Source organism: Symphalangus syndactylus, chromosome 13, assembly GCF_028878055.3.
Source record: "Symphalangus syndactylus isolate Jambi chromosome 13, NHGRI_mSymSyn1-v2.1_pri, whole genome shotgun sequence".
Taxonomy (NCBI): domain Eukaryota; kingdom Metazoa; phylum Chordata; class Mammalia; order Primates; family Hylobatidae; genus Symphalangus; species Symphalangus syndactylus.
In genome coordinates, this window is record NC_072435.2 from 111,208,425 (window position 1) to 111,352,603 (window position 144,179).

The following is a 144,179-nucleotide window of genomic DNA, read 5'->3' on the forward strand; positions in this document are numbered from 1 at the left end:
TAAAGAAATAGATGGAAACTAAGGGTAGGTGACAGGCTATTTATCCAAACTCTATTGAAACAACCAGACGTGTTGATCATGGGGTGTTTTCAGGTGGTAATAAACATTATTTGTTAACAGCCAGTAAATAAATGTAATATTTTCATCTTTGCAGGCCATATGATCTCTGCTGTGACTCTTCAACTCTGCCCTTGTAACATGAGAGCCCCTATAGACAGTAGATAAATGAAAGGGCCTGGCTGTGTTTCAGTAAAATTTTATTTACAAAAATAGACAGCAAGGCCAGACTTGGTCCATGGGCTATCATTGGCAGACTCCTGCTCCAGGCCACAAAAGCAGGATCCAAACCTGGAACATGGCCATCTAGCTCTCAGATGCCAGCAGAAGGCATGGATGCTTTGGCTTCTGTCTTACGATCCTCTGAGAAGTAGACCCCAAAGCAGGGTTAGATGTGCAAGCAGTTAATTGAGGGAAGCGTCCATGAAGGATTAAGAAGGAAAAGCAGGAGTAGGCAGGGAGACCCTTCAGACCACAGTGCAGGCCTGACACCTCTGAAAGGAGAAGGGGAAGGAAAGACTGGAGGGAAGAGCCTTAGACCACCATGCACTCCCAAGTCTTGACCAGGCTAATGGGGAGACCTCAAGCTAACACCCTCTGTTAGAGGAGCCTGTAGCCTGCAGGCATGGCCTGGGATCATATCCTGTCCCCAGGCTTGGTCACTGGCTGCACACAGCTCAGGGGAAACATGATCTCAGCAGGAATGCAGTAGAGGGTCCAGACAGGCAACTACTCTGAGCTTTTCTGTCAACTCTGCTCCCCAAAGCAGGAAATCTGTGGGGCTCATTTTACTCACAACTTCTCCAAAGGTCGCTACTGGAGACATCATCAGAAAACACATCCACAGGCAAGAGGACACATGGAAAACACCAGCTGGTGTCTTCCCATTCAGCTGAGGACCAGGGGCTAAAATGCAGAAAGCCCTAGACATAGTTGGTGGCACTTGCAAAGTTCTCCAGAAGGTTCCATTTGCTACTGTTGTTTTAGGAACCTTAATGTAGTCTTGGGATATCCTAATGCTGTAGAAAGTCCATCCCCATTCTGCAAGACCCTGGAGGAGTGAGAGTCTATTGCTTTCCTGGGAGAGGCTTGATCCTCTAACTACCTAGAAGGAGCAGGATTTCTCAGAGTGTGTCTGTGGAACCCCTGTCCACAGAAAGGGGTGGCTGTGTATAATATGCTAAACAAAATTACTCCACATTCAACTAAGTATGAGAATCATTTCTTTAAATAAAATTAAACAAATTCTTTGTCTGCAAATCTCCTCAGTATCTTTGGTCCAAAATTCTGAGAGTTTTCCAAACTTATATTACCATGAAGATTTTTTCTTTTCTTTTTTTTTTTTTTTTAATTCAGCAGCTCATAGACCTAACACCGTGGAAAATCCAGTGTAAAAATCACAGGTCCAGAGTGAGTCTGTGGAACTTATCCTGGTTGTCTCTTTGATGAGTTTACCATAGTCTTAAGGAATATCCAGATAATAAGAATTACCACTGGCCTAGCGCAGTAGTTCACGCCTGTAATCCCAGCACTTTGGGAGGCCAAGGTGGGAGGATCGCCTAAGTTCAGGGGTTCAGGACCAGCTGGCCAACACGGCAAAACCCTGTCTCTACAAAAACAAAACCAAAAATTAGCTGGATATGGTGGTGTGTGCCTGTAGTACCAGCTACTCAGAAGGCTGAGACAGGAGAATTGCCTGAGCCCAGGAGACAGAGGTTGCAGTGAACTGAGATCACATCACTGCATTCCAGCCTGGGCAATAGGATAGACCCTGTTTTTTTTTTTTTTTTTTAAAAAAAGAATTACTACTGATCTTTGATGGTCTTCTATAGAAGTAATGTTGCATCATGGCTTAGAGCATGGACTGAGAGACCAAGCCTATTTGTCTCAGTTTGCTCATCTGTAAAATGGGGATAGCTATCATCCCTACCTCACAAGGTTAGTGTAAGGTCAAAATGAACTATCATGTGTAAAAATATTCGAAACAGGCACTTAGAAAGTAGTATGTGTCACTCACTGCTACATGCTAGGAATTTTATATATGTCATTTTTATTCCCCTAAGAGCTCTTAGAAATTGGCTCAAAATGCTAAACCAAACCAAGTTAACATTTGTGACTTTGAAAGGGTTTTAGTGAAATTCAGGACCTGAGTTGAGGCGAGACAATTTCCTGGACAGACAATTAGAGGTCGCGAAACCACCAGAGTATGTGTTTGCAGCATGAATCCAGGTGGTGGCTTGACAATTTTCTCCTGGGCCCAGATGCATCGGAAACTCTACAGGGAAACATGGAGAGGCCAGAGCCGAATCCACACTTGGTGACATTCCCCAGAATCTTTCCAAAGTGTCAAAGGATATTGGAACCATGCTAGGGAATGCAGTATCGTTTTAAACATCGTGAAAATTGGTCACTTTGGAAACAATTTTGTTCTACTCTGTGTATTAAATCATTTCCCCATTTTATGAGTTATATAGAAAAATAATAATGAATTATTTCCCCCCAAGGTACTAGGAGAAATTGTGCTGCAATATTAGGTTATGATCTCTTGTACTATTTAATAGGTATTCAAGGCTGTTTTATTTTAATACACAAATAGAGAGATTTAGTGAAAAGGTGTGATGGGAAATACATGTTCCTGGATCATCGAGGTTTTTACACTGGGGTCCCTTCCACCTAACTCCTTATGAGAAATTACATCTCTGTTATAGGAGTATTTAGGGAACCAGGGTACCGGGTAAGTAAATTACCCTTTGGGCATGAGTTAAGTGTTTGGGAGAAGTTCACTGACTGCTGTGGGGTATTTCAGTGAATTACAGTCCCAGGGACCTGGTGATGGGTGGGGGGGATGGTAAATCCTTCTTGCAATCAACTCTTGCTTTACTCTGTCAATTGAAAGAGCAGCAGCAGCAAGGATCCCATAGAATCTGAGATGACTCTAAAGTTGACTCTGGTTGACTCAGGAAAGTACATTTCATACAGAGATATTTGGCTCTACACTGAATTTACTATATAAAATGGAATGAAAGAATGAGAAAAGACAGAACAATGGAAACAATGGAAGGGAAGCAATATTGTGGAGTACCTACTATGTGTCAAGTACTGACAATTACAAACATGGTCATACACAAAACCTAATATCTGCCCACATGGAGTGTGGCAGGCAAGACATGCGAGTAATGTTCAAAATGTTTCACAACTGCGGTTGACAGACTCCTAAGATTATCCCACTTGTCCCAACCTCCTGGTATTCACAATACTGTATAATCCTCTTCCCTCGAGTAAAATGTTTCCAATAGAATACAACTTTGTTGAAGGGATGTCAGTTCCATGATTAGGTTACAATAAGTTGGGACTATAGTCATGCTGGCCAACTCTCAATGTGCACAACTTCTCAGTTTGTATTTTTTGATACAACAAGATGACAATTTAAGAGGTCCATGTGGCCAGGAGCTGAAGATAGCCTCCAGCCAACAGCTGGTGAGGAACTGAGACCCTCAGCCTTATAGCTCACAAGGAACTGGGTCTTCCCACCATCACGTGGGCTTGAAAGCAGACCTTTCCCCAGTTGAGCCTTCAGATAAGACCCTGGCCTTGGATGACACCTTGATTGGAGCCTTGTGAGAAACCTTAAGATAGATCACTCAGCTAAGCCCTGCCCAAATTCCTGACCCACAGGAACTGAGATAATAAGTACATGTTGTTTTGAGTCACTAAATTAGGGGGGATTTGTTATGCAACGAGAGATAATGCAACAGTCAACATAGCACTTTCTTTGGGGAGTCAAATCAGGCAGAGACACTCAAGAGCAACTGAAGTGTCAGGGATGAACCCAACAAATTGATGTGTCACTGTAAGGTCTGGAAGTCATAAGGGAGGTGCTGAGGTAGCCACTGGGTAGAGGAGGACACTTAGGGAGATCAAGGAAATAGTTTTCTACTAGATGATATGATAATATTTCAAAATTGTAACAACTAGAATGGTCTCACCAGTACAAACTTATAATTCATAGATGTATAAAATTTCTGCACTGAATCTGACTTTTGTCTGGGTATGGGGAGGTGGAAAAAGGAGGAAACAGGAGTTAAAGAAAAAAAAAAAAAGCATGCTGCTAGTACCCATTATATGATGGATATTCTGAGTCACAAATGTCCAGGGGTGCACTGGGGCCAGCTTGAAAGTCTCACAAGAGTCAATTATTCCATATTCAGGAAATATAAAAGCCAGTTGTTTATCATCACCATTGGTAAAATTTAAATTATATATACTTACATTGCAATAAAGTATATTAAAGACAAATGTAATAATTATTAGTCAAAAATCAGCACTTTCTGATCATTTTATACACTTTTCTATTAGTTATTTTCCTCTATTATATCTGCATAGTAGAAATACAGAGTAACACTGTATTCCTGCACATCTCTCCCCAAATTTGTGTTCAGTGCTATTACATTGGTAGCTTGAAAGTGGTCACAGTGGTAGCAGTATTTACACCACAGAAATGGGCAGACGCTATAAATCATGGTCTTCTTTTTTCACCTCTCTCAAGAGAAAACTAGTTGGTAAACATTTATCAATATGCCACTGGCAATGGTAAACCAAAGTCACTTCTATACTCAAGGAAAAATCAGGGTAATGGAGAAGTAAGCAGTTAAGTACAGTACAGTGGCTGGTATTGTGAGATAACAAAACACATGGGAACATGGAGGCAGGGCCCTAACCCAGGCAGGAAGAGTGAGGTCAGGGAAGGCTTCCTGGAGAGGAAGGATGAAAGTAAGAAGTGGTTGAGTGTGGGCCAAAAGATCTCACTGGAGCCAGGTGTGGTGGAGTGCACCTGTAATCCCAGATACTCAGAAGGCTGAGGCAGGAGGATCACTTGAGCCCAAGAGGTTGAGGCCACCCTAGGCAACATAGTAAGAACCCTGACTCCAAATAAGGAAAAAAAAAAAAAAAAAAAAACAGCCAAAGTGGCTCACACCTGTAATCCCAGCACTTCAAGAGACTGAGGCGGGCAAATCACTTGAGCCCCAGGTGTTCAAGACCAGCCTGGGCAACATGGCAAAACCTTACCTCTACAGAAAAATACAAAATTAGCCAGGTGTGCTGGTATGCACCTGTATTCCCAGCTTCCCAGCTACTCAGGAGGCTGGGGTGGGAGGAGTCCTCGGGCCCAGGAGGTTGAGGCTGCAGTGAGCTGTAAGCCCTGAACTATGATCATGCCACTGCACTCTGGCCTGGATAACAGAGTGACATTCTGTCAAAAAAAAAAAAAAAAAAAAAAAAAAGGTTTCATTGGAAAAAAATACTAACATGGAAGTCTGGAGTTGTGGATTCAGTTTTCATGTCTGCTGTGTAACACAGATAAGTCTGATAAGGAGATGAGTTGGGAGCAGGATACCATTTACAATTTTGTCCAGGTCTAAAGGCTGATGACTTGTATACTAAAATGAGTGTCAACTCCCGAATATTTATAAGCCTTTGGTGTGTGTAGAGAAGGATGGTTGTTTTGAGATATACAGTAAACAAACTTGTAAACAATCACAAAGGAAACAGGTCTCAAGAAATCATATTTTCTGAGAAATTCTCACTTCTCCACTCACATACACATATTACCTCCACTCCCAAGATCCAGTAAACTCATAACAGAAAACTTATGATTTTGTCTGTCTTTGTAGCCCCATCAAGCTTAGTTGACCTTGAGTATATCATGCCTTAATGAGTACAGACTCAGCCATGCTTTGGCCATTTAAAAGCCTTTTCCTGTCCTCAAAGCTTGCACCTCCACCAGGCAGAAGGCATGAAGAAGTCTGTCTGACCATTGGCTGCCTCCAATAACCTAGCAACACGTGAGTTGCTTCTAGTCATCAAGACCAATAGCCCAGCAACCAAGAAGTCCCATGGTCACAAGGCATCCAAGCACAAGGACTTCGAATATTGTCATCCAGTGGGAAATGAAGGGAAACATTAGGAGGCAAAAGATGAAGGATCTGGAGAAGCAGAACCAGAATTCAAGCACAGAAAGAAATACCAGATAGATGGAAATAAATTTTCCTCTTTGACCTCAAAACATCATTCCTGTTTTGGCTTTCAGGGTAGGTAACTGGTGGAATAGTTAATGCCCTATTCTGGAGACTTTCAGAAGCAGGAAAGACTTTGAGACATCATAGTTAAGCAGTTTTTAGCATGATTTCAGAGCTGGAAGGCAGAAAGGAGCCATCATGCCTGGCTTAGACCAGCCATGATTCAGGGACCCACCTTCTTGTGAAATGGGAGCTGAGGAGGGACTCGTCTTCTTGTGAGATGCATGACTGAGCAAGTAATTCATGGAAAACATCAGAGCTCTATTTCTAAGGCAGAAAAGATGGAATGGCTATTCAGTAGACAACCAAGATCCATTTATATCTCCACCCTCTTAGTCTCCTCCTTTCTCAGATTTTGTTCCCTAACATTGAAAGCTTCAGTGCCAGGCATCATGCTAAGCACTTCGATACATTACCTTGTTTAATCTTCACATAACATTATAGGTAAGTACCATTTTCATCCTTATTTACTGATAAGGAAACTATGGCTCATAATGGTGACACAGCTTTCCTAATACCTTAGAAAAACCACAGTTACAAAGTGGTAGAGTCAGGACTCTTGAAATCGACAAACTCTAGGGTTGTGCTGTCTAATATGGGAGTCACACATGTGACTCTTTAATTTTGAAGTACAGTACAGATGGTCGTTGTCTTACAATGGTTTGACTTAAGATTTGTTGACTTTATGATAATATGAAAGTGATATACATTCAGTAGAAACCATACTTTGAATACCATACGATCATTTTGTTTTTCACTTTTAGTGTAATATTCAACAAATTCCATGAAATATTCAATGCTTTATTATAAAATGGGGTTTGTGTTAGAATATTGCCCAACTGTAGGCTAATGTAAGTATTCTGAGCATGTTTAAAGTAGGTTAGACTAAGCTATGCTGTTTGGTAGGTCAGGTGCATCAAATGCATTTTTGACTTATAGAATACTTTCAACTTATAATTGTCTTATTGGGATGTAACTTCATTGTAAGCTAAGGAGCATCTATACTTAAAATTTAAAATCCAATTCCCTAATCCCACTGGCCACATTTCAAGTGCTCAAAGAGCAGTATTAGTCTGGTAGCAACCACATTGAAGGGTGCAGATACAGAACATTCAAATTATCATAGAAAGTTCTGGGACCCAGGTCCTTAATCATCCACTAAAATGACTTCACATGGTTTATATCTCATGGACTGGCAGTTTTCGTGAAGGTTTCCAAAGCAACACCTTCAAAGGCAAGAAGATTCCACATCTTCCCATCCCACTTCCAAGAAAAAGGCTCTACCTCAGCTTGAGGCTTCTAACTCTTTTCTGCAAAACTTATCAACAACCCACCTAACAGGTGAAGGGAAAAATTGAAATCCTGGGAGTGACTTGGAGTAGGAAGAATAGAAAAGCAACAGTAGAGTAGTAGTGTTTGAACTTAGAGACACTCACAACTGCACTGTGGTTTCCCTGTTTCCCAACACCCTCTCCAGCAAAATCCCTGCCAAGCCCACAATCCCAAGCTCCTCCTAGTTCTCACCCAAACTGCCAATCCACAACAAATGTTTCCCAATTCATGACAAGAAGACATTGTGTCAATAGCAGGTGACACTGTGGTGTTAGGTACAACACCCGATGAAAACCCAAAATACTCTCATTGTTCCACCCTCGCAAAAATTCCTCACGGGCCAGAGCACATGACTCAGTTTGTGGTCTGGTTAATTCCATTTCCAGACACTGGTGAGTTAGGGGACTGAGAATGGTTCTTCTTTAAAGGTGTTGTAAAAACCACAGTAATATTTAAGATAACACACGACTCTTTTCCTTTATTCACCTCCCTTCCTGCTCTGCAGGGTGCCAAGTTAAGGCTGCCAGGACTAAGCTGGCCTCAAGGAGATGGGTTGTGTCCAGGAAAGAATATATACTCAGAAGACCCAAATCTCAGCTGGAGTCCTTCCCCTGCCATTTATCAACCCTCCAAGAAAGGAAAGTCACTGTTCTTTCAGATTCCATCTCTATAAAAAGGAGCTAAAATGCCAACCTTACACGGTTATTGTGAGGATCAGAGGAGACGATGGTTATAAAGTAGTAGCACATAGTAGGTCTTCAAATAAATGTTGCTTCCCTCTTCCCCCTAAGTATTGGATATTTACATTAGAAATTTTTGTAGAAATGAAGGTAAATTTAGCAAATATTCTGGACAAGGAACCGGAAATACCAAATCCTGGTGGTTGCTCCTTCCCAAAAGAGTGTCATCACAATGCCAGACGTATGGGAAGCAAAATAGCATTGTGTTATTAGTTGAGGCTTTCGTGATAAATCCCACGGCAGGGCTTAAGAGTCACTGGGGCTGGGTCACACCACTGTGAACAGTTTCTTTTCTAAAGCTTGCAGTCTAAACAGCCTCAGGCCAAAGTCAACCTTGAATCCAGCTCTCCTTCACCTTGTATTGCCTCAACTATAAACTGACACTAGACATGCAGGGGCAGGGAACAGTTTCAAAGAGGTGAGGCTGTAGCTCTGTGTTACCTAGCCAGAAAGACATAAAAGAGAAGAAAGACAAACAGACAGAGGATAATGCCCTCCCCTAAAAGCTCCAGCCCTAGAAAATGAAACCCAGCCAGAGTCCTCAAAGATTATGAATCAGATCCAAGTTATTCCTGGTAATAGAGGCAGTGTTTCTTGCCCTTGTATCTGATGAAGAGCATGGCAGTGGGGTGGGGAGGAGCCTCAGACTACACTTAGAAGGCTCCAATTGGCCTAATTACCTAAAGACTCATCCTATGATAATTCCAGGCTGGCTTTACAAAGCCCCTGAGGATGTAGGTAGCTTTGTACAGTTATCTACCTCCAGTACAGCTTCTTGAGTCCAACCCAGGGGACTATGATCAGAAAGTCCAGACTGGGCCCTGGGAACCTGCATTTAACAGGTTGAATGCATAGTCAGGTGCAGGAGAGACTCTTGTGGTTGGTGATTTGTTTATCCAGTTGTTTAGTTGATCTTCTGATGACTCATCCATTTCTCAGTCTGTTCCCATTTATGTTTTCCTCCTGGGTCTTGCCATTGGCCCTTTCCTTAATAACGTCTGCTTCTTCTTGGGTCCAGTGCCATGGCCTCCTCTTAAGAAATCTTTCCCTTCCTATCCACTTGACATTCAAAGCCACTATCTTGGTGAAAGTGGATTTTAGTAGGGAATACCATTTCTGGTTATGTATCTTTGAGATGGTTTTGTGACTTGGGAAATGTGTGTCCATCTGACAACTGAGTATGTTGGAAAAGTCTGGTAAGAACTTATCATGGAAATATGTGCATAATAAGAGCTCAAACATAAGTTTAAGGATCAAAGAACAACAGACCAAATGTGTAAATTCATGCATGCACACACATGCACACACACAGAGAAAATACAACCAAAATATGGAACATTCTGTGCATGCACATGAAACCCATACGGACCACGGAAAAGTCAATACACACATTGACCTACATTTCTCTAGGCAGGCTGCAACCCCCACAGAGGCATCTAGTTTCCTTCCTCGGGGTAAGACAATAGAATAGCAGCATGCAAAGCCCACCAGCATAATTCACTGTAACTCCCATTCTTTGCTCACATTCAACCTTAATCCATCAGCCTATCCCTGACCTTTTACTCTAAACTCCTTCTTTAACTACTCTATCCTTGACCACCTCTCCAGCCATCCTTAATCCTCCTCCATGGTACAGGAGGATTACTAAGTGAATCTCAGGGATGACATGACCACATCTTTCAAGTAAAGTCACCTTCCAAGGCTATCTATAGAAAACATTATGATGAGAGAGAGAGAGAGACAGAGATCAACTGATGATCTGTCTATCTATAGCACAGAAACTACAAGCCATCTCAGGAATATCAATACAAGTAAAATATCCTAGGCTTTTCTATTTAATGTCTACCTCCAAAATGCTTAGTCATGTCAGAGATAAGGAGAGATGTCATCTGCAGTCTATGACAGAAGCATGGAAGTACACAAGTACATGCGTTAAATTGGAAAGTAATGTAGAGATGGGAAGGAGTAAAGCAGTACATACACGTGTGCCCCATGTGTGCCAGCCTCCTATGCTGTCAGCAGAGCTCCAGCTCCAGGTGCCGAGAGGAGACTGTGCTGTCTCAGCTACTGTGTGCTCATCTGCATGTGTTCTATTGCAAAGAGACACGTTGGAGATGCTCCTTCAACAACTTGCACTGAGATGTGTTTCTGCCCAGGGGTCAGGCATAGCAGTGCCCCCATAGATTTCCAGACCCATGAAATGTTAAAATGGAAAAGCACTAGAGTGTCCCAAAGTATAGTCTAGGGAATATCAGCTGCATTGCATGTAAAATCATATAAAGGAGGGAAACAGAGAGATGGGAAACTGCCTCAAATAAAGTGAAACTTGTTTCTTTCTTATAGGACTTTTCAGAAGCTTTAGTGTCTAAAGTTCATTGTGAATTCTAAAGGGAGATAGAGCAGTCAATGCTTCCCAGGTTGACTTGAGCACAGAATCTATTTCTAAGATTCTGCTTTCAGGACAACTGTCTTGTGAAACATTTTGAGACAAAATGCAAATTCAATCTAACTCTTTTCACCCACTCGACAGGTGGAAAAACTAAGGTCCAAGAACAAACAGATCAGTCGTAAATGGCACACTGGTAGTCGTAAACGGCACACTGGTAGTCGTAAACGGCACACTGGTTGTCGTAAACGGCACACTGGTTAATGGAAGCCCATGTCTACTGACTTCTGGTCTAGGATCACATCTTCACATGTCTCTCATGACATATGAGATTCTGGGTGAGGAATTTAAGTCATTCATTTACTCAGTGAGTGTTTCTTAGGCACGCAGTTCTGTGCCACCTTCTGGGCTGGATTCTGGAAGCACAAAACAAACAAACAAACAAAAAGGCATGATTCCTGCATTCAAGGAGATTATAATTTACTGGAACACATAAGAAAGCAGTCAATTATGGCACAGGAAGTCCCTGCTTAGTTTCAATATGCACAGTTCCATATGCATAGTTCCAATATGCATAGATTCTACTTATTGCAAATTTTAAATAACGTCAGTTCCCCAATGACATGGTTTAAATTTAAGTTACTGCAGTATATTAATTGTGTGATTGTATAAAATACAACCTTTGCTGCCTTTCAGTCACAGCAGAAATAATAGATGTGTATATTGAGCAGTGACTGATCATGCCACTCTGTTCCAAGTCTGCAGGCAGCTGGTCACGGTGGGTCTGTTATTCAGGTCAGACATGGACAGCAAAACATGTCACTGTGTTGCCTCCTTGTCCCTTAGGGATCAACCTGCATGTCATTTTATACAACTGTATCATCAACAGAAGGAATTGACCAACAAAGATGAAAGTGAAGCAAGAAGGCTGGTAATGCTGGAAGTTAAATTTACATAAAATGTAAACAGAGTTACAGAAAACAGCCGACTGTGGAAATATGGACACTGCCGCCACGTGAGGGACTCTGGATAGACAGCTAGTGGAACTTGGTGAAGGTGAATTTATTGACATAAATGAGGAAAGTGATGAAAAAGCTGAAGGTGTCCTAGAAAAGGTAATATCAGTAAGAAATGTCACATTAAAGGAACTCTTGGAGATATTCCACAGCATTGAAAGGGCAAAGAATAAAATGCTGGAAGTGAATTCAAACCTTGAAAGGAGACTGACTTGTCAAGGTGTTGAAGAGACGTTCACTTTCCTTACAGATCAAGCGAAGGCAAGCGTTGTTCAAACCACTAGATAAGATTTTAACAAAGAAATAAAACATAGTTCTCAATATTTTTTGTGTTTTAAAGTACAGGGTACAAAATAAGAGTTTTAATTGTTTGCATTTTTCTATACACTTACATTCAATACTAAAAGGATTTTTTACTGTTTGGAGAAAAAAATCAAAGGTCACGGCACAATTGTAATTTTTCCTATTGCTTAAGATTGCTTTGCATGGTTTCAGCCCTCATGTTTCCGCACTTTTGTGCAAAGAGAGGGCACCTGTACATAAGCACACTCTGGGCCTCAATTTTTCTGCTTTAAGAGAAAATCCATTAGCATACCAATAGAAAAGCAGAGACACACCCAGATGAAGATGATTCCAGACAGGTTTAGTTTTGAAGGTTCTATACTTAAAAGCAGAAAGATGTAGGTGAAAGGCAAGCACAAAGTGTAGTACAGAAACCTGGAGCTAGTGGCTGCTGACCTGTTACCATCCCTGGGCCCCCAGGGACAGTGGAAGGAAGCTAACCAGAACCCAGAAAAGAAAGTGATGTTGAGCAGTGTGCCTCTGTTTGAGGAGGAGGGCCAGCCTGAGAGACTCTCCAGGAAGGGGGGCAGGGGACTGAATACCCCACCCTCACTCTCCTCCTCCTTCCCTATTCCCATTGGCTGACTCACCGTATTAGCCTGTTCTCATACTGCTGATAAAGACATCCCAAGACTGGGTAATTTATAAAGAAAAAAGAGATTTAATGGACTCACAGTTCCACGTGGCTGAGGAGGCCTCACAGTCATGGTGGAAGGCAAAAGGCACATCTTACATGACGGCAGACAAGAGAGAATGAGAACCAAGCAAAAGAGGTTTCCCCTTATACAATCATCAGAGCTCATGAGACTTATTCACTGTTATGAGAATAATATGGGGGAAACTGTCCCCATGATTCAATTATCTCCCACGAAGTCCCTCCTACAACATGTGGGAATGATGGGAGCTACAATTCAAGATGAGATTTGAGTAGGGACATGCCAAACCATATCACTTACTTGGAAGCCAGAAGGCTTTGTTGACTGTGTATAGTCAGCAAGTGGCAGCCCCTGGGACACAGAACAGGGTACAGAAGGGTAATACAAGATTAGAAGGGCCAAAAGGAAGAGATCTTAAATAGGGCCCTCTTTAGAGAAAATTATTTTATGTAACAGGTAGCCAAAACCTACCAAATTAGCTTAAACTCCAAAAGGGAATTAGGAGAAGGAAAGACAGCTGTCTGGCAGAAGTCAGTGCAGGAAGGAGAGTTTGGCTCTAGCGGGAACTAGAAAGGCATCATGAGCCCAGACAACCTCTCTCCAAGCTTCTGTCTCTGTGATCACCTGGTCTTTGCTTCCTTTTGCCTCTCCATGGCCAAGAGGCTTTCTCTATCCCCCCACATCATAACAGAAATTAGCATCCCATACCATGCAGCCACCAACAGAGACTAGCTAATGTCTCTTTGTCCTTTGAGAAAGAACCTGATTGGCCCAACTTGGTTCTAAAGCTGATGCCTGATCCCATGAGCAACCAGGGAGGATCACACGATACTAGCATGGCTGCTAAGGATCATTCTGGTGGATGAGAGTCACTTTCTCAGAAATGAAGAGTTATGGGCTGGGCAGCAACCCGAAAGGTGCTCATAACTGCACTTGTTCTATTTTTATTCAATAAACTCTTAAATATACAATATTTTTTTAATGTGCCAGGCACCATTCTAAGTCTTTCCTTCATTTACAACAACCCTATAAGACACAGCCTATTATTGGCTCTTTCTATAGGTGAGGAAATTGAGGCATAAAGGTAGTAAGTAATTTTTCCAAGGTCACATAGCTGGCAAGTAGCAAAGTTGAGATTTGAACCCACACAGCGTGACCCCAGGATTCATGCTTTTAACTAGTATGTTCTCTTATCTCTGAAGTTTAAGTAGAGGGAAACAATGGTCTCTATCCATTTGCTTCTCGAAACTTTTCAAGACTTAAGGTAAAGGGGTACTCCACAACCCTAAAAAGTTGTGTGTTGAACTAACAGAGTAAACTATGAGCCTACAGTGGTGAAGGAATTGATCCTCCCAATCCACCCCATCTCTTCCCAAAACCCCGACTTCTATTTGCAGGTTCAGAGAACAGAAATGAAAGTGAGACTGAGAGAAATAGAATTCTCACTCTACTCACCATCTGAAAATAATTAAGTATCATATAATTCAGAAAACAAAGCATCATAGCAAACTATAAAGAGAAGACAATGCCCAAGAGCCATAGAGTTTAATCTTCCTCTTCCAATAGGTGTCATGACAGCAGACCTACTCTGGATCTTGGCACATTTCCCACATGTTTCTGTTCAAGGGCCCTGCGTCTACTCTGGGTAATTTGGGCCTGTCCTCTTCGAGGCAAACCAGCCTTCTCTGGGGAAACCTCATTAAGTCCCATTGCTGCAATTAGGTGGCAGATGCTGGTGACTCTCAAAACTCCCTGCTGTTCTGAAAACTAAGGAGCCAGCTGCCCACTGGCCATCTCCACTTGGAGGTACCACACAGGCCCTTCAAATGCAACATGTCCCAAACCAACCCCATCATCTTCTTTCCCAGACTCACCTTTCTCTATCGGTCCCCACCTCAAGGAATATCCATCATGTATCCAACCACCAAGTCTGAATTGTAGGAATCATTCTTGACCTCTTCTTCTCCCTAACTTACCTTTCTCACATCTATTTAGTAAGTCCTGCTTATTTGACTTCCTGAATATCCCTGAAATTCTTCCACTTCTTTTTGTCCTCTCTACCACTTTCCCACTTGAGGCCACCATCTTGGTTGCTTGGATGACAGCAGTAGTCTTCTAGCAACAACCATTGCCTCTCTTCAATCCATTTCACAAGCTGCAACCAGAGTGACCATTCTGAAGTGAAAATCTGATTATAGCTCAGCTTTTCTTAACTGTCTTCAAAGTTTCTCTATTATTCTTGGATCAAATCCTAAAGTTTCTCTATTATTCTTGGATCAAATCCTAAATCCTTAAAATGGTTTATTTGCCTGCACAATCTGGTGCCCAGTCACCTCTCCAGTTTTCTCTCATACTACCCTTCCTTTCACACAGTGTACTCCATGTAGACTAAACTCTCAGTCATTGCACATGCCTCTGGTAGGCAGCCCCCAAAACAGTACCAATGATCCTTCCTCCTGAATTCACACTTGTGACTGCGGACTCAATTCCCCCTGAGTGTGGACTGGCCTCAGTGACTCACTTCTTTTTTAATCTTTAATTTTTAAAAGCATAATTTCAACTTTTATTTTACATTCAATGGATACATGTGTAGGTTTGTTACATGAGTATATTGTGTGATGATGAGGTTTGAGTTATGACTGATCCCATCACCCAGGTACTGAACATAGTACTCAACAGTTAGTTTTTCAACCCCTTCCCTCTCTCCCACCTCTAGTAGTCCCCAGTGTCTATTGTTGCCATCTTTATGTCTGTGAGTACCAGTGTTTGGCTACCATTTATAAGTAGTGACTAACTTCTAATGAACAGAATATGGCAAAAGTGATGGGATGTCATCCCAAGATGAGGTTACAGAAAGACTCTGAAATTTATTATATACTCATATTCTCACTGTCTCTCTCTCCCGCAATGAAAGCAAGCTGCCATGATGCTAGCAGTTCTTTTGAAGATGCCCAAGTAGCAAGAAATTGATACCTCCAGCCAACAGTCAGTGAAGGCCTTATGCAAAGATATATCAGATTCCAAACCCACAATACTGATATAATAAATGTTTGTTATTTTGCTCTATTACATTTTGAAGTGTGGCATTTTTACACAGCTTTGTGTGACTAATAAAACTCCACAGATTCTCTTGCTTCTGAGCTACTGCCCATGCTCTTCCCACCTCCTAGATTGCTCTTTCCACTCCTCCAATTGCAGCCCATTTCCCCAACTCCAATTAATTCTCAGATCTCAGGTTAGATGACACCTTGTCCAGGAAGTCTTCCCTGACTTTCCTCATCATAGTGTGCCAGTAAGCTCTATAAGGGCAGGAACGATGGCTGTCATGATTCACCTTGGATCCCCTGTATTCACAAAAACACATAGATGTGTGATGAACACTTCCCAAATGAATGAAGGCCATAGAAAGGCTTTTCCTCTCCATGCTGAGCTGAATTTTTTCCTTGTGCCAAGCAAATGACTCAATATCATGTGGACACTGACTATGTCCTGAGTTTCTAGAAGTCGTGTTTTTAATGTATGCGGTTGTAATACTGACCTCAAATCTAATATTTATACTGACTTTAAACAGCTCCTCTTCTCCTTCATTCTCTTTTTCACTTTCACAGTAACCATGGGAGGCACGATTATCCTCATTTTATGCATAGGAAAAGTTAAAAAAGGACTTAAGTAAGTTTCATTGACAACCAACTGCAAACCCCAGGTCTCAGAACTGGTCTCCAAACTCAGCATAGAACTGCCTTCAGGAGAAGGATACCAGATGAGCATACACCCTAATTATCAAATAATTTTTTCTAAAAATAAATGCAGATTGCTTCCACATATATGACTGATGGCCATACTTCATCACCCAGGCATGTCGGTAAGCAAATAAACTACAATATGAAATTTCTAATCTCTAAGGGGGGTCAGACAGCAGAATCAAGGAAATAAAGTAAAACATAATTAAATCAGATCCGGAAAAAGGGAAGTTATGAAAAAAATCAGTAAAAAGTAAAGCATTTGAAAAGAAATTAATTTTGATGTTTTCAGATACATAGTGGTAAGCTTATAAATTGTTGGGAAAGAAACTACAGTTTAATAAGCAAGATAGATTTTTTTTTTCTTTTGAGACAGGATTTCACTCCTGTCATCCAGGCTGGAGTACAGTGGAGTGATCTCGACTCACTGCAACCTCCACCTCCCAAGGCCCAAGCAATTCTCCTGCCTCAGCCTCCCAAGTAGCTGGGATTACAGGCATGTGCCACCATGTCCAGCTAATTTTTGTATTTTTAGTAGAGACAGGGTTTCACCATGTAAGATTAATTAAAAAAAAAAAAAAAAAAGACCATTCACACTAGGCTGCTTTGCAGACCAATGTATCAAGGATGAGGTTCCAGGCTGGACTTCAGGTCTCTGAGTAGTTTGCAAAACACTTGGTTAGATTTTTTTTTTTTTTTCTGAGACGGAGTCTTGCTCTGTCACCCAGGCTGGAGTGCAGTGGGGCGATCTCCGCTCACTGCAAGCTCCACCTCCCAGGTTCACGCCTTTCTCCTGCCTCAGCCTCCCAAGTAGCTGGGACTACAGGTGTCCGCCACCATGCCCAGCTAATTTTTTGTATTTTTAGTAGAGACGGGGTTTCACCGTGTTAGCTAGGATGGTCTTGATCTCCTAACCTCGTGATCCACCTGCCTTGGCCTCCCAAAGTGCTGGGATTACAGGCGTGAGCCACCCCACCCAGCCTGATTTTTTTTTATTCTATAGAAACTCTACTCACTTCCTACCAGTAACATTTTTAAATCACGGTTTTGAATTCAGTACAATTCAATTGAAAAATCACAATAACACCAGTTTCAGAGTCTGTACAGTGGGGAAAATACTTTGTAAACAATGACTGTTGCTTCTTAAATGCCTGTGAGTAGCTCAGATACATTTGTCTTATGCTGACTGCCATTCAGTTGTTAAAAAGGTTCCAGAATCTATGCCAAAAACTGGGAAAGTAAGCCAAAGGGTGCAGCAGATACGCAAGTGAGCTTGTGTGGCCCTCATCATATTTTTAAAATTAGTTATCAGTACTTATTTAGTTTTTTATTATTATTATTATTTTTTAAACAGTTTTACTCTGTCACCCAGGCTGGAGTGCAGTGGTGTGATAGGCTCACTGCAACCTCTGCATCCCAGGTTCAAGCAATTCTCCAGCCTCAGCCTCCCAAGTATCTGGGATTACAGATGCCCACCACCACGCCCAGCTAATTTTTGTATTTTTTGTAGAGACGAGGTTTTGCCATGTTAGCCAGGCTGGTCTCGAACTCCTGACCTCCAGTGATCCGTCCGCTTTGGCCTCCCAAAATGCTGGGATTCCAAGCGTGAGACACTCCATCTGGTCAGTTATCTATATTTACATATTAGAGGAGGTTCATTAAAATCCAGCTTTACAGCATCTAAACCCACATCCTCTTATGACAAATGCTGGCCAGAGCTCAGTAAGGACTTCCCCTCCTTCCAGGGCATGTGGCTTCTGTTTCTCAAGGATTCATTGCTCCCTGTTTCTTCTGCACCCAGCCTGTACCAGGCATTTACAGTACTTGCCTGGCTCCTGTGGGCATGGGGTTGAGACTCCTACACTGAAAACGATGACCACCAATTTCTTAAAATCCTATTGGTTGAAACAGAGATTTATTTACTCAAGTGACCTATAGGAAAAGTGAGGTTTTTTGTTTGTTTGTTTTTTAATACAAAATGGAACCTAGGTTGGCCAGGTGTGGTGACTCATGCCTGTAATCCCAGCACTTTGGGAGGCCAAGGCAGGTGGATCACTTGAGGTCATGAGTTCAAGACCCACCTGGCCAACATGGTGAAGCCCCATCTCTACTAAAAATAAAAAAATTAGGTGGGTGTGGTGGCAGGTGCCTGTAATCCCAGCTACTTGGAGGCTGAGACAGTAGAATCGCTTGAACCCAGGAGGTAGAGGCTGCAGTGAGCGGAGACTATGCCTCTGCACTCCAGCCTGGGCAACAAGAGTAAGACTCCATCTCAAAAAACAAAAGTGGTACCTGGAACCCATCAGCTGCCTTTTCTTTTGCTCTCTCCCCTCTCCCCAGGCCCCCAACCTCTCCATCATGCATCTCCACTTCTCTCTGTGTCTCTTGGCTATTTTTTTCTCCTCTTATGAGGTCAATTTCTCCACAACATCAGTTGTCAGTGGCCCAAAATGGCCACTTTGATCTGGCATCTATTTCCTGGTCTTTCAAGTTAGCTTTCACAGCTCCCCTGGCACAGTGTCTCATTGTACCAAATCCGATTTGATGAAACAGGAATTGGATTGGCATCGTCATCTATTCCACTCAGGCCAATTTCTGGTCACAGTTGCTGGTCACTCAATGAATCAAGGTGTCTGGGGCCTTGCCCTAATAACAAGAGCATATTTTATGGCACAAAATATGGCCACTCAGGGCACCAGGGATTCTAGGCAAGACACACTTCCTTCAAGGGTAGGCAGGACTTGACCACCTCCCAAAGCCCTCACCCCTGCACCAATACAGCCACCAGCTTCCAAAACAAGGTCCCCAGTCTTAAGTGATTTGTCTCTCTGCTCCCACGAGGTGTGGCCTGACCAGGACCCGGCTTCCAGAGAGCAGAGTTGTGGACAAAGGAGTCATACACTTTACTTGGCCACCGAGTCCTCTGCCACATGCACGAATGGAAGCAATTAGTTTCTGTAATGAATTTGTAACGCTCCTTTGCTTGTTTCCTCTCAGTGCCTGATGGCCTTTCAAAACAGTGTGAATCCACTGAGAACCATAATTGTGCTTCTTGTTAGCCAATCTAGGGGTTCATGCCCACTGCATCCCCTGACCCAGACAAGCCGTTGTGCCTCCTCTGAAGTGGCCATAACAAATTTGCTTTATTGGCCTGAATTTGGGAACTCATGTTATTTGCCTTTGAGATAGAACAAAGAGACTCTCTATTTTCTCTGGCTCCTCCCACCTTTGAGATGGCCAAAAGCAGAGCATGTTTTCCAGGTTTCAGTTCACCCTGCAGAAACAAGGAGATTCTAGCAGTGTGAGAGGTAGACAGGTCTAATGGTTGAGTACACAGGACCCACCTTGTATCCCAGCTCTGTCACATTCATGCTCTGTGGCTTCGGGCAAGTTGTTTCACCTCTCTGAACTCCACTTCCTCCATTGGTTCAATAGGGAGAATAATACCTCCTTGGTTTGTTGAGGGGATGAAGTGAGAAATGCAAGCAGCCCACATGGCATGAGTTGATGTACAAATACTATTTATCTTTCTCTCCTCCTCAGCAAATATTTATGGACCACTTAGAATGTTCATGAGCTGGGTGCCATATGAAAAAATGTTGAAGCAGCTTAGCATTCGTGTTGGGCCCCACGGCTCAGCCAATTTCTGGTTGTGTGTCTGGGCCAAGTGACTTCACCTCTCTGAACCTCACCTTTGATGGATGACGGCAATGAAACCCACTTGCTAGGGTGGTCATGACCATGTCTGCTATTTGCACCATCGCGTTTCCCATCCCTGGCCAGAGCTAGGAATGTATCAGTTGACTCAATCTGAGTGAGGGCCTCAAAGGGTGAATGAAAACTTTCTAGGACAGAGAAAAGGGGATAGGTGTTTCTAGTGGAGAGGATAGGATGAGAAAAATCACAGAGGCAAATGTATCTGGCATCATAAAGAAATGCTGATAGGTCTGGCATCTTTAAGGCTGCAATTTGTTATCCTTTTTGGGGGAAGCCTAGAGATAGACTTTTGCAAAATCAGATAAAGCTGTCAGGACCTTCCCAGAGGTAGACACACAAGGTTTAGGTGTAGACTTCTAAGAAAAGTTGTCAAAGAAAAAATACAAGTGATTCAAACATCTGCATGTTCAGGGGCAGAGGAGAAAATGAAAAAACATAGTGTTTCAGAGAACCTATATATAATGCTTCTTCTGAAAATGTAATAATTTGGGGGATTCTTTAAATTTTTTCCTCCAAATTCTTTACATTTTACTAGGTGCAATGAAATGCAACCATGGGTGAGATTTTTCAGAAGAAAAACACACCATTGGTTCAAGTAGATAAGGAAAGCCATTTGGACTGGCCTACCCTTGTTGAAATATAGGACTCACAGTGGCCTGGTCACGCTGCCTCTTTGTCCTGTTTGTCCCCTCTCATTTCCTTTGCAGAATTCATAGTTGTCCTTAAGTACTCTGCCTGGATAGGAAAAAAGATCACCGTCCACTGTAGGTTTAAGTACAAAACTGCAGCCTTTGTTGTGATGACCAAGTAAGGACCACCAATCCTACTGACCACTTCCATGCTTCTCTGAGTTGAACAGAATACATTTGACCAATAAGGCTAGTTAAGAGTTCCACAATGAATGGTTGAAACTGGAAGCAACATTAAGCTGGAAAGTAAGAAGGTAGTTCATATGCTAATGGCAATTAATTTATGTATATATTTGTACTAATAATGTCAAATTAGACTGTGGTGGGCTAGCATGGAGTCACAACTGGCATTCAAATTGGTTACATTCATGTGAACTCACTGTATTTCAAGATTCGAGCAATGATCAGCAAATAAACTTTTTCTACAATTTCTTGTATGCGAGCAGGACGGTTTTCACTTTATTAAAAAAAAAAAGATTTTTCCCCCCAAGGGCTTTGCCTTCCCCAGGAGTGTCCCAGGTTGAGGTTTTGAAGCCAAGGGCTATAACATGAGGCAGAAAGGATGGGCTGAAACTGTTTGCTGAGGACTTAGGCTTCATGGTGAAGGTGCAAGACCATGGGAGGTTTATATGCGGACAGGAGCCAGTAGTTGGGCTAGAATCTCTCTCCTTCTCTCTCCCAGTCTGTCTCTCTCTCTTTCTCAACCCACTTCTGTGGGCCTGAATGAAACCCCAAGTCCCTGATTGAACTTTATGGCTGATTATTTAAAAATAAATTTTATGGTCTTAAAATATCCCAATAATTAGGAACACTAAAACCTGGAAACCTACAAGCATCATAGCCACACACTCTTGTAGCGAATGTTCATTATTTCAGTACGTGTATTAATTTCCTGTGGCTGCCATAACAAAGTACCACAACCTGGGTGGCTTAAAACAACAGATATTTATTCTCTCACAGTTTTGGTGACTAGAAGTCCAAAATCAAGGTAATGGCAAGAACAGTTCTTTCCAGAGGCTTGGAGAAAGAATCTGTTCCATGACTCTCTCCCAGTTTCCGTGGCTCCCAGCAATCCTTGACGTTCTGGGACTTGTAGATGCATCACTCCAAGCTCTGCCTCTGTCTTTACATTACCTTATTTTCTTAGTTCGTTCTTTCTTTCTCTTTCTTTCTTTCTTTTTTCTTTTTTGAGACAGAGTCTCATTCTGTCACCCAGGCTGGAGTACAGTGGCACAATCCCAGCTCATTGCTACCTCCACCTCCTGGGTTCAAGCGATTCTCCTGCCTCAGCCTCTGGAGTAGCTGGGATTACAGGCCTGCACCACCATGCCCAGCTAATTTTTGTATTTTTAGTAGAGAGGGGGTTTAACCATGTTGGCCAGGCTGGTCTTGAATTCCTGACCTCAGGTGATCCACCCACCTTGGCCTTCCAAAGTGCTGGGATTACAGGCGTGAGCTACCATGCCTGTAACTTTATTTTCTATGTATCTCACTGTGTCCAAATCTCCCTCCTTTTTCTCTTATAAAAACACCAGTCAATGGATTTAGGGCCTACTCTAAATGGATGATTTAATCTCAAGATCCATTTGCAAAAATCTCATTCCCAAATAAGGTCACATGCTGAGGTTCTAGGTGAATGTGAATTTTCGTGGGTGGGAGGACACAATTTAAGCCACTATGGATGTATCCTTTCAGAAATTACATTACATAGACCTGCCTTTGTAGAGTAGATTTTTAAAAAAGAAAGAAAGAAATTACATTATAGACAGAATTTAATATTTCTCATATTTAGTTCTTTACAAAAAAGATCATATTACACATCATGTCAAAGTCACACAGCTAGGAAGTGATAGAATCCAGACTCAAACTTGTGCTTAGGGACCTGCATTCTCAGCGGCTGTGCTCCCCTGTCATTGTGTGCCATGAGAGGTTCTCTTCCTCCCTTTTTGCTGGCCTCTTAGGTTGTGTCCAGTTTGGGCTCTAATATACAATGCTTTATGAATATCCCATACATATAACTTTGTCCTGGTGTGTATTTTTGTTACATAAATTCCTAATGGTGCAATTCCTGGGTCAAAGGGTTTCACTCCTTAATGCCAGGTTCTGCAGGCTAATTAAAACCCTATTGGTTGATCAGGGGGCCTCCCCCCAGCACCATGAGTCATCCCATCCTCAGCCTCCTTTTCCTCAGAAGGAGGCAAAGGGAACTAATTTCCCACTTCCTGCAGGTGACAGAAGGTAGTCAGTATTTATGCCACAGACTGGGCTCGGGCAGAGGTCTTGTTTCCAGGAGAGAACAGGCTTCAGATTTGGACAATCTCAGCTCAAATCTTTGCTATGCCTCTCACTAGCTGTGTAACCCTGGGTGAGTCACTCAACACCTCAGAGCTTTTATATCATTACATATGGCTGGGCACATTGGCTCATGCCTGTAATCCCATAATCCCAGAATTTTCGGAGGCTGAAGTGGGCAGATTACTTGAGGTCGGGAGTTCAAGACCAGCCTGGCCAACATGGTGAAACCCCAGCTTTACTAAAAATCCAAAAATTAACCAGGAGTGGCAGCGCAGACCTGTAATCCCAGCTACTCTGGAGGCTGAGGCCCAAGAATCACTTGAACCTGGCAGGTGGAGGTTGTAGTGAGCCGAGATCTGCACTCTAGCCTGGGTTACAGAGTAAAACTCAATCAAAAAACAAAACAAAACAACAAAAAACAAACAAAAAACGAAACAAAAAAACAGAAAAAAAAAAAAGAAAGAAAGGAGGTCAAAATGTGTACCTACAGAATTGTTGGGACACTTGGAAAGAATGGATATAAAGTCCACAGTGCAATGCCTAACACTCAGGCTATTGTTTTTTCTCTGCTCTTATATTTACTTGAGAGTAATACATTTTTTCCCCAGGCCTCCCTACCCCTTCCTCTAACATTTGATGGAGAATGCTGAACCAGACACACGGGAGGAGACACGCCAGGCTCTAGAACTGCCTTCCATGTGAATGCCTTTGGGTCCGTTCAAACCCCTTCAAACTGAGACTCTCCACTTGAGATTCAACAGCTGAGGAGGTCAACTCACTGACAATGAAGGGCAAGGAGGACATTTATCTGGCTTAGCCTCAGCATAGCTGTCAGGAAGCTAAAGGGTTCTCTCTCTCCCAGAGCTGGAATATTATGTTATCATTATCATTATCATCATAATTTTGACAGTGGAGATGGCATCAGGGAGCCATTCTCACACTCACGCAGATAAAGGCATCACGGACCCAGTCTTGTAACTCTAGAGGAGCACTGTCCCTTCTGAGATTCCACTATTGGACTGGAGCCTGCAGTAGAAACATATGTCTAGTCTAATATTTACTTCATGGCATAGAGGCTGCTTATTAAGCATCTGCTATGTGCCGGGCCTCATGCAAGATGCTAGACACTCAGCAAGCAACACGGACAAAGACCCTTCCCTGGCAGAGATTAGAGACTGGCCAGGAGAGATAGACACGAGATAAGGGTTTGGTTTGGTTTGGTTTTTCAGCACATGAAGACAAAATGTGATTTCTGCTATGAAGAGAACAGTGTGTTGTGTTTGAGAATAACAAGGGAACGAGAATAGTAAAGGATAAGATCTGGGGATGCCCAGTGGATTGAAGGAGGCCTTAGAAAGCCATGTGACGTTGGGCTAAGTCCTTACATCTCTTAGTCTGTTCCCTGCTATTTATTTACTTATTTATTATAGAGACCGGATCTCCCTCTGTCACCAAGCTGGAGTGCAGTGCAGTGGCATGATCACAGCTCATTGCAGCCTCAAACTCAAGCGATCCTTCCACCTCCGCCTCCTAAGTAACTGAGATTACAGTGTGTCTTTACAAAAAAACAGAAAAAATTAGCCACCACATCTGACTAATTTTTTAAGTTTTTTGTAAAGACAGGGTCTCCCTTTGTGGCCCAAACTGATCTCAAACTTCTGGCTTCGAGTGATTCTCCTACCTTGGGCCTCCCGAATTACTGGTGTGAGCTACTGGTCCCGGCACCCCGCAATTTAAACGAGAGGATACCTTAGTTGTCTCCTGAGTTGCTGGGGTGGGAAATGACATCTCTTAGGGAATGGTACCAGCACACAGAGCCTGCCCTATGGTTGCCTTTAAGTGGGACTAATTCCACTACATTGTCTGATCCTGGATTTAGGTTTCCAAACCCCCAAGCCCTTGGAACATTACAGTCTGTGCTGAACACTTGGGGAAAACAAAAGGAACCCCAATTTCCTATAACCTCAGGTTAAGTGTTTCGGAGTTTAGAAAGTTCCCAAGTGGGCTTTCCAGAGCAAACCTTAACTTTGGGAAGAGATTCTACCTGACTTTTCTTTTTTTCCTTAAATATTATATCCCAGCAACATGAGTGAAACAGTCCTTATTGCTTTTGCATTGTTGAATTTACTGTTGCTATAGCGACTGCTAATGATAACGATGATGGTAATGATGGTAATGATGATATTGAAGCCTGTCTGCCCAACCGATCTATTAAGCCTTCCCATATAGCATTTGTTACTATCATCCGCACTCTGCAGGCCTTAAAAAGGTTTTCATACTGCATATAGCATATGTAGAGGGTAATGCACTCCCAATTCTTTATTCTGTACAACATGTCAGTCTGAAATGACCTAAGTCAATGTTATTTGTAGAAACTTGTAAGTCACTTGATGGAATCACTTAAAAAGAGAGAGGGAGGCAAAAATATTAACATAGATTTAGTAGATAATCACAAGAATATGATCTACCAAGGGAAAGTGTTAGAATTGTTGTTAATAAGCCTTTGTAGAACAGACAGAATAAACATAAATCTACAGGACAAATAAAACAAATCTATTGTAATGTGTAGCGAATACAAGAGTGGGTTCTTGTGGGCTAGAATAACGTCTCTCATGATGGTGTCATGCTGAGATGAGAAAAAGGGCTGTGTCACCAACAACATAGATGGACGTGAAGGTGATCCATCAGGGCTACTAGGTGAGGCCTGAAAAAGCATCCTCAGTGATGAAAAAGACACCAGCGTGAAGATGCGTGGGACGAGTTCGAAGGAACAGTTTTTTGAAACGTGATGGGGGTGGAGAATGGCGAGGAAGTGATATTTGTAAATTAATGTATTATGTTACATAGTAAGAAATCTATTTATTTATTTATTTTTATTTTTTATTTTTATTTTTTGAAACTGATTCTCATCCTGTTACCCAGGCTGGAGTGCAGTGGCATAATCTCGGCTCACTGCAACATTTGCCTCCCAGGTTCAAGCGATTCTCCTGCCTCAGCCTCCTGAGTAGCTGGGATTACAGGCGTGTGCCACCGCGCCTGGCTAATTTTTGTGTTTTTAGTAGAGATTGGGTTTCAGCATGTTGGCCAGGCTGGTCTTAAACTCCTGGGCTCAAGCGATCCACCCTCTTCGGCCTTCCAAAATGCTAGGATTACAGGTGTCAGCCACCATGCCCGGCCACATAGTAAGAAATTTAAAATATAGTTTCGATAACTTAATTAATAGATTAAATATTGCAAGTCGTTTGATTATTTCATCTTCCCATCCTTATAAACTGGGACATTTAAGTTGTTTAAAAAATTGTAATTTCTTTAGGAAAACAGGTTGAGGCCTAACTGGCATCATCTACTTCATTTTTCAAGTCTAAGCAGGGCTGGGCATGCAGCAGGTAATAGTGAAGAGAATGAATGAATGAATCAGTGAATGAGTGAATTAATAGAAAATGTGACCGCTCCCTGTAAGACACATCACCTCAAAGAGACTCAACTCCTAGCCATAGAGGAGATTCACTTTCATTTGGAATTAACTTAATCTTTGCATGTAGGTCTTGCCTTTCCCGGAATTTAGCACCCTAAATAGTCAAGAGGAAGCCAACTGGCCCCTCAGCCACAGGGCACTTGGACCTCAACTCCTCCAGAGCAGAGTAATCCAACTAGACAAACTCTGCCCCCATCAAAGGAGCTTGGGGTTGCGCACAGACAAGAGTTTGGGGTGGGATTCTTGAAATCCTTTCTTTTTGGGAGAAACAAGTACAACTCAAGACTGGGACTGTCGTTTCAGATTCCCTTGATGACGTAGCATTGAGGCCTCAAAGGATGATGGAGCAAAGCAAGAGATAGAAAGGGAGGGAGAAAGTGAAAGCTTTCACAGGAAGGCAACTGGTAATAATCCAAGCTACCACTATGCACAGAGGCCTCACCTGCGCCAGGCACTGTGCCCAAGGCTTTACCTGCACCATCTGGCCAAGACCATTAGCCTCATCCAATGGCAGAGCCAAGCTGTTGGGCAATACAGATCAAGGCCACACAGCCAGCCCAGGGAGGAGCAGGGGGTGCATCAGATCTACCTGTTTGCAAAGTCTGAGCTTTTAACAACAGTATTCAAACTGCTTCCAAAATTTTGAACTGGCAACTGCAACAGCAATAACAAAATCAGTGAAACTAGCTAACCCATAGACTTACTGTAAGTCAGGTACTGTTCTAAAATGCTTTACACTCACTGGAAACGCTATCATTATCCTCACTGTACAGATCAGGAAACTGAGGCACAAAGAGGTTAAGTTGCCCAATTCAGCCAGGAGCTAGGAACTTTCTCAGGACTGTCCCACTTTTAGTACGGAAAGCTAAGACCCTTCAGTCTCATGCTAACTAGGACAGTTGGTAGCCCAAGCCAGGAATAGGCCCCAGTCAGTGTGGCACCGAAGGACATGCTCTTAACAAGCTCCTGACCCTGCTGCAGGAAGTGGCTTGGTGTAACTGTGAGGTGCATGAGGTTTGAAGTCAGGACAAGTGCCAGGCTAGAGTCCAGACTTTGCTTTGTATTAGTTAGCCTCTAAAGTGTAGCTTTCCTTATCTGTAAAAATGGGAATAGTAGAATCTGTTTCATTGTGTTATTTGAAAGGCTCTCAGCAAGGTCATCCCTGCTGGGCCTAGGGCTGGACACAGGGTGGATGCCCAGCCGTGATTAGATTGCATGGTCACCCCCATCATGGCAAGAAAGGTCATCACGTTATTCTGGATGAAACAGTGTCAGCACAGGCAGGCAGGTGTGTTGAGAAAGGACTAATCTAAGCAGCTGCTGAGGCAAAGGGAAGGGGAGCCGGTGTGACCCTTATGTCATACCAGATGCTGCCATCTCCCGTTCCAGATGCCAGATATCCTGGCGGGGCAGGCCCAGCTGCCTTGGAAAGGAGGCATCTGTTTCCCACTCTATCCTGTCTCCGAGGCTTCAGCATCAGCCTTAACCTCCAGAGCCCAAGGAAAGCTCCCCTGGCTTCCTCCCTCTTCCCTCTGCTATTTGTGGTCCTTGTGGTGTTCTAGGGACCAGTGATACTGTTCTTATCCATCACATATTCTCTTCCCAAACAATGGGAATAGGATGTTCAGCCCATCAAACCTCTGATTGTCTCACTCTCTCCCAGAATTGTAGGATGGAGAACCCTGCCCAGCCTCAACATTCCATTGCTAACTCAACCAGCACCTACAACAAATTCTGCATTTCTTCACCTCTCATGCTATTCTGATTCCAGCTCTGTTGAAAGCCATCACTCAGTCATTCAACAAACGCTTAGGGAGGCACAATGAGTAAGTGTGTGCTCCCAAGCCAGGCTGCTCAAGGCCATGATGGCAGCTTCACTGCTTACCAGCTGCCAGATCTGGGAGTCAAGTTCATTAGCCTCTCTGTACCTCAGTGGCCACATCTGAAAATGGGCTCAAAAATAATACTCATCAGATCATGTTGTATAAATCCTTGGAACAATGCCAGGTGAATAGTAAGTGCTTAATAAATGACACTAATCATTATTAGTTGTATTATAAACGTTAATGTTAATATGTCTTGCACTTTCTAGAAGCAACCCTTTTATTATATCCTTGTTTCTGGGCCATGATGAATGTAAACACCCCCTAGGGAGAAAATATTACAAGGAGATGAGTATTAAGATTGAGAATCCAGAAGTGGTGTAAACACAACTTCCTCTTGCTGTCACTGTCCACCCTGCCCAGGACTAGCTACAGGAGCATGTGACCAGTGCTTTGGCACAGGGCCCTGCATTAGGAATGCCCCATGCTTGAGGCTCATATCTTACGGTTCATGCTGAATTTAGTGGTCTGTGTAAATCAAGTCCAATGGACAAGGGAGCACACATGGTGCCTTGGATCCTGGGCTCATGAACTATCCCACCTCCCACCACCTCATCCTTTTCCTGGGGTGGCTCCTTGGCCATCCTCTCCTCTGATTTCACCTCCACCTTCTCCTCCCTGCCCTGCCCAGCAGTCACTTTACTTTCCACTCACAGTGGGGCCTGAATATGGAGACAGTCAGGGTAGGAGCATGCACCTTGCTGCATGTCCACCTGGATCATGGTGACTGCCATCTCACTCTGGGCTGGCAGTACCACCCTCTGCCCAGCTGGAGACTGGCCAGAGGCTGCAATTCAGTAGGGACAAGCCTCTCATTTATGCTGATTCAGGTATCTAGCACATCCTGGTGCAGAAGTTGCAGTACCCCTGAGGGTTACTCATCCATCATGAGTTGGGGCTAATGGAAAGCAAGGATGGCAGGAGGGAAGAGAGGATGGCAGGAGGACCTAGCAGCCATCAGACCTGAATGAGCTTGTGCACACCCTGCATGGCAGGGTAGGGTTCCTGGGTGCCTGTGAGAGCATGTACCAACCTAAGAATACCATGCCTAAGAAGCATGCCCTTGACTGGCTCTGTCCCTAGTGTGACCCTCTGTTCCTCCTTCCAACCTTCCCAAGTCTGGCTTATGTTGATCTCTTCTGGCCAGCTTCAGGCACCTTCCTGGAAGAAGCTACAGTGCACAAATTGGGCAATTTTGGCGATTCTGCATCAGAGTGAAATGCCAGGTGCTCTGGTATCTGCATTTAAAACTGGCTTTGCAGAATCAAAATATGAATTTTTTAAAAAAATTATTCTAATAATGTAACTTTTTTTTCTTTAGATAGAATGCATTTTCCTAGAATACCATGATGAGTCAAGAGAAAGACCACAGAAGAAAGGAAGCAGCTTTATATTTTTGTAACTTCAATGGCTCTTTTCCCTACTTTTTGAGCAGGGACTCTGCATTTCCATTTTGCACTGAATACCACAAATTATGTAGCCAGTCCTGCATCCACTGTACTGAGGAATTTTGAGGTGCAATTTTGCTAGCAGAATTTATACCTCCTCTCAGTGTTAACAAATATTCCCTTTCATGTAGAAGCAAAATGAGGAAAGAAAATGAAAAATGAAAGAAAGCAATGAGAAAGGAAGAAAACCCCATCCTGCCACCAACATCATCCCGCTGCATCCAGGGCTGGGAAACAGACTGCAACACTTGGACAAGTCAATTTACCTCTCGGAGGCTCAGTTTCCTGATCTGTAAAGTGGGCACAAGTATACAGTCTTTCTCTTAGATTCTTCAAAGGATTTAGTGAGATAGTGCTGAATTAGATGCTGTGCTTGATGTAAGTGCTAAATAAGTGGTATTTCTAGCCTTTACACTCTAATGGTAATAATAGCAACAAGAAGAAGCAAATCTAGTTGTAGTAACGGTATAAACAGGTGCTAGGAGCTGATGAAAATTATTTTCCCTCCAGGCTCAACTTGTGAACAGATTCTTCTGCTTGTGAGGGATACAGGACCTTCCTTATCTTTCTCTCATACCTTTTCTGTTGTTATTTCTTTTCTAGGTCACTTCCTTTCCTGTGCAGCATTTGTCGCCCCACAGATTCCTGGCCCCAGCTAGTCTGGGCCACTTCTGTCTCAGGCTGTACCACTCAAATCCTGGCTTATAATTACAGCAACATTCACCAAGCCCACATTTCATCACATACCCTGGAGAGGCCAATGGCTGTGTTTTATGTCATTTCTGTATGATTATTACGACAACAAAGAAAGATACCATGAGAATACACCTGAATTTATGAATTAAGGCAAGGGATATTCACCAGGGTCAGGCACTGAGCTCTTGTTTATGCAAGACATTAACTCAGCAAATCCTTTTTATGGCTTCAGTAAAGAGCAACACTGCAGTTCAGCTTTCAAGACTGCAAACTCTCAACTAGGAATGAATTTTCATCCTCCCTTCACATTTGTCCAGTCAGAAGACCAGGCTGCTTAAGGCTCCCTCCTCCAATTCCTCTTCTTCCCTCGACAACTCAGAACTAGCCACACTCACGTACTAAAAATACATATGTCAAAGTGCCCAGACGGGTGGACTCTCATTCGCTGCTGGTTAGAGTACAAATTGATTCAACTTTTAGGGAGAGTAATTTGGGAAAATAATTATCATATAGATTCGTTCAATTTCTGAGACAGCGATTTGCCAGAAGAGTTATCATAAGCCTCAACAAGATCCAGATTCCTATAGATCCAACAATTTTGTAGCTAAGAAAATAATCTGAAAGAGAGGCAAGGGTGAATACACAACAACGTTCATTGTAATATTATGCTTAAGAGTTAAGAAGTAGAACCAATTGAATTGCTGATATCATGGAAGTGCGAAGTCCATGTTCTGGTTATCTCTTGCTATACTAAAAAAAAAAAAAAATCCTCAAACTTACTGACTTGAAACAGTAAAAATTATAAATATTTTAAAATGAATCTTCCATGTGTGCAGGGTTGTATGGGAATGCCTCCTTCTGGTTCTCAGTAACTTGGTCCTCAGATGGGTTGACCAACAAAACTAAGGGCTGGAACCGCCTGAAGCCCTGGTCTCTTGACATAGTATTTCCGATATGGTGGCCTTAGGGGACTCTGACTTCTTCAGTGTGGCTCCAGAATTCATGAATTGTTTTAGAAAAAAATGAATTGTTTTATTTTCTTCTTTATATTTTCTAAGTTTTCTAAGGTTTTCACAGGCCTATTGGACTGTGTTTGGCTCTCATGTGACTTTAAGAAAGTCCATGTTCAAATCATCACTTCCAGCTTCTTTGAAGAGTTCTGGCCACCCACAGAGCAGGAGGCTGGTGCAGTACTGACAAATCGAGGGCTATAGACTCCCCAGTTTGTCTTGCCCCAGCTGGCTTGCCTTCCTGCATTTACAATCCCTGTCTGCCCTCTGGGGGCATTCGAGTTTGCAAGCCCGTAGACCATATTTAGAACTGAAAAGCAAGAATGACAGCATCATGGGACAAATCTAGGGGAAAGCACATTGAGACAATTTGTTTGTGGAGAGAAAAATGGTGTCTTGGAAAAAAAGGGAACAATAGACACTGGGGCTACTTGAGAGTGGAGAGGAGGGGGAGGGTGATGATTTAAAAACTACCAACAAGGTACTGTGCTTATTACACGAGTGACAAAATAATCTGTACACCCACCCACCCCAACACACAATTTATGTGTACAGCAAACCTACACATTTTCCCCTGAAACTAAAATAAAAGTTAAAAAAATAAAATTAGCAATATTATCCTCTGAATTACTTCTGCCAGAAGCTCAAAAATCCACAAATAGACCCGCTGTGACATACGGAAAATCTACTACCTACTCTCAATAGTGCCCAATTTTAGATTGTAATAAGACCAGCATTTTGCTGAATCTCAACTCTTTTTCTTAGTCAAACCAATTTATTCAGAGGCTTTCAGAAAACAAGATTTCAAAATAATTCTAAAAGCCTACATGTTATTATAGAAGTGTATGACTTTTCATGGGCCCTGATACTTGAAATTGATAAATGTTTTTATTCATTTTCAAATGAAAACTATGGATTATATTAACACATCTTGAAAATACATCCAGTGTTCTAGAACCATTGTATAAAATACAATCTATTGGGAATATAAATATTTTCATAAATTCTATTCTATTATGAATGTAGTTTTTTTTTTTTTTTTTTTTCTAATGGTGTCTTGGATGTAAAACATCCATGATTTCCCTACACCTTGTGTAAGCTGGTCCTAGTTCAAGTCAAGTCTCCGTTACTAGCCCCAGGGGATCGTTCCCACCTCACTCTTTCTCCCCAAGGCATATGGTAGGTGGCACATGGTAATGGGCCACTGGCATCACCAGCAATGCAAACAAGTCCAGAGAAAGGTTGAAGAGCCAGTGGAAGGGACAGAAATATGAGAAGAAGAAAGATGGAGATTCTGTCTCCAAGTAGGCACCTTGGGTTGGGAAGAGGGAGAAAAAGAACAAAATCATCAGTAAAAGAAAAGGGTGTGAAATGGCCATTTCATGCCTTCTAGCAAGCAAGGTAGAATGCAGTGAACCCTGGCCACCCTAACCACTCCCACCCTTGCTCATTTACCAGCAACAAGTGTTGTAGACACCCAGAGGAAGCCTGCAAGCCTCCTTCCAAATTACAGTTAACCCTTGAATAACATGGGAGGTTGGGGTGCTGACACTAAACACTGCGTATAACTTTTAACTCCCCCAAAACTTAATGACTAATAGCCTACTGTTGACCAGAAGCGCTACTGACAACAGAAACAGCTGGTTTTGTTAACACATATTTTGTATGTTGTATGTATTATATACTGTATTCTTACAATCAAGTAAGCTAGACAAAAGAAAATGTTATTTTAAAAAATCATAAAGGGGCCAGACGTGGTGGCTCATGCCTGTAATCCCAGCACTTTGACAGGCCAATGTGGGAGGGTCACTTAAGGCTAGGAGTTCGAGACCAGTGTGGACAACATAGCAAGACCCTGGTCTCTACAAAGAAAATGTAAAAAATTAGCCAAGTGTGGCCGGGCACGGTGGCTCACGCTTGTAATCCCAGCACTTTGGGAGGCCGAGGTGGGCGGATCACGAGGTCAGGGGATCGAGACCACAGTGAAACCCCGTCTCTACTAAAAATACAAAAAATTAGCCGGGCGCAGTGGCGGGCGCCTGTAGTCCCAGCTACTCGGAGAGGCTGAGGCAGGAGAATGGCATGAACCTGGGAGGCGGAGCTTGCAGTGAGCCGAGATTGCGCCACTGCACTCCAGCCTGGGTGACAGAACAAGACTCTGTCTCAAAAAAAAAAAAAAAAAAAAAAAAAAAAAAAAAAAAAAAATTAGCCGAGTGCAGCGGTGCATGCCTGTGGTCCCAGCTGCTTTGGAGGCTGAGATGGGAGTATAGCTTGAACACAGGAGGTCGAGGCTGCAGTGAGCCATGATCTCACCACTGTGCTCCAACCTGGGTGACAGAGCAAGACCGTGCCTCAAAAAAAGAAAAAGGAAAAGAAAATCATAAGGAAGAGAAAATACATTTAGAGCACTGTACTGTATTTATCATTACCACAAGTTTATGTCATCTGTTTATAAGATGAATTGTCTGTCTGAAATGGCGGGCAATTGCAGCTGCAGACCACAATCTAAGATACATACTAAGCAATTCAGCTTTTTCTTGTAATGTCATGACCTTCCTCTGCTTCTTGTGAGCACTTCCAGCATCACTAGTGGCACTTCATATGGGTCCCATGGTGTTTTTCAAGGTTTATGGTATTGCACTAAACATAAGGAAAAATACGTGAGAACCGGGAGAGATCACTTTTTATTGCAATCTGCAATTTACTGGAGAGAGGCACTGCTCACTTGGAGATGATGATTAGTGTTGCATAGCATTTTAGGTGGATACTTACACTTGAGCTCATTGCAATAGCAACAAGGGTGGCTACAAAATTATCCCAGTAGCAAAGTATGGGCTACAGTTAATTTTATGCAGTTATGACTTAATACTATATCTTTATCTTTGTTTATATTTCTCTTGACTATGAATGCCAACTTGTATGTTCTTTTTGTTTGCATAAGTTTTGACAAATTTTAACGTTTTGTAATAAATATTTATATTTTATGGTAGTAAATGATAAAATAGACTAGTATCTACATATATTTTATGTATTGTTAACATATCTAACTTTTTCTTAATTTCTTTGATACTTAGGCAATTTTTCTGTGAGTTTTTTCAAGTTGCAACAAGTCTCCAAAATGTTTTTCAATATACTTATTAAAAATAATCAATGTATAAGTGGACCCATGGTGTTCAAATCCATGTTTTTCAAAGGTCAACTATCTATTCTTTGGAGTAAAACTTCATGATATTTACTATATGTACAAATCACCTAGGCCATTTTGTATTCAATATTCATCTTTGTATTGATTTTAAGTTGAATTCTTTTAAAACTGAGTTTTGTTCTATGCACTCCCTCTGAGAAATCATGGCGTTTACGGCTAGTGTGCTACACACACACACACACACACACACACACACAATGAGGTGCCGGGTCTGGTCTGCACAGGCACATGAAAGCCACTGTTAAATTTTTGGTAGGTGTTTATTAACCGCAGCCATCATCAAAAATTAAATTACATGAACTTACAATTAAGTTATTCCAAAGAAAAATGATAAATACTTAAAACTCATTGCTTCCTGATTATTTTGTGTTATTCTATTGTCACTACACTTGAGGTTATTTTCATCTAGTGTGTTTGTATGGTGGAAATACTATATAATAATTTGCTAATCCACATTTCTTCCAAAGTCTGCCTTTTGTGACATCACAGTGGCAGCCTGACATCTACTATGGTGGCAATATTTACATCATGGAAATTAGCAATTGCTATAGTTCACGATGTTTTCCCCTGGAGAGCTAATTGTTAAGCATTTACCAGTACACCACACCTTTGTGTCATTATTAAAAACATAGTATGTGTTAGGATAATATAGTAATATATATATATTTCAGAGTAAGCAGAACAAGATTAGCTGCAGACCAAGCCTGGCTGCAAATTTAAATATATGCATACATTTGAATATATGCATATATTTAAACATAGTGATATATTTAACTATATATTCAAATATATGTGCATATTTCTCCAGTCCCTAAGAAGATCTTAGGTGCCACAGTCGGAGGACATGCAGTATTTTAACACTCACTAGCCCAACGGTCACCTGCTAGGGAAACTGAGACCCAGAAGAGATAGTGAGTTTCTTGATACCACGTGATGAGTTCAAGGCCATCCCCAGCTTCCCTGCATTTCCCTCTGCTCAATGCTGCCTCCCTCTGTGGCTGATGTCAAGTCTCATCACTGAAGCACAGTGTTCAGAAACAAGTAGAACAAGAGGGAACAGCTCGAATGAGGAGGCGGGGGTTGGGGGCTTGGGGGAGGAGCTAGGGGGCTAAAAGGGTCATTAGAAATTCACACAATTAATTAGACAATGCTGGGGACACAGCCGTCTGGATAACCCATTGATAAGGATGGCAGGGGGCCTATTCCCCAGGCCCCTTGCGGGTTACCACAAGCAAAGCTCCATGATCCACCTCCCCCTCAATATCCACCCCAAACCCGCTTAAATACTTGATGCAAAATTAAAGCCTGTTCCAACTTTTATGAACACTGTACCAGTGTCTGCTGGTGCTGGGCGCCCACCACCCCCACCATTTCCCAAGGAGCCCCCGCCTCTGCCCTGCGCAGCCTCGTCCTCCATCCAGCAGAGTGCATTAGGACAATTAGCACCAGCCCACTGGCGCCAATTAGCAACCAATAGTGTCTATATTCTGGAGAGGGGGCAGCAGGGGCGCCTGTGTCTCCAGCCGGCCTTCACACTCAATTACATTAAGTGGAGGCTCCGAGCTGCGGTCGGTGGGCAGTTGCTGGAGTAATTGTGTCTTCTCAGTTGCTGCAGGCGATCTTCTCCCGGCTCCCTGATCCCCGGACTGACTCCTCTTCCTTGTCCACTTACATCAGTATACACTCTTTCAAAAGGGAAGGGTGGGGGAGGGACGGAGGGAGGAGAGGGAGCTACAGCGCCCAGAGAGGCAGGAAGAAAGCCATGGAGCTAAATCATGATATGAATCATTCATTCAGTCAACAAATACTCACGGAGTGTCTACTGTGTGCCTGACCTGTTTCTGTAGTCACAACCGGCTTCGTCATTGGCAGGGCTCAATGCAAAATGAAACTGTGAGACTCACTACTTGAAAATTATTTGGTAGTTCAAAATGGTGGCAACAGAGCACTGAGCCAAGTACGGGTTCCTCCTGGGCAGGCGTCCTTCTGAGCACAGGGGTCCTGTGTGACCACACAGGTCATGCATTTGGAAGCTGGATCTATCTGGGGCTTTGGGGTACAGAAATGAACAAATCTGAACAAAAACATCTGCCAGTGGGGACTTCCCACCTTAATGGAAGGAGACAGTCAGTAAGTGATCAACAGAACAGACTAGGAGATTAGCTAGGTCTTTAAAAGGTGATGGATGCTATAGGAAAACGAAAAAAGTAGAACAGAGTAAGAGGGGTTAGAAGGTCCAAAGGGAGTGGGGCAAGGTACAGGATTAAGCTGGGTAATTGGAATAGGTCTCATTGAGATTGGAGTAGAGGTTTGAAGGAGGTGAGAGAATGTGCCCTCTTCTTCCGGGAAAAGAGCCTTGTCGGTCAGGAAACAGCCAGCGCAAAGGCCCTGTGGCAGAGATCTATTTGCCATGTTTAAAGAGTGGCAAAGAGGCCAGTGTGGCTGGAGCAATGTAAGCAAGGGGGAGACCAGAAGGTAAAGGAGACCCCAAGAAATAAGAGAACTGGGGAGTGGATTGTGTAGGGCCTCGATGACCATTGTGAAGATATTGGCCTTTATTCTGAGTCACTCAGGAGCCACTGGAGAGCTATGAGCAGAGGAATGAATGATCAGATATTTTTATTTTTATTTTTAGAGACAAGGTCTCACTGTGGTGCCCAGGTTAGAGTGCAGTAGCACGATCATGGCTCACTGCAACCTCGACCTCCCAGGCTCAAGCAGTCCTCCTGCTTCAGTCTTCTAAATAGCTGGAACTACAGGTGTGCTCCACCTTGCCTGGCTAATTTTTGAAATTTTTGTAGAGATGGGGTCTTGCTATGTTGCCCAGGCTTGTCTCAAATTTCTGGGCTCAAGCAATCCTCCCACCTCAGCCTCCCAAAGTGCTTGGATGACAGGTGCAAGCAACTATGCCTGGCCTCATACGTCCTCATCTAAATGATGACTCTGAAAGCTATGTAGGGGCCAGATGGTGGGGCAGTAAACATAGCCACAGGGAGGCCCACGAAGCATCTAAAACGGGGGTTGGCAAACATTTTCTGGAAAGGGCCACATAGTAAAATTTTAGGCTTTGTGAACGATACGATCTCTGTCGCAAATGCCCAGTACTGTTACTATAACACAAAATCAGCCATATTCAGTGTGCAAATGAATGGGCAGGGCTGCATCCCAGTGAAACTTTATGGATGCTGAAATTGGGGTTTCATATAGTTGTTCTGTGTCATGAAATATCATTTTTCTTTTGCTTTTTTCCCAACCATTGAAAAATGTAAAACCCATTGTTAATTCATGGCTGTGCAATGAAAGGGCAGCAAGCTAGATTTTTCCCAGGGGCTATATGTTAATGATCCCTGCTCTATGAAGTAATACAGGAGAGAACAGGGTGGAAACAGGGAACAACATTCAAGTGGGGAGAGGGTAGATTCTGGATCTATTTTATGGTATAGCCAATAGGTCGACAGTAGAGTGTAAGAGAGAGATGCCAAAGATGACTCCCAAAGTTTGGGGTCTGAGCAACCAGAAAGATAGATTCAACATCCATCCAACTAGAGAAGGCAGCGGGAGGTACCAATATGGGGGAGGTGTGGGAGAGAATGATAATAGCCATAATAGCTATTGATTGCTTATGTAATTGGGCATTTAAGATGTGCTCAGCTTTTTATGAACGCTGTTTCATTTAATCCTTACATAAACATATTTTATAAGTTTGACTCCATTGACATCTCAGCCCATTTCACAGATGTGAACACTGAGTCTTATAAGAGCAAAGTATTTCTCTAAGATCTTCAGCTGGTAAGTTGCAGAAACAGGGGTTTCCCACTCAGGAGCCTGGGCTCTGCCGTATTACACAACCCACAATGCTTTGGACATCTTACTTGAAGCAAGAAACTTTCCAACAGAAAGCAGAAGCCTTCCCAGGCCCAAGTTTTGGTTTTGGCTTTAACTTCAATATTGGTTCAGGAGTGTATGTTTCAACAAGCCCCTCCTCTTCCCTGTGCCGCAGTCTCCCTTGTCTTTGCAATGCTGCTCTGGGACCAGGACCTTCTCCGGGTTATTCTCTCATCTAAGACACGCTGACATCATGATTACTCAGTTCCAAGCCAGGCAACCTGGGCAGGGAAGGTCTAACGGCCTTAGGAAAGAGTTAATTCTCTGTGAAATTACCGGGGATTATTTACATCTTTACATGGTGTTTTGTATCTTTAAGTGCTTTCTGATTGCTTACAAGCTAATCCCAGGTGGAGGCCAGAGGCCTAGGAGAAAGCCCTTGTCAAGTTGAAGCTAGAATCTGGAGGAGCTGAAGGAGCTGGCAGGCCTGACGCAGGCATCTGCTGGAAACGCAGTCTTCCCCACCCACCTCCCGCAGGCTCCCTCTCCTGAACCCCCAAAAACTGTTACCCAGTTACCTTACCACTGGCCTCCAGCCTCAGTAGCAACTAGGCCGGTGCCACATATCCAGTGTGTAGCTGACCACATAAGGAGACAAGTGAACGGCAGCAGAATACCTCTTGCCCTTGGGAAGCATGCACTCTGGCTAGGGAATATGGGACTAACATATCCTAGAATCAGTTTCCAGGAGCTGCTATTGGTGGCCTAATGTAAAAAGTGGCCACTGAGCCATTCAGCATGTCATTCTTGCTCCGGAGATACCCAGTGGTGGACGGCCACGTTTCTGCCAGCGTGAGACTTTCTGCTAGTCTGTGCAACGGGTGGGCAAAAGACTCCAACCGTATCTTACTGGAAAGAGGACTTGAGCTCGGTTGTGAAGGGATTCCTTCATGGGCCAGCTCTTTCACTGAGCTCCTTTGCTGAGCCAGCCAGGGTGCCCAGGTCTCTGCTCTGCTGGGAAGCTGGAGGTCAACAGGAGTGTGCCTGTCCTTAGGAAGGATAGCGGGAAATACATTTATTAAGTGCAAAATTCACTCCGGTTTTTACCATTACTTTTTAAGGCCAAAATTGCAATTACTTTGCACCAACCTAATAATTCATGGCCCTCCCCAAGCGAAACTATAAAAGAAAACTGAAAATTGACTCAGCTAGAATTTGTAGATAGAACCTCAGCAACATTGGATTATCTTTTGTGGGTCGAGGGGAGTATAGCATGTAGGAAATAATAGGGAGGTTGAAAGGTCTTCAAGAACGGGATGCCCAGTCTCATATATTTCCACACCTAGGTATTATCATATTCTCTCCTGATGCCTGTGGGCATGTCTTTAATGCTCCAGACCCTCAGTCTCTCATCTGTAAAATGGAGATGAGAATCTCTCCTCCGAATGGGCCATTCAGATGACAGAATAAAATAACAAAAGTGAGTAATAGTAGTCATTGCACCAATAGGAAGAGCTCACATTTATTGAGCACCTAGTACATGCCAGGAACTCTGCAATACTTCCCATGAGCTGTGTCATCAACTCTTCTCAGCCACCTTTTGAAGCAAGATTTTGTACCAGCCCTGTTTTGCAGATGAAGAAACTGAGACGTAGCATAGTAAATGATTTGCCAAAGTTACTTGCCCAGTTAGTAAGGGCCACAGCCAGTATATGAACCCAAGCCTGATGTAAGAATACTGTAAATAAAGCACCTGAGTTTTTAACAATCTCTTGGATAAACTCCTCATGATCTGTACTGACAGGCTTCGTCCTGACAAATGTCACCTTTATCATCTGCTTTTGCTGCAGGAATAAGTGTAGCCTTTTGGGGAAATCAGTCAAGGCTTCTTTTTGCTTCTCAGTGAATTTGGGGCAGACAGAAAACAATCTCCATCCAGCACATTGTGGCTATTCGTCAGCTGTGTTAGCTTTGGTCCTCCAAGATGTAGTTGCCAAAAAGATATGAAACTTACAAGGACATTTTTAGTGGAAAGATATGTGAGGGAAAACTGGGGAGGAGCTGGAAAGGTTGGGAGAGCTGTCAGGCTACAAATAAGTATGTTCTTGAGTGAAAGGGAAAGAGAAGGGAAGCTGAATAGCAGAGTGCTAGGCTCCCATGTCATCTAAGGAAGCTTCCTCAAGATTGTCATGGAGTTCTCCAGCCCGAGTCGGCCATCAGAGCAGTCCCAGGTCTCCCACAAATGCACCTGTCTAAGACTTCCTGCAGCTGGGAGCCAGTGAGAAGCATGGTCTCCCTATGAATGCAGCCTTAGATTTCAGAGCAGCTGCCTGGCTCTCCCATGGTGCAAGATCTGCAAAGTGCACTACCCTGACCACTGCACCTGTCACTCCCTGAAGATGCCACATGTTTGAACACTCACAAGGAAACACAGAGCGAGAAGTCAGTGAAAGGAATGGCCAGTCATGTCCCCAAGCTACCACGGATTGGCTCAGTGAAGAGAGGCCGTGGTCACCTCTGCATGGTTTTCTGGTACAAACACAAATTTCCTTTCCTCTGGCTGCATTCCTAAAATTAATTAAATCTTGGCTCAAGAAGGCTTCTTCATGCCAGCAAGGTAGGCACCCAAGTAAGCCATGATTGGTCCCTTCTGACCATTTATCGAAAGGCAGCCTTCCAAAACTCAAGGCCAGATAAGTGATGCAGCAAGTGAGCCACACCCAACAACTTACCACCAGACCTCAATTTTTCCACATGAGAAATGGAATTTTGCAACCAAAAGCACACAGGAATTAGTGTCTAACAGAAAGCATTCAGTCCTAGCATCCCTGCCTACCCCTGTTCCCAACCCCAAAGACTGGATCGCTGTGCGCATTTCTTTTCTTTTTCTTTTTTTTTTTTTTCTTTGAGATGGAGTCTTACTCTGTCACCCAAGCTGGAGTGCAATGGCGCAATCTCAGCTCACTGCAACCTCTGCCTCCCGGGTTCAAGTGATTCTCCTGCCTCAGCCTCCTGAGTAGCTGGGATTACAGGTGCCCACCACCACGCTCGCCTTGCACATTTCTTTTGTAGAATATATGGCCACTGCTGAAAGGCAGTTTGCGCAATGATCTGCTAAGGATTAAGTGGTGAAGATTTAGGCCTCTAGTGCGCTCCTGCCTGAGTTGGTATCCCATCTGTGTCACTTAATCAGTCTGTGCCTCAGTGTCCTCTCCTGCCAAATGAGCATAATAGTAGCATCAGCCTCCTAGGGCTGTTGTGAAGATTAAGTGGATTCACATAGATGAAGCCCAGGGATCTGATGGATACATGGTAAGATACATTAGAAGGAAACAGTAGCTGTTAGCTTTTTAAAATGGTTACTGTCTCCCACTTGGAGATTGGGCTATTGAAAGTGAAGGAGACTGAATAAATAGAAGTCAAATAGGCAGCCCCTGATGAAATCTGGATAGGAATTCAGGTCTCTGTGGCTGGCATTTGACCTTCTCAAATTCTGGGTAGATCTTGGAGGTGTGCATGTTTCCGTGTTCATTTCTCACTGTACTCTTTTATGCTCAGGGCCTTTCCATTTTCAAACTATAGGATCTGATCTCAGGGCTCTGGATTGCCCAGAGGAAAGACAGGCTGAATGGGCACCTCCTTCTCCGTGGGAAGAAGCCATGGATGCCTCATCCTCTGGCCCAGCCTAGGCTGGGAACACTCCAGACCTGCCCCATTTAGAGCCCCCAGGGGCCCCAGGCTCCTCCCTGCTGACAGCTTCCTGCTAAGTCTTGGTCAAACTTATCTCCTCTGCCCTGTATTTTAATTTTTCAAAGTCCAGGCTTTTTCTCTGTCTTTCTCTCATTCTTTAAGGCTCAGTCTGACCTTTCCCCCTCCACTGTCTTCCTTTCACTCAGCTTCCTATCCAAATGCAAGCTTTCCATGCACCCACAGACTCTGTGTTCTCAAGTCTGTACTCCCACACTTGTTCAGCTCATAACCAGCATGAGTACACATCCCATATATAGATCTACTCTGCACCAGTAGGCATATTGCATGCACTGTGTGCACATCTCCATGATCACCCATGCTGGCAATGTGTGCTAAACCTGTGCATGCCTGCCAAGCACACCCACAGAGTGAACACACATGGGCACACACATGCACATACATAAGAATGCCACTATAGTAGCTAACATTAATTGAATGTTTACTACACGCTAGGGATGTTTCTATGAAATACCTTCTCTAGTCCTCACCACAACTCAGGAAAGAGGTAGGATAATCACCTGCATTTTACAGATGAGGAAACTGAGGCTCAGAAGGGTTAAGTAACTTGCCCAAGGTCACACAGCTAGAAAGTGACAGAGGTGAGATATGAGCTCAGACTCTCTAACACAGAGTCAGCAGATTATGGCCCAGGGTCCAAATATGACCAATCACCTGTTTTTGTAAATAAAACTTTATTAGAAAATAGCCCCAGTCCGTTCATGTATATATTGTCTAGCTCTGCTTGTGCTACAAGGGCAGGGTTGAAGAATAGTGACAGAGACTAGATGGTTCACAAAGCCAAACGTATTTGCTATCTTGCACTTAATAGAAAAAGTCTGCTGAAGCCTGGTCTAATTCCAGAGTCTTCCTCTTACCCACTGTACCTGATGGTAGTTTTCCTGGTAGAATACTGATACACAGTTTCCATTTGAACTAAACTTGCAGTTAAAAAGAGGGGTGAGGAGAGTTGTTCTAGCCCAGCTCTCTTTTGCTTTATAGATGAGAAGATTGAATGCAGAGAAGCTCAAGGCCAAAAGCAAGGTCAGCCTGAACTGAGTATGAACACACACACATCCCATGTTCTGTTTCTTGTGCTCAGTCTGCAAAGCTAGAACATGTTCCTAATTCCCACCCATTCTGGCTGAGTGCTCACATGTAATGCATGTGTGCACACGAGCTCACGTTTACAGCTGAGTGTGGGTGCCCTGGCACATACCACCCCCCTACACACACACACACAGTGGGCTCTGTAACATGCCCACACACTCAGCTTGCAGAGAGACACCCTATCACGCTGCTCTGTACTGTGAAAAGCTACCCTGTCCACAGGAAACCGCTGTAACATACAGACAAGATGCCTCCTTCCTTTTCACTCAACAAGCACACACAATCGATGGGATAGAATGCTGGCATGTGTCCTGCCCCAGCAAAGCTTAGGGTGGTGCAAAGAGGCAGGGGCTGGTGATCAGGGCATCCAACTGGTAGCCCCACATCTGCCTCAGGTTTCTCAGGGCCCCCAGTCTTCCCATGTGTAAAATAAAAGGGGTCAGCCACCGCTTCACATTTTTTAGGTAAATTCATTTAAAGATGAAATTCACAACATAGTTCTTACTGGAAAACCAGCATCACTTGTCAAAAAAGTAACTACAAAAAAAGCAGCAAGTCAAAAAAGTGACAAGACAATGTACAGAATGGGAGAAATTATTTGCAAATCATGCATCTGATGAGGGAATTGTATCAGAAGATACAGAGAACTCCTACAACTAACTCAATAATACAAAGGACAAAGACCCCAATTTAAAAAATGGGCAGGCCAGGTGCGGTGGCTCAAGCCTGTAATCCCAGCACTTTGGGAGGTCGAGGCAGGTGGATCACGAGGTCAGGAAATCGAGACCATCCTGGCTAATACGGTGAAACCCCATCTCTACTAAAAATACAAAAAAAATTAGCCAGGCATGGTGGCAGGCGCCTGTAGTCCCAGCTACTCAGGAGGCTGAGGCAAGAGAATGGCGTGAACCTGGGAGGCGGAGCTCGCAGTGAGCCGAGATCGCACCACTGCACTCCAGCCTGGGCAACAGAGCAAGACTCCGTCTCAAAACAAAACAAAACAAAAAAGGCAAAGGATCTGAATAGACATCTTTCCGAAGAAATTATACAAATGGCCAATAATCACATGAAAATATGCTCAGCATCACTAGTCATTAGGAAAATGCAAACTAAAACCACAATGGAAGAACATTTCATACCCATTAAGAGTGCTATGATCAAAAAGACAAATAAAAAGTGTTAGGGAGAATGTGGAAAAGTTGGAGATCTCCTATACCACTGGTGAGAATGGAAAATGGTACAGCCACTATGGAAAACTGTCAGTTTCTCAAATGGTGATGACCCAGCAATTCCCCTCCTAGCATATACCCCAAGATAAATAAAAACATACATTCACACACACAAATTAATTGTACACAAATGGTCATAGCAGCATTATTCATAATAGCAAAAAAAAAGTAGAAAGCCAAATGTCATTAGCTGAATAGACAAAATGTGGTTTATTCATGCAATGGGATATGATTTCACCATAAAATGGACTGAGGCATGGACACATACCCCAACATGGATTAACCTTGACAAAATGATGCTAAGTGAAAAAAGCCTTTTATTATTCCATTCATATGAAATGTCCAGAATGGGAAACCTACAGACACAGAAGGAAAGTAGATAGTAGATTAGTGCTTGCCCAGGGTTGGAGGAGATGGGGGCAGTGGGGGTGATGGCAGAGAGGCATGAGATTTCTTTTAAGGATGGTGAAAATATTCTAAAATTGATTGTGGTGATAGATGTACAGCTCTGTGAATATGTTAAAAACCACTGGATTGTACACCTTATGTGGGTGAGTTGTATGCTATGTGAATTTCAATAAAGCTGTTAAAAAATAAATGTAATGAAAACAAGTGCATTATTAAATTCTAGTTGGATACAGTTGCCCACCTAAGGTGTTTCACCTGTGGCTGTTCTCATTTTATTAAAAAAAGATTAGCAGCAGTAGGGAAAATGTTAAAGACATACTCCAAGATGGGGAAACTTTCTTTTTAGTCCAACCAGATAGATTGAAGGAAAGTTGAAAAGAGGATAATCCCTACGTGATATAGAGTATCTAATTCTGGTCCTCAGCTCATCAAATCCTATCTCAGGTAACCCGGTATACCTGCCCCATCTTTAGAATCATTGAAGATAGCTGTAGCCTCTTACCTTGGCTTTTCGCTCCTGCCCTTGTCCCCTTTCAGCCTGTTATTAGCAAGGCTGGCAGGGTGATTGTGTTAAATATTAAGAAGCAATAGTTAGATCACACCCCTCCTTTGCTCAAAACCCTCCCATGGCTCTCATCTCACTCAGAGTAAAAGCCAAATTCTTACGATGGCCACAGGGCCCCATGTGCTCTGGTCACCATGTCTCCCTAACTCCCTGACCTATATTTACCTTCTGTTCATCCTTCTGAGCCCATGGGCTTCCTCACTGCTCCTTAAACACACTCTCTACCTGACCACTCTGGGGCTTTGCAATGCCATTCCCTCTGCTCGGATGCTCTTCCCCCAGGCAACGTGCATGGCTCACTTTCTCACTTCGAGTCTCTGTTCCAATGTCAACTTGGCAGGGAGGCCATCTCTGACCACCCTATTCTCTACTCCATTTCCAGCCTCGCGCAGTTTTACCCCCTTCCTTGCTTTATTTTTCTGCCTAGTCTATATCACGAGCATATTATTTTGCATCTGTTGATGACTTCTTTCCATCAGGATGTCAGCTCCATGAGGTCGGGGACCTTGCCTGTTGCATTCACTTCTATTTCCTAGAACAGCGGCTGGCACAGAGTATGTGTTTTAAACATATACATTCAATGAATGAGTGAAAGGCTGAGTGATTGGAAAATCGTAGACTAGGTGACACTTCAGTATCCCTCTAATCCTAATGGTCTATAATCTAATTCTTGGTGATGGAATGTGATTCAACATTAGAGCTAGGAGTCTGGATACCCATCCTGTAGGGTCCTGTGATTTTTTCCAAATCGCTCATATGGTCTTCCCTATGAAGACCATAGTCCCTTCAATTCCCCAATAGGGGAGAACCCTTCCTGCCCAGACCTGCGGAAGATTGCTCAGATGACATTACATATCTTTTATTGAGCTCTGTGGGTGTCACATCCTCTGCACGCATCTCTCAAAGAAGACTAACAATATTAATAATAAGAAGCAACAGTAATATGCCGTGATTGAGCTCGGACCACATGCCAGGTTCCATTGTAAGCACTTGGCATAATTTATTTAATTCACACAACACCAAAGAATAGGTAGAAGTATTCTCCCCACTTCATGGATGAGGAGACTGAGGCACAGAGAGGGGGAAAGCAATGCCCAAAGACACACAGTTGGTAGGAGGAGGAACCAGGATTTGAACTCTGGTTATCTAATTCCAGCGATCACACGTCTAACTTCTCATAACACTGGAAGGTGCTATTATTGCCCTATGAGAAAATTGTAGCTAAAAAATAAATAACTGATCGGATATTTAAAGCCAGGTCTTTCCAACTCAAATGGTTGTAAGGAGAAGAAAGAGGAGGTGGAGAAGAGGAGAACTAGGCTGTTCCTAGTGCTTAATGTGTCCCAGACCCTATTGTAGAGACTTCAAGTGCATTGTTTCGTTTGAATTTCAGAGCAAGTCAATGCAGAGGAGAACACTGAGGCTCAAAGAAGTTCAGTAACTTGGCCAAGGTCACACTTCCCTATTTCCACTTTTGGACAAGTAGTCAAGCACTTCTCCCCCAGAGCCTCCAAGAAAAGGCTGTTGGACCAAGATGCCCCAGTTGGACAAGGTCTTGGCCAAACATCCATCTCCAAAGGCCTGAGAGAAGAAGCTGGTGGGCAGAGCTGCCCCAATTCAATCCAGTTGAACTTCCATCTGCCTTTGCAAGGACTCAGGGCTCAAGGGCAAAACACTGGTAAGCTCCTGAAGCTGGGGCAAGGACAAAAGAGAGCTAATTAAGACTGAAAGCAAGGCAAGGACCCCAAGCACTGCGTCCTTTTACTTTAGAGAGACCAGATAGTCTAACATTTCACTCATTTATTTGCAGACATCTATAATGGCATCTTCAAGAGACCTGAGTGCACCTTGTCTGAGTTGAAGTACACACCCTGAAGACGAGCCAGTTATGAAGGACCAAATGCACATATTAAAATTAAACATCACAAGATTCTCAAATTATTGGTTATTAATGCCCAGTGGTCTTACTTGCGCTGGGATCCACACTATTTCTGTGCACATTTGGAAGACACATTATCATGGCAAACTGCCAGGCTGAGATGAACTGTGGGTTCATCCAATCACCAAATGGTTCATTCATTTATCCCTGAGACAATTTCCTCAGAGAGGAAAAGGCACTTGCCTAAGGTCACACTGCTGGTAAGTGGCAAAGCTGAGGTGTAAACTCAGGCAACCTCTCTCTAAGCACCTCACATAGGTGGTGCTTCAGTGTTTGTGTGCACTCAGACACTTTCAATGAAATTTTGGCATGAAAAGGTACAGCAATAGCGATGTGAGCTAAAGGCGGTTATTTTCCCTCTGCTGAAACACGAAGATTCATTGCTGATTCTATGAGTTGGTCTTTACTGCTCTTGGTAAGAATGACCTCTCAACCTGTGTAGGGAAGGTGGGCATCACTGAGTCACTGAGATGCTGGAAGATTCACTTTTTTAAGAGCATGAATGAAAAGCAGTTATTCAGATGATCAAAAACCCTTCACAAAAGGATTCTGTGCAGGCGTCTCTCAATAGCAAACTTCCTTCCTCTTGTCTTAGAAATTCATTCACTCATTCATTTAGCAAATGCTTATCAAGCCTCTACTGCATGTCTGGAACTCTTATAGGCACTTGTTCATAACTGTGAACAAGACATAAAATCCCTGCCCCCAAGGGGCTTGTATCCTAACGGGGGAGACAGATAACATGGTAGGCTGAGAACTAGTGCCCCGAAAGATATCCACTTTTGAATCCCTGGAACTTGTGAATGTTAAATACTTTTTACCATGTTTTACCCCACATGGTAAAATAGAAATAAAAATAAAAACATCTTTGCAAATGGGATGAAGTTATGGGTCTTGAAGTAGGAATGATCCTAAACACATTAATTATAAGAGGGAGGCTGGCCAGGTGCAGGGGCTCATGCCTGTAATCCCAGTATTTTAGGAGGCCGAGGGGGGTGGATCACTTAAGCCTGGGAGTCCGAGGCCAGCCTGGGCAACATGGTGAAACTCTATCTCTATAGAAAATACAAAAACTAGCCAGGTGTGGTGGTACATACCTATAGTCCCAGCTACTTGGGAGGCTGAGGCAGGAGGATTACTTGAGCCCAGGAGGTTGAGGCTGCACAGTGAGCCATGATCACGCTGCTACACTCCAGCTTGGGAGACAGAGCAAGACCCTGTCTCAAAAAAAGAGGAAAAGAAAAAAATAGGGAGGCAGAGGGAGATTTGACACACATAGAGGAGGAAGTGCTGTGAAGATGGAGCAGAGAGAGATTATAAGCCACCACTGCTAAGATTGGAGCGATGCTAACACAAGCTGAGGATACCAGGTATGATTATCAATCCCATTTTACAGATGAAGAAACTGAGTCTCAGAGAGGAAAAGGAACTTGCCTAAGGTCACACTTTTGGCAAGTGGCAAAGCTGAGATGTAAACCCAAGCAGGCTGCCTCTAAGCACTACACACAGGTAGTATCTCAGTCTGTTCGTCCCTCACCAATTAGAACCTTCCTCCAGGACTTGAAAGAGACACGGAACTAATTCTCCCCTGGAGCCTCCCAAGGGAGTGTGGCCCTGCCGACACCTTGACTTCCGCCCAGTGCTACCGATCTCAAACTTCCTATGCCCTGAACTAGGAGAGAATACATTCCTGTTGTTTTAAGCCACCAAGTTTTTGGTAATTTGTTACAGCAGCCATTAAATGAACAAACATAGATTAAAAAAATCCGATGCATAAACAGTACCGGGCTGGGTGCTGTGCAAATGGGACTGAATGCTCAACGGGACTTTTCAGAGGCATCCCCTGCATCCAGTGGGGCTCTCCCGTCATGGAAAGTCCAATGACCAGGAAAGGCTTCACTTCCTGGCTCCACTTTCCTTCTGCTGAAACACAAAGATTCATCGCTGATTCTATGAGTTGGCCTTTGTTGCTCTTGGTGTGCTCCCTGTAAGCACAATCCCAAGAGCCGATGGAGCCTTCTCCCTGCATCCTGTTTAAGCCCAGCAACTTCCCTCGCAAATTAGAGGCTTCCCCTTCAGCCGGTCCGGCTTTCCCCACACCTGCCGAGGGAAGCACGTGTCGGCCATTAGCCTCTCTTCATGCCACCGCTTCGTGTCACTTCATTGTTCCCCAGTTGGCAACAGCTCTGCAGAAATGACCCCATTTGGAAATGTTTGTGGGGGAGTCTGAGCAAAAGATCTACACAGCCCTCTTCTGGGGAAACACGAGGGTTATCAGAACTACCATTTCTCAAGTACCCATTTCATGCCAGAGCTCCATCTCCTCGCTGCTCAAGATGTGGCCCGTACGCCCCCACGTCAGCATCCGCTGGGGGCTGAGGACCACACCTCTCATTCCCTGCCCAGACCTGCCAATTCTGAAGCTGCATTTTTAGTGTCTTTTGTTTGTTTGGTTTGAGACAGGGTCTCACTGTGTCGTCACTCAGGCTGGAGTGCAGTGGTGCAATCAGGGCTCACTGAGGCTTTGACCTCCCGGGCCCAAGCAATCTTCCCATGTCAGCCTCCTATGTAGCTAGGACCACAGGCATATGCCAACATGCCAGGCTATTTGAAGATGTATTTTAATAAGATTTCTGGGTGACTCATGTGCTAGTAAGAGTAGGAGCTTTCCCAAACTACCACTAGAGATAAGGCCAGAGACTGGGAGTCCTGGTTTCCATGATCAAAGTGGAAGACAGACAGTCCTGATTTGCCTGGCTGTACGGACTCAAAGCAATATTGCTAAGGCCCAGGATATCTCAATTTTGCTCCTTTTCAGTGTCCTGGGTCACTGGGAGTCTTTGCTGTCCCCAGGATCCACTTCCCAATTTTCCAGTAACTTTCCTTATTTACGGATCAAGTCAGGTCCACCCCTAATATGTGAGGTCTCAAGGTGTAGAGGCCATGAGGGTGCATCTTGCAGACCTCTAACTACAGGAGGTGAAGTTGACTGAGGACCCCAGCACTGAACTACGACATTCATCACTGTTTTGCTCAAGAGGGGCTGCATTTCCCAGGGCTGCCCCCAGCCAGTGACTGACTACAGCAGGGACACTAAGGCAGGTTTGCTCCTGATACACATTGGACTTTATGGATGATGGACTTTGGCTTGAGGATCCACCTTCCTCCCCTCATGGCTTTGCTGAACCTCCTTAGGCTGCACCATGGTCTAGAACACTTCCACCTTGCGTTCCTTCCCTCTCTCCTTTACTCTGGGTCAGACCTGCATGGTTCACCCAGCCTTCTGCAGCTGGCTCCAGCTTTATTTCCTCCCATAGGTATTTCTCTTAATAAAATGCTTGCATATTTAATCTTACCTTGGTATGGGATTCTTGGAGGACCCAATTACATGCAGGGCAGGAGGACAAACTAAGTCCCACAAGGTCCCAAGCTTTCTCTCCACCTCTCCAAGCCCAAGGTGGGCAAGCTCTGCTCATAAGATGCCCCTAGCAGGCATCTCACTAGACTCAGCCTTTATGTTCCTTGAAGGAAGCTGAGGCCAGGGGAACAGCTTTGAATTTAGATTTCTCAGGCTTCCAGAGTTTCCCGTGGGAACATGAAGTGTCAGGAAAGCAGCCCAGCTTCTTTCCACTGCAGTTTTCCATACCCCCAGGACTCAAGTGCACTCAAGGAGTATCCTGGTTTCTACATCCAAACTGCATCCATATCCCACCACCCCCTTAACAACTGTCCCTCAGGTCTAGGACCAGAAGCATCAGAATCTGCTGGGAGGACAGATGCAAGGAGGTCTATGCAAAGCGTGGACTAAGGCCTGGAAATATAAAAGTATGGAATTCAGGGATTCCACATACCCAGAGCAAAATCTTCCCTTAGGCCCCATGGACTTCCCAACCTGTGGGAAGGGACATAGCCCAAAGAGGCCAGAGTGGAGTCCCCCAAGGCTAGGTCTAACAATTCATTGTATTCAACTGTCCCCCACCCTTAGTCCCTGAAGCCAGCATGGACCCCACCCCAGCTCCCAGGGCAGACATATCACCTAGATATTAGCCACAGTGATTGGTTCTTGGATGGCCAGTTGACCTAATGAGCCTCACAAAACCTCCCAGTGAGAAAGCTAGGAAAGAAGCATGTGTTCCACGTGCTGACCCTGGGCTTGGGGAGATAGTGATTCCCAGAGCACTGCTGCCATCTTTCCCCCTTAGAAGATGACCTGTAGCTGCCGGAGGCAGCTGTAGGGAGTCCAGGAATGAAGTCAATACAGCAGAAGGCAGAGCCAAGGGAGGGGGAAAAAAACAGAAGGAATTGCAGCCAGTACCAATCTGAACCCTCAGCTTCCTTCAGTTATGCAGGTTCATCCACCACTCAAAACAGAATAAACCCAAACACATATATGTGGCCTCTACCTTGAACTCCAGTCTTATTAAGAACAAGAGTAAGCAGCTTTGTGCAAATTCTGTTCTCACTCCTAAAAAACCCAAAAGCTCACCAAAGAAGAGATATATTTGCCAACTAAGCACATGAAAAGATGCTCACCATTATTAATCATTAGGGAATTCGAATTAAAACCATAATGAAATAGCACTACTTATCCACCAGAAAGGATAAAATTTTAAACCAGAAAAAGAAAATGAAAGAAATTGGCAATATGGAATAGTAGAAATGATGTGAAACAACTAGAACTTTCGTACACTGAAAGTAAGAATGTAAAATGGTACAGCCTTTGAAAACACAGTTTGGCAGTTTCTTTTGTAGCAAACATACTCTTACTAGATTACCCAGTAATGCTATTCCAAGGTATTAACCCAAAAGAAATGGAATATACATCTACAAGAAGACTTGTATGTGGGCCGGGCGCGGTGGCTCACGCTTGTAATCCCAGCACTTTGGGAGGCCGAGGCGGGTGGATCACGAGGTCAGGAGATCGAGACCACGGTGAAACCCCGTCTCCATTAAAAATACAAAAAAATTAGCCGGGCGTGGTGGCGGGCGCCTGTAGTCCCAGCTACTCGGAGAGGCTGAGGCAGGAGAATGGCATGAACCCGGGAGGCGGAGCTTGCAGTGAGCCGAGATTGCGCCACTGCACTCCAGCCTGGGCACAGAGCGAGACTCCGTCTCAAAAAAAAAAAAGAAGACTTGTATGTGAATGTTCACAACAGCATCCTTCATAATCACCAAAAACCGAAAATGGCCCAAATGTCTCTCAATAGGTGAATAAATAGACCAAATATGGAACAACCACACTGATATGGTTTGGATTGGTGTCCCCACACAAATCTCATGTTCAGATGTAATCCCCAGTGTTGGAGGTGGAGCCTGATGGGAGATGATTGGATTGTGGGGGTGGATTTCCTCCTTGGTACTGTCATCAAGATAGTAAGTTCTTGAGAGATCTGGTTGTTTAAAGGCATATAGCACCTCCCCGCTTGCTCTCTTCCTCCTGTTCCGGCCATGTGAAGTGCTGGCTTCCTCTTTGCCTTCTGCCATGATTGTAAGTTTCCTGAGGCCTCCCCAGAAGCCAAGCAGATACCACCACACTTTCTGTACAGCCTGTGGATCTGTGAACCAATTAAACTTTTCTTTATAAATTATCCAGTCTCAAGTATTTCTTTATAGTAATGCAAGAACTGACCATCACAGTGAAATATTACTTGGCAATCAAAAGGAGAAAACTACTGTATACACAACAACATGGGTGAATCTCAAAAGCACTATGCACAGTGAAAAAGGTCAGACACAGGAAGCTACACACGGAATGAATCCCTTAAATGACATTCTGGACAAGTCAAAACTATAGGGACAGAAATCAGATCGGTGGCTGGCAGCAGTTGGGGTGAGGGAAGAAGAAAGAAGAAATCTTTCAGGGTGATAGAGGGGTTCTATAGCTTGGTTGTGGTGGTGGTTACATGCCCATAAATATTCATGAGGAATCATTGAACTGTACATTGAAAAAGGGCATATTGTATTTCACTGAATGTAAATTATATGTCAATAAACCTGACTTCATATATATACTGATATGTTTGGATATTTGTCCCCTCCAAATCTCATGTTGAAATACAATCCCCAGCCTTGGAAGTGGGGCCTAATGGGAGGTGTTTGGATCATGGGGGTGGATCCTTCATGAGTGGCCTAATGACATCTCCTTGATGATGAGTGAGTTCACACAAGATCTGGTTGTTTAAAAGTGTATGCACCTCCCTCTCTTTCTTGCTTCCATGCTCAATGTGTGATATGCTGGCTCCCTGTTACCTTCTACCATGATTGCAAGCTTCCTGAGACCTTCACCAGAAGCTGAGCAGATGTTGCCGTCATGCTTCTCATTCAGCCTACAGAACCGTGAGCCAATTAAACCTCCTCTCCTTGTATATCACCCAGCCTCAGGCATTTCTTTATAGAAATGGAAGAACAGTCTAACACACACACCAAGTGAATACCAGTGCTTATCATGTGTTCCAAATCCTTTACCTGAATTAGTTCTTCTAACCCTCCTAACAACCCTACAAGATGTGAGCTATTATTACCATTTTACTGATGAGAAAACAAACACAGAGAGGAGTTACCTGCCAAACGTCACCCGGCTAGCAAGTGGTAGGCTTGGGACTCAAATCCAAAAAGCGTGATTCAGAGCCCGTGCCCATCCCCACTGTACCACAGTTTGCAAATGGGGGCACAGAGGCCAAATCATTTACTACATTCACCAGCGAGGTCAGAGAAGGGAGAATGGGAGCAAATAGGATTTAGGAAAAAAAAAAAAAAAAAAAACCTTGTTCCAGCCCCAGACATGCTGATTTTCCCACAGTTGCTGCTGCAATTCTTCTGGCTAATTCTTCAGTGCCAGCCAACTCCCTCTGGGCCCCTAACTCGAAAGCCCAGCAAGATTCTGTGAGAGAAAATGACTGCTTCCTAAAAGCACCCAGTGGATTTCCCTGACACATCTTGTCGGCACTCAGAATGCCCATGACAGCTTCTCCTGAAATATTTTCCAGGTGAGCTCTCTGACTGCCCCAGACTCTCAGACTTGCTTCTGATTACTCCTGTTCCCTCACGGCTGGAATCGCCTGTTGACAAGACCTCTCACTCCTTCCAGGCCCATATCTGACCTTCCCCAATTTCTTAGATCAAATGCAGAAGCAGGTGCTTAAGGAGGGTCACTGGATGGTGTTAAAAGCCAATTTCTCCTCCTCTTAACAATGCGAGTTGGAAGGTGGTGACCAGAGGGGAAACATTTAGAGGCAATGTTCCTCCAGGTGCCATTTCCACACAGTGGGCCTGGAGCAAAGGCTGCTACAACAGCAGGAAAAAAACCCACTGGGGGCCGGGCGCGGTGGCTCACGCTTGTAATCCCAGCACTTTGGGAGGCCGAGGTGGGCGGATCACGAAGTCAGGAGATCGAGACCACGGTGAAACCCCGTCTCTACTAAAAAATACAAAAAATTAGCCGGGCGTGGTGGCGGGCGCCTGTAGTCCCAGCTCCTTGGAGAGGCTGAGGCAGGAGAATGGCGTGAACCTGGGAGGCGAAGCTTGCAGTGAGCCGAGATTGCACCACTGCACTCCAGCCTGGGCGACAGAGCGAGACTCTGTCTCAAAAAAAAAAAAAAAAAAAAAAAAAAAAAAAAAAAAAGGCCGGGCGCGGTGGCTCACGCTTGTAATCCCAGCACTTTGGGAGGCCGAGGCGAGCGGATCACGAGGTCAGGAGATCGAGACCACGGTGAAACCCCGTCTCTACTAAAAAATACAAAAAATTAGCCGGGCGCGGTGGCGGGCGCCTGTAGTCCCAGCTACTGGGAGGCTGAGGCAGGAGAATGGCGTGAACCCGGGAGGCGGAGCTTGCAGTGAGCCGAGATTGCGCCACTGCACTCCAGCCCGGGCGACAGAGCGAGACTCTGTCTCAAAAAAAAAAAAAAAAACCCACTAGGGCTGCCCGCTGGGGCTCTGGGCCTGACACAGGGGCACACTGGATAGATATTGCCGGGTCTGGAACTTTGTAAGGGGTTGCAAACATCTGTGCTGCAATGTTCTTCCCAGCTCAACTAGAAAGATGTACTAGACTTCACACAAAGGCTCCCCCAGGAAGTAGTTGAAATTCAGTTTCCACAGACCCTTAAAAGTGGCAGAGTAAGAACATCTGCCAAAACAGGAAAAATGTTTAACAACTTGACAAGGAATTTTTGAAAATCTGCCCCAGGGTTTGTCTACTGTAAATCTGTTAAAGCAGGGTTTTAGCCCAGGGATAGGAAGGAGTTGGAAATCTTGGTTCTAATTCCATTTTGAACTTGTCTGTTCTCAAACCTCTTTGTCATTCCTCTGTTCTACTTTCTTCTGACTATCAGAGCAACTGGTTGCCTGTTGAGGGCGGCCTGTGACTGATTGGTTGTGACTGTTGTATGTTAAGAGGGATTCTGAGTCATGTATGGATTCAGTGAGAAAGAGTGTTGTGATTGATTAGTGATGTCTGCCAGGACTGAGGCAATAGGGAATGATAACGGGCAAGCCACCTACTTCCCATCTCTATTATATACAAAAAGGAAATGGTAAAAGGAGGAAGACATCAGAAAAAACAGTATCAAAAATAAACACAATTTAGTTTACTAAAAACCACCAGATACCTTTTAGAACCTGTTTCTGACAAGCATAGCCCCAGCTACTGACTCCACTGCCACCCCAGAGAGTCCACTAAACACTCAACACCTGCAAAGCATAAAGCATGTGGTCTTCTTCTGAGAAGAACACAGTTCTTTCTGCATAATGATGTCATTATTGTACTCTGTGATCCCACTACCCTGGCCACAGTCGATTGGTTAAAACAGTTGGAAACTTTAGGCCACAGGCACCTGTTTGGGTAAATAAAGTTTCATTGGAACACAGCAACACTCATTGGTTTGTGTATTATCTATGGTTACTTTTGTGCTCCAACGATGGAACTGAGTCACTGTGACAGAGACTGCATGGCCTGCAAAGCCGAACATTTTTATTCTCTGGCCCTTTTCATTAAAGTTTGCTGACCCTTGGATTAAAGAGTTGCCATTCAATGTAAATGTAATTGAAAGAGGGGTTCATAATAAAAGTCAGCCATCTATAAGTTATCTTGAGGATAGTCACTGTCATGCCATATTGGCTGACGACAAATTGTTTCAGTCATCAGATTCTCTCTCTTTCCCTCTCTCTCTGAAGGAGATACAGGGTGAATTGAGGTTACTAGAACTACTGCTGGATCCAGAATGGAAGTGAAACACTGGTCTTGTTTTCCATGAGGCTTGCTCTATAGCCTAGTCTTGGAAACACTGTGTTATTCCCTATGCTTTCATACTTCCCTGCATTTTTATAAAATAAACTCTCATGACCTAAGGTTAGGAGAGTTAGGGGATTTCACTTCTCATGCCACCTCTAGTAGTGCCTGTCTAGTACAGTGTCTGCAAACATGAAGCCTGGACAGGAAAGAGTACCATGATGGATTAGTGATGTCTGCCATGGGTCATGGAAGGAGAGGAGAGAGAGTAGTGTGTGATGTGTGTTTAACAGCTAGGGCTTAAGTTAATCTTTGGTGCCTTCTCTTTGCAACCTAAGAGTCTATCTCCTATGGCCACCTTATTACTACCTTCTCTCATCTTCCTTGGAAGTTGGATTTAAAATACATCATTCTGTTTGTGAATATGCACCCTTGGCCGTTTTCTCCAGAGAGTTTCATGTATAATCTTTATTTCCTCAGTCAAACAACAAACATCTCCTCAAACATGCTTAATTTCTCTTATTTTAAAAGACTCCTGGCCAGGCATGGTGGCTCACACCTGTAATCCCAGCACTTTGGGAGGCCAAAGCGGGCAGATCACCTGAGATCAGGAGTTTGAGGCCAGCCTGGCCAACATGGCAAAAACCTGTCACTACTAATAATACAAAAACTTAGCTGGGCCTGGTGGCACAGGCCTGTAGTCCCAGCTACCTGGGAGGCTGAGGCAGGAGAAACACTTGAGCTCTGGAGGCAGAGGTTGCAGTGAGCTGAGATTGCGCCACTGCACTCCAGCCTTGGCAACCGAGCAAGATTCCATCTGAAGAAAAAAAAAGACTCCAGCAGCAGGTGCCAAACTGGGCACATAATACTCATTTAATGAATCCATGAAGCTTCTAATTTGATTGAAGCTGCCAGCTTTCCTCTTAGAGCTCTGATTCTCCATTTATTCACATCAACTTTGAGGAAGACATTCCCTCTAGTTCATCTAAATGTTTCCCTTAACAACTCAATCCCCTTTATTCTTGTGCAGTGCCATGGATATCCTATGCCCCACAAGTCCAGCTGGCTTGGCTGGGAGCCACCTGGCTGCAGAGTCACTGTGTGTCCGGGTGCAGTGACTATCCACGAGAAGTTGGACTTGCCCTTTGTTTCCAAGTTCTAATCCTGACCCCTGCCTGCTTCCTTCTTGGCTTCTCTCCACCTCTAAGCTTACCTCACTCTCCAAGGCCTCCTCCCACCCACTCTGTGACCTTTCTCTCTAAAATATGGCCTACACAGTCTCTATATAACAAAGGCTCATTTGGCTGGTGACAATCATTCCAAGCCTTCCCAGGACTTTCCAGCCCCCAGATCCGAAGGTTATGTTAACTTAAACACCCACAGGTCTCTAACTCATGTCCCCTACCTGTGGAATTGCAGAATCATTTCCTACTCACCTGCCCTTACTAGTTACTGCTTAGATTGGCCAGGGGTAGCTCTCATTTAGTAAGTTTATTCATGATCTTCTTGGTGCATGCTTTGTTTCTGTTGTTTTGTCTATTTTTGAGTCAGAGTCTTGCTCTGTCACCCAGGCTGGAGTGCAGGGCCATGATCTCAGCTCACTGCAACCTCCACCTCCCGGGTTCAAGCGATTCCTGTACCTCAGCCCTGCAAGTAGCTGACACTACAGGCACCTGCCATCACACCTGGCTAATTTTTGTATTTTTAGTAGAGATGGGGTTTCACCATGTTGGCCATGCTGGTCTCAAACTCCTGACCTCAAGTGATTTGCCCACCTCAGCCTCCCAAAGTGCTGGGATTACAGGTGTGAGCCACCGCACCCAGCCATGGTGCATGCCTTTTGTCACCCAGGGCCCTAAAACAGAACTGCCTGGACCCTAGTCTTATACAAATCTCCATGACAAAAACTGCTTCTCATTTCCCCTCAACTCTCCTTCTACACAGAAGAAATGCAGTCGGCTCTCAGGAAGGCAGTCTAGAGCACGGTTAAGAGGACGATGTTGCATGAGACAGGTGGATTTAAATTCAGATTTCCACTCTTTCTTGGCCACTCAGATGTTAACTAAACTCCCTATGCCTCAGTTTCCACATGTGTAAAGTGGAATATTAATACAGTAATCATTAACTTATAGAATTGTGTAGGTGTATTCATTTTCTAGGGTTATTGCAAGAAATGACCACACACTGGATAGCTTAAAACAATCGAAATCCATTCTCTCATTATTCTGGAGGCCAGAAGTGGGAAATCGAAGTGTCCACAGGGCTGGTTTCTTCTGAAGGCTGGGAGGGAGGATCTATTCCCTGCTCCTCTCTTACCTTCTGGTGGCTGACAGTAGTGACAGTAGTCCTTGGAACTCCTTGGTTTATAGACACATTACCCCAAACTCTGCCTCCATTTTCTTTTTTTTTTTTTTTCTGCTCCAGTCAATGAAAGGGACACTTTACTGATCCCCAGGGCCATGAGGCCCTGCGGGGAAGGAAGAACCTTATTTGACCTTCTTCTTGGGGCACAGGTTGTCGGCGTGGCCACACTTCTTCTTGTGGCAGTTGACAGCACGGGGGTGAGCACAGCACTGGCACAGATCATCTTGTCGCAGTTGTATTTCTGGGCAAGCCAATGGAGGGAAGGCTTAATAATGCCACCTCGCAGGCGCAGCACCAGGTGCAGGGTGGACTCTTTCTGGGTATCCTAGTCTGAGAGACTGCGGCCATCCTCCAGCTGTTTGCCCACAAATATCAGACACTGCTGGTCAGGCAGGATGCCCTCCTTGTCTTGGATTTTGGCTTTGACATTCTCAATGGTGTCACTGGGCTCCACCTCAAGGGTGATGGTCTTGCCCGTGAGGGTGTTCACAAAGATCTGCCTCTCTGAGTCTGCAGCTCGGCCTCCTCACGAAGAGAAAGAGCGCCTCCATTTTCACATCACCTTCCTCCATGTGTATCTCTCTTCTGTGTTCCTCTTACAAGGATTCTTGTCCCTTAGGGCCTACCCTGATAATCTAGTGTGTTCTCATCTTTGAGATTCTTAATTATATTTACAAGACCTTTCTTTCTTAAAAAATTGTATTTGTAATTTATTTTTAATTTCCATAGGTTATTGGGAAGAGGTGGTGTTTGGTTACATGAGTAGGTTCTTTAGTGGTGATTTGTGAGATTTTGGTGCATACATCACTCAAGCAGAAAAACTAAACCCAATTTGTAGCCTTTTATCCCTCACGCCCTTCCCACCCTTTCCCCTGAATCCCCAAAGTCCATTGTGTAGCCTTTTATCCCTCACGCCCTTCCCACCCTTTCCCCTGAATCCCCAAAGTCCATTGTGTCATTCTTATGCCTTTGCATCCTTGTAGCTTAGCTCCCACTTATCAGTGAGAATATGATTAGGTTACTCCAGGTTACTAAGAATGCCATTAAGTCATTCCTTTCTATGGTAGTATTCTATCATATATATATCACAGTTTATTTACCCACTCATTGACTGATGAGCATTTGAGCTAGTTCCACATTTTTACAATTGTGGATTGTGCTGCTATAAACGTGTGTGTGCAAGTATCTTTTTCATATAATGACTTCTTTTCCTCTGAGTAGATACCCAGTAGTGGGATTGCTGGATCAAAGGGTAGTTCTACTTTTAGTTCTTTAAGGAATCACCATACTGTTTTCCATAGGTCTTGTACTAGTTTACATTCCCGCCAGCAGTGTAGAAGTGTTCCCTTTCCACCGCATCCACAGCAACATCTATTAATTTTGATTTTTTGTGTATCTGCAAGACCCTTCTTACAAATAATGTCACATTCACAGACTGTAGATGTTAGGATGTAGACATATCATTTTGGGGAGCACAGTTCAACCCACGACAGTAGGATTATAAGAAATGGTGCATATACTATGTTTAGCACCATGCCTGGCACAGAGCAAACAGTTTCGTTCTTATCATTCTTTCAAGGGCCAGAGCTAGGCTCTAGATTTAAAAACAAATATCTCTGGTCTTCTCCATTTCCCATCTCTCTCTCTCTCTCTCTCTCTCTGTCTGCTTAGTTTGAAATCTGCCAGAAGTTGAGCCTGAAACAAGGACTTGGATACAGGTAGTTTTATTGGTGGTGGGGGTAACATGGAGGGGAAGGGTCAGAGTGGGGAGGTCAAGGTGACCTCGGGACTCAGGTGCAAGGGAATGGACAGAGTGAGCCAAGAAAGAAGGAAAAGCCAACGTGAGGCTACTTTTTTTGTTTGTTTTTTGTTTTTTGACAGTCTCACCCCGTCACCAAGCTGGAGTGCAGTGGCACAATCTCAGCTCACTGTCACTTCTGCCTCCCGGGTTCAAGTGATTCTCCTGTCTTAGCCTCCCAAGTAGCTGGGACTACAGGCACGCTCCAACACACCCAGCTAATTTTTGTGTTTTTGGTAGAGATGGGGTTTCACCATGTTGGCCAGGATGGTCTCGATCTCTTGACCTCATGATCCACCTGCCTCAGCCTCCCAAAGTGCTGGGATTACAGGTGTGAGCCACCACGCCCGCCTGAGGCTACTTCGTATATGAAGCAGCTGTGTAGGCAATGGGATATAAACCCGTTGGAAGCTGTGAGAAGTGTACAGAATACATCCCAGAAATGTCCTGTTGATGGATCAAGGTGAGGCATTTAGACCCCAACTCCACCTGCCACTGGTTGAGGGTCACCCCTAGTGACTCCTTCTCATGGCCTCGGCAGCTTCCTACAGCTTCACAGAGGCCGTGGTACGCACTTGAATAGCATACTGTCGATTTGAGTCTGAGTTTGCAGGAACCTCTGCCCGGCAGCTGCAGCTGCATTCAGAGGTGAGCAGGTATGACAAGGAACACCTTAAATCTGCTTAAGGGGGTATGATAAGGAATACCTTAAATCTCCTTAACTCCTCACTAGAAGCCAATGCATAGATATCTTCCATGATAGGCTTATTTTTTTCATGTTGTCACAGGTTGAATTGTGTCCCCTAAAAAGATACATTGAAGTCTTAACTCCCATACCAGTGCATGTGATTGTATATGGAAATAGGGTCTTTGCAGATGGAGTCAAGTTAAGATGAGGTCCTTAGGGTGGCCCCTGCTCCAATATGATGGGGGTGCCTTAATAAAAGGAAGAGAAATGGCAGAGGCTGCCATGCACAGGGGAAAAATGTGAAGACACACAGGACAAGGTCCACGTGATGATGGAGGCAGAGATTGGACTGACGCATCTACAAGCTAAGGAATGCCAAAGATTGCCAGCAACCAGGAGATGCTAAGAGAAAGACATGGAGCACATTCTCTCCTAGAGCCTTCGGAGAGAACACAGCCCTGCTAACACCTTGATTTGTAGCTTCTAGCCTTCAGAACTGCAAGAGTATCCATTTCTCTTGTTTTAAGTCACCCAGTCTGTCGTGCTTGGCTATGGTAGTCCTAGGAAATGAATAAACATGCTCATTAATTCATTCTAGCAATGCCTGGGTGCGTTTTATATGATAGAAAGGGCTCACAAGTTCATTACTTAAACCAATCTTTGAGCCTCATTTTGGCTGAAATAGAACCCCACTGGCCATGGGAGTGTTCAGGGGGAATCTGGGTTGGAAACATGTGTTCTCTTCCAAATTGCTGTGCAGCTCACCCACACCATCTGCCAGCATTCTTCACCCCCCCCCTCCCCTTACTGCAGACCTGTTCCCGAGACAGCCCTGCTCCCAACATCCCTGAGAGTAATATCTTGACCAACTCAGGGACCACCTTATAAAAGACTCAAGACTTCACTTGCCAGGTCCAAGCGCATCCATTTGCACTTCTTTAAACTGCATGCTATTCAGCTGCCCTTCCATCATCACAGTGGACTCCGCTTTGAATCCTCCCAGGCTAGAGTTGTAGAGAGCATGGGCCCTTGGGATTATCAATCCTCATCCTTCCCACTTTACTCTTGGAGAAATATTATAACTTTACCACCTATCACCTTAGGCCTGAGTCCTGCTCCAGGGTGGAATAGGAGTTCTGACTTTCTCCTCCCAATCCAACTGTTCATTCTGACCTTGGTCACATTCTCTTTTTTTCGGGGCAGTGGTGCTGGGAGCTAGGGTCTTCATGCCATCTTTTCTGCTTGTGCCTGGATTGTAGCCTTAAAGATTTTATCCAGAATGTAATGTAGGCAGGAAATTCCCACCAATACCAAGGGGCTAATGACAGCCATTGTGTTTCCTTATGAAAAGCAGGGGTCAGCACCTTTAGTTGGGGAATAAATTACGAATTTGTCTTCAGTGTGATTCTCACAGTTTCTCCTACCGTGCTGGGTGTACTAAAGACAGTTGACACCCTACCCCAAAGTCAGTGTAGAAATGCAGAGAAGCTTGAGAACATGAAATAGGAGATAAGAACAGAGAGAACGGGAGAACAGAGGGAAGAAGAAGAGAAAAGAAATCTTCAAGAACACATAGAAAACTATCTGCTGGTTAAATTCCAGGCTTTGAAATGCAAAGAATGGCATGTTCCAGTCGTTTTTTATAGACCCATGCTCTACAACATTAGAAACAAGCACAGCGGACACATAATTTCATGGTTACATCCCGATTTGGTTATTTTTGCCAATGCAGCTAAGGGATACCCTGATCAGTAAAATCCAGATAATTTCTAAAGCTGTTGCATCAAATCCTTTGGCTTAGTCCTTCCTGCAAAACACAGGATCACTCCCTGACACTGCCAGAAAACTTACTGCAGACTGGCATTTCACCTTCTTTAAATGATTCTGACCACTTTCCCCAAATACAGAGGTGTTTCCAAAGTAGGAAGAACAGATAAATGTGCCAGGCACAGCATGCCTGTAGTCCCAGCTACTCATGAGGCTGAGGCAGGAGGATTGCTTGAGATCAGGAGTTTGAGACTAGCCTGAGCAATGTAGCAAGACCTCATCTCAAAAAAAAGTTATAAAAAATTATAAATCAATAGACTACACTGCATCTTCACCCACCTCCAAGACACACAAAGGAATTCTTGTTTTCATGGTGCATGCCTGAATCATTTCTGCAAGCGATTCATTAAAACACCTGGTTTGGAGTCATAAATTGTACACCCATAAGTATATGTATGTTAGTTACTGCTGTGTAACAAACTAACCCAGAACTTGGTGGCTCAAAGCAACAACCATCTTACTTGAGTCTAGTTGTCTAGAGACGAGTTGTCTAGTTCTACTGATGTGGGCTAGGTACAGCTGTCTTACTCATGCATCTGTGGTCAGTGGGTAGATTGGCTGGGGGCTGTCTGGTTTAGGATGTCCTCAGCTGGGATGACTCATACCTTTCCAGCAGGGGGTGTTGTCATGGTGGTGACTAGCAGAAAAAAAAAAAAAAAAATCACTGTTTCCAGTGTCTGAAGTGAGTTTGTTACCACCCCATTGTCCAAAACAGGTCACATGCTCAAGCCACAAACTGTGTAGGAGGGCACTACCAAAGGTTATAGGCACAGGGAGACATGAAAATGAGATCCATGTGTCCAGTGAATTTACTAGAGGGTAGAAACTGCACAGGTAGCTATTCAACAATAGTATGCTAGCTACATACAGAAAACAAAATGAAAAGTTTGGAAAATTATCTGATCATCCCCTTGATCAGTCATCAGACAACATTTTAGTAAAGACCTAGGTAGTAAAATGGTAGGCTTGCAGAACGTGCAGTCACTGTCACAGCTACTCAAGTGTGCCACTGTAGCACGAAAGCAGCCATGGAGGATACATAAATGAATGGGTGTGGCTGTGTTCCAATAAAACTTTATTTGCAAAAACAGGGGGCTGGCCCATGATCTTGGTCATCATTCATGAAACTGACATTTGCTGGGGCCAGACTATGGGCCAGGCACTGTGGATGTGAAGATAAATAAGACATGTCCCAATGAGCTTTCAGCCTAATATGGAGACTGGCATACCGTAAGAGCTCAACAAATACGCACTGAGTTAACACTAATGGGAAGATAGGTAATAAAGAATCACAGTGGAAAGAAATGTTGCTGGGGCCACGGAAGTCTAGACAGGGTGCAAGGGAGAGGGAAAAAGAGGCTTCCAGGAAGAGCTTCCGTTTGAAGACTGTCTAGGCATTCTCACAAGCATATCTAGGGTACAGTTCGGAATTCCAGGCTGAGGGAACAGAGAGATTAGAGACCAGGTGATGAAAAAGAACTTGGCGAATATTTAAGGGGGGCTGGACCAAAGGGTGTTTCATTTAGCTTTCAATTTTTTCGGCTGGGTCTAGATTCTTTTAAGCCTAAATTATTCGAAGTTTCAAATTTCTGCAATCCTTGGGGAATACCCAGTACCTGAGGTATGATGACAGCATGTCTTTTCGCCCTACCAAATTTAAAGAAGCGATATGGTGCATAGAGAATGAACCAGATTAGGAATCAGAACTGGGCTCTAATTCCTCTCACTCCTCTCATTGCTCCCTGGATAACCTTGACCATTTCACATGCCTCTTTATGTCTCAATTCCCCTAACTACAAAACGGCGGAAATAAAGTCTCATAAGATCGCTGTAAGAATTCCAAGAAATATCTACGATGTGCTTAAACACACTGCCTGGTTGGGGATAAACGCTCAGAAATGCTAGCCATCCTCATCTTCATTCTTATCATTGCTGATCATCATTGCCAGCTTCATTAACTCTTCTCTCTACCCAATGCGTCCTTGAAACTCCCTGCCCCAGACACTGAAGCCTCCAGAGATGAACCCAGAACTGGCTCCAGAAACAAGTCCCCCACCCCCTGCTGTTTGTTGGGTGGGGTGAGTTGGGGGACGCTGTCTGAGTCTGAGTCTCTGTTGTGTGCACCGCCAGCGAGGGTGCCTGGAGCAGGGCTGGAGACAGGCAGTGGCGGAGGCTGCGAGTTGCTCGGAACAAACAAAAGTTGCCTTTCATCTGATTCAGTGCTCCCGAAGAGGAATCACTTCCTCCTGCCTGGGCGTTTATGAAAGCCGACAGCAGAGGCGAGAAAACAGCCAGCTCTTTCTGCGCGTGATAAAACCATTACAATCAATTTAGGCAGCTCGCAGGCGCGCAGACAGACTCTGTGTCGACTGGATTCTGTTACTGGGAGTGGGGTGGGGGGAGCTGGGGCGGGGTGGGGGGCTCGAAGGGGGCCTTCTGGGAGACTGGAGCATTCGGCCTTCCGCGGATGGGCCCCATTACGGCTGCAGGCTGGCGCCACTGCTGCGGGGGCTCGCTACCCAATGAAAGTGTCATCCAACTGGAAGATGGGGGGGCTACCAGTGTTAGCTTAACTCCTGCGGTCTCTCAGACTAATTGCTCACGGTGGAAACACGCCTCAAAGTGCTTTGGCCTCGTCAATAATAGGGTATCAGATGCTTTCCATTCCGCAGTGCATTGATCTGTTTCCTCCCCAGGCCTCCTCCTGGCTCCGCTCCCTGGCGTCCCCCAACCGGTGCTGCCCTGGCTTCTACCTCTGATGACTCTTCTTTTTTTTTTTTTTTTAAGTGTTTTCTAAGCGTGTGTTTAGCATGAGTGGTGCCTAAGTGCTAATTGTTACACCACAGATTGATTGGCGACGAGATGGCTTGCCAAGTTCCTCCAGTCTCCTGGGGGGAGGAGGGCGGGGCGGAGGGAGGAAGGGTGGGGAGGGCTTAGGGTGGGGGTGGCAGCGGTTGTCGGAGGGAGGAGGAGAGGGGAATCCTTGATACTTCTGAGTTCCCTCTGAATCTATGTCTTTCTGGGTTGGAAACTTGTGCCTGCCTTGGGGAGACTCAGTGAGAGGGCGACCTTTACTGATACTTTGTTATTCGAGAAAACGGCGTTGCTTTCTTTGCCAGTGCTGAATAAACCCTGGAACAGGCTGCAGCTGATGGAATCGAGCAGGGAGGATAAGTAGTGGGGTCAAACGTCCTTGCTGTCCCCGGCAGGGAGCACATTGTTTTATCCATGACACCCCCTCAACAACCCCCAGTCCAGGTCTAGGTTAGGGTCCCTGCCAAATGCCCTGAGAACTAGAAGTCTGTACTTAGCCCATCATCCCTTTTTGGAGTTACTTATTATCTGGTGCTTTCCGCTGACCTGTTTTCCACAGTGGTGGGAACCTAACGCAGAGCTTCTCAGGTTCATGTTGCACCAAAAACATTTATTCTCATTCATCCAGACCACTGGGTTTTGAGGTCTTTGGAAAATGGGGTTAGCTGAGCCTGTCAAGATTCCCGCAGGTGGGACTCCTTTGACACCTAAAATCCTTCCAAAGGCAATGCTGGATGCTTCCTTATAAGGCATAGAAACTCTGCCTTGGCAATGAATACGCTGAAACACTTGCACCTGACAGGTGAACCTCAAATTTTTGGGTGTGTGCCTACTTAAAATGAGACAGCACGGAGTCTATTAATTCAGTTGTGAAATCCAACCGGTTTTGGAGAGCAGCTTCTGACCCACTTGGAAACTCTATCCTCCAGGTGGTAAGTGGGGGGCCTAAGAGACATAGGCGGTGAGGTGCACTTGGAAGGCAGACAGCCTGAGCTCCACCTCTCATCCATCTGGTGACACTGGACAAGGCACTTGACTTCTTAGTGCCTCAGTTGGCTCACTTGTAAAACAGGGATAATGTCAATGCCCAACCCATCTCAGAAGGGCAAAATGAAAGGCCATCTGGTGATTAATAAATATTCCATCAGCCGTGGCTGGTACAATCACTGCTTTGTAATCTTTCTTCTTTGTTCTGAAATACTCAGCATTGTATAGTCTTGTTGCTCAAAGTATGCTTCATGAGCAGTGACTTCAGCTCATCTAGAAACTTTTTAGAAGTGCAGAATCTCAGATACTGCCCCAGACCTACTGAATGGGAATCTGCAGTTTTCACAAGATTCCCCAGGAGATTTGGGAGCACACTGAAGTTTGGGAATTACCAACTTATACATACTAGAACCCCTTCTTCCCCAACCCAGAGCATCGTAAATGCACAGCTTATATTTGGACTTCTTGGGGAGGACAAGCATGACATTTAACAGCTACCCCAGGATGAGACAACTTCACTTGCTTTACAGTGGACGTGACCACGAGCTCTCGTCAGAGTTTTACCCTTTGGCCAACCAAGAGGTACAGGTATCTAAGGCTTGGTTTTGCAACTTTCTTTTGGGACAAGCATCCTTGGCATTTTCCTAAGAGATTGGCTGGCTTCCTGGGAAGTGACAGCTCTGGACAATTCCTCCCTGAAAATACCCAGCAGAGGCATAGTTTACCTGCAGCCTTCCCCAGTTGATGGAGTATCCAGGCAGGCAGTAGAATAGGATGGTTCAGAATATTGGTTATGGGAACAGCCCTGAGTTCAAGTGCAGAGAACAGCTTGTGGGACATAAACCCATTAATCCACCTCTATCCATTCTGTGCCCGCCCTGGGACCTCTGCATGTGCAGCTTTTGCTGGTCCCTGCCTCTTTCTCGTTATTCAAATTTGAACTAAATGTTACCTCCACGGAGACACCTCCCTTTCTGACCTCCTAAAGCAATCATCCTCTATGTAATGACCCTATTTCTTCTTCGAAAGCAATTACCAGTGACAGAAGTTACCTCATTTGTTTCTGTGTCCCTAATCTGTGTCCTCCCATCCACCAATTAGAACATAACTCCTTGGGGATAGTAGTTCTGTCCTTGTTACCAGTGAACCCACAGTGCTTAGAACAGCAGATAGTACAAAGTAGATGCTCCAGAAATTATTGTGGACTGACTCCTTCAAGTGTCTCATCTGTAAAATGGAGATAAAAGAGTGACTTATTTGCTTAGAATGGAAGTGAGGTGACCATATAAAGCTCATAGATCAAGAACATATACCTGGCCAGTGCTCAATATATAGAAGTGCTTATTTATAGCAGCAATAGTGGCATAATTTAATATTGAAAACAAGCTCAAAGAGATATTTGCTTAGCTCTATCTTTGACATAAATACTATTACTATTTCTACTACCACAACAAATAATAATAATCTAACAAGACAGTCACAAATGTGAATGCCAAGCCCACTCTTATCTCAAACTGGTATTTTGGTTTCTGCATACGTTTGTTTGGGGACAGAAGTTAAAATACACAGAGATGTGAATTCCGCAGTACCAAATAAATAGTTGGGGAATTAACAAACGAATTGTACTTTCCAACTACCTGCCCTTGGGCAGGCTACTGCCCCTGTGCAAGCCTCAGCTTCCTCATCATGTCATTTGGGGTAATAATAGCTATTTCATGGCGTTGTGGTTGTAGTGAGGATAGAGAGAGAGAATGTGTTTGAAAGTAGTGGTTCGGGTATATGGAACTCCTTCAGCAAATATTGTCTTTTCTAATTTTATTCTCTCTCCAGCGCCTGTGGTGGAACCATACTTGGAAGTATTTGCCTCATTTTATAGACAAGGGAATGATATTCAGAAAGGTTTGAAAGCTTTTCCAAGTTTCTCTCCCTCTTTCTCCCCCTCTTACTCCCTCCCTCCTTCCCTCATCCCCCTCTCTTTCATACACACACTCTTCTTAATTAGGGAAATAATGAAAACTCAAAATTTTTTTTTAATCCCAGATCATTCCCAACAAGAAAAGGCAGTAAGACTCCAACCCAGTTCCAGCCATCAGCTTTGAAATTTTCTAAGTCTATAGCAATGATATTGGTTAACACCAGAGGGTTTTTTGTTTTGTTTTGTTTTGTTGAGATGGAGTTTCTCTCTTGTTGCCCAGGCTGGAGTGCAGTGGCGAAATCTCGGCTCACTGCAGCCTCTGCCTCACAGGTTCAAGTGATTCTCCTCCCTCAGCCTCCGAGTAGCTGGGATTACAGACGCCCACCACCACGCCTGGCTAATTTTTTTATTTTTAGTAGAGACGGGGTTTCACCATATTGGGCAGGTTGGTCTCAAACTCCTGACCTCAGGTGATCTGCTCACCTCGGCCTCCCAAAGTGCTGGGATTACAGGTGTGAGCCACCACACCAGGCCTGAAAGTCACTTTAAGACCTATAAACAAATCCTGGAAAAATAATTATTATCTGGGAAGGACTGCTGATCATGTTGTCTTAGGTCACTGGTTTTCGGACCATTTCTCTAGCTTTAGTGCTATTTGGTCATGCAGGTTCTTACTCATAGGGAGCCACAAATGATGATAATGATGACAACAATGATGAAGACGATAGCTAAATTTCTGAGCAGTCACCATATGTCAGGAACTCTATGTAACATTCTAGACGCATTTTCTCATTTAACTCTCAGAGTAAACCTATAACATAAGTATTATTTCTGTCTCCCTTTTACCAATGAGGAAGCCGAGTCTTCAAGAAAGAAAGTCGCTTCTACAAGGTCACGGAATTAGTAACTGGCCAGCCCTAGACATGAAGCCAGGTCTGTTTAACATCCATCATGACACAGTGACCTCTGATCATGTTCAGTAGAAACCACTGAAGAATCTTGGGGAACTTTTGGTCTCTGGGGAACCTAGTTTGAAAAGCACTAACCTCAGTCCTTTCTAAATCCAAGAATCTATAATTTTAGTTTGTTGGGTATTTGAGTCTCATCATCCCCTCTGGTGTTCATTGTAAAAGCTGAAAGAGGAGATGAAGAACTAACCAAGAAAGACATAAGAACAAAAGCCCTATTGCTATTTCTTCTCCAGTGCCCCTTTGGCCACAACTTAGAGGGTAATTAGCCTCCCATTGCAGGCAGGCTGCATTTTGGAGAAAATTCCTAGGTTCAAATCCTAACTCCACTGTTCTAATTGCTGTGTGACTTTGGGCAAGTACTTTGATGTCTATCAGCCTCAGTTTCCTCATCTGAAAAATGGAGATAATGATACCAACCCCACTGAGTCATTATTGGATTAAATGAGATGGTCCATTTAATTGTTAGCCCACTACCTGGCTTATGGTAAGTACTCCAAAAAAAAAAAAACTACATGAGTGAGAGATTACCTCTTTATTCTGTGGTTGGCAAGGTAAAAGACAGATTTTTCTGAACTTTTCTTTAGTATCTAAAATGTGTGACTATACTCGTGCTTTAAAAATTTTCCATAACAGCTAAGTAACTTTTTTTTTCCAAATTAAATCTTAAACAGAGACCATATAAAAGGAAGACAGGGTGGAGAGCCATTCTATTTGAAGTAGCAGCCCTTCTGTCAATAAGCCCTTTAACACAACCACAGAATCCTTGGATTCTTGTGACCCAGTTTAAAAACCACTAAGCTACCCAACTGCATGTGTCCTGTGCTTAAGAGCAAAGCCCCTTTCCTCCTCCCCACCTGCTCCATGAGGAGACTGAATAGAAGGACCTATGGCTCCAAAATCATGTTGCTGTTGTGGCTATTGTTATTTCTATCTTCTGTTTCTAGAAATTTCTAGAATTTTATGATAAGGTATAATTTAGGCCAATCTTATTTATTATGCAACCAGTCTGAATAAATGAATGGATGCATAGGTAAATAAGTGACAAATTGATGAGTAAATGGAAGTATGAATGAATGGATAGATGGGTGGGTGGGTGGGTGGATGGATGGATGGGTAGGTGGTGGATGGATGGATGGATGGGTGGATGGATGGATGGATGGGTAGGTGGTGGGTGGATGGACGAATGGATGGATAGATGGATAGGTGGTGGATGCATGGATAGGTGGATGGATGGGTGGATGGATGAATAGATGGAATAGGTAGATAAATGTGAGGTTGAATACAATGGGGAAGTATGGGATGAATGGATGGATGAATGGGATGACGAAGATGGATGGGCTGGGATGGGATAGGATGGGTGGTAGCCAGGTGGAGTAGTGAATGAATAAGTGCAAAATTGAGATAGAGGTATAAGTGGGTGGGTGACTGTGATGATGGGCAAATGGATGGACAGGTGGGTGATTGAGTAAGTAAAGGGATGAGTGTATGGATAGATGGATGGATGAATAGATGTATGGATGAAGGATGGATGGACAATGGATAAATGGACAGATAGATGACGGATGGATGGACAATGCATAGATGGATGGGTGTATAGATGGATGAACAAATTGCTCAGCAGAGGGATGAGTACTAACAGTTTAACCTGTCCACACGAGCACTGATCGCGCACTCTGTTACAGTAGAAATAAAGTCTGACTGAGAGGTCTGAGAGGGTGTGAGTGACAGGAGAGAGACTAAGTAGTGGCCACGGGGCTCAGTGATAGGTGCCACCTCACATGATGTCATTTAATCCTTACTACTGCACCAGAGGGGAAGAAATCCTATTCCATTCTGCAGAAGAGGAGAGTGGGGTTTAGAGAATTTCAATAAACTTGCCCAAGCCTGTGCAGCGATTAAGTGGCAAACCCAAGTCCCTGTCACGACACCATCATACTTTCTGCAAAGAGATTCTCCACCTGTAGATAATTTTCCAGAAATGTAAAAGAAAGTTATTAAAAGCAACATAGCTAAAGGAAAAAAAAGGAACAGCAGAGAGGAAAGGGAAAAGGCTTAAGGGTATGAAAAGACTAACATTTATTGGGCACCCATGTATACCAGACTCTGTGCTTTCCATATGCTTTCTGGCTAACTTTGACAGCCCATTAGGTTGAGATTCTTAACTTCATTTTGTAATCAGTAAATTGAGGCTTAGTGTGGTTAAAGAACGCTGCTAGAGCCCTATTCTAATTTGTCAGGGGCAAAGCTGGGATTTGAACCCTCACCAGGTTGGGATTGGAACCTTGACGAAGCTGCCTTGAAGATCCGTCCTTTTGCTATCAATTTCACGAGATGGAATTTCTAAAAGTAAAGGAAGAAGAGGAGAAGAGAGAGAGAGGAAAGGAAAGAATAGATACAAATATCCAAATATGGAAGATAAGGAAAAGAAACATGACCAAAAGGAGGAAAAGAGAGGAAACCAATTTTATACAAAGAGAAATAAAGAGAAGATGAAGAAGAAAAGAAAAGGCAGAAGAAGACAAAGGACCCTTTTCTTGATCCGCTCTTGTCCAGAGAAACCGCAGCACAAATTGCAATAGACGGTTCCCCCTCTCGCAAAGTGCCTTTTAGCTTGCGCGCCTGCCTCTGAGGGCCGGGACGAGAGAGACGGCTGGCGTCGGCTGCAACGAGGCTGAAGGCGCTGGCAAGAAAATCCCAAGGAAAGCTCAGTGTCCGGGGTCATCCGATTAAAGGAGGCAGTGAGGCTGCAAATGGAGGAGACAGGGGGAAGAGGAGAGAGGAGGGGGATGGCGAGGGGGGCCGCCGACCCCCATGACCTTCTGCCTGCGCTAACCTGATATAACAAATAGTCCTGGAAAACAAAATAGTATTAACCCTTGGAGCCAGGTCAACCCCTTCTGCATTTGCCTGGGCCTGTTGGACTCTGCTTCCTAGAAGGTTTAACTCTTTCGTGGTGTCCTTTCATCGCCACTTTATTGCCCCACTCTCAAATTCATCCAGATTCACCCGATTAGATGCCCGTGGGAGGTGCGGAGGTCTTAGTGTGGTCAATGCAGACACAGAGAAAGTGTCTCCCGCTCTTCAGAAACTGGGCAAGAGCTTCTGGAGAGAAAAATGATCTCTAAATTTTTCATCAAGTCTGAGATTGTATATTGACTCGATTCTATTAAAACAGCCATCTTTCTTCCTATTCTCCCTCCCTAGTCTGAAAGTTAAATTAATATAAAGCCTTGCTAAGTGTGGTTCATGGACAGGCAATATCAGCGTTACCTGGGAGCTTGCCAGAAATGTAGGCTCTCAGGACCCCACCCCAGACCCGCTGAACCAGAATCTATATTTTAATAACACCCCTAGATAAATGGTATGTGAATTTCAGTTTCAGAAGCACCCATAAACCCATTATCCACCTTAAGAAATAGCTTTCCTTGGCTGGGCGCCGTGGCTCACACCTACAAGCGTGTATTACATACAATACTTTGGGAGGCCAAGGCAGGCGGATCACTTGAGGTCAGGAGTTCAAGATCAACCTGGGCTACATGGAGAAACCCTGTCTCTACTAAAAATACAGAAATTAGCCAGGTGTGGTGGCACACGCTTGTAATCCCAGCTACTCGGGAGGCTAAGGCAGGAGAATCATTTGAACCTGGGAGCCAGGGGCTGCAGTGAGCCGAGATCGTACCACTGCACTCCAGCCTGGGTGAGAGAGTGAATGAGATTCTGTCTCAAAAAAAAAAAAAAGAAAAGAAAAGATAAAGAATAGAAGAATAGCTAGAAAGATGTTTCCTCTTTAGAACATCTGCCTGAATCAGAAATCGAACGCACACACACCTCAAACACAACAATGGCAGTCTCTTTGTTGTTTGTTTTTGAGATGGAGTCTTGTTCTGTCACCTAGGCTGGAGTGCAGTAGTGCAGTCTCAGCTCACTGCAATCTCTGCCTCCCAGGTTCAAGCGATTCTCCTGCCTCAGCCTCCCAAGTAGTTAGGACTATAGGCATGTGCCACCATACCTGGCTAATTTTTGTATTTTTAGTAGAGACAAGGTTTCACAATATTGGCTTGGCTGGTCTCGAACTCCTGACCTCAGGTGATCCACCAGCCTTGGCCTCCCAAAGTGCTGGGAATACAGACGTGAGCCACTGTGCTTGGCCAATGGCATTCTAACTTGACCAAATTATCAGGAGTTTTGATGTTTAGGAGAGGGTCAAAGAAGTAACCATGTTAATTGATCAAGTACTATAACTAGAGTGAGTATTAAACTTGGTTTCTGTAGAGTAGCCAGAGGTTGTTTTTGTCATACCAGCCTCACTTTCCCTGTTATTCTGGTAAAAGTGCCCCCCTTCTTTGAGGCTACTCCTGCTCACTCACTCCAAGTGGTTCTGATGGGACCATCACCCTGACCTCTGATTGGAATCCTTCCCTAGGATTTTGTATGCTGTGTGGCCAAGTAGGCTGGAATATGTGGAGCCTGGGATTCCTGTAGCCAGTCACTTCTCCTCCTGGCTGAATGGTCCACAAATGGATAGAAGGCCTATCTTCTGGTAGAGAGAAAAGGAAAAACGCAGAAGAAAGCCAAACCCAGGAATAAGGAGATAGGGAGAACATGGGCCATCCTTTAGGTCCCTACAGCTTCTGAGGTAAGCCCCACTCTGGACTCCTGAATATGTGTGTTCAATAAATCCCCTTTAGGGCCCAGCGTAACCTGAGGAGGCTTTTGCTTTTTTGCAGCTGAAATAGTCCAGACTCTGAGCCATCAGCTTACTCTGTGACCTTGAATTTCTTGGACTCAGCCACCTCATTCAAGCTGCTTGCAGCCCTGCCATGATTTTCTGTTCTTCTGAACTATTAACCGCTATGGTGAAGCTGCCTTGGCACAGAGACCATCCTCCAAATTCCAGGGCCTTGGAGGTCTCAGCTGCAACACCTCCTTCCTGGGGAGATTCTCCCTCACTCCCAACTTCCAGATTGCCTGACAGTCACTCCCATAACACTGCCATTTGCAATACTCATGATGATGAAAACCTCTCCCTGCAAAACTACAAGCTTCAACTACAAGCACTGGTTGTGTCTCTCTTGGTTGCCATTAAATGCCCAGGGTCCTGCCCAGAGGAGGCACTTCATAACTCCTTCTTGAGCCAATGAATTCTAAATATGTAGAGTTGTCTACATTAGCAATGGATGGAGAAGCCAGAGAGAAGTGGGTGGGGGGAGAGAATATGTCTCCTAAACTTTCCCTTCTGGGCAGTGAGTGATAAGCAAAATCTATAACAACCAGTATGGCATGGGAACTAATGAACTGAAATGGAATCTAGCCATATACAACCCACATGAACAAAATGTTTCTAGAGATTATGTCCCTCTGTCTGGATTCCAACATAAAGGGCTCAGAGTACTAGGAATGATATCAGACCCTGAGAGGTACTCAGACGTTGGGTTGAATCCCCCTTCTGCCAATATCCACTCAATTTTCCCTCTCCAAGCAAAACCTTCACTTTAGCACCTTATGTGCAGAAATGCCATGTGCAAAAATCAGTCTGCTATTGGATTCCAGAGCTGGAAAGGTTCCTTGTTGAGTCCAAACCCTTTATTTCACAATATGCTTAATAGGTTCAGAAGATGATATAACTTGCCAAAGCCAAGTAATAGCAAAATCAGAATCAGAACCCCCCCCTTCTCATTTTTTCTATTCTACTACCCTAGGAGGATGGACAAAGGATTGTAACTCCATTTGAAATGAGTCCAGAGAGCCAACAGGGCTTGTTTGATGACTCGCAGTGGTTAGGGCAGAGTGAGAGCAGGGATCCAGGTTTCCTGACTCCACAAGCCATATGTAAGCACTTCTCTTATACTTTGTTCTCTTATCAGTCTTTGTCTTTTTCCCTCAATCTGCTCTCCCTGATCATTTCCTGCTCTCTCTTTATTTTTCTTCTTCAGACACTGCTTAAACCCTCTGAGAGTCAAACACCAGTGACTCTGCCTGCCTCTGGCAACATGGACAACTAATACTGGTAATGATGAAGATAACAATGATGCCAGGGGTGGTTATTTACTGAGCTCTTGCTCAGCACCAGGCACTATGCTGAGGGCCTCCATAGATTATCTCATTTAACCTACAAAGCAACCTTATGGAATAATATTATGTGCTCATGCACAAACAGCTATTTATTAGATGTCCACCATGCTAAACATTGGGCTAGGAGCCGATAACAGGTTAGTGAGTTAGTTCTCTACTGTTGCATAACAGATATTCCCAAGACTTAGTGGCTTAAAATAACAATAGCCATTTATTTTCTCACATCATCTCTGTGGACTAGGAACTCAGGAGTCACTTAGCTGAGCAATTCTGGCTCAGGATCTTTCATGAGGTGGCAGTCAAAATATCAGCCAGGGTTGCGGTCCTCTGAAGGTTGGCGCTGGGGGATTGGCTTCCACCATGGGACACTCTCATGGTGGACAAGGTGATGCTAGCTGATGGTGGGAGGCCTCAGTTCTTCATAAGTGGACTTCTCACTAGGGTTGCTTGAGTGTCCTCAAAATATGGCATCTGGCTTACCTCAGAGAAAATCTCTTAGTCCATTTTGTGTTGCTATAAAGGAATAACTGAGGCTGGGTAATTTATAAACAAAAGAGGATTATTTGGCACACAGCTTTGAAGGCTGTACAAGAAGCATGGTGCCAGTATCCACTCAGCTGCTGGTAAGGGCTTTGATGTTGCATCAAAACATGGCAGAGAAGGTCAAAGGGAAAGTGGGAACGTGCAAAGAGAACCCAAACCCAAGGGGCATCCTGGCTTTATAAATACCCACTCTCTTCTAAATGAATCCATTCCCAAGAGAACTAATCCAGTCTCACCAGAGCATGAACTCACTCACCACTGCAAGAACAGTATCAAGCCATTCACGAAGAATCCCTCCTCGTAATCCAAATATCTCCCACTAAGCCCCACTTCCAACACCGCCACACTGGGGATCAAATTTCAACATGAGATGTGGTGGGGATGAACTAGAGCCAAACCATAGTAGCATGCGACCCAAGAGAGGGCAGGTTGAAGCCACAGTGTCTTTTGTGACTCAGGATAATCAGGTACCAAGATAATTTCCACAATATCCTATTGGTGACCCAGATCAGCCCTACTCTGTGAGGGAAGGGACTTCATGAGGACATGGATACCAGAAGATGGTATTATTGAGGGACATCTTTGGGGGTGGCCACCAGAGTCAGTGAATGGCTAGGTGCAGTGTCTCATACCTATAATCCCAGCACTTTGGGAGGCTGAGGCAGGAGGACTGCTTGAGGCTAAGAGTTTGAAATGATCCTGGGCAACAGAGTGAGACTGGATATCTACAAAAAAAATAGAAAAACTAGCAGGGCATGGTGGCTTGCACCTGTAGTCTCAGCTACTCCAGAAGGCTGAGGTGGGAAGATTGCTTAAGCTTGGGAGTTCAAGACCTGCCTGGGTAACATAGTGAGACCCTGTCTTTACAAAGAATAAAAATAAAAAAAGACACACAAATGATGTTCATGGTGCTCACTATCTATTGGACCATCGTGACATTTTAACATTAAGGAAATGAAAGGCCACAAATAATAAACAATTGACAATTGATTCAAGGTCCATATTTAGGAGTGTAAGAGTAGAGAAGTGAAGCTGCCCCCACCTGATACCCTAACAAGCATTCCCTATCTTTCCCACCACTGGGCAACCAGGCTTCTGGAGTGAAGCGAGCCACTGCGATTGCGGCTTGGCAGGATCCAGCACCCAAGGCTTGGCCAACCTCCAGCAAGCTCACCCCTCCTGCCCTCTCCTTGGATCATTTATTCCAGGAGCCCTGCTATAAATATCCACTTAGTGAAATGCCTTGCTCCTTGGGCACCCTCTTCCCTGCTCCCCGGCCACCTGCACCCTGCTCAAGCAATGCCAACTTGCAATCAGTCTGCAATCTGAGTCTGCTTTGCACACCCAGCACCAACTGGCTGCCCAGGCTAGTCTGCGGGAGCATGCTGGCATGCCCCCAAGGTTGCTATTGTAAGTTAATGGCACAGCAATTGGTTGTTAAAAACTCTAATTGACATTAAATAGGTGATGTTATCCGAGAACTTACAGGCTGCTCCAATTCTATATTTTCTTCTTTTCTTTCTCCATTCCTTCTAATGCCTTGCAGTACCCACAGAGGTCAGGAGTCACCTGGACATAGGCAAGAGCTTAGGGCCAGAGGACAAGTACACTCCAATTGTCGCTGCCTCCCATCCACAGCACAGATAAGCCCAAGATTGATGGCCTGGCAAGAAGAGCAGGGCTGGGGCTGGACTCAGCTTTCTCCTTCTGGGCTTCCTTAAGTGTCTCTAACCTAAAGATCCAGGAGGTCCTGGGAGTCAAAGATGGAAAGGTTGGGAGTTCTGTTCTTCTATGTGCAAGTTAGGATTCAAGCTGTGTTTACTCTCTATGTGCAATGCATCATTGAAAAGAAACCATGGTATTTCTTTAGCACTGGGTGCTACTTAAAGTCATTTTTTACTTTTCATGCTTTCTATGCTTGATGGCTAATAAGAAGTAATTGCTTATAATTACTGAACATAATTGATGGAAGTCAGATACTGAGCTAAGCCCTTGTATTCATTATTTATTCAAGGGGATCTTTCAACCTGTTGCAACCAGGAACCTCAGGCTCAGAGAGGGGATGTTACTTGCCCAAGGACACACAGCCAGGAAGCCCAGAGCAGAGGTTTGCATGCAGGCAGCCAGCTTCCCAGTCCAAGATCTTCTCCCCTGAACCACACTGAGAGGTGGTGGCAACCCAAGGACATCCCTGTGGTGGGAATGGTGGAAGACCACCGTGTTCATTTTCATTCATGTCCTTCTTCCAGGACTGAGTGAAGGAAAACCTCATACCCTCTATACTATGGAACTCAAGGCTTGCTCCTCAAGGAAGACAAGTATTTTTCTCTCCAGATCCATCTTTTTCTTTGATCCAGGTTCATGGGCTGGGGGGTTTGGCATTCACTGCGCCACAATGCAAAGCCAGGGTGGCTTCTGGAGAAGTCAGATGTTAAGGGACTTTAAGAGAAGCCCCAATGGAGTTTGAGAAGAAAGACCCAAATGTGTGGTTTTCTTGGTTCAGTCTACAGCTTCCACAATCCATCTGCTGGTTGAGAGAAAAACTCTCAAAAGTCAGAGTCAGGGTTAGCGTCAAGGGAAAGAGACCTTGTAAAGGTACCAACAGCACCTGGTCCCAGACATTATGCACTTACTCTATGCATAATGTCAGGCACTCTACATGGTTTACTTCCGGCTCTCTCAGCAACCCTGCAAGGGAGGCCTTATCATACCTATTTTATACATGAGAAAGCTGAGCCTCAGAAACGACTAGTTCCATGGCTTCACGATGGGCACCACCAAGGGTTTGGTGGGGGAATTGGCGGATGGGGGCAGTGCCAGGCCAACAGGTCCCCCATCCACTCTTCAGTCTGAGCAATGCCCATAAACTCGACTGACCTTTTTGGACAAAAGCTTGCATGGTAAAAATTTAAAGATTAGAAAGCTCACTCTGATTAAAACCACAAATCTGTAACTCCATCCCAGGGCAGGGAATGGCTACCTTGTTCGGGTTAGATTACCAGTGCCCACCAAATAACAAATAATCATTGAACATTAAGTCACCTAGAAATGCCAGATCTTTCATTTATATTATTTCATCTGCCGGTGACCCAAGAAGCCATCTCTTACAGCCCCCAGTTTGCAGAGGCTGAACCTCAGAGAGATGAAGTTCTTACTAAAGGTCATAGAGTTATTAGCAAGTAACAGAGTCAGAGAACGTCTGTTCAAGGCCATGAGTGATAGGCCAAATCATGACCCTCCAAAAATGTCTGCATCCTCATCTGGGCAACATGTGCATATGCTGGGTCATATGGCGAAAGAGATTTTGCAGATGTGATTAAGTTAAGGATCTTAAAATGGGGCGATTACCCTGGATTATCCCCATTAAATTGCAAGGGTCCATCAAAAAGTCAGAGAAGGAGGTGTGACCATAAAACCAGAGAGACAGGTGAGGATGCTACGCTGCTGGCCTTGAAGGAGGAGGAAGGGGCCACAAGCAGAGGCATGCAGGCTGCCTCTAGAAACTGGAAAAGGCAAGGAATGGATTCTCCTCTAGCGCTTCCAGAAGGAAAGCGGCCCTGCTGACACCTTGGTTTTAACCCAGTGACACCCATTTTAGACTTCTGTCCTCTAGAACCACAAGATAATCATTGCATGTTGCTTTGAGCCACTAAATTTGTAGTAAATTGTTATTAATAACAGCAGCCATAGGAAATTAATGCACCAGGTCACACTCTTCACAGCCCAAAGTGCAATGCCCCTGCTTGCATTTTATTGTCACTGAGTCATTTAAAACCCTGGAGCACCAAACAAATTCTTTTTTTCCCTGCTAGAGCAAGATACTAGAAGGCATTCTCAATATCCATCACCTCCTTTGAGAGGTGGGGTTAAGTGGCGTCAGTAGCTTTGGATGTAGGAACAGCTGGGGTAAGAAGAGTAATAATCCACATTTCAGCCTCATCAGCAGGACCGCTTCTATCCCCAGTCTCAGTGTCCAAGGAGCAGATGGAAGGGAGGATTCCACATTGTCACAGTTGTCTCCATGGGATTACTCCGAGGCTACCTGGGGTCTTTGCCCACCTCCTCAGAGTCCCCAGACGGAGAGGCGCCTTGCCACCCTGTCATCTGGGTCCCCTGGTGAAAGGGGCCTGGCGTCAGGCCTTAATGGGGTAGTGAGTTGGAGGCGTCGGAAACAATGAGTTCAGCTTGTTAAAAGGACTGGGCTGGCACCATGAGGACAGAGGGACCACAGCTAGAGACAGTGAAATGGGTCTTTGGGGGCCTGGTGGTGCCTCTGTGGGCCCCAAAGGGGCTGGGTGTCCGGGCTACCACTGGCCCCGTGCCTCTTAAAACCCATTACTTGCTGCCTTTGGCTTGGGAGCTGGGAGCTGGGAGCTGGGAGCTGAGCGTTTCATCAGTGCAGATTGGACCCAGCGGATCAATGGCTCAGTCTATGGGCTTTTCCTCCCCCTCCCCTCTGCCTGCCCCCCTTCCTTCACTAGATGTGGGCACCAGAACCACAACAGGTCCTCGGCAGTTGTCAGTCAAGGGCTATGAAATATTCATCTTGTTTAATCTTCTTCAGGGACCTGCCCAGAGCCCTGATGGGGGCAGAGTAGTCTTGATAAACTTGTAAAGACTGGAGAGGGGGAGGGGAGGGGAGGGAAGGGAAAAAGAGGGGAGGGAGCTGAGGGCAGAGATACGGCAGAAGTCCACTGAAAAGCTGCCAGGGCCCCTCTTCCTGATGCTTTCTCCAATGACATGCATTCAACCAGCATTTCTGGAGCACCCACTGAGCACCCAAAGTTGCTGAACACATTTGCATCCATGATCTCGGTGCTCCCAAACCTTGGCTGGCAATGCATCTACTTTCCATTTGCACAATATTCATGTATCACCTGAATATCAGTATTTTTTTATTTAGCCTCACATTAAGTAATAACATCAGTGAAATCACAGTGCTGGTTATATTTTTTGAAAAAATACACTTATATATTGTAAATAATATACAAATATGATAAACCTAGAAATGTATGTATAAAAGGCATTCGGGTTTTAAAAATTGCCTAGATACAGGTTCTGTCCTGGAGCACATATCTTAATTACTCTTCACAACATCTCCAAGAAGAAGGCATTATTGCTTCCAATTACAGAGAGGAAACTGTGGCTCAGAGAGTTGCAGTGACTTGCCAAGGTCACACAGCAAGTAAGGGACCTATCCTGAGTTCAAGCCCAGGTATTTAAACTATAAACACAAAAATAGCTTTTTGAAAAAAAATCACTAGTTTTCAGGAGATTTAGGTAAAACTTATTAACTGGAACTTCTACCTTCTGCTTTGCACTTTTTAGTAAAACGCGACCCTTTGTTTTCATGTGAAATTATACAGCTTTTTAAAATGTGTGTGTGTGTGTGTGTGTGTGTGTGTGTGTGTGAAACAGGGTCTGTCACCAGGCTGGAATGCAATAGCTCACTGCAACCTTGACCTCCCAGGTTCAAGGGATCCTCCCATCTCAGCCTCCTCAGTCCAGGTGATGCCCCCACGCCCAGCTAATTTTTAACGTATTTTTCATAGAGACAGGTTCTCACCACATTACCCAGGCTAGTCTCGAACTCCTGGGCTCAACTGATCCTCCTGCCTCAGCCTCCCAACATGCTGGGATTACGTATGAGCCACCATACTTGGCCTCATGCAGGTTTTGACTGGAGAAGCCCTTTCTATGTCAATATCCTGCAGAGTTTCAGGAAGTGAAAAGTCTCAATGACTGTTTCTTAGTGAGTACACAAGCAGCCAAGAAACCTGAGACACTCAAATTCTTCGTACCCCCCCCCCACCACACCCCATCATTGGCTCGATCATCCAGTTCTGCATAGTGTAATCCCCCTAGCTTTCCCTCTGCAGTTTGACCATCGCACCTCACTCTCCACGGTCTAAGCCAAAGCTATCTCTCTCACCTGGGCACCTGCAGCAGCCTCCTGACCCTGACCCAGCTTCCTTATCTAGACTTGGGCACCATGCCCATCGCAGGTGCAGCATTCTCTCTGTGCATTCTCCCCACAGTGGCCAGAGTGACTTCTAAATGTAAGCCGAGTCACAGCACCCTTCAACTTAAAGCATTCAAATAGGGCCCCATCCCATTTAGAATGAAATCTGAACTCCTGCCTGGGTCTGGGGCAGCAGCCCCATCCTCCCCACTAACATCACCTCTTGACTCCCGGCACCCTATCCCTCATTGACCTTGCGGGAGACCCACTCTACTTCCATCAAACACTGCAGGCCCACTCCTGCTCTGGGACCCTGCACTAACCCTTCCCTCTGTCTGGAAGGCATTTCCCTGAGACTGTCCCACCACCAGCTCGCTAGTTTTCCCTCTGAATACCCTAGTCCCAAAACTCCTCCCCAGCCTGGTGTCAGATAATGCACCACACCAGGCTTTATCTGAGAATCAGGAGAGGAAATTCCAATGACTGTTTCTTCCACTGAACTTGTGCAATTTTTTTTTTTTTTGAGACGGAGTCTTGCTCTGTCCTCCAGGCTGGAGTGCAGTGGCATGATCTCGGCTCACTGCAACCTCCGCCTCCTGGGTTCCAGCAATTCTCCCGCCTCAGCCTCCTGAGTAGCTGGAATTACAGACGCGTGCCACCGCACCTGGCTAATTTTTGTATTTTTAGTAGAGACGGGGTTTCACCATATTGGCCAGGCTGGTCTCAAACTCCTGACCTTGTGATCCGCCCACCTGGGCCTCCCAAAGTTCTGGGATTACAGGTGTGAGCCATCGCACCAGGCCTGACCTTGGGCATTCTTTTTGTCCTTGGTTCTCAGTTTCCTCCCTTTTAAAAGGAGGTGATTGAACCTCCATAAGTTCAATGAATTAGTCCGAATTCTCCAGGAAGCAGACTAAGACAGGATTAAACATTCAGGGGTTTTATTAGAGGAAGCACCAATGAGAAGGAAAATAAAGAGGAAGCCTGACCAGGCTGGAAGAGTTATCAGACCTTGAGTGAAGGGGAGAGGGGAAGAGAAGGTTTGGGGGGAGAGTCTTAACACAAGGACAATGATGATGGGGCATCCTCACACCCAGGTCAGCCACGCGGGGAGGCCTGGGTCTCCTAGAAATCGGCAGGCCCGCCTTAGAGCCCCTATACGTACACTCATTGGCTGGGAGCTTCCCTGGAGGCGTGGCCTTGGCTCAGCCCTGTAGCTGGGGCTAAGGTAGGTGCATTACTTATGGCCTCCAGAAGGGGGTCCACAAGGAGTGTACTGGTGGCCTCCACTGTCCCAGATGGTCCCATGGAAACAGTAACCTTAAGGCGCACTACAAATCATTGCTCTGCGTCACCTTCTTCCTCTGTAAAACAAGGATAACAATGCTAAATGGCCTGCCTCCCACACCCGTGAGGCTTGAACCCAAGTATTGCATTATAAAGACAAGGTGTTACGCTTGCCAGGATGTGAGCCCCCTTGGTGCAGGGAGAGTTTTTTAGTCTTTGCCTCTCCACAAGAGCAGGACAAATGGCAGGCTACTGAGAGATAGGACAGCACGGTGTCCTCCATAGCAGGACAAATGCAGGCTACTCAGAGAGGAAGGACAGCATGGTGGTTAAGAATCCAACCTGCCCTGTGCATTGCTGTTGGGAATGTAAAAAGGTGCAGCCGCTGAGGAAACCAGTGTGGAGGGTCCTCAAAAACTTAAACATGGAATTATCACTTGACCCAATAATTACTTTTAGCTAAACACCCCAAAGAAGAGAATGCAGGGATTCGAACAGATACTTGTACAGAAATGTTTGTAGTGGCATGATTCACAATAGCCAAAAGGTGGAAAAAGCCCAAATGTTCATCAACCGATGCATGGATGAACAAAATGTGGTCTATACACACAATGGAATATTATGCAGCCTTGAAAAGGAAGGAAATTCTGATATATGTTACAACACGGATAAACCTTGAGGATGTAATGCTAAGTGAAATAAGCCAGGCACACAATGATGAAGACTGTATGATTCCACTTATAAGAGGTCCCTTATAAATTCATAGAGACAGAAAGTAGAATGGTCGTTACCAGGGAATAGGGGCGAGGGGAATGGGAAATCCATGTTTAATGGATACAGAGTTTCAATTTGGGGTGATGAAAAAGTTCTGGAGATGGATAGTGGCACCTGGGGTGTACAGCAATGTGAATGCACTTAATGTCACTGAATTGTACGTTTAAGATATTTAAAATAGCAAATCTTATGTTACATCAGTTTTACCACAATTTAAAAAAAAGTACAGAATGAGGCCCTCAGAGTCAGCCCACCTAACTCAAATCTCAACCTTACCATTTCACCCAGGAGTCAACCAACGCAGGTGGCTGCTCCTCACCATGCCTCCATTTCCCCATCTGTAAAAGGCAGGGAGTGATATCCTGGGTCGTAAATGAGATGATGTCCATGGAATGCTTAGCGGACCATTCCAGGTGTCAGTGTGCGATCAATAAGTGTGTTCCATGATGCTAATCAGGAGTGGGGAGGACCACATGGATGGTCCCAGGTGTTCAGGTGGCCTTGGGCATTGTAGTGGACTGCAAATGCTCTCTAATCCTCCAACCAGAGTGATTGACATTCTTCCCCACAACTACACAGACAGCTCCTGGTGAGTGGAAATTTTCCAACAGTTGGAGCAGTCCCTTCCCCAGATCTCCAAGAAAATAAGATCTGGCCTGGCCACACGTGGCATGTCTGCCCCCGGGGCTGGGCTGAGAGGTCAGCCTGACCTCATGTGATTGCTCCCTGACACTTCCTCTCCGCCTGCCAGCCCACCACCCACTAACCCTTTACAGATCTCTGGAATAAGTGAGGCTCTGTTAGGCCGAGACCTTCAGGTGCCACCACCCCAACTGCTGAGTCTGCCAGCCCTCCAGGCAGGTGGGCCTGAGTGCTGGTAAGCGCCAGCACTTCCTCCAGCCTTGATGGGGTCAGGGATGGCAGCTAATTGGAGGATGCTGAGCTGATGCCTGTCTCCGGCTTCCTGCCACCTTGCCTGGGGAGGTCATTCACTGTGGGCAATATCCTTCCACCACCTACCCCCAGCAGCTGCAATGCAGACAGGAGTTTATTACTGAATGCAAGTGCTGCAAGTGCTCCTCCAGTGCATGGCGCCCTGTCCCATCCTTGCCATTGCACTCTAGCTCCTTAATGTTCTCCAAAACTCTCATGCTAAACCTGTAATAATAGACTCCAACTTTTCAGTACCTAGTCTGTGCCAATTACTTTAAATACTAGCTGCTATAACAAGCAATCCCCCAACTCAGTAGCTTATCTATGGGGCAGCAAGGATGTGCTCTACCTCCTCAGGGACCCAGGCTCCTTCTCACTCAAGTCTTTGCCATCCTCCAGGGCAGCAGTTCTCAAACTTGGGCATGCATCGAAAACCCCCGGAGGGCTTGTTAAAGCACAGATTGCAGGGCCCCACTCGCCCCCAGAGTTTCTGATTCAGTAGTTTTTGGGTTGGAACATAGAATTTGCATTTCTGACATGTATCTGGGAGATGCTGCTGATCCAGGGGGCCACACTTTGAGAATCAGGGCTCTAGGGCATTATATCCCAGGATATTTGCATCTAGCTGATAGGGGAGGGAAGAAAGGGCATGGAGAATTATGTAGGAGTTTGTTAAGAGGCAGGCCCACCTTCCATTGGCCAGAACTCCATCACACAACCCTCACTTAACTGCAAGGGAGGCTGGGAAATGTAGTCTATATGTGTACCTGGGAAAAGAGGAGAACCAAGGCTACTGTGAGCCCTACAGCACCAACTGCCACAAACACTCTCAAATAATCCTCGTGACACCTAATAAGAGAAGCAGCATTTTTACCCACATTTGACACAAGGGAAAACAAGTTCAGAGAGATTATGTTGCCTGCCCAAGACCACAGGGCTAGTGGAAGGCAGAGCTGGAGTTCGAACCCAGGTCTACCTGATTCTAAGACTTAAACAGGAAGCACACAAGTCTGGGCACAAGTCTTTACTATGTACCATGACGATGCTTGGTCCACACTTTTGCATCTCTTTTCAGTGCTCACATAAACCCCATGAGCTCAGCAGTGTGTCCACACATTACAGATGTGCAAACCGAGACTCCAAGGGAGGAAATGGCTGTGTGTGGTTACAAAGCTGGCCGGTATGAGGCAGAGCCAGATCACACTGTTATGCAGCACGGCAAGCAGCAGGTAGGGCCTGGCCTGCAGGGTGAGTGGGCTGCCAGGATGAAAGATTTGAGAGGCTCCAGGACTTGACATCCAGGAGGTGGCATGATGGAGAAACTAACCCCAGGGAATACGGAAAGTCACTCCCCGTCTGGGCGTGTTAGCTGGAGGCAGAGGGGCCTTAAGTAGGAACCAGAGTGAGGGTGTCTATGATCCCGAGGGGGCCAGGCTGGGGCTCATGGGGAAGCAGAAAAGGAAGTCTGGAGAGATGAGTCCTGACTGTGGTTATGTGGAATGTGGCTGGTTTTAGCAGATTTAGTAAAAGTAGAAATTTGGAAAGTATGTGTGATGATTGCCATGGTGCAGATGGGGAAACCAAGGCTTAGCAAAGCAAGTTTTTGGCCAAGGTTTCACAATCGTAAGCTGCAGCGTCTGCCTGCAGCCCCAGCTCTGAGTTCAGTGCAGCCAGCAGCTTCATCCCTGCTGACTGGGCAACTGTTTCCCACCATTACTTCACAGCAGGCTTGCCAGGTTGGCACCCTGATGTCAACAGCAGCATTCAGCCAGTCAGACAGAGAGACAGGCCTGAGTTCACATCTGGCTTTGCTACCTCCTCGCCCTACAGATGTTGACATGTGACTTAAATCTGAGTCTCAGTTTCCTCATCTGTAAAATGGGGTTTCATACTAGTGCCCACTTCAGAAGAAAACTAAGTAACTTAATGAGCTCATGCCTTCAGCAATTCTTTCAACTGTCATTTGTTGAGTCCCTACTATGCGCCAGCACTATTCTAGGTTTGGAACTAAGCTAAGTCCCCGCCCTCTTGGAGCTTACAGAAACAGACATCAAACAAAATAAGTAAGTCAATATCTAGGATGTTCATTGAGGCTTGGTGAGGCGCCAAAACAAAATAGGGTTAAGGGGGGTCCTGACTTTGATGGAGTTTGGGTGTTTCTTTGTTACAGGTGGTCAGGGCAGGATGAGGAAGGGATACAGGGGCTGAAGACAGACAAGAGACAGTGAGAAAGCAATGGCATTTCTGAGTGGCACCAACAGCTCTCTAGAGGGGATTGGGCAGGAATTCAAAGTAAGAGAATCAGCACAGTAGAGGGCTGTGGTGTCACTCAGGGTTCTCCAGAGAAACAGAATCAAGAGGAGATTTATTTTAAGGATTTGATTCACCAATCGTGGTGGCTGGCAAAGTCCAAAGTCCATAGGGCAGGCTGGAACTCAGAAGCTGATGCCCCCGTCTTGAAGCAGAATTTCTTCTTCTTCTCCAGAAACCTGTTTTCGCTCGTATAGTCTTCAATGGATTGGATGAGGTCCACCCGGATTATTGAGGAGTCTCCTTTACTTCAAGTCAGCTGATTGTCAAGGCTCACCACATATCATAGCAACAACTACATACGTGTGCTGTTGAATATCTGGGTGCTATAGCCTAGCAGGTCGGTGCAGCAAACTCACCATCAGGGTGGTCCCCCAGCAATTTGCAGCCCCAGAAAAGGACAGAGGAGTGAGGAAGCTCAGATGGGTCAGGTTTTCTCCAGGCACTCTAAGGGAGGAAGGAAGGGCAAGTACAGCAAAAGTATAAGCAAGGAGACTCCGACTTCTGGGTCTTGTAATGGTGGGTTGAGATGGAAAGTGAAGAAGTGAAGGATAGGAAGAAACTAAGACACTGGAATCCCCTGTGAGGTAAGGAATTGTGGGAGGTGGCATTTCAGAGAGGGTGTGCTGGAAAGATGGTGGTCATCAGACATCAGGATTAACGGGGTTGCAGTTTTGGTAGCAACAGGATTTGGGCATAAACGTGGAAGAGGCAGAGACCCTGGCCTCTGAGAAATCACAGTAAGCACTTTGTGCAGCTCGCCTTGCTGTGTGACCTCAGACAAGCTGCTTTTCCTCTCTGGGCCTCAGTTTCTCCATTCTGTGAATGGGAGGATGGCCAAGCCACTACCCAGTCTGGCATGACATCAGACAAAAAAAACACATCATCTAGAGCTGTGTTATCCACTAGTGGAATCACCAGCTTAGGTGGCTATAGAGTGCTTGAAATGAGTTAGATCTCATTAATACTTTTATATTGATTATATGATAGTCTGGGTGCACATATGATAATAAGTGGCCGGTAATCTCAGCACTTTGGGAGGCTAAGGCAGGAGGATTGCTTGAGCCCAGGAGTTTGAGACCAGCTAGGGCAACATAGTAAGACCCTATCTCTACAAAAAATAAAAAATTAGCCAAGCATAGTGGCAGGTGCCTGTAGTCTCAGCTACTTGGGAGGCTGAGGCAAGAGGATTGCTTGAGCCCGGGAGGTTGAGGCTGCAGTGAGCTGGAATCACACCACTGCACTCCAGCCTGGGCAACAGAGTGAGACCCTATCTCAAAAAATAAGTAAAAAATTAATACTTCATATATACTGGGTTAAATTGATTATATTATTAAAGTACATTTCATTTAGTTTTCTTTAAAAACTTTGCTTTTAAATATGGCTACTAGAAAATTAAAAATTATGCCAGAGGTTCACATTATATTTCTAAGCAACAGCACTGTTCTAGAACAGGAGTTTGCAAACTGCAGCCCCTGGGCCAAATTTGACACACTGCCTATTTTTATGTAACCTATGAGCTACAAATAGTTTGGATATTTTAAAGGCTTGAGAAACAAATCAAAAAAGAAAACTATTTTATGGCATGTGAAAATGATATGAAATTTAAAATTCAGTGTCCACAAATAAAGTTTTATTGGAACACAGCCTGGCCCATTCAATGCACGTTGTCTGTGGCTGCTTTCATATTGTATCAGCAGAGTTGAGAAGTTGGGACAGTGTGGCCAGCAAAGCTGAAAATATTGACTCTCTAGACCTTTAGAGGAGAAAGTTTGCTGACTTCTGTTCAAAGCGTGATTTATCCACCTTTATTGTGCTTCTGGCTCTGGTGTAGAATCTACACGATGCCGATTCCTTAGCCCCAGCCCCTAGGTGTGGGGTTGGTCCAATGAATCTGCATTTTGTTAAGTAGCTGAGAGCATTGTTCAGATCCCTACACTGCTCCAAGCCAGGTGCTAAGCCTTTATGAGCATCACTTCATGTAATCCTGGTGAGTCAGACACTGGAAAATCCCCATTGTACAGAGGAGGAAACTGAGGCTCAAAGAGGTGAGAGGCCTGACCTCACACCCAACGCAAGAGGTGCGTGGTGATCCCCTCTGCTGTTGTGCAGAGGAATGTGCCCACCCATCTCCTCTGACGCCTGGGCCTTTGTGCTGGGCCAGAATGTCTTCCTGCCTTTCTCTAGTTGTGTTTTCCCCGGATCCTGTGGGCTGAGCTTTATCCCAGGGGGCTGCCTCCAGAAGGGCTGTGTGTGGCGTCCCGTGGGGGGAGGAGAGGAGCAGAGCCGCGGGCTCCAGGCCAAGCTGTGATTTAATAAGCAGACACTTAGGGCCCTGATGCTGGGCCCAGCCCGTTTGGGACAGCCTTCTCCGCTAATTGTCCATTGGCTGCCGCCGTCCTGCCGGCGTCTCCGGGCTCATTAGGAAAGGGAAGGGGGGTAATCTGGGAAGAGCCTCCTTGAGCTCCAACGGCTGCAGAGATTTTTATCACACTAGACAGCACAGTTGCGTTCACTCCTCCCAAGGAGGATCAAAACAAGGCTGGTCCAGTCCTGGGAGTCACACTCCAGCTATGGCTTAGAAAGGACACAGGATTTGAGTTCAAATCCCACCCCTGTCACTGTTGAGCTGTGTGATTTGAGCAATTGACCAAACTTCTCTGTGTCTTAGTTTCCTCATCTCTAAAATGCAAATAATAATATGCAAATAAAAACCTCATCTCTAAAATGCAAATAATATAAAAGGCAAATAGCCCTAACAGGGTTGCTGTAGGGGTTAAGTTACTACAGTCAGTGCCATATGCATTTGCTTCTCCTATTGCTTCAAAGTGTCATCAGACTGAAAAAAAAGGCAGAACATGGAAAAGGGCTGACCTGTGTCAAGGAGCTCAATAAAGGGGGTTATTTTGAGTTATTGTCATTTCTTTGGGGGTTGTTAGAAGATGTAGGAGAGCCTAGCTGGCTGCTCCCCAAAAACCCACTTAGCTTCCTTCCCCTTGGCACCCAATAAGATCACATTTCCCAGCCTCCTTTGAAGTTAGGGGAGAACATGAGTGTGAATTCTGGGCAATGAACTTGGGCAGCCTTGAGGTGTGCCACTTCCAAGCCCAGCTGCCCTAACAAAAGTGTGTTTCTCCGGAGCTCCATGTTCTTTTCACAATCCCCATTTGCTCTCTGGATTGAGAAGATGCTAAAGAATAAAAGGAAGCAGAGCCCAGTATGGAAGGCACCTGGGACCCTGAATGACTGCATGGAGCAGGGTCTTCCCCACCCCTGCTCTGCCACCAAGCAAGAAACAAACTTGTTTTGAGTTAAGCCATGGACATTTTGAAGATTTTTATTGTGGTGTTGGTTTTAGCAACTAGTCTATCCTGAGTAATAGAGAGGACAAAATTGTCCCAGACTGAGAGGAAGAACAAATTGTTAGTTTCTGTAGACAGCCATTGTCATATTCTAGGAAACCAGAAACCATGTCAGAAGACACTCAAACAGCCCTATGGAGAGGCCTGTGTAGTGAGCAGCTGAGGTCTCCTACCAACAGCCATGGGAGTAAGCTTGGAAACAGATGCTTCAGCCTCAGTCAAGCCTTCAGATGAGATCACAGCCCTGGCCAACATCTTGACTGCAACTTCATGAGAGAACCTGCCAGATCCACCCAACTAATCCTTATCTGAAACCCTACCCCACTGTAAAATAGTAGGTATTTGTTGCTTTAAGTCACTAAGTTTTGGGATAACATGTTATGCAGAACTAGATAACTGATACACTGCATTGTGGAGCAGGTTCCCACAGTAGCCAACTGGAAACTGAATCCTATGGAGAACTCTGAAAGACTGTATAGAACATGCTTTAAAGTTGTGCTCCCTGAGTGGGGAAGAAGACAAGTATTTATTCTCTAACACCCATCCACTGTTGATAAAGGACTGCCCCTGGGGTGTGGACTCCCCCGTATTTCTACCCTGCCCTTCACTGAGTCCAAGAGAAAACCCTCAGGTGGAGAGTCTCAGGTGCTTGCATTGGCACCATAGGCATGTACTTGACAAGTGCAAAGAGAATATTGGTGAGGTATAGCAAGATCTGATACAGTATCATGTGTCCCAGATTTTCCAGATGTAATCAAATTCCCAAATTTCTTCTTTTTCCATAAAGGTGAAACACTAAGGGTGTATAAGTAAAGAGGCTTCTTTTATGTACCTTTTGAAGACGTTTCATAAAAATAAACCAGCAAATCAGAAGAATCCAGGGCTGCGAATAGTGGAAGGTTTTTTGTTTGCTAATTCTCTTAATAAACTTACCAATTAGTGCCATAAAAGCAGAATACAAAATAGCACCTTATACTGACATTGAATGTGCCACAGTACAATTAAGCAATGGGGCCTTGCAAAATGGCATTTTTATATTGCCTCATAAAATATCTAATATCGAACTTTGTAAATTACATCAATGCCTTTGAACAAACATTGAGTTCTTTTTAATAAATAAAATGTTCAAAATTATTTCCTGGAAGTGCATTTTAGACATTAATAACTGGCTTCAAATGAAATTCTGTTTCATAGCGATAAGCAAATGTAATTGCTGCAAACTAAAACAGTCTGTAAGGCTTACCTGCTCCAGAAAGGAAACAAAATATTGAGCTAATGTAGCCATCAAGATATATAACCTGCTACTCTTTGAATAAACCAAATTCCATCCCTAAACACAGAGAGCTCAGAAATTCAGACCCAAGGACATAAATATAAGGTATTTCCTGGAATTAGTTTCATATGTTTTATATATTGCAGTTATCAATTGATCTGACACAGTATCTGAGCCAGTTTAAAAATTACATATTGTGCATCAGAAAAATATACATTTTCATGACATCTGGTACCCTGTGTTATAAAAGTATATACTCATTTATTTTACTAAAAAAAGCACTATTTCCACATCATTAAAAATAATAGTAATTTCAATAGTATAAATCTCCATTCCATTCCTTACACCAGAGGTCAGTAAACTCCAGCCTGAGAGGCCAAGTCCAGTCCACCACTTACTTTCATATGCCCACAATCTAAGATCGGTTTTACATTTTTAAATGGTGGGAGGGGTTCAAAAGAAGAAGAATATTTTGTGATATGTAAAAATTATAGGCAATTCAAATTTGGGTGTCCATAGATAAAATTTGATTGGCACTCAGCCATGTCCATTTGCTTACATATCATCTATGGCTGCCTTCACACTACAATCACAAAGCTGAGTAGTTGTGACAAAGATCTTATGACCTGCAAAGCCCAAAATATTTACTATCTGGTCCTTCACAGAAAAAGTTTGTTGACCTTTACTCCACACCACCCCTATCTCCACTCTAAGGAGTTAAAAAGGGAAGCTGTTAGAAACTCAAAATACTTAAAAGGGTAAACAGCAGTATTGGTTTTAGCCACCATTTACTACCTCAGGGTCTCCTTGAAGCCTGCAGTGGCCTAAGGAAGGAGATAGGAATGGCCACGAGATAAACTATATCCATGGAAACCCCCAACATGAGTTATTTACAATCAGACAAGCATAATGTGTCTTTTCCTTCTCCCCAGAGTTGATGTGTCTGACTGAGCAAACTACATAAATTACTTTGACTATCAACTTCATTTAAGCCTCTGCAGACACAAATATCAACAAGCAGGAAGAATAAACATGGCATTAATAGGTAGGGTGGGAAGCTTGTACAATGCAAATCCTTTGGCCTTCACTGTTTATTACAATCAGCTTTCTAAGCTTGATAGAGCTAGTTTGGTCCTAATTCACCTGAGATCACTTTTTGAAATGATGCTATTCAACTTTCTTTCAAAAAACTTTATTTTTTAAGTTACAAAACCTATTAGAGTTTATTATTGAAAATGTACAAGACGGCTGGGCGTGGTGGCTCACGCCTATAATCCCAGCACTTTGGGAGTCCGAGGCAGGCAGATCACAAGGTCAGGAGATTGAGACCATCCTGGCTAACACAGTGAAACCCCATCTCTACTAAAAAAAAAAAAAAAAAAAAAAATACAAAAAATTAGCTGGGCATGGTGGTGGGCACCTGTAGTCCCAGCTACTTGGGAGGCTGAGACAGGAGAATGGCATGAACCCAGGAGGTGGAGCTTGCAGTGTGCCAAGATCACGGCACTGCACTCCAGCCTGGGTGACAGAGCAAGACTCCGTCTGAAAAAAAGAAAAAAGAAAGAAAATGTACAAGACAACACAGATAGATAAAAATTACACTTGTTCCCCAAGATAGAGTACTGCTAATATTTTGTTGTCTTGTCTTCTAGGTACCCGAGACTGGGTAACTTATAAACGAGATATTTATTTGAGTCAAAGTTCTGGAGGCTGGAAAATCCCAAATCAAGGGGCACATCCAGTGGGGACTTCTTGCTGCATCACAACATGGTGGAGGACATCACATGGCAAGGGATTGTGAGCTTGACAGAGAGAAAATGGGGACCAGATTATTATTTTGCCAGGAGCCCACTCACTTGATAACTAATGCACTCCAGTGATAACAGTATTAACTCATTCACAGGGGTGGAGTCCTTATGACCTAATCATCTCTTAAAGTCCCTACCTCCCAAACCATTACCTTGGCAATTACACTTCAGCATGAGTTTTGGAGAAAACATTCAAACCATAGCAATATATTTTCATGCATTCATGTGCTTTCTAACCTGACGTGGACACTGTATGTCAATTAGCACTACAGCATTTCACAAATGCCTACATATAGAACCCTTTAATTCATTTAATTATTCCCCTATTCAGACATTTTAGTTGTTTTCATTTTTTAATCATAAATAATGCATGAATGAACATCTTTAGAGCTAAATTGGCTCTTAGACACATCCATGAAGATTTTCTCAGAAAACATTTGGGAAACTAATATTGCTGTCTCTAAGTGGACACATACTGTAAAGACTTTTTATATATAAAACTTCTTTTGGGTAAGGTTCTTTCTTCCAATATTACATGATGGTGGGTGTTCCTCTCACACACACACACACACACACACACACTTATTCAACCCATTTTCTGAGGACCTACTTTGTGCCAAGCATTTTCTAGGTAATAGGAATGTAAGTAAAGGAATGTAGCAAAGAACCAAACAGACAAACACCTCTACCATCACAAAGTTTATATGATGGTGTAAGAGAGAGACAATAAATACAGTATGTAGTATGTTAAATGGTAATAAGTGCTAAAGAGAAAATACAGAGGAAAAAGAAGAGGCTTATGAGTTGTGAGGGTAGAAACGGGGTGGGGATATTAAATGGGACCATCAGAGGAGATTTCACTGAGAAGAGGATATTTGTGCAAAGCCCTGAGGGAGTAAGGACTCTACAAGAATATCTGATGAAAGAGCATTCCAGACCCAAAGAACAGCAGGTGCAAAGTCCCCAAGGCAGGACCATGCCTGGAGGATTCAAGGGGCAACAAGGGTGCCCATGTGGCTGGAACAGAGAGAGAGAGAAGTATGAGATGGGGTCAGAGATGATGGCAGGCCATAATAAAAACTAGCCTTTTACAATGAGTGAGATGGGGATCATTGGGGGGTTTGGAGCAAAAAGTGACATGATTTTATATTTTAACAAAATAAATCTGGCCTCTGTGTTGAAAATAGAACTTTAGGGCAACACAGGTAAGGGCAGAAAGGCTAGTTAAAAGGCTGCTGGAATAATCCAGGGGGGAAATGGCGTGAGTTTCCCAGGTAATAGCAGTGGAAGAAGTTAGTGGTATATTCTGAAGACACATCACCTATAGATGCATAGATATAGATGGATGGATGGATGGATGGACAGATGGATGGGTGATGGATGGATGGATGAATGGGTGCTGGATGGAGAATGGATGAATAGGATAGGATAGCATATTGTAATGTATAACACATAAGTGAACATATCAAAATTTGAGGGAGGGCCAATGAGATTCTGCAGTTAGCCTAGAAAAGGTAGAAATAGCACATTCCTTTCCTCAGGAAATTTACCATTCTAGAGTGACTCCCCCAGCAATCCTGGAGGTAGATATTATCACGCCCAATTTATAGAGGAGGAAACTGAGATTCAAAGAAGTTGCCACCCCCGCAATGTCAAACAGCTAGTAAGTGGCAACACCAATATTCCAAAATTCTATCTCATTCCAAATCTTCGGGGCAAATACTGTAACCTGAGAATTGGGAAACGTGTCTGTTCACCCCAAAGAAACATACAGGGCAAAAGAAAGAAACATTTACAGAGGAGAAGAACTAAAAAAGAATCAAAAGTAGGCAGTTTGTTTATAAGTACAGGAGCTGGAAGTGGGGGCAAGAAGTTCATAAAAAGAGTCAGCTGAGAGAGACGAATAAAGATCTTTCCGTCTAAGATGACCTGATATGAGTAGAGACTGCATCCGTAGGCGTCATGCTCTTTCTCCAAGGCTGCAGTTATTTATCTGCTTGAGCTCTTGTTTTTTCCCTTGCTTTAAAGTGAAATGCGCAAACACTCCCACTTCAAAGGGAAAAATCCTCATAAATGTCATTTTACTGCCGGCCTAGAAGAATAGCATCAACAGATCCTGAAAGCAGGGTGGGTGCAGGGACCCCAGGCATGTCTGTGACTAAGAAGGAAAATGGTCACTGGTTGCTGCTACAGCAGAGAAGCCAGCCTTGAATGAACTCAGCTGAGTACATGCCTATAGCAGCTAAGATCATGGCTAAGACCATGACACCGCCTTAGTTCAAATCCAAAATATGTCTCTTTTTAGTCAGACAAGTCCCTCAACAACTCTGGGCCTTGGTTTCTTCATCTGTAAAACGGAGTACTTTCAAAGTCATTTTTAGGGTTTTAAAAAGTTCAATGTGATATACCTAGCACAGTGCCTGGCAAGTAAGTCTTTAGCAGATGTTAGCTGTTGCCTTTGGGTATCTCCTGCATGGACAGATCTAGGTCTGATTGTTATGGTGCTTCTTGTGGCAGAAAGTGAGTGGTGTCTTCTCATATATGTGAGTATTCCAGATGTGAATTATCAGGTAAGATGCAGGTCCCCAGGTAAGAAATAGGAACTTGGAGAGCAGGCTGTAGAAACTGGGCCAACACTACTGACTAGAGACCCACGACTTATTCCTCCTCCCTTCTCCCTGGCTATCATCTGCTGTAGAGGCTAGAAAGCTGAACATGGTCAGCCTCCCTTGCAGCTATGGGACTAGTCCTGTTCGGGAAACAGAAATGAAAGCCCACAAGGGAGAATGTTGGAAACATTATAATTTGGTAAAAAGAGACAGCCTTAACCTGGACCTTCCCATTTTCCCTTTGCTTCTTTCCCCTCTGGCAATGCAGGAAGTAACCATCTTGTGACCATGAGGGAGAGCCCAAGAGAATCCCAGGAGCTCTCAAAAGAGTACTATTGGCTTACTGAGCCAATGCCAACAATCTACTGCATACTCACAAGGACTTCTGATATGTGGGTGATTTAAGCCTCTGTCATTAGGTTTTCTATGATTTGCAGTCATTTGCATTTTTAGCTAACACAAACACAAGAGGGAAAAGTCCTTCCTTTCCTTAGGCCCAGTTCCCCTGAATCTCAACTTCAAGCAGCCTAGATGTCATCAGGAATACCTCCAGCTTGTTGGAAAGTGTTGGCTTCTGCTTCATCAATAGCCAGGAAATAGGCAGAAGGACACCCTAAAGACGCTTCAAGCCAAAGAGGAATGTAACTTAGCTAGTGGGACAAATCATCTATTTCTTCTCAATGTCCTCTCAGTTTATTTCTCTTGTGCCATCCCAGAGCTTTTAGGGAGATGCTATTTGACATCCTGTCCTGGTCTCAGATTTGCTACAGGGAATCAGAAGGAGGGCTGCAGGTCTGCCTAGGTTAGATCATTGAATGGAGAATGAAGACTGGCCAAGGGAAATTGGTATATTGGGGGAAAGAAAATCAGAGCTTCAAGATTTCCTCCCTTCTTTCACACCGTGGAGTCAAGACTGATTTTCTTTAGGGCCCAGGAAGTTCCTAACAGCTACAGCAGAGTTTTCCAAACGATTTCCTTCCTCAAGGTCTCAGCTTAAAGAGGAAGTTCACAGATAATTGACACCTCAACCCTATTTACATTGTTTGTTCAATCTAGTTAATTTTCCCCAAAAACTAAAGCACATGCCTATATCAGATGAGTTTCTTAATGCTTATCCTACAGATAAAATACATTCTGCCATTACAGTCCTTAATCATTTATTCATGCATGTGTGGGCTGATTGATTGATGAACTGATTGATTCTATTAACATTTGGTGAGCACCTACTGTAGGCCAAATTCTGCATGGAATGGAATTTTAAGTATGACAAGTGGTACATGCCGGCCTTTGTAAGGAAACAACATCCTGGGTTTCATCCACTTCCTATGATAAACCTTCTTCAAAACTCATCTAGGGAAACTTCCTCCCAATCTATCCATTCCGTAATTTATCACCTGGTTGATATTTTTATTGGTTTTGCTCCAAGAGAGTCTGGTTGCAGTTGTTCAAACAGTTTTGCTTAGTCAGCCTGCAAATGAATTTTTAAAAATATCTTGGCAAGTGTACAACTTGCATTGGAGAATTCTGCATGACTTTATTATGCTTTTACAGAGAGTAGGAGTATATAGAATGGAATATATCACAAAACCTTTGTAGTAGTTTTGGAAGATGAGGGACAAATTGCTTTGCTTAGGACACATAACCACACTACCACCTGCTGGTAATGTTGTACCTGAAACCCTTGAATAAAGGTGGCCCTGAGCCTAAATTTTTGGTGAAATTTATGAATTGGAGAGAGATTTTTCATGTATGAAATTAAAAGGGCCAAGCATCCATGTAAAACCATATCTCAGAAATCTGATGAAAATTCAGATCAATACTCCCTGATTATCATCTTTAACTGTCATATTTATGGTGAATCATAACTGTTCTCAGAAGCAAAGTGCTTTTCATGTGCCTTACTTGAGATAGCATTACTATTGCTTCCATTCCACAGCTGAGACAACTGAGGCTCAAAGAGGTCATGGAACTGCCCAGGGTGTATAGTTAGCAAAATAGGGAAGCCAGGACTCAAACCCACATCTTCTGATGCTGGAACACACACTATGCATTTAGGAAGGGTATCATTATACTTCTGGGTGCTGTTTAAATTGAAAAATCAACACATGAATCAATGACATAACAGAGCACATTGGCATCAAGGCAAGTAAACAGAATAAAGAAAACAATAGGTAGTGTGTCTGTATCTGTGTTGACTGATTATACATAGGACAAATGGCCTTGTCTTAGGTTAGGCCAGATGCCCTAGAAGCAGAGCCTGGGACAAGGATTAGGTGCCAGTGATTTATTGAGTGCCCTTAAGAGAAACCTATATTGGTATGGAAGAAACAAGATAGAAAAGTGGGAGAAGTCAGGCAACAATGTGGTTTCAGGTGAAATCTAGCCTCATCCTGATCCGACCGGGAGCCCTGGGGTGTTAATGGCACTGCACACCTTGAGATGAGGAGACTTGACTTTTGTACCCCAGCATAAGCCAGTCACTGACTATGGGCTGCCATGGAAGGGAATGTAAAACTCTCAGTTTCCTGCAGGCAAAGTGGCTCCAGTCGCTCCACAGCAATTCTCTGAAGAAGGGTTGGAGGTATGAGCAGTTAGCAGCACCCTACACAACAGCTGGGAGATGCAAAGACTCAGTTGCCAAAGAGGATCCCAGCAGATCAGGTAAGGCACCAACAGCATCCCTACAGATCCCCAAATCTGCAAAAGGGAGACATAACGAGATGACTGTCAGTGTAGCCTAATTTCTCCAGGAAAGAGCCTATCCACACCACCAGGAAGAAAGGCCTCTGCCCTGTTTCTAAGCACTGTTCAATTCACACAATCTTTCCTAATAGGGTCAGAGAGAATATGATATTTCAGTTGGGAATGGAATTGAAGAAAATTATTCAGGTGGGTTCATAAGTAAGGGTGGGACAGGAATACAAATTGGAAATAATCACGTCCAATTCTAGAAAAATGACTAGGTAAATTATAACACAGCCACATGGCAGAATATCATACCTTCATTAACAATGAAGGTCATACTAGGAATTGGTGATTGTCACCTCTCAATCTGGCTTGTTTCCATCTGAACTCCTGGCTTCTATCTATGTCTCCTACAGCCTATGTATTAGTCAGGGTTCTCCAGAAGGACACAACTAATAGGATCTATGTATATATGAGACAGAGTTTATGAGAGAGAATTAACCCAACTATCACAAGGCAAAGTCCCATGATAGACTCTCTGTGAAGTGGGGAAGAAATAAGCCAGTAGTAGCTCAGTCTGAGTCCAAAAGCCTCAAAAATAGAAAAGCTAACAGTGCACACTTCAGGCTGTGGCCGAAGGCCCAAGAGCCCCCTGGCAAATCACTGGTATCACTCCAAGAGTCCAAAGGCTGAAGAACCTGGAGTCTGATGTCCAAGGGCAGGAAGAGCGGAAGGAAGCATCCAGCTTGGGAGAAAGATGAAAGCCAGAACACTTAGCAAGCAAGGTCATCCCACCTTCTTTCGCCTGCTTTGTTCCAGCCGCACTGACAGCAGATTGGATGGTGCTTACCCACACTGACGATGGGTCTTCCTCGCCAACTCCACTGACTCAAATGTCAATTTCCTCTGGCAGTACTCTCACAGACACACCCAGAAACAATGCTTTTACCAGCTATCTAGGCATCCTTCAATCCAATCAAGTTGACACCTAATATTAATCATCACAGCCTATAATAAACACAACAGCTAGAGATGGGTTTTAAAATCGCAGATCAATTCACATGACGCTTATGCTTTCAAAACTTTCCGACAGCTTCTCATCGTACTCTTAATGAAAGTCACAGCCCTCACCCTAGCTCACAAGGTCTTACAAGACCTCAAAAATCTGCTCCCTGCTATCTTTCTGACACCAGCTCCCACCACTCTTCCCATTCCCGGCCACTCCCTTCTAGCCACTGTGGCCTCCATGAGGTGCCTCAAATGCACCCGCACACACTCACCCTGGGGCCTTTGCACGGTGGTTCCCTCTGCCTGGATGTTCTTTTTGCTGACTCCCTCACCTCCTTCAGTTCTAGGCCCAGGTGCCATTTTCTCATTAAGGCCTTCTCCAACTACCCTGTTTACAATGTAAACACATACACACACACACACACACACACACAGAGGCACTCTTTCCTCCTTTCCTGCTTTATTTTTCTTCATCACATCTAGTATTACCATCTCACACCTATATATTTTATGCATTTGTTTTGTGTACTATTTCTCTGAACTAGAAAGTAAGATCTGAGAGGGCAGGTATTTGGGTTCATGCCATTCACTTCTGTGTCCCCAGCATCTAGGACAATTACACAGTAGGTGCTCCAAAAGTATATGCTGATTGAGTGAATGAAGAAATAAATGACTAATGGAGACACTGCACTTGCTTAATAGAAAAATACACTTGTTATGAAAGCAGAATGGACAAATATATACACTCAGAATGAGTTTACTTACACAAAATAAATATACGTCTTGCAGAAGACAGAGACTGGAAGGAAATTCAGCATCATGTGGACAGTGGTTAAATTTAGTGGCAGCAGTATTAATAATTATTATATTCTTCTCAGTACTTTTCTGCAGGGACCAATTTTCTACTGTGGCCACATGTAAAATATTTTAGCTGAGGGGAAATGCTTGGTTTGGTCTTGTTTTTAAAAAAATGAAAGTTGAAACATGAAAGAGTTTTGATGGATTAATCAGTTTAATGATCATTTCCACAGCACAGAAGACAGGCAACATATTAAATGCCTGCTGCATATGTCATCCTGTGGCGAGACATGAAGGAAGATACAGTCTTACATTATCCTGTGCTTAGGCCCAATGTCTGGCTTGTCCCACGTGCTCGTTAAGAGTTTAAGAATGGAAAGAAGAGTGGAAAGGAAAGAGAAAGGACGAGATGGAGGAAGAAGGAAAGGAGGGAGAAAGAAGGAGAAAGGGAAGAAGTGAGAAAGGGAGGCGAGAAAGGGAGGCAAGAAAGGGGAGAAAGGGGAGGGGAAGGAAGGCAAGGGAAAGAACGGAAGGGAAGGGGAGGGGAGGAGGGGAGGGGAGGAGGGGGAGCGGAGGGGAGGGGGGAGGGAGGGGTGGGGGAGGGAGGGAAGGAAAGAATATGAGAGAAGGAGAGAGGAGGGAGGAAACCTATACACATCAAAATCTCATCCTCTATCATGATGGAGTCTGAAGGCTTCTGCCCCAGTTCCTGGCTGGGGTGGGGCCACCTAGAGAGGTCAGTTCTTAGGCTGAGGCAATCATCTGTTGGGCAAACACTATGTGTCAGACCCCAGATAACTTGGGGTCCAAACACGCACAAGTGCCTTCAACTCTCTGAGGCTTTGAGCTCCACTGCACAATGGGATGTTCACATCAGCACCCCTTTTAATGTCTCTTAGTCCACATAATGAACTGATGAGATAGGCATTATTCACCCCAATTCAAACATGCAACACTGAGGCGACAAGAGAGGATACAGGCCCTGTCCAAAGTCATACACACAACTATTAAATAGCAGAGACAGATTTGACCCTATTCTCCAAAGCCTTTTATTTTCCCTAACTATGCATGCTTCCTTGGAAAGGGCATTTGAGTGTGAAAGCAGATCTTGGAAAGAGGGGAGTCTCTAAGGCTAAGAAACAAGCGTGCTGGACCTTGGGCCATTTAGGCGCTGGTTCTCTGTGCTCGGATGGTGAGCAGACGTTTTTGCATCTCCACACCCCCCCGGGAGTGAAATCTTCTGTGTTCAAGAGACTGTAGTTCACCCAAGGTCAGGGTAATTGTGCATGATTAATGGTTGTCTCTTCGTGAAAGACCCACACAAAAGCTCCAAACCAACTTAGTCGTAATTTCATACTTCTCCCAGTCCATTTAGAAGAACGGGGTTTTATTTCCTGCGTGCACAGCCACGAAATCAGAATCTTCAGCTCAGGAAAAGAGCTTTTAAACCTCTGATTCACAGACCGTGTTTTGCCACGGCCAGGGCCAGACAGCAAGGAATGTGTCTGGCCCCTTTAGGTAAGAAGGAAAAGAGAGGTTATAATAGAAAGAGGGGGGAATTGTCAATTGCTCACCGTGCACCAAGCATCATCCCATGTTTGTTAGAAGAGTTAACTCCCTCAATCCTCAAATCGAATCTGTGATTATCTCCATTTTACAGATAAGGAAACTGAGGCACAGAGAGGATAAGTAGTTTAGGTCACATGGCTACAGTTAGGGAGCCAGGATTTGATCCTTGATCATCTGGCTCCAGAACCAGGTGTTAAGGAAGCCCCATCCAGCTTCCTGTTTTAGATAGACTCCAAATCTTCACTGTGGTCAGAAGTCAAATCAACTTGATTGACAACTGGGTGTCAAATGGTTTCTTTACAAGCAAAGATGCTATGCCCATCAAAACTAGAGTTGTCACCCTTCCGATGGCTCATGTCATATCGCCCACTTGTCCCCACCCCAAGATCCATCCAAACTGCTCCTTTGGTGTCAGCCATGCCCAGTGACCTTCTATTTCCCCATGGGCGTGGTGCTTTTGCATCTCTCCACACCTTTGCACCTGCTGTGCCCCCTGCCTGGAATGCCGTTCTTGTCCAGACTTTGCCTGCTTGGCCAAATCCGGCTCACCTTTCGTGACTCAGGTTGAGCATCTCCCCCGACAAATAGGGACGAGTGGATGAAGCAAAACATTAAATCCAAGTTCACTAACTGGCATCCCATGGTCCAGATATGTCCTTCAACAGAATGCGGTTTGGCCACATGGTGCTTTTAGCAATTTGAATTCATTGCTATAATTTTTAAAGTAGGAGATATCACCTTAAAAAAATCTGGAGTTCTAGAGGTTCTTGAAAAGCCAGACAATCTGGTGACTGGACCTAAAACCTTGCATAGCCACAACTGCCTGGAGCTGGGCAGTGGCTGCCCCTTTGGTGGATGGGACACAGGCTCTCCAGACCACCAGAGCCCCCTCCACCCCCATCGCCGCCCACCTTATTCATGTATCACTCTGTGTTAGGGTTCTCTAGAGGGATAGAACTAATAGGACAGATGTATATATAAAGAGGAGTTTATTAAGGAGTATTAACTCACACGATCACAAGGTAAGGTCCCACAATAGGCCATCTGCAAGCTGAGGATCAAGGAAGCCAGTCCGAGTCCCAAAGCTGAAGAACTTGGGAGTCTGATGTTCGAGGGCAGGAAGCATCCAGCATGGGAGAAAGATGCAGGCCAGAAGACTAAACTAGTCTAGTCTTTCCACATTCTTCTGCCTGCTTTTTATTCTGGCTGCACTGGCAGCTGATGAGATTGTGCCCACCCAGATTGAGGGTGGGTCTGCCTTTCCCAGTCCGCTAATTCAAATGTTAATCTCCTTCAGCAACACCCTCACAGACACACCCAGGAAAAATACTTTGCATCCTTCAGTCCAATCAAGTTGACACTCAGTATTAACCATCACACACCCCCATCTTGCCCGCGTAGGTCTTGGAGTTTTTAAGACTTACTCTACAGGACAGTCTGCAAAATAGAAGTTTGGAAGCAGAGAAAGGGAGTCTCTGCTCCGAATTGCCCCTTTCCATTGTGGTGCCTGCCTGGCCTTGCCCTCTGCAGGACATATTATATAACAAATCAGACCACTGGCTCCAGAAATGTGTGATAGGAAAAACCATATCCCATTCATTTATCTATTTCACAAATATTTTTTGGAGGACTCACGATGTGCAAGGAATTCTGTCGAATTGGCATGCATTTCAGGGAAGCTGCCAGAAGACAGTCACCTCTAACCCTCTAACTTTTTATCTTTTCTCCTGAAACCTTTAAAATGCAACTTCGCCATGCTGTATCCAAGTTCCTAAGGCTTAGAACTTTCATCTCTTGCAAGTGGACCGTTAAAGACTCCCTCCCTGCCTCCTCTTGGCGACTCCTTTAGTGGTTGATGTGGCTCTTTGAGTGTGTCTTTCAGATGCTCTGGGTCTCAGCTAATCTACAGCTCACTTTCATGTGTGCTTAGTTACAGACAATGAGGGGAAGCAGCCCAGGACTGTGCCTCCTAGTCAGGCTCATTACAGCATCCTCGGCCTGTGTAGAAGATGAGGATACCTTGCCCCAAACCCAGCCTGGCAATTTTTATTGGAGCTTAGGCTTTAACTGGGGATTTTAAAGAGGTGGAGGTTTTATGGGAGACAGCTGGAATGCCAATCCCTATAGGTAGCCGCAGCCAGAGCCTCCAAAAAGGAAACAGTGGGTTTCCAGGCAGACCAGTTCAGCCTCCTCATGCCCAGGGGAGGAAGGAAGGAGGTGACTGCCAGCTGCCCTCTGATCTTTGAACCTGGGCCTGTCAGCTTCACAAGGGAACAGTAGAGAATTCAGTCAACCCAAGGATCCCTGTTCTCTCCACCTGGGATACCTCACCCGGCCCCGACCCCCACTGTCCTGAGTGCAATAGCCCCACACCCTTGCCTGTCTGTTCTCACCGATGGGTAAGGCTGTTCATGAACAAGGACACCACACAGCAGGAATGTGGCGGGTCTTCCAGTAGAATCACACTGTATTTTCCTGATTCTTCTCTGGCTAGTGATTCCAGAAACGCAGACCACAGGTGGTTACCATGGCAACTGGGCTCAGATTTTTTTTTTTTTTTTTTTTTTTTTTTTTTTTTTTTTTTTTTTAAACTGTGTTCTATATCCAAGAGAATGAGGGCACATTTGGGGAAGGGGTGGGGCTGGTGGAGGAAGCTCTATCAGATTTACCTTCCTGCTTCTGGCCTTTTATCTCAGGCTGAGACCACAGCCACTGTAAGAGGACCAGGGAGTAATTCCTGGAGGGATTCGGCAGAGCGCAATCAGAGGGCCTTTGGGGGGTTTCCGAGGCCTCCCCTCTCCATTTCCTTCCTAATTGTGACATCATGAACGCCCTAACAAGTTAGGCTTGTGGAAGACTCCAGTTCCTGCCTGCCCTCTCCCTTACCCCACCGCCTCTCCCAGCTACAGATACTGACCCAGACCTGCAGAAAGACAGAAGGACATCCAGTCTGGAGACCTAGGCTGTGTGACCCTAGGAAATACACTTTGCTTCTCTGGGCCTCGGTTTTCCCATCTGTAAAGTGGAGTAGGTTTTCTCTCAGCTGCCATTTCTCAACTATTGGTAGAGGCTGTCTGAAGCACCCTGTCGAGAAGTCAGTTAGCAAATACCCGGGTTCTACTTTGCCATTTTTATAAAACACATCCGCAGCTTCACCTGCAGTCTGCGGTTTTGGCTTTTTTTGAGGTAGGAAACAAAAGTTGCTGCAAAGCAGTCTAAAGGAAGAATCCTTCCAAATTATCAAGATTATTTTCCTCCTAATCTCTTAAGTTTTCTCATTCACACCTAATTCAACTGCAAGTGTTTTTAGCAACTCAAATCCAATTGGGTGTTCTAAAGCATGCAGTTTCATTTTTATGAATGCAATTCTTCTTTTACACACTCATTTTTATTGGCTGATATGGAATTTTATTAAATTGCATAATTACCATAACAAGAAGGGGTAGATTCAGCTTGTGTGGGATCTGAAGCTTATACAATTTGGAAGCTCTTTCAGAGGAAAAGAAAAGAAAATTATAAACATAAATTTATCTATGAGACATAGATGCTTATTTAGAATGAGAAAATGTCACAATATGAATCACAAGTTTCTGCTTTTTTAAAAATGAAAATACTACAAATATCACAAAATCCAGAGAAGGTGATCATAATATTTGTATTAATTAACTACCTCTCACATCACTAAAATATTTTTTATCCTACAACTTCTGGCTAGAAACTCTTAATCATTTCTTCTTTACACAATAATTTGGGAATAATACATTCTAGAGGAAGAGTAGAATAATTCAGTATTTTCTTAAGCATAGTTGATTAAATTGTTTTTATATTTGAAATACATAAAATACACAACTTCATGTACAGAAATAATCACCATTTGGTATACTGCTTCAGGGTGTGCCCAGGACCCACAGAAATGGGTAAATTCTATTTTACATGATTCCCATTCAATAAAAAAAGGAATATAGGGTATGTATACTTGGTAAAGCTGTACTTACAAGCAAATTTCTGCTAGAAAGGAACTTCTATTTTGACAAGTTGTCATTCTAATGGAATCCTCTTACAGTTTTGTGGGTTCGATGACTGAGCATTCTGATTCTCTACAGTTCAGAGTTTCTCTTCCACAACCCACATACCTCTGGTGCCAGGCAATACAGAACATATTCATATTGTGACATGTTCTCTGACTCTGCACCTGAATATCACAACATCAGTAAGTAGGCATAGTAAGAGGAGGAACAGTTCTAGAACCCATTCCTACATTGGGATGGCTAGAAACAACTGCACATAGAAATGACTTTAACTCACACAAATATATCTCATTAAAGCCAGTCTAAATATATTCCTAAATCAGCTTTATTTTAACAGTCATTCTAGTGGCCCCTGACATTTGGGAGGAGTGAAAAGAGACTTGTTTTAACCAATACAATTTAAATATTTTATTTTGAAAAATGTTGAAAAACATCATGAGATATATCCGATAATGGACGTTATCCAAAATATGTGAAGAACTCTTAAAACTCAACCACAAGAAAATGAACAACCTGATTTAAAAAAATGGGGAAAAGACCTGAAGAGACACCTTGCCAAAGAAGATACACAGATGCCGAGTAAGCAAGTGAAAAGATGTTTCACATCCTAGGTCATTAGGGAACTGCAAATAAAACAACAATGGGATACCACAAAGCACCTATTAGAATGGTCAAAATCCAAAACACTGACAGCACCAAATGCTGATGAGGATGTGGAGCAATAAGAACTCACATTCATTGCTGGTGAGAATGCAAAATGGTGCAGCCACTTTGGAAGACAGTTTGGCAGTTTCTTAAAAAAGCTAAACATACTCTTACCATAAAACCCAGAAATCATACTCGTTGATATTTACCCAAATGTATTGACAACTTATATCCACACAAAAGCCTGGACATGGGTGTGTAGGCAGCTTTATTCATAACTGCCCAGACTTGGAAGTAACCACTTACCTTCAGCAGGTAAGTGGATAATCTGTAGTATATCCAGACAGTGGAATATGATTCAGCCCTAAAAGAAACGAGTTATCTGGCCATGAAAAGACATGGCGGAAACTTAAATGCATATTACTATATGAAAGAAGCCAACCTGCAAAGCCTATGTACTGCATGAATCCAGCTATATGACACTCTGGACAAAGCAAAACTATGGAAACAGTAAAAGATCGGTTGTTTCCAGGGGTTAAGAGGGAGAGAGGAATGAACAGGCAGAGCACAGGAAATGTTTTTAGAGTAGGGAAACTATTCTGTATGATACTACAATGGTGGATACATGTCATCATATATCCGTGCAAACCTATAGGATGACAACATCAAGAGTGACACCCTAATGTAAACTATGGACTCAGGTGATGATATGTCCATGTATGTCCCTCAATTGTAACACATGCGGGGAGCATGTTGATGATAAGGAAGGCTGTGCAAGTGTGGGGACAGGGTTGTGGGATATCTTTAACATCCTATCAACTTTTTTGGGAATGTAAAACTACTCTACAAATAAAATTCATTAATTAAAAGAAAAAATTTTTAACATAACATGACCTCCTGAGCACATTGCTAGAGCTCCTCACAGGGCCCTGGGAGGGGTCAGTGCATGTGACGTCCTGGAGCTTAAATGTCGTTAGGTTATTTTTTTTAGAACAAGTATAATTGAGTCAAAGAGGTCCGAGAACCAAGAAGGTTGACGTTTGGTAAATACGCACCTCAAGATGAAAGAGAACCTGCATGCTTCTCTTTCATCTTGTGGTGCATATTTACAAAAGTGTGCAACAAGCTTTGCACAGCAGTTAGTCTACTTGCAGAGGGGATAGAGGAGGCCAACTCTTCGTTGAGCAGAGGACGGTAAAGAGAGGTTCTACTGTAATCACCAATATTTGTTGAGCTTCTACTACATATCAGACAGTGTGCTAAGTGTCTTATAGAACAACATCATGATACCTGTATTCTTATTACCAATTTAGAGATTTAAAAAGCTGAAAAATGAAATGAGTTACTAGAGGCCTTACAGATACAATGAAGCTGGGATCCAAAGGTGTGCCTGGCTCCATGGAGTCATGCTGCCTTAATCCAGGGCTTCAAGCAATATATTTAACCATTTATCTTTTTTATATCATGGTGTAATGGTGTAATAGCACCAGCCTTGATGTCCTCCCTGAGGGCATGCATGTCAAATTAAAATGAGATCATAGAACAACAGCACCTTTTAACTGTGAGATGTTGCATGTAATTTTCAGGATCTAGGGAGAATAGAGAAATCACTAAAGGTCTTTTGAATAGAAGGAGTTTAATACAGGGAGTTGACTACCTAGATCATGGAAAGGCTGATAAGCCAACAGGAAAGGCTGAAATAAACCAAAGGCTGGAGAATAAGGATTCCCCTTTGGCTGGAGGGACAACAAGAGAAGGTGATTTTGCCAGAGCCAGGAGCTGGGGTATCCAGTAGGTGCTACAGCCCTGTCAGGGGCTGCCCACACAGTTGAGATAATGGAAGAAAGGGCTGTCCGAAAGGAGATAAACATGGGAAGAAAAGACAGCAGCTGCTGGTAATGCCCCCAGAAGCAGAGAGAGGGGTAGAAATGCCCTGACTTCTCTGCTTCCCCAACCCTCCAGTACTTCTCCCATTGGCCAACCCTTTACGGGAGCCTGGGAAACACAGCTCCCTGTGATAAAGAACAGCACAGCATGGAAAGTACAGGAAGTGGATTGAAAGCAAACTTGCTATTAACCACACCACACATACACAAGATACTATTATTATCAGAGAGAGCTACAGGCTCCTGATTGACAGAGGAGGGAGGCTAGACATGGGTTTCTAAAATAACAATCCATTTCTCTTCTCCCTCAGGCCTAGAACAAATAGGTTAAAATAAAGTGAAAAAACTCAGCCAGAGGTTTCTACATTTCTGAATAAAATCTTGACTGTATAAAACAGTTGGGGTGGAGGAGTTGCTAAGGAAAAGGGGGATGGACAGATTCTACATTTTATTCTGCCTGCAAGCTGCAAAAAGATAGCAATCCAAGGGCAGGGTTTATTTCCATCATAAAAATAGAGGGAGGCCTCAGGACTGATGAAAGTGACCTGCCCCCTCATCAGGGGCCTCTGGTGAGGAAGCGCATGGAAGCTCAACCCCAGAGACCAAGAATGACAGCCTCCCTCCGGCACTCTTGATCCATCAGAAACTGACAGCCCTACTGTCCAGCAGTGAGCTGGCCAGCAGCCGCTGTGGCTGCATCCTGCTGGAGGGTGTTGATGATAGGGAGAAAACAGCCTCAGCCAGAAGCCACCCATCCCGCTTCTCTCTTCATTGATGCCCTCCCCTGGATTCTGTCTTGGGAGGCAAATGCAGTTCCAGAGAAGCAGTCTTGGCCTCATGACTTCTGAACATCATTTCTCCATCAGGCCTGGTATTTGCAAATGGCTCCTAAGTCCAGGGCTATCTGTCCCCATTTGCTGTTGGAGCCCCCAGCACCTTACAGTTCAAGGCATAGGCCACGTCCAGCTCCTTTAGGGTATGTGTTCTCACTCCCGTAGGACTGGAACACTCCTACAACTCCTTTTTGTCAAGATAACACTGGCTCACCTCCCAGATCTCAGTAAATATCACTCCCTCAGGTGACTCCTCTCTGACCACCCTCCTAACAAAAATGATCTATGCTTCATAGCACTCTTTACTTGCCTCATTTATTACACTCTATTGTTACTACTCATGTAATTGCTTAGACCAGGGGTTGGCAAACTACAACAAGCAAGCCAATCCAATCCATTGCCAGTTTGTGCAAATAAAGTTTTATTGGAACACAGCATGTTCATTCATTTACATATTGTCTATGACTGCTTCCATACTACAATGATGGAGTTAAGTAGTTGCAACAAAGACCTCATGGCTGACAGAGCCTAAAATATTTACTATCCGGCCTTCTAAGAAAATCTTTGCTGATCCCCAACCACAGTTATAAAAAGTTTCTTGATCATTCATCCCTGTGAGCAAAATATTTTTGCTTACTCTCCCTCCTAAAACAGTATGTGGATATATATTTTAATTATATTTTTAAATTGTGTATATTTTAATTGTATGTTTAAATTATATACATGCACTACTTAGTAATACTCCTCACACAGTATGAAACATACTCAATAGTAGAAATTTTTAAAGATTGAATTAAATATATACATAGAAGCTCTAATGTTTTCTCCCTATGCTCAAGCATCATTGGTCCAAGATGGTGCCTAAAACATAGGGGAGGGGACTTAAAAATGTTTATTAGCTTAATAAAAGCCCTCTCTGAGGCTGCAGATCTTCCCAACCTGCATGAGCAACCCTCTTGTGCCTTTGCAGGCCCTATGGATTAAATTAGAGCCATCAAGCACAGCAATCCTCTCAAGACAGAGATGTCTCATTCGGGTTTCCCACAGTGTCCATGGCCCTATGAGCTCCATGAAAGCAGGGATTTTTTGTCTGTTGTGTTCATTGTCATATGCTCAACCCATAGACAGTGCCTAGAACATAGTGAGAATGTAATAAATACGTGTTGTCAGAATGAATGAATGAAAAAGCGTACCTCCCACACCAAGAAAATAACTGACATTTTCTTCCATTTCTATCTTCTTCCTGAAAGACTCTCAGGTCAATAGGCACTTTGTTTTTGCATTGTGGATCTTTTTTTTTTTTTTTTTTTTTAATTAAAGGGTAGGCCTGGGCCTGGGCACGGTGGCGCATGCCTGCAATCCCAGCACTTTGGGAGGCCAAGGTGGGCGGATCACTTGAGTTCAGGAGTTTGAGACAATCCTGGCCTGGCCAACATGGTAAAACCCCATCTCTACTAAGAATACAAAAATTAGCTGGGCATGGTGGCGCATGCCTGTTGTTCTAGCTACTCAGGAGGCTGAGGCAGGGGAATCACTTGAACCCAGGAGGCAAAGGTTGCGTTGAACCGAGATGGAGCCACTGCACTCCAGCCTGGGCAACAGAGTGAGACTCTGGCTCGAAAAAAAAAGAATTAATTAAAGACTGTATATATCCACACCCTCCTCCATGTTTTTTTTTCTTTTTGTTTTTAATAATTTTAACTTTTATTTTAGATTCAGTGGGTACACGTGCAGGTTTGTTACCTGGGTATACTGCATGATGCTGAGGTTTAGGATACAAATGATCCCATCACCCAAGTAGCAAAGCACAGTACCCAACAGTTGGTTTTGCAACCCTTGCCTCCTCCCTCCCTCCCACCTCTAGTAGTGCCCGGTGTCTATTGTTACCATCTTTATGTCCATGAGTACTCAGTGTTTCGGTCCCATTTATAAGTGAGAACATGCTATCTTTGGTTTTCTGTTCCTATGTTAATTCACTTAGGATAATGGCCTCCAGCTGTATCCACGTTGCTGCAAAGAACATGAGTTCATTCTTTTTCATGGCTGCGTAGTATTCCATGATGTATACATACCACATTTTCTTTATCCAGTCCACTGTTGATGGGCACCTTGGTTGATTCTGGTTTTGTTATTGTGAATAGTGCTGCAATGAACATATGAGTGCAGGTCTTTTTGGTAGAATGATTTATTTTCTTTTGTATATATACCCAGTAATGGGATTGCTGGGTCAAAACTATCAACAGAAAAAACAGACAACCTACAGAATGGGAGAAAACATTCACGAACTATGCATCCAACAAAACTCTAATATCAAGAATCTATAAGAAACTTAAATAACTTAACAAGCAAAAACCAAGTAATCCCATTAAAATGTGGGCACAAAACATGCACAGACACTTCTCACAATAACACATATAAATGGCCAACAAACATATGAAAAAGTGCTCAATATCACTCATCACCAGAGAAATACAAATCAAAACCACAATGAAATACCATCTCACACCAGTCAGAATGGCTAGTATTCAAAAGTCAAAGAACAGATGTTGGCCAGGCTGCAGAGAAAAGGGAATGCTTATGCACCATTGGTGGAAATGCAAATCAGCTCAGCCACTGTGGAAAGCAGTTTGGAGATTTCCTTCATATCTGTTATGTCAGCCTCGCTTTCTGATCTATCCTACAAGCTGGGTGCAGGCCAGGGCCAACTGTCTACTGTGTTTCTTTACTTTGGATGTTTCACAAGGCACATCAGACTCAAAGAGTCTGACACACAGCTTTGTCTCACCCAAATACTTCTCACTCAAATACTTCTCTCCCACCCTGTCACAGAGAACACGCCACCAACAGATCCAGCTCAAGCTGAAAACCTGGAGGCTCACCATGATTTCCCCTCCCACTTCACTGTTCCAGCACCCTTCTAGGTCAACCTCCAGATAACCACCATCTCGATGCTGTGGACTCCACCTCTATGTCCCTCTCATCCAAATTCTCCTCTGCCTCCCCACATCCACTGCCCAAGTCCAAGGCACTATCCTCTTCCTCCTAGATCCCTGCAACAGCTGCATCACTAGTTTCCTGGCCTCTCGCCTCCTAGTCACTAGCAAATCTTTTTCCCCACAGAGAAAATCCAGGGGATCCTTCTAATAGGCACATCTGAAATGAAATTTTAACTCCCTCTCTACTGGCTTCAGTATAGCATCCAAACTCCTTAGAGTTATGGGATAAGCCCTGCTGGCCCTGGTTTCTGCTTACTCTGCAAAGCTACAGATGCTGAAGATGCAAGAGACTGGAATATGGGAAACTGACATTTGCCACGTGACTGCATCACACTGAGTACTGTGCTGGGTGCTTCATGCTTATTCCCATCCTGATATGTCCCCTATAAATTGATCTACAAGTTTATCTATCAGCTCTAGGTTGGTCTCAGGCTTATAGCATTTTTTTTATTCTTTAATATGTTTATTTCAGAAAATAGAATGTCAACCGTGTCTGTTCCATTAAAGGTCCAAACTAATTTCTTTGCAACCAATCACAATTTTTGTTTCTTAATCAGCAGAGTGTGGGCCATTTGTTCTATGGCCGCTACCTTCTAGGTGTTTTATCTCTAAGGTGTTTTAACCTGTATCAGCTGATAGTACCCATAAGTAAAACTCCAGGTCTTTAAAAACCATACTGAATTCCTTAGAATTAGGTTTGGTTGCATGTGATGAAACTTCCAAAATATTAGTTTAAGAAAACTAGAAGTTCATGTCTGTCTCTCCTAAAATAAGTCCAGAGACAAGCAATCCAGCATGATATGGCAGTTTAATAATCAGAGGAGACCCAAGCTGCTTTTTTTTCTTGTTGTGCCACCTTTCTTAACTTCCTGCCTCATAGTCTAAGATAGCTGTTGGGCTCTAGCCCTCATGTCTGCATTCCAACCATATGGAGGAGTGAGAGAAGAAGCAAGGGGTTTGTTCCAGCTGTCTTTTTAAGGACATTAACCATACAACACCACCACTTAAATTTCAATGGGCAGAACATGGCCACACTTTGCTGGAAGGAAGTCTGGGCAATGTCTTCATTCCAGCTATCCATTGTCCAGCTAAAGATGGAGGTTCTGTTACTAAGAAAGACAGAGAAAACGGACATGGCCACATGAACACCAATCTACCACAGGTGTTCAGCTATTCCATGTTGCCGCAAGCCAGGATATCTCTATGACCATTACACAAAAACAAACAGAGACCAAATTGAAGTTAAAGATTGCACAATGCACAATCAGGCAACTCTGTTTATTCATCCATCCATTTGTTCACTCATTCAACAAATATTTATGTAGCATTTGTTTTAAGCTGGGCACAGGGCAAGATACAAGATACAAGAACTGAAAAAGAATAGGAAGCAAGAAATGAGTTGTCCTGCTTGATCCACACGGATGTAATGAGAATCCAGTGATAATGGGGTTGGTGTATAAACTGTTAATGGATGACGTTATTGGAGCCTGAACGTTGGTCATCTGGAGCAAATGCCTTTGCTTTACCATGCAGGCCTTTACTACTTTATTTCTTATATAAATAAACCCTCAAAGGACAAAACAGAGTTTCTAATCTCAAGAAAATGTGTGAATGTATACTTTAGAAGAATTTAAAAAATTTTAAAGAGTTTCTAATCTCAAGAAAATGTGTGTATGTTTTTTACTTTAGAAGAAAAAAAGGCAATTTCAGTGAAAGAAAAAAGAATATGAAGATTGAGTTATTCACAAGCTTACTCCTGAGTTATTTTAAATGAAACAATGTATCACTTAATGAACAAGTATCGTTACATGTACCATCATGTATCACAAGAAAGCACCAAGAATCCAAGAATAGAACAATATAGACCGGCAGTTCCAGCAAAGCCTGCTCGAGTCACAGATGTGAGGTTACAGAACTCTTCCCAGGTCTTCAGACTGGGCCACCTAGAGCTCATCTTACCAAGTAAACTTCAGAGTGTGGCCTGCTCTGCCCCCTCCCCCAGTCATGTCCAAGGTCAGAATCCAGCCAGGGGCCTCAAACAGGCAGAAATATTTATGCCAACTCCAGAATACCAAACCTAAGAAACAGAGCTGATGCCACTTGAAAGGAATCAGGGCGGAATCTCCGGAGATTAAGAAAATGACAGTGACCAAGTTGCAAAGGGGAAGGGGGTGAGAACAAGTGGAGATTAAAGCAGCCAGGCCATTTGTTATTTTGATTTATGCTTTTTTTTTTATTTTAAAGGGAATTAAAGATGAATTAAGACTTCGTTAGATCCCGACAACTTCAGGAAGATTAATCCATCTTCCATTTGCATTAAGACTCACAATCGCCCCAGTCTCTCCAGGGCTAGGGTGAAGGAAAGGGAAAGCTATGGATACGTTTCTGTCTTCCCCACCCTGCACCCCCTACCTCTCCCCTCTGGCCACTTTCCCTTTCATGTCTTTGTTTGACATATAGGAAAGAATCATGAGGTGTTGAGTATCATTAACTTCCAAACACCTATGAAATCAGTAGGGAAGTGCAAACATTGTGGACCCCGACCGTCTCTGCAAATGATCTATCCTAAAGTCCTCCCCTTTGGAGATGAAAAGAAATAGTTTGGCAGACTGACAGTCTCGGGGAGAGAGGCCTGAATGAACAGGCAGGGGACACGCAGAATAAATGAAAATATGATTGACTTCTTACCTCATTCTGGCTCACACATGGTTCTGAGCATTTAATAAACAGGTTGACACTCCAAGTTCCCCTCATTAGGTGAACGTGGAGACCCGGACTGTTATAAATCAGAAGGGCAGGTTATCAAAGCTTGTGATCTTTAACTGTGTCAGGGCGCCCTCCTGTCTGCTGAAATGGAGGCAGCAACCTGCAAGCTGCAAAGAATTAGCCACTATACCACGATTTAATACACATGCACCCAGGAGGAGGTGGGAGGCTGGCGCTACAGGCAGTTTTTCCAGGTACCCAGCACATGTGGCTGGCCCTCGGGCACAGTTTACCTGGGGCTGCACGGTACCTGGGGATGAAGGTGAGGGATGACCCTGTGATAGATCAAGAAATAGACTTGTGTTTAGTTAGACTAGGATCAGTGGAGGAAAAATCGCTATGGAATGTTAGAATTCCCAAGCCAGTATGGGCTTCAGGGAAACCCTCTCATCTGTTGATTTCCCAGCCTAACTTCACATCAAAATCTAATGGGGCTGGGCACCATGGTGGCTCATGCCTATAATCCCAGCACTTTGGGAGGCCCAGGTGGGCGGATCACCTGAGGTTAGGAGTTGGAGACCAGCCTGGCCAACATGGTGAAACCGCGTCTCTACAAAAAGTACAAAAATTAGTCAGGCATGCTGACAGGTGCCTGTAATCCCAGCTGCTCAGGAGGCTGAGGCAAGAGAACCGCTTGAACCCAGGAGGCACGGGCTGCAGTGAGCCCAGATCACACCACTGCACTCCAGCCTAGGTGACAGAGCAAGACTCTGTCTCAAAAAAAAAAAATATATATATATATGTATTATATATATGTGTATATATATGTGTGTATATATGTATATATATATATGTGTGTATATATGTGTATATATATATATATATATGTATATATATAATGGAAAACTGATAATTTCTAATAAGGTTAAAAAGACTTCTACCCTGTGACCCTGAAATTATATCTCGTGAGAAATGAACACATATGCCCACAAAAATACTTGTATACAAACGTTCACAGTTGCTTTGTTCATAAGAGCTCCAAACTGGAAACAGCCCAAATATCCCCCCACAGGAGAATGGATAAACACACAGTGGCACATCCATGCAATGGAATACTATTCAGCAATAAAAAAGAAGCGGGCACTGCTGATATGTGTAACAACATGAATGAATCCCATGGACCTGACGTTGAATGAAAGAATCCAGGCTCAGGAAAGTACATGCTGTGTGATTCCATTTCTATGAAATTCAAAGGCAGACAAAGCTAATCTTGCCTGGTAATAAAAGTCAGGACAATAGCAGGACAGAGGGGCAGGATTTGGGGCACAAGGAAACTTTCTGGGGAGGTGGGAATGACCTATATCTGAATCTGGATGATAGTTACAGGAGTGAATACATTTGCAAAAATTCAACAACTGGTATATTTGATATTTGCATATCTTGCTATATATATAAATCATACCCCAGTAAAGTAAATCAGTGAAACAAGTAAAAACAAATAAATAAATAAATGCAGAGTCTAGAGCCTTTGCACATGCTGTTCCCTCGGCTTGGAATATCGTGTCCCCACCCTCTGATATTTAAGAGGCTGGCCCCATCGTATCATTCAGGTCTTAGCTTAACTCTCACCTCTGCAGAGAGCTCTGCCATTAATTGCTGCATCATTTGGGTTTTCGGCTTGTTTTTATACTCCTAATCATGCTCAGAAATTTTCTTGTGTGTATTATCTGCCTCTCCATCCACCCTTATCACCAAGACTGTGAGTGCCTAAGCACAGGGGTCTTACTGATTGTGTTCACTGCCTGTGCTGTGTCTCCATTCACCCCATTGCACCTGTTGTTCACCACTCCCCACCTGCTCTCAGCCTCAGAGCTGCCTTGTCAGAGTGCAGCAGCGCACTCCCTGAACTTCTGACTTCTGGGTGAGTCTTGGCCAATGGGAAATCTCAGCAGGAAATTGAAAGGAAAGAGGAGTGGGAGAATAGGGTGACATATCTTCTCTGTGGCATCCCCACAAGCTGACTGCATCTCTAGGTCAGTGCTTCTCAATCAAGTGTAATGTTGCCCCGCAAGGGACATCTGGCAATGTCTGGAGAAATATTTGGTTGCCACAACTGGGGGTGATGGTGCTGCTGGTATCTGGTGGTTACAGGACAGGGACTACAATGTACAGGATAGCCCCCACAACAAAGAATTACCCAAGCCCAAATGTCAACAGTGCCAAGGTTAAGAAACTGCTCTCGGTGAAGGTCATGGCTCTTCTAAGGAGGCATCTCCATAACCCTGTCCTTCCAGGGTCAGGTGAACATTCCCCCCGACTCCGTCAGGTCCAGAGATTGTAAAAGCCCCACTGTTGCTATCCTTGCTGCTTCCCCTATATCCTGCCCACACCTTCGTATTAGTCTCTCTGTGAAAACTCCTCAAATTACCCTAACTGGAGTGCACTATTCTATTTCCTGATGGAACGCTCACAAGCAGGCCATTTCATCTCCAGCAGCTACATGCTTAGTAAATATAAATAAATATTTGTTTAAGTAATTAATGGATAAGAGTCTCCTAGAAGATCTGGATTTAAAAGTCAAAGATAAATCTTAGAACTTATATATGTTTACAGCTTTATTGAAGTATAATTGATACAGAACAAAACTGCACATACTTAATGTATACAATTTGATGGGTTTGGACATGTGTATAAGCCATGATGTCATCACCACAATCAAGGTAATAAGTATATTTATCACCTCCAATGGTGTCCTTGTATCCCTTTGCAGTATGTGTTTGTGCATGTGTGTGTGTGTTAAGAACACTTAACATGAAATTCATCCTTTTAAAACAAATTTTTAAGCGCACACCATATCATTAACTGTACATTAACTATTGTACAGCATATCCCTAGAACTTATTCATCTTGTGTAACTGCAACTTTATACTCATTGAACAAACTCTCCATTTCCCCCTCCTCCCATCCTGTGGCAACTGCCCTTCTATTTCTGCTTCTGTAAGTCGGGCTATTTTAAATACCTCTTGTAAGTGGAATCATGCCATATTTGTCCTTCTGTGACCGGAACTTGATATTTTTTAAAAGATTCTTCAGGTGTTCTAGAACAAGTCCCACATGTGTGCAGGGGGAAACTGAGGCCCAGAGAGAGGAAAGTAATTTTTCGGGATCACACCGTTGTGAGAAGCAGCCTGGGTCCAGAAAGCACCAATTCTTGACATTGATCATTAATTCCATTACCTTTTGCTGCTTTCCCTCAAATTATTTTCCCCATAACATCGCTGATGCCTTTAGACATAATGCATGTTCCAAAGTTCATGCCTCCTGCATTTTAAAAGACATTCAATCTGTGTGATTCTAATCCATCCACTCACACACAGCTCTGAATGTCCAGGGCTGGACGGACAGCCCTACAGAGGGGCCAAGGACCTGAGGATAACAGGTATTTCTGATTCAGTCCAATGTTCTGCCACATCCAAGCTCCCAAGCTCCATGACCTACTAAGACTCAGCTCCCTTGTCTGGAAATTGAAGATGATAGTGCTTACCTCTTAGTTTTGTTCAAAGGCCTCCATGAGATGATGGCCATAAAGTGTGTGCCATAGAGCTGGGCATGTCGTGAGGTCGCAGAGCGTGGTGGTTATGGCTAAGATGCCCTTCAAGTCCAATTTTCTCTGATTTTGTCTGCCAGAATCCTCAAAATGTCCAATGTGACTGAGCCAAGACATCTTGAATCCCCCAAAATGAGAGATTCTGCTTGCATTTCTCTCTATATTCTTGGCTAAATCATGGACCAGATAGAAGCCAGTCCCAAGCCACTAAGACCCAGACTGTAGATTTAAATTGCTGACAATAGGTTTAGACTTGCCAATGAAAAAATCCACATTCTCATGTAAGCTTAAGAGAACAAAGCTTCTTCTAGGTTTTTTTAAAAGAGTGGAATTAGGATCTCATGTCTTTGTCTTTTCTCTTTACACCCAGATTAAAGTCTTTAATACTAAAGGAACTTTCTGATTTTCCACGTAGAAAGAACGAATTCTGTAAGTCGGAATATTTTAAACACCTCTTGTAAGTAGAATCATGCCATATTTGTCCTTCTGTCACCAGAACTTACAATTTTAAAACTATTCCCCAGGTGATCTTTTAAAAGATTTCCCAGGTTGGCCGGGCATGGTGGCTTGTACCTGTAACCCCAACACTTTGAGAGGCCAAGGTGAGTGAATCACTTGAGCCCAGTAGTTGAGACCAGCCTGGGCAACAGAGTGAGACCTCATCTCTACAAAAAAATACAAAAAATTAGCCAGGCATGGTAGCGCACACCTGAGGTCCCAGCTACTCACTCGGGAGACTGAGGTGAGATCACTTAAGCCTGGGAGGCCAAGGCTGCAGTGAGCTATGATTATGCCACTGCACTCCAGCCTTGATGACACAGTGAGACCCTGTCTCCAAAAATAAAAATTAAAAATAGAATAAATTGGTTGAGAATGGAAGAGGTAAGAAGATTCATGCCTCCCTTCCTCCATAACTTGCAGACCTGAACATTGATTAGTCTGAGAGAGAACAAAAATGTTTGTTTCTAGCAATATGGCTTATAAGTCAGACTCAAGAAAGGTCTAAAGAGATGGAGAGAATAAGGGCATTTTCTCTTTAATAGAGACTTTAAATGCAATGGCTCCAGTATGTCCTCAGTATATTCTGAGATGTGGGCTCTTCACCTATAAAATGGGGCCATATCAATACCTACCTCATGATGTTGCTGTAAAAATTGACTGCAACCAACAGTGTAAAAGTGGTCCTATTTCTCCACATCCTCTCCAGCATCTGTTGTTTCCTGACTTTTTAATGATTGCCATTCTAACTGCGTGAGATGGTGTCTCATCGTGGCTTTGATTTGTATTTCCCTAATGACCAGTGATGATGAGCTTTTTTTCATGTTTCTTGGCCACATACATCTCTTCTTTTGAGAAGTGTCTGTTCATATCCTTCACCCACTTTTTGATGGGGTTGTTTTTTCCTGTAAATTTGTTGAAGTTCCTTGTAGATTTTGAATATTACCACCATGGCACATGTGTACCTATGTAACAAACCTGCACGTTCTGCACGTGTATCCCAGAACCTAAAGTATAATTTAAAAAATTAGAAAGAAAAATAAACGGACTGCTATACACAATTGTAGTATTACTTACTGTCTACAAGTTTGTGTGCTGCCTTTTTCAGTTAACACTTTCATTGTGGTTGCCCCTCAGAAAAAAATGATTTAATTTTTTTCTTCAAATTATATAGTCAATATTACTTTAGAAAATGTGAGCAGTATTTCTAAGAATACTGAAGAAAGTAAGTTACCCCAAACCTCCGCATCCTAAAATAGTTACCATTAGCATTTGGGGAATGGTTTTTTCATGCATCTCTTTATGCGTTTTATGCTTCTTTTAAATATCCAACCTCATGTTTGGATCAGCTATAAATTGGAGGAATTTGATCCCAGCTATGGCACTTGGATACGTTATTTAACCTTTCTGGGCCTTGGTACCTTCATCTATAAAACAGTACATTCACTTTCTGGGGCTGCTATAAGAAATTGCCACAAACTGGGCAGCTTAAAACAACAGAAATCTATTCTCTTTCAGTCCTGGAGGCCAAAAAAGTCCTAAATCAAGGTGAAAGTAGTGGCTTTTCCAGAGGAGGAGGCTCCAGAGGCTCTGAAAGAGGATCTGTTTTGCACCTCTCTCCTAGCTTCTGGTGACCACTGGCAACCCCTAGAGCTCCTTAGCTTCTAGACACATCACTCCAATCTCTGCCTCTGTCTTCACATGGCCTTCACCTCCATGTCTGTGTCTTCTCTTCTTATAAAGACACTCATCATTGGATTTCGGGCTCATTCAGAAAATCCAGAATGATCTCATCTCAAGATCCCTAATTTAATTACATCTGCAAAGACTCTTTTAAAATAAGCAAACATTCACAGGTTCTGGGTGGATATATCTTTTTTGCAGGAGGTTGGGGGCACCATTTGACCTCCTGCAAATGGAGAGAAGAATAGTTGCCTCCAACAGTTACTTTGATAAACAAGTTGGATGGGATAATGCATATGCAATTCCTGGCATATGATTAACGATCAATGAATGCTGTGTATTAATAATCTTATCTGAAGGAGGACATTGCTCCTTCAGCTCCTTTCTGGAGGAATAAAGTAAGATATAAATAAACAAACACAAATGAATAATTCGGAAGTTCAGATGGGTGCCAAAAATGTAATTTTCTTGGTTCTCTGTGAGCTTTCTTTGTGTTTTAAAGTAGAGAGTTTTCATCCATGTAGGCTCTAATTTTTTTTCTATAAATTTCCTTCAGTTTCTCTCTTCATTCTGGCTTTTCTTCCTTCTGTCATAGCTCAGTGGGTTGGCCATTTTACCCAGAAAAAAAACAAAGCTTCAGAAGGTATAATAGATTCAATCAAATCAGTTAGATGAATTACATTTTACTTAGAATGAAAAACCTACCATTCATTTCGACATGTAGCTTTTCATGCTTTCATGACATTGAGGTTAAATAGAAATTCTTTACGGCTTTGTTATTTCAAAGCATAGGGTTGTTCTGATTTTTTTAAACCTGATAAATGAAAATCAAGACTTATGAAAGAGCAGAGAAAAAGAAAGCAACTGTTCACAAAGAGATTTGTCCTTGATCAAAAGATGCTCCTAGTGCATTTTTGATGACTTGGCCTACAAGAAGTGAGTAACAATAGAATGAGAAAAGTAATTGAGAGTCCAGAGAAGTGAGTTTTATTTTAGGATATATTACTTTCTACCAGTGTAGCATGTTGGTAAAGTGACCTCTCTGTCCCTTTGTTTCCCTCCTATAGAATGAGGGAGGGTTGGAAGGGGTTACCACTGAGATCTCTTTCAGCTCTGACCTTGTAGAGCTCATAAGTCAAATGTTAACATTGCTCAAATCAAAAAGTTAACTTGAATCCCTTCGTCAGTGGCTAAGGGAGCATTAGAATTCAGTTCAGTAAGTTTTCTGTACTCAAAATACATAATGGCATTTGTTGACTTGGAAACTTCCAGGTCTTTTGATCTAAGAACAGGGTGTTCTAGAGTGAATGAGCAAGACAGGAAATCAACCACCTCACACATGAAGCTGAATAACAGTCTGGAGACAACACATTCAGACTTGTCCTGAGGCTGTGTGTCCACTTGTCCAGTGGCAGAACCCGAGGTGAAAGTCCAAGGGGAAAATAGGGAGAAGGACATTCATGGATAGAAGGAGATTTGGCTTTCCACATGAAAGAGGAGTAGCTCAGGCAAGGACTGGGTTTTAAAATTCCTGGTCCCTCCCACCAAGTCTTATAACAGAATGGTGTTTGGTGAGCACTCAGCTGACTCACTGACTGCCAGTTGTTCAGGAGGGCTAGGGGAGCAGAGGGGAGGGTATCTCCTGGAGAGCACTGGCCACCAAAGGAAGCTCCATGAACTCAGGGGGCAGGAGAAAATGTGGGGAGGAGATGGTTCCATTGTGGATCTGCCTGCCTGGCCCCCACACCCTGTTACCCCACAGTCAGCCACTGACTTCATTCATTCTGGGCCTTGTTTCCTCACTGCCATCATCTTCATCACCCTCTTCCTCCTCTTCTCCTCTTCCTCCTTCTTGTTCCTCCTCCCCTCCTCCTCCTCCTTCCTCATCCTTCTCCTTCTTCTTCCTCTTCCTCCTTCTTCTTCCTCCTCCCCTCCTCCTCCTTCCTCATCCTTCTCCTTCTTCTTCCTCTTCCTCCTCCCCTCCTCCTCCTCCTTCCTCCTCCTTCTTCTTCCTCCTCCTCTTCCTCTTCTTCTCCTTCTTCTTCTTCCTTCTCTTCTTCTTCCTTCTCCCTTCTCCTCCTCTTCTTCTTCCTCCTCCACTTCCCCCCCCATTACCATCATCATCATTACCATTTCTTCCAGTGTTTATTCTATATATATTTCTGCCAATATGCTAAGTACTTAACAACTATACATGTACTTTCTCTTAACCATCACAGCAATTTAAGGAGGTGACCACCACTCACTACTTGTCCTGGTCTGGTTTCCTCCCCCAAAACAGGTCTTGAGATGATGATTTGTGTGTAAGTGGTTTATTTGGGGATAACCCCAGGAAGTCTTGGAGGGAATAAAAGGCAGGAGCACAGATATAAATGGTGCCTTGCTGAGCAGTTACCGTGGTGGGTAACTGGGGCCTGGTCTTGCCATGAGCCCCTGAAGGGCTGTGAGAACACGCCCCAGAGTTGGCCCAGGGAGGAAATGTAGTGGATAAATAAGGGGTATTTATTTACCACCTCATTCCTCATTAGTTGACGTTGCTTCTGGGGGCATCAACTCTCTGATACTTCTGACCATCCTGGGCTGAGCATGTATCTGCAGTCAGACAGCCCTTGGGCAGAGGACTAAATGTCAGTATTTTGGGAACTGTCGATCTAAGCTGTAGTTGGCTTGAGAGGTGAGAGGGGACATAGGGTTATGGGTGGGGCACCCAATATCATCTATATGATTATTATTCCAATCTTAGAGGAGAAGAAATAAAAGCTTAGAGAGGTGAAGAAACTGACTTAGATCACAGAGCCTATAAATGGTGCAGCTGGGATTTGAACCTGGGCCTGTGGATTCAAGAACCTGAGCTATTAATTCCACTGCTCCCCAGCCCCATCCATTAAAGGTGGGAATTAATTCTAAACTGCCTTCTACCTACAGCTCACCATCTCTGGTTCCAGCTAACAAGGTTTAGAGCTGAGGGAGAGGAGTTTTTACATTCATCTCTGTCACCCCTCTCTGCTGTCTCTATGACAAGTTCAGGAGAGAGGTGGGAGGGGGTTCAAACATGAGGCTGGTGTCCCTGGCAATCATGAAACTTCCGCCTTCCACATCAGCTGGCTGTTCATCCCTCTCCCACACCAATCAATGAGGCTTGAGGCTCTGAAAGTTTGAAGAAATCATTTAAACATTCTGACCCTCAGCTGCCTCATCTAGACTGTGGAAGAAATGATGAGTACCCACTTCATAAGGTTATTGACAGAATTAGATAATGAATAATAAGAGCTTAGCATAGCATCTGTCATATACTAAGTGCTTGTTAGTTTATTATTTCTATCATGCGTTAATTATTATAACTACCTGGGAATCTGATCTTCCACCTACAAATACTTTGTTTCTAAAATGAAAATCAGGACATTACCTATGACAGAGTCTAACAACAAAAGACAATAAGGAAAATAAGACAAACTCACACTTAATTTCCCTTGATGGTCTACCATACCGGGGCAGCTACAAGCTGATCTGTATATGCGTCTTTATGGAAGGGGAGAAAGATGTGTGTGGAAGCCTACGGCCATCTGGCCAGACCCCTCTGTTGCCTGACGTCAACGTTTGACTTGTTGCGGCCCTGTGATGGCCCTGCTTTTCTCCTTGCCCCCATAAATTCTGTTCTCAAGGCAGCAGCCACCAGAGTAGTCCTGTTAAAACATTAAGGCAAATCCTATCACGCTTCTGTTCAAAATAAAACAATGGTTTCCTTTCCTCCCAGAGAACAGCAAAGCCTTGACGATGGCCACAAAAGCCTCCATGCTGCAGAGTCTGAACACTTCCTTCATCTCCCACCTCCCCTCTGGGCCCTGTCTCCAGCTCCCCCCACTCCATACTGATTCCCTTGGTGGTTCTGACAGCCCAGGGCATACCCAGGGTATTTCCACTGGCTGTTGTCTCCTTCTGGGAACTTCTTCCTCCATAACCAAATGGCTTACTTCCTTGCCTCCTTCAAGTCTTTGTCAGATGTCACCTTCTCAATAAGAACTTCCCCAACCACACCATTTAAATTACAATAATCTCCCATCCCCATCACACCAGTGAGACTCAACTCCCCTTCACCTAGTCTATATATGTATTGACCATCAACAAACTATCATTTACCTATTTAGTATTAAATAGTTCACAGTTTACGGTCTGTCTCTGTCCCTATAGAACTGTTCTCCCTTTAGAACAGTTTATTCTTGCTCCCTATAGAATGGCATCTGCAGACATATCTTGGGGGCAAAAAGAGTAATTTTTTGCTCTGCTGGCATCTAGTAGCTCTGCCAGTGACACTGCTAAACATCCCACAATGCACAGGACAGCTCCCACGACAAAAAATTCTCCAGCCCAAAACGTCAGTAGTGCCGAGGTTGAGGAATTGTGCTATAGAATGAAACTTTGCAAGGACGGGGCTTTTTGGTTGATTTTCTACGTTTTGCTATATTTCAGCATCTAGAACAGGACCTGGCACATAGTAATCACTCAATAAATATTTGGGGGATGAATCATCCTTAGAAACAGTCCCCAGAGGGAAAGATTTTCAGAGTCTGGAGATCTCAAAAACATGCAAAATTCCTTTTAAAATCAGCAGCAGAACAAATACACGGACACGGGTCGGACAGTGGGAAAGACCCAGTTCCTTGTTTGTAAAGGAATCGTTTCCACCGGAAAGAAAGAAAGATGTCTTCCAACGGCCCCACCCGGAACTCTCACATTGTGTTCTAAGTTTAACACATCTTGTGCTCTCTCTGCTGAAACCCTTGGCTCCAACCCATAATATCTCTGAATCCAGGAAACCATTATGACTGGTCAGGGTCAAAGGTTGCTCCTATTGTAACCCACTTCCTCCATCAGAGTTTTAAATTTGGAAAACGTTCTTATTGCTATTGTATGGAATGTCAGCTCTCAGATAACCTCAGAATTATTTTTATTTGTCTACCATGACCACCCCACCACACACCAAAAAAAAAAAAAAAAAAAAAAAAAAAGGTTTAAAGAAACCCCGCAGAGTGGGAGGGGGCTTTCCTCAACATACTGTTAACAGAGAAAGAATCAGATAAGAATCAGCTAATATTTTCAGCCTTTAACTGAATAAAGGGAAGGAGAAGTAGTTAAATTCCCAAAGGGCTCCCAAAATTAAATTCCAATATAGTTTTTAAGATGGCTAGGATAGGAAAATGATCAGAACCCTAAGAGTGTAGCAATTTTAGATATTAGCAAGCACTTAAAACTTTAAGGAGGTTGTTCTAATAGGCTAGGACATTTCCGGAACTTATTGCCCACTTTTTATTTTTACATGAGGAAGAATTATAGTACCTATAAATATGCCCTGGAATTGTAATGAGGACAGCAGAGATATCTCTATATTTGACCAGGAAAAGAAGAAGATCCAAAGGGAATTTGGGTGATGAGGAATGCCAGATCTTGGAACTACATACAGTAATTAAATGGCAAGAGGAAGACCGTCTTGGCCAACAGTCTGGAAAGATTGGGCACCTTGCCATTTTTAAGGAGAAGGCACGTTAGAGGAAAGAGTAGCTGGAAGGTCTTTGAGGCACTTACGAAGTCAGAAAAAAAAGTTATTTCGGTCAGTTCTGCAAATATTCAGAGCCTTTCCACTGTTTAAGGCTCAATGCTAAGTGCTGGCAGTACAGACAGGAGGCGCTAGAGTGTGATGCCAGATGCATGGGCTTTGGGTTTTGATGGCTGCTCTACCACTTACTTGCTGTGAGCCTGAGAAGCATACTTAACCTCACTAAGACTTGGTTTCCCCAACTGAAGGATAGGTTGGAAAATAATCGTTACCTCATGGGGTTGTTGTGAGGATGCTGTTTGACAGGGTCTCCAGCATGTTGAAAGTATTGAGTAGTAAATATTAGCATTATTAGAAGAGAAGGTTTTTCCTAAAATGTTCAGATTCTAGTGGGGCAAACATCATCATAATTAAGAGAGCAGCTATCATTTATTATGCATCTGTTATATGCCAGGTTCTGTACTATCTCATTGAATCCCTGCAATGCTATCTCATTGAATCCCTGAAACAATCTTTGATAGACATAAGCACTGCCAAACCATACGTCTGGTTCTCCTTTGGCCCTTAGGACAACTGCACAATTCAGTACTCTTTGCGTATGTGTTGAGCCATGTGACTAATTCTGGCCAATATAGTGTGGGTTAAAATTATGCCTGTCGCTGCCTTGCTGGAACATTTAAGTGCCCCTGTATGACCCTGACGCTCATAATCTTCTCCTTGCCACCATGGGGCCTTGGTCACCATTGAGCCCTTGCTGCCTAGAGAGTCATATTTGCCCACTAACATACCCTGTACTGGCACCTTTCCCTTCTTTTCTCATTTTCTCACTTCTCTATCAGTACTCCCTGGTGGAATCACTTCCCCCAAAGCTTCTTGTACTCAAATTCCAGTTGCTTGTCCCTAAAGTAGTCATCTTCACCACTGAAGACAGACCTTGAAAATCCCATCTGGAATTATCTAGAGATGGACTAAACTCTCCATCAGGTTAAAAAAAAAAAAAAAAAAAGTGGGTGTTACTCCAACTCCTCAATCTAATTTATTTTGAACCATCTTTTGTATATGTGAATATTGCTCTTAGTCCTACAGTGAGAATAACAGAGAAGAGTCCCCTGCTAATGTGCAAAGAACATGTAGCATGAGGAAGAAATAACCCTATATTGCTCTAAGCCATTGAAATTTAGGGATAGGTCATTACTATAGCATGACTTAGCTTCTCCAGGCTCTCATCCAACCATATACAATAAGCACCATACTCATCACCACTCCACAAGCATGGGACATAAGCTCAGAAAGGTTAAATGATCTGCCCACTTTCTAAATCTCACACCTAGCAAGCCCTGGGGGCAGAATTTACACCCATTTCTGTCTGAGTTCAAAGTTCACGCCCAAAACTGCTATACCATACGGATAAAAGGATCATTCATTTGCACTTAAATATTTGTATATTATAAAACATTAAATAACATGAAGAATTTGTTGCCAGTGTAGAATGTTGGAAGACTACCCAAGCAAAACCATGCCTTCTCCTGAGAATTGAAAACAGGGCTTTAAAAATACTTTGTTGCCTAAAATAGACTGACACCTCTGATATAGATAAAATGACCAAGTATAGCATCCAGAACCGAAACGACACTCAATACATATTACTATGTGGACAACAGGATGGGAGAGAGGGAGGAAGCGGGGAGAAACTTTGTTTTCTGTTGCCATGTTCCACATTGTCATTACACAAGGGCAGAGGAAGAGAATCTCTGGTTACTGGGGTTGGGCAAGCCTTTATTCTTCATCTCCTTCATCTGTTCAGAATGATTTCATGAGCTAATTAGCCCAAGGGTAGCCCTCAACCAATGACGAATATAAGGTAGATGATAAATGCTCAGGTCTCCTGCCTCTCAACTCAGAGATGAGACAACACTGAAGGATATTCTATACCATCTCCCAGAAGTCCCTAGCGTAGGGTTACCAGATTAAGCAAATAAAAATACAGTAAGCCAGTTAAAATTAAATTTCAGATAAACAATGATCAAGTTTTAGGACAGGTATGCCCTATGCAACATGTGGAACACACACTGAAAAATTACTTGTTTAGGCAGGGCACGGTGGTTCACGCCTGTAATCCCAGCACTTTGGGAGACCAAGGCGGGCCGGTCACGAGGTCAGGAGTTCAAGACCAGCCTAGCCAACATGGTGAAATCCCGTCTCTACTAAAAATACAAAAATTAGCCAGGCATGGTGGTGGGCGCCTGTAATTCCAGCTACCTGGGAGGCTGAGGCAGGAGAATTGCTTGAACCCAGATGGCGGAGGTGGCAGTGGGCTCAGATCGTGCCACTGTACTCCAGCCTAGGCGAAAGAGCGAAATTCCATCTCGAAAAAAAAAAAATTGCTTGTTTATATATATTTAACTGGAGCCTTGTGTTTTATCTGCCAACCCAGAATCAGTGGGATAGAGCCCCAGTTGCTCCAGTAACTTGCTTGTTAATACATTGTACTGTTGTAACTTGCTTGTTAATACATTATTTTCACTTCCTTACTGCCCTACCAGTGATTCCTAGAATCACCTCCCAACTACACTATTGGTCCTCAAATTCTAGATGCTTCTAGAAAAACTCAACTTGAGACAGAGACCTTAAGCCACTAATGGTAGAGGTATGGAAGTTTCCCTATCAAAGACTCTGGAATGTATCCAGTCGAGAGCTAAGTTAACTGGCAATGATTTCTTAATTATGGCATCAAAAGGACAGGCAACAAATCCAAAAATAGACAAGGGGGACTACATCAAACTAAAAGCTTCTGTACAGCAAAGGAGACAATCAACAGAGTGAAAAGTTAACCTATGGAATGGGAGAAAATATTTGCAAGCCATATATCTGATAAGGGGTTAATATTCAAAATATATAAGGAACTCCTTCAACTTGACAGCAAAAAAACAAACAAGCATTTAATAACCCAATTTTAAAAATGAGCAAGGAACCAGGTGCGGTGGCTCATGCCTGTAATCCCAGCATTTTGGGAGGCTGAGGTGGGTGGATAGCTTGAGGCCAGGAGTTTGAGACCAGCCTGGGCAACATGGTGAATTCCTGTCTCTACTAAAATTACAAAAATTAGCCAAGTGTAGTGGTGCATGCCTGTAATCCCAGCTACTGGGGAAGCTAAGGCAGAAGAATCGCTTGAACCCAGGAAGTGGAGGTTGCATTGAACTGAGATCACACCACTGCACTCCAGCCTGGGCAACAGAGAGAGACTCTGCCTCAAAAAAAAAAAAAAGGCAAGGGACCTGAATACAAATTTTGCCAAAGAAGAGACATAAATAACAACAGGTATATGTAAATATGTTCAGCATATCTAATCATCTAAGAAGTGCAAATTAAAACCACAATGTGACATCACTTCATACCTGTTAAGATGGTCATTATCAAAAATAATAATTTTTAAAACAAAAATGTGGAGAAATTGGAACACTTGTGCACCATTGGTGGGAATGTAAAATGGTGTAGTCATTATGGAAAATAATATCAAGTTTCCTCAAAAAATTCAAAATGGAACTACCATACACCCCAGCAATCCCACTTCTAAATATTTATCCAAAAGGATTGAAGACAGGATCTCAAAGAAATATTTTCACACCCATGTTCACTGCATTATTACTCACAGTAGCACAGAGGTGGAAACACTAATGAATAATTTGATAAAGTGTGGTATATACATACAATGAATTATCATTCAACCTTTAAAAAGAAAGAAATCCTGCCATATGCTACAACATGGATGAAGCTTGAGGACATTATGCTAAGTGAAATAAGCCAGGCACAGAAGGACAAATGTTTCATTATTTCACTTATATGCAGTATGTAAAATAGTCCAGCTCATAGAAGCAGAAAGTCAAATGGTGGATGCTAGGGGCTGAGATAAGGGGGAAATGAGGAGCTATTTTTCAAAAGGTATAGAGTTCTGGTTATGCAAGATGAAAAAGTTCTAGAGATCTGCTTTACAACAATGTACATCCTTTAACTGTGCTATACTGTACACTTAAAATTTGTTGAGAGTGTAGATAATGTCAGGGTTTTTTAAACCACAATTTAAAAAAGAAACAAAAATGCTAAGCCCATTACCGGGTCACCAAACTGAGTATTGTTCAATCTCATAATTTCAACCCATGTTGCAAGTTTTCTGTTCCTTGAGAACACCCATGTTGGTCTCATCACCGGGTATCAGGATGTTGAAAATGCTGTTAAGATTCACTGGGCTCCCTCTTCATCAAGGGTGCACAAACTCATCTTTCAGGGAATAATTCATTCTACAGGAGGGGACACCAATGGGTAGAAGCTTATGTGAAAGTATGAAAATTGACTCCCAGCTTCTGCTCCAAGTTGGAACCAAGCTGCATAATAAAAGGAAGCGCTAGACTTTCACCTCAGCCTTTTCATGATGTTGTTTCATGTTGGCCAGGAACACAGGCTCTGGGCTGTGGAATCGAGGGTGAGGCATGGCTTGCTGCTTCCGAACTATGTGACCTGAGCACGTGACTTCACCTTGCTAAACCTGTTTCCTCATCTGCCAAACAATGACAATAATAACTATCATACAGGACAGTTGGGGACACTCAGAGACATGATGTAAACAAGGCACTTAACACATCTGGTAGGCAATCACTAATCACTCAGGCTGCTAATCACTGTTGGCTGCAACTATTGTGATTATCATGCTATCCTGTGGTTGAATATGTTTTACACAACTCTAGGCTGTCATAGCTTATGCATTCTGTGTCCAAGGCAGACACTGGAAGTGATGCCCATAATGTGTCAAAGGGTTTAAACTGACTTTTGCTAGCATGAGTCTGTGGCTCTGAGCAATTTGCATAGTGTTGTCCTTCAGGAACAAGTTCCAGAGCCAGGAGTAGAGGTGACCACTTTTTAATAGTTCATCCGACAATATTTACTGAGCCTGTGGTGCAGCAGTGAGTGCCTCTTAAGATGGAACATGACTTCCTCACTTTAGTGCAGTCCCCAACCCAGCCCAGCATACTTATTCTCCACTTGCCTGTCTACTATAAGCATTTTGAATGACTTCTGACCTAATACTGTTGTATTTTCTTCAATGTTTTTAAAGAGGTATGCTTTTCCCCAAATCCTTGAATAATACACATCAATGATGATTCATGGTTTTATGTATTCCTGGTATTCTATATACACCCACTGGGAGTTCATGTATCTCAGTTTGAAGGCACAGCTAAAGGCAATTTTCTGTGCGCACAATTGACTCTGATAAGAGACACACGGTACTCTTCCTTCTAGGGAATACAAAGGAATCCCAATTTTCAACAACAGAGAAGAATTCAAGGGACTGTTTTTCCCAGGTCACTGTAAGAAACAGTTTTAAAACTATAAAGATAATCCTCACCCCAAAAAAATCTCAAATCAGGTGATTTTTAAAATTTCAAATCCATCCTAAACATGTATCAACTCTTTACTATCAGTCCACTCCTAAATGATGACAAAGTAAAGCTTTCAACTTTTAATGGCTTTTTGTTTTTGATATTCTTTTTTTTCCTTAACCCAAATCACATCTTGCTTGGCAAAGACTTTTTATTATTTTTATTTTCTTGATTCATAGGTCCTTAATGAAAGCAAAATTCAACCTTACATTGGTCTTGTATGAATTAGGGACCATGTAAACAGTACTTAACAGTTCTAATTGAAGGTCAGTAAATCCCCAAGAGATTAAATGAATCCTGCGGGGAGCCGTGTAAATCTCCCTCTCTTTTATGGCAGAACAGCCAAGCCCCCAGACTGCCTTGTGCAAGGCTTAATAAACATGGTATGCATCTAATCAAAACCATTTTGCACCCAAAGAGGTTAGGGGTGTAAATCACAATTACTCCTGGCACTAAACCCTTGGCCCAGAGAGGCCCAAGGTTGCCAAATACCATCAGGAGCTGACTTCTAGGACTTAGCTAGCTGTCTGGCATGGGTTTCCTGAGTGTCCAGCCTGCTTCTCAGCGGGGGAATCCAGATGGGAGTATAAAACCTGAAAAGGATAGTAATTTCAAATGACCCTCTTGCTCTCTCTGGTTTCTTTACTCCTTGCCAGCTCTGGTTTGATCAAAAAGAAATTATAAATTCATAGATGTCAATGCCTAGATCTGCCCTTGAAGTGCCATGAATTCATTCATCATGTCCAGACATGCACCATTTTAAAAGAAAATGGTGTAAAGTCCGAAGTACTTAGCTGTAAAAATCCCAAGTGAAGAGCACAGTTAAACTCATGAATGTCAAGAAGGGGACCTGAGCCTTTGTACTTGCATCTGAATATCCAAATGAGGATCATGTTAGTCTCCAGCACAGCTGGACATTACAGTTATCCATGAATAAGAGGACATAATGAAGGAAATTGTAAGAACAAAACGTGGTCTGTGATCCTGGGAACTGGAGGAGCCAGAGCCACAGCAACTGTTCAAGATTTTTTCAAAAATTCAGAGTGAGCACCATGCTAGATCTGTTACATCCATTAAACCTGATCCTTGGATCATCCCTTTCAGTAGACATTCTTCTCTTCTTTTCACACATAGATAAACTGAGGCTCAGAGAAGATAAATCACATCTTCAATTCACTCAACTGGTTCAAAGCCTGGGGTTCAAAGCCAGGTCCACTCCAACTCCAGAGACTTTTCCCTGTCCTTCTGACATGCTGCTTTCTTATAAGAATAGGACAAGAAACATATTCAGACCATCTCCAGAAAGGCTCATGTGAAAGGGAAGTGATATCCAACTTCTAAGGAATAGCTCTTCAAAGGCAGAGGACAAAGCCAAGAAAGAAAGCTTTAGAATAAGACCAAGTAGCTCAGCAATGTCCACTAGTCAGGACTCTAAGTCCTTCTCAAGGGCTTCTACCAATCAGGGTGGCCCTTGGAATAATGCCTATTTACCATCCCAGATGTAGCCACCCAATGGAGATCAGCAGGATGTTCATTTCCGTTTTGGCAAGTTGTTGCCCTGGCCATGAACCCTCTGGCCATGCTGAATGGGAGCTCTCTATGCCCCTTCTTGATGTCTAACCTGAAAGTTGCTTAACATGTTCCTGGATGACCCTGGATTTCCTCTGATGTGGCCTCCCATGACTTGTAGCCGTATCTTCTCTCCTTCACATGAATTGTCCCTAACGACCTTGGAGCTCACTGGCAATGGCTTCTTCCTTCACTACCTTGGAACTCACTCACATGTATGGCCACACCTTTCATTTTATACTCTTTTCCCTTCCTCCTTCAGCACTTTTGGAGTAGCCAGCCTTTGAGTGCTTTATTGGTACATGAATGCGTCACTCTGGTTCAGCAGAATGAAGAACTCTCAGGCTGCCATAGAGAAAAGAGGGTTTATTTTAAGGTAAATGGAAACTTTAGGTTTACCAATAGAAACCTAACAGAGCCCTGGTTTTATCCAGGTATCCACTCCATCCTCATCTCCAAAGTGGAAGCAGCTTGATCTAAATCAATAAGCATCTTCTATTAGTTCAGGGGTAGCACATGATCTAAGCTGGATCAATCTAACTGGTGTGAAGAACTTTTTTTGCATGTGAATATAGAACAATTACTTCTCTCTCAACCTCTACTACCAGGTGTGACCAAGGAAGCCCATTGCACTGTGGCTGTTGGTTGTCATGTTGTGACCATGTGGAGAACCAGCCAGCCTGAGGATGAAGCCACAGATGAAGATGATGGAGTAAATAAATCACTGAGTCAACAGACATCATTGAGTTGCTCACCAATCCATGCCTGGAGTCCCCTCTACCTCTGGAATCCTATGACGTAACTATACAACTTTAGTTATTGCCTGAGTTTGAGTGGGAGTTCTTTGTTACTCCCAGGCAAAAGTATCCTAACTGATATTTAAGCATCCTTATGGTCAGAAGTGAGAACTGAAAGAGATTTCACGGCTCAAGAACTGGCCACTCCCTCTGCCTCTTCCTCCCTCAGAACCTACCTACTCCATTCTCCTCTCTTCCCCATCCCTTTTGACTCCCAAATGCTCTCCACAGTCCCCATCTAAATTTAGCCTTCAACAGGGCATTTTTGCTGTAGGTCACTCCATCAGCCCTCAGCCAGCCTATGTTTAGATCACCATTGATGAGAGACTGCAAGCTACCTCTCAGAAACCATCCCTCCCTCTTCCTTTAGTAATAGAACCCAAACATTTTAGCTGGACACATGGCCACCTACAAAAAAAAATAGAAATAAACATAAAAAAATTTTAAAAAAACCTTTATTTTTTCACCTTTCTTTCTTTTGAATCTAAGTCAAGGCCATGGTAACTAGGTTCTGACCAATGGGAAGTTAAGTGATTGGTCATACCCTAAAGGGAAGAACCTGCCTTCTACACCTTTCTCCCATTCGATTGGGTGAATGCAGAGTCAATGTCTGGAACTAGAGGAGCCATCTTAGATCACAAGTGGATGCCAAGTGCTAATATAGACAAATGAGACAGCAGGAGCTTGGGACTGGAACATGTCACTGTGTGATAGATGTGCCAAATGGACTGCTTGTGCTTGATCTCTTACAAAAAATAGAAATCAACTTCTCAGTTTCCTTAGGTCACCATTATTTTGCCCTTTGTTGTACTTGCTAGGCCTTATCCTAAATAATATTCCATCTTTAATCAATTAGTGCCAACCCCTTTGCAAGGATCAGCCAGTGTCTGCTCACCTCACAGGGAGCTAAAGGCAGGGTAGTTTTATTGATAGAAGGGTATTGGGTGTGTCAGAAATTTGTCCAACGTGTATAATACTGTGCCTTTTCTCACTCTAATTTCATTATCTTTCTCTTTGCTTCTATATGACTCTTCTCCAACCATAGGTGTGTTATCTGTCTCTCTCTCTCTTTTATTCTTCCTGCTAATTTGTGTTTATCCTTTCTTCTTTCACTGTCATCACCCTTTTCACTCAGCCATATTTGTAACCCAAATAAACCCATAATCCCATGTGGCCCAGTTTCTAAAGTCAGAAAACAAAGTAAAAGTATCCAAATCTCTACTTGCTCTCTCAAGACAACCTCAAGCAAGGAGGAGATGGTATGTTGAGAATGTACAATAAGCATCTTTAGAATTCCGTCCCCATTTTTTTCCTCTCTCAATACCCGCCATTCAGATGTCAACCTCATCCAGGGAAACCTTCTCTCTCCCCTTTTTAAATATCAGTCTCTGAAACTCTGCCCTCACAGACTTTCTGTTGTTTTTCCTCTTACCTAATCTTGAGGATTTCTGTTATGTAGATTAAAAATCCTTTATGACTTGTTTCTTCATTTCACCCATTGTCCAGATTCTCCACAGCACTGGAGAGTCCAGGGTTTAATTTAGCAATTGATTTAGAAAGGGAAAAGTGAACATTATGACTAGTCATACACTAATACTTTTGTTCATGTAAGGTGTTTGCCTTAGGTCTGGTTCTCTTGGAGAGAAATTTGCATACAGGGGCTTCACTGGGAAGTGTTCATAGGAGCCACACAAGCAAGTCAGTGAGGAAACAGGATTGGGCACCGGGAGAACTTGGGCTGTGATGCAATTGTACTAAAGGTCTCAGTCAATCCTATATGGAGCTCAAGAGCTGGGATGGCCCATCAGAGCTGCTTTGAATAGTCACTGCATGTAGATTTCCCCCAGAGACTGAGCAAGCAGCTTTCTTCACTCACGGGCAGTGCCTGCAGAGGGTCTCAGCTGTGAGCCATAAACATCAAATACTCTCTGGAGATGAGGGAATGAGTCCTGTGGTTCTGAAGGTGGGTGGGGGGTGGCATTGGGTGGCACACTACACCATCCACTACAATCTTCACTTATTCATTCAACTAATACTTACTGTGCACCTACTCTGTGTTAGAAGATGTACACCTTTCTCTAACTTACCCTGCTTTCAACCCTTTCCCTGCTGCCATCCCTTCCTTGTTCCTTCCTCCTCCATCTCCCTCTCCACGCCCTACAGTTTGCCTGGAGCTAGAGCTTCAAGAATGGGCTGGCGCCTTAATTGCTTCTCTCTCCTCTGTGACATCAATTGGAGGTGACATTTCCCGGGCACGGAGCTGCATCCCTGTGGCTGCATATTCCCCCTGTCACAGGAGATCACCGAAGCTGTCACAAGTGGAAAGCTAGAAGCCATCGGAGGAGCAGGGGGGCACCGAGATCCCAGGCAGCATTCAAAGGGTTGGTGAGACACACTTCCCAGAGCGGGTTCCAGAGGCACTTTCTGCCCCGCTGATCTCTGCCTGGGGAGAGTCGATGGGATCTGACATTTCAGGGGTTACCCGACTGAGCTACGCCAACCAGGTCTCTCACCCAAAGCAAGGGGAAAAGGGCTGGATCCTGAGTGGCAAACCAGTCCCCAAGGAAAGAACGGAGCAATGCAAATGAGAAAAAGGAACTCAAGCAGAAAGGCTCTTTTGTGGCTTCTAATGGCAAGCTGACCTGCATTTGCTTGTTCTGTCCCTTAGAGATGCCTCAGTTTCCTCAGCCATAAAATGGGCAGTTGTGAGGATTAAATATGAAGTATGAAAGTCTGTTGGATCAAGCAAGCCAAAAATATAGGAACATTTAAAAAATTTCCTTCTTTTGATTCCTCCAGTTTCCCTGGTTACCTGTAGCCAGTCCATCAGCAAAGTGTGTCAGCTTCATCTCCAAAATATGTCCCAAAAATGACCACCTGCCCCACCTTCACTGCTCCCAAGCCACTATCATCCACTGCCGGGACAATTTCACTCGGCACCTACATGGTCTTTCGGCTTCCATTCTTGCCTTTCCACAATCTATTCTCCGCACAGCAGTCAGGACTAGCTTTGCAAAACAGAAATCAGGTCACATCATTCCCCTGTTTAACATCCTTCAGGAGGCTTTCTCTGTGCTTGAAACAAAAAGGCCCTTCATTTTCTGGCCCTGACCCCTCTCCAACTTCTTTTCCAACCTAACTTCTTTCCTTCATTCACTAAGCCTCAACCCCCATCCCCAACCCCAATGCCTTTCTCGAACATGCCAAGTTTGTTCCCATGTCGGAGCCTTTGTATGTGCTGTTCCCTGTGCCTGGACTGCTCTTCCCCTGAGCTCACTGGATTGAATGCTTTGGCAACTTCAGATCTCTGCTCAGATATCAACTCTTCAAGGAGGTCATCCATGAGTGCACAGCAGTGCCATCTTTTACTTTTTTTTTTTTTTTTGGCAGAGTCTTGCTTTGCTCTGTCAGCCAGGCTGTAGTGCTGTAGTGCAATCACAGCTCACTGCAGCCTCAACCTCCTGGGCTCAAGCAATCCTCCCACCTCAGCTCCTGAGTAGCTGGAACTACAGGCACACACCACCGTGCTCTGCTAATTGTTTTATGTTTTGTAGAGATGGGGTCTCACTATGTTACCCAAGCTGGTCTTGAACTCTTGGGCTCAAGGGATCCTCGTGCCTTGGTTTCCCAAAGTGCTGGGATTACAAGCATGAGCCACCATACCTGGCCTCCAGTACCATCCTTGATTGAGTTCTCCTCCCCTCTCCTCCGCCTCTACTCTTCTTCCTCTTTTCTCCTCTCCTCCCTTCTCTTCTTTCTCTTTCTTCTCTCCTCTCCTCTCTTCTTTTGTCTCTCCTCTCCTCTCTTTTCTTCTCCTCTCTTCTCTTCTCTCTTCCCCCTTACCCCACAGCTACTATTTAGTTTCGGCATCTCATCCCTGCCAATATTTTCTGGCCCACGGTCACTTCTCTGAGCTCTGTCCACCTGCAATCTGCATGTCTCATGCACCACTGTATTCCTCAAACCTAGCACAGTGCTCGGGACTGAGTAGGTGCTTGAAAAATATTTGCTGGGCATGTGAAGAATGCATGTGGCTGGCCATGGTAAATAGACTAGGACCATCTCACAACGGTCACTACTAGAAAGAGGAAGTCTTCTAGTCTGGTGCCAAATCTTAAGGCATCTATCGATGTGCCTGTGTCAGTGCCACCCTTAATGGAGATGAAACTGGCAGCTGGAAATGTCTTGATCCACCCTCAACAGCTTCCCAGAGCTGCTTTTAAAATTATTATTCAGACTGACAAAGGCCAAACAGGTGCTGGGAATATCCCAATCCATCTCAATTTCAGTTTGTCGCCCAAGATTCATGAGCTTGCAGAGCTCGAAGTGCCCCAGAGACTGTCCGGTCCAGGCCTCTCATTTTTCAGATGGGAATATTGACACTCAGAGAAGTTAATCACATCACTGATTCTTTAATACAGGAGCCGCTGTTCTGGACCCGTTACCCTCGGCTGGGCTCTGGCTCTTGCTCTCCTGTTCTTTGCTTGGCTATCTGCATGACTGGCTTTTCATACATCCTTCTTGTGAGAGCTTAAATGTCAGTCCCATCGGGAATGACTTTTTGCCCCCTCCCATGGATTTCTCATAAACTCCATTCTATGAGTGTCTTTTTCATGTTTGAGGAATTGCTTACCTAATTATCCACCCTCCCTTCCCAATAGATTCAACTCCATGACGACAAGAAGACATCTGCCTTAGGCACCATTGTATTCTCAGCACCCACACATAGTAGGTGTTCCACAAACACATGCTGGGTGAAAACGAGTGTAAGCCTGCATTGCAATGGGAAAATTTCTAAATTCTCAAATCATTTGTTCATGGGTGCAAGACAAGTCTACTTTCAAGCCTTGCTTCTCCCACGCTGCATTTCCTTAGCTCTCCTGGCCTCAGCTGGATTTTATTATTAATAATAAAAACAGCCTATGATTTATGAGGCACCATGGAGCCCAGGCTGACTAGTGAGCTTACATTTTGCACATAAAAATCAAGCCTGCTACCTGAACCCCAGTGGCTCACAAGAAGGGAAAAATGAACTAAATTAGGCATTTGTGGACCAAGCTGCTTTGGTTTCCTTCTGCCAGCAGGACCCGCTCAGCTTCAGTGGGTGAGCAAGTTCCTCCTGCCATGCCCCCGCTCTCCTCTCCAGGCTACCATCCCAGGTTTGCCAAGGACAAGGCTCTGGAACCTAGGTATTCTCGTAAGCCAGAAAATCACAGCACTGGGGGCTAGAGAGAGACCTCAAAGATGAACTAGATTAGAGGTCACTTTTGGCCTGCAGGATTGCTTTGTTTGGCCCATGTCATGCTGTAATAAATTTGAATCCATGGCGGATATTCAAAAATTTGATTTTACATAAAAATTTCAATTTCTCTCTTCTCTTGAAAATTGAACTCTGGCAACATTGGGCTGGAATTCCTGTCTGGCAATAATTTTCAGAAGCTAAGTGATGGCTGTGTGCTTTAGGGGGACCAGGGCCCCCCATTTTCCCCAGGTACCATTTCTCCTTGCTATGCTACCACCCTAGGCTCACTTCACTCATTTGCATGAATTGCCTGGCTTGGAAGAGCTTACCACCCATGAAGAGCCAGTTTTTCATCTCACAGATAGGGACACTAAGCTTTTCAGGGGAAAATTGAGTTATCTGAGATCACCCACAAGTTAATGACAGAGCCAGGCCGAGAACCCAGGTCTCCTGGCCTTTAATCTAGGACTCTTGACCCCAGATTGCACTTGCAATGATGCTCCTGGTCAGGCCACTCTATTAATTTCCGAGGGCTATTGTAATGTTACCATGAACTAGGTGGCTTACGACAACAGAAACTTATTCTCTCAATTCTGGAGGCAAGAAGTCCAAAATCAAGGTTTCAGCAGGGTCACACCCCCTCTGAAAGCTAGAGGGGAGGATCCTTCCTTCCTTGCCTTTTCCAGTTTCCACCTGCCACCTGGTGGCTCCAGGTGTTCCTTGGCTTGTGGCTGCGTCACTCTAATCTCTGCTTCCATCTTAATGCCCTTCTCTCTGTTTCTCTGTGTGTTTGTGTGTCTGTCTGTCTAATCAACCTCTGCCTCACTCTTCTAAGGGCACTTGTCATTGAACTTAGGGCACAAGATACTCCAAGATAATATTATCTGGAGATCTTTAATTTATGTCTGCAAAGACACTTTTTCCAAATAAGGTCACATTCACAGGTTCTGGGGGTTAGGACATGGATGTATCTTTTTGCAGGCCACTATTCAAACCACTACAGCCACTGAGCCAAAAGAGTTCTGTAAAGGAGCCCCCATGGGAAAGAACTCAGCCTAGAATAAATTTTAATTGGCCAGCAGTTCCAATGCATGCCATTCTGAGACCTTGGGTTGCATAAGAAGCTGCAGGACAAACACGGAAGTTCCAAATAACCCTCACAGTGACCTCCCAGAAGGAAAGACTTCTGAGAAAGAAGACATAGTAATAATAATTACCATTACTTATATTACAATAATAATCATGATAATAATAACAGCAACAGTAATAATAGATATAGGCATTATTTCATTTAAACTTCTCAAAAACACAATGAGAAAATGAGTATCATTTTCCTTATTACCTGAATGAAGAAACTGGAGGCTCAGAGAGGTTAAAGCACTTGACCAAGGTATCACTGCAAGTCAGTGGTAGAACCAGGATCTAACCCAGGTCATTCTGACTCCAAATAATGCTTTTCATCGGCACCTGACCTAAGCATGGACCTAAGTTGTAGGGAGTAGAGAGGTGTCCAAATGTGCACATACAGACTGAATCCCATCATCCTGGACCTGCCTTCAAAATGTTCTCTATATCAGCCTCCAGTCATTAAAAATCAGTTCCTTCCAAGAAAACAGTATTTTTATGCTGGTGCACTTAACATCCTTTGGGAGGCAAGGTCACATGTGATGGCCTTAAACTCCAGTGGTGTCAAAGAAATCATGCAAAGGTGTATTAGCCCTTCAAGAACCCAGACTGCATGTGTGACATCAAATGAATTTCTCACCTGCCTGGCATCTGCCATTTTCAAGAAAAGGCCAGAGGTCATCCTTGAAGTTGCTGGGAGTCTTTATACTCTGGGTTCTTAACTACTCAAAGTGTTCTGGACTTCCCCCAAAATATCTATGTTCTTCACAGCTTTTGGTTCTGCCATCCAGGAGCCATGACCTATAAACTCCTCATTCTCTTTAATTGTTTAATCAGATATTTTAAAACATGACAAAAGGATTCCTACCCAAGAAAATGACAAATGAAAGGATGCATATAGCTATGGGGTTTGAAGGTAGAAGCAGGGCACATGAGGGCACACCTTCAAATTTAACAAATCAAATTTCAAGAAAGGACAGAGATAATGAAGAAGACAAAATTGTCAAAGAAATAATAAAATATTTAAAGCCTCTCATTCATAAATCTTCAGATTGAAAGGATCTACTAAATGCCCAGTTCACAAATTTAAAAATACCTATTCCTAAATGCATTACTATAAAATTTCAGAACACTAAGCATAAAGAGAATACCTCTAAAGAGATACTAAAAAGGAGTGTGAAGTTACCATAATATAAACTTTTAGTATCTCTTTATCTAAAAATGTAAACTGTGGCACTAACATAAAGAAAATAGACACATCAATAAGCAAATTTAAAGCCAGATGGTTTGATAAAAGTTATTAGGACACTTGATTACTATTAGGTTACACTACTAGGAAAAATTAACAATAGCCTTAACTAAGAAGCTAACACTTGATTAGACTAAGCTTGTGTCAGGCACTAAAGTTTATATGACTTAACTAAATTAATCATCTCACTCACTGTATAAAGTAGTATTATCACCAGGTTAGAGATAGGAAACTGAACCATAGAGAGGTTAAGTGGCTTCGGTAAGGTCAGACAGCTGAATTACAGGTGGACTAAACAGTTCATATGAATAATCTAAATATGAACAAAGTTCCTAACTTTTAATGGGAAAGGTCTTTCCAAGCATAAAGTCAGTGGCAAAGACCACAATGCAGAATATTAATGAGTACGACTATATGAAGAAATCAAAACCCATCCGATCATCAAAAAGCAAAGCCAAATGGCAACATCAACAACAAAAAACCATCAGTTAAGGGGGAAAAAACTTAGAAAATCAAGGGACTATATTTGTAAGTTACGGTAGTGATAAGGTTTGGCTGTGTCCCCACCCAAATCTCAACTTGAATTGTATCTCCCAGAATTCCCAAGTCCCAAGCCTAAGGACTTGATTCCCTTTGTCCCAGCTGCTCCACTCGTGGCTGAAAGGGGCCAATGTAGTGCTTAGGCTGTGGTTTCAGAGGGTGCAAGCCCCAAGACTTGGCGGCTTCAACATGGTGTTGAGACTGCGGGTGCACAGAAGTCAAGAATTGAGGTTTCAGAACCTCTGCCTAGATTTCAGAAGAGGTATGGAAAGGCCTGGATGCCCAGGCAAAAGTTTGCTGCAGGGGCGGGGCCCTCATGGAGAACCTCTGCTAGGGCAGTGCAGAAGGGAAATGTGGGGTTGGAGCCCCCACACAGAGTCCCTACTGGGGCACTGCCTAGCAGAACTATGAGAAGAGGGCCATCATCCTCCAGACCCCAGAATGGTAGATCCACCAACAGTTTGCACCATGTGCCTGGAAAAGCTGCAGACACTCCTTGCCAGCCCGTGAAAGCAGCCAGGAGGGAGGCTGTACCCTGCAAAGCCACAGGAGCAAAGCTGCCCAAGACCATGGGAACCCACCTTTTACATCAGTGTAACCTGAATGTGAAACCTGGAGTCAA

General features: G+C 43.9%; 1 long non-coding RNA gene and 1 pseudogene across 3 annotated transcripts; both read right to left on the reverse strand.

The window, feature by feature from the left end:
• Positions 1-47,390: 47,390 nt before the first annotated feature.
• LOC129459619 (uncharacterized) lies at positions 47,391-107,307 on the reverse strand. Of its 3 annotated transcripts, none has more exons than XR_010114963.1 (6): positions 107,166-107,307; positions 106,088-106,185; positions 68,328-68,518; positions 64,019-64,127; positions 48,685-48,808; positions 47,391-48,021 (listed from the first exon to the last, which is right to left on the reverse strand). It is a non-coding gene; the product is annotated as an uncharacterized lncRNA (long non-coding RNA). The 3 variants fall into 3 exon arrangements; XR_010114964.1 differs by having other exon boundaries at positions 63,952-64,127; XR_008650015.2 differs by lacking the exons at positions 47,391-48,021; positions 48,685-48,808; positions 64,019-64,127; positions 68,328-68,518 and adding an exon at positions 99,394-99,807 and having other exon boundaries at positions 107,166-107,284.
• LOC129460263 (ubiquitin-like) lies at positions 59,300-61,733 on the reverse strand (annotated as a pseudogene).
• Positions 107,308-144,179: the final 36,872 nt, after the last annotated feature.